At 39.4% G+C, this 144,179-nt stretch overlaps 1 protein-coding gene and 1 pseudogene across 2 annotated transcripts; one reads left to right on the forward strand and one right to left on the reverse strand.

Moving 5' to 3' along the window:
* Window positions 1-1,442: 1,442 nt before the first annotated feature.
* On the reverse strand, window positions 1,443-69,328 carry ZNF570 (zinc finger protein 570). 2 transcript variants are annotated; one of them, XM_054589092.1, is made up of 5 exons: window positions 69,273-69,328; window positions 68,436-68,497; window positions 12,676-12,802; window positions 12,270-12,365; window positions 1,443-2,635 (listed from the first exon to the last, which is right to left on the reverse strand). In XM_054589092.1, exons 2-5 carry the CDS (start codon window positions 68,460-68,462, stop codon window positions 1,443-1,445), a joined length of 1,443 nt encoding a protein of 480 aa, XP_054445067.1. In that variant the 5' UTR covers window positions 68,463-68,497; window positions 69,273-69,328. The 2 variants fall into 2 exon arrangements, with proteins under 2 accessions (XP_054445067.1, XP_054445068.1); XM_054589093.1 differs by lacking the exon at window positions 69,273-69,328 and adding an exon at window positions 41,712-41,764 and having other exon boundaries at window positions 68,436-68,450.
* Window positions 69,329-132,176: 62,848 nt separating this feature from the next.
* Window positions 132,177-133,876, forward strand: LOC129083113 (asparagine--tRNA ligase, cytoplasmic-like; annotated as a pseudogene).
* The last annotated feature ends 10,303 nt before the right edge of the window (window positions 133,877-144,179 follow it).

Here is a 144,179-nt window from a genome sequence, read left to right on the forward strand (position 1 = left end):
CTCTGGTCAAATAATTTGGCCTGTATATTTTCTGCTTTTAGGGGTACTAATTATTAGAAAAAAGTATTCTCATCTCTTCCTACTTCTTAAGTAGCTGTATTTTCAACTACCCATCTTTATATTCACAAGGTTTCAGACTGGTCAACTCATCTTTGTGCAGCATAAAAGATAAAGTCTGAATGAAGACTACTCATACATTCTCTTGTCCTTTTAAAATTCCATGCTCAATGAGTGATGAAAAGAGCTTCCCTATATGCATTACATTCATTTCCCTTTTCTTCATTACAAATTCTTTTATTTATACTAAAGTAAACAATGTGGTTAAAATCCTTCCCATAAATAATAAGAAATATAATTATGAAAATTAGTATATGAATGATCATAGACAATTTTTACTAAGCATTTACTATGCCAGAGAAATAGTTCTAATACTTTAAATTTATTCATTCACTGAATCCTTACAACCAACACAGAGCATAATTATACCTACTATAATATGAAATAAAACATGAAACAAAATGCCACTAACATCTATCAAAAAAAGGAAAAAATATATCTGGAAGGACACACAACACTTTGATAATAGTGGTTAATTACCTTTATACTATGAGATTGGGATTAGGATTGATGAAAAAAAACATAACAGTTTACAAGGAGAAGACATGGATAATTTAGGCAATTAAAATACATGTTTTAAAATAAAAAGCAAGCATACAAAGATATATTTTGGGTCTTACTAATCAGGGCAGATGTTATAACTGAACATTTAAATTCAACATGGATAATAAAGTCGATTTAAAAAGCCATTATATATGTCATTAAGAATAATAAAAATCCACATTTGCTGAAATGGCAATCATATTTTTTGGCACAGTAAGAGCAAGTGAAAGTATGATATACTGACCATGACTACACTTTCTTTAAAGACAAAGTCTGGTAGGATGTGTTCTACCACTTGAGAGTAGTCATCTATAGTTAGTATCATTACGATTAATATTGGCTTTTTAGTTTCTTGTTTTGTTTTATAATATAAATTTGTTAGGCAAAAAGATTAACACTGACTTCAAAAACAAAGTTAAATTTCCACTAGGAATTAAAACATACAAGGTCACACAATTTAAACAGTGTAATATTGGTGTAAGCACAAATATGCAGATCAGAAAAAAATAGCCCTGAAACACAAACAAATATAAAGAATATAATGTTAACAACAAGAAAGTAGAACAAAGTAATGGGAAAGAAAAATATTATTGAATATCTGCAATTAGTACAATATGGGGGGGTGTAAATGCCAATTTGGAATTTGAATTCATAATGCAGAGTGAAACATGCTTGGATTGAAAAATATGTATATGTAATAAGAAACAAAAGTAGTGAAAAAAGGTAACTCTTAAACATTTTATGTTTAAAATATTTAAGGCGGTGACAAGTTTTAATTTTTATTACTCATCAGTATGAATTCCCTGATGACGAATGAGATCTGACCCACTACTAAATGCTTTCCCACATTCCCTACAGCTATAGGGCTTTTCGCCAGTATGAATTCTTAGATGCCGAGTAAGGTTTGAGCATTTATTAAATGCCTTTCCACATTCATTACATTCATATGGTTTTTCATCTGTATGAATTCTCTGATGTTGAAAAAGTTGCGAGTTCTGAGTAAAGGCTTTTCCACATTCAAAACATTCAAAGGGTTTCTCACCAGCATGAATTCTCTGATGCTGCCGAAGTTGTGAGCTCTGAGTAAAAGCTTTGCCACATTCCTTACAATCATAGGGTTTCTCCCCAGTGTGAATTCTCTGATGATTAGTAAGTGCTGATCCACTACTGAAGGCTTTGCCACATTCCTTACACTCATAGGGTTTCTCACCAGTATGAATTCTCTGATGCTGAACAAGTTTTGAACTTTGAGTAAAAGCTTTGCCACATTCCTTACATTCATAGGGTTTCTCACCTGTATGAATCCTTGCATGTTGAAAAAGTTGTGAGCTCTTAGTAAAGGCTTTCCTACATACTTTACATTCATAGGGTTTTTCACCAGTGTGAATTCTCTGATGGTCAATAAGATTTGAGCAATAACTAAAGGCCTTCCCACATTCTTTACATTCATAGGGTTTCTTACCAGTATGAATTCTCTGATGTTGAGAAAGGTATGAGCTACAACTGAAGGCCTTTCCACATTCGTTACATTCAAAGGGTTTTTCACCAGTATGAATTTTAAGATGTCGAGTAACATGTGAGCCACAACTAAAGAATTTCCCACACTCCTTACATTCATAAGATTTTTCACCATTATGAATTCTCTGATGTTGAATAAATTGTGAATTCTGACTAAAGACTTTTCCACATTTCTTACATTCATAAGGTTTCTCTTCATTACTAATTATTTGATGTAGAGTAAAGAATGTCTGTTGAATAAATGTGGGCACATATCCATGAGTAAATATTTCTTGACTGAAATGCCCATTTTGTAACAGTTGTCTTTCAAGATGGCTTCCATATTCCAAAACATCTCTATAATTGGAGTAGTCAAGGCCATATTTTGTAAGTCCCATTGTCTCCCTCTGGCATGATTCTATTTCATAAACTTCCTTCTTTAGAGATAATAACTTGGTTTCACACATTGATTCCAGATCTGAAAGAAAATAAAATGGTAAGTATTCTTTCCACTCATTTGTGAAAAGTTAAAGTTTTATAACAGAAATGAAAAAATTAAAGTGAAATTATCTAGTAGTAAATAACATATAGTTGTCAAGTGTATCTGTTTAATCTGAAGAATGGACAAAAAAACATATAGAAAGTAATAAGATACAGCCATATATACCATAATGACATTTCAGTCAGTTGTGGATCACGTATGCAATGGTGGTCCCATAGTATATAATGGAACGGAAAAATCCCAATTGCCTAATAACATCCTAGCTGTTCTAAGGTTGTAGTGCAACATATTACTCATGTGTTTGTGGTGAAGCTGGTGTAAACTTATCTACTACACTGCCAGCTTTATAAAAGTATAGCACACACAATTACAGTAGTAATCTATGCCATCTAGGTTTGTGTAAATGCACTCTATAATGTTCACACTCTATGATGTTCACACAGCAATGAAATCACCTAACAATGCCTTTCTCAGAACATATCCCTGTTGTTATGTGGTGCATAACTGTATAATACAGAAGGCAGAGGAAGAGACTATAGAAGTAGAAAACCACAATTATGCTCAAATACTGATGTGGATCAGAATCATCAGGAAAAGCTGGTAAATATACAATGCTTGAGCATATGAAAAATGACTAGTTCTACATATATCTATATAAGCATGCATGTTTGTGTATGTAACAGACTGTATGACCATACTATAGACTTATATATTACAAAAAGTAGATAATTTCCTGACCTCCATTAAAGGCCTCCTGGGAAGAATAAATCTATATAGGGTAAGATTCTTGGGCTCTTAATATGATAAAAAATAAATTTGGCCTTTGAACCTGGTTCATAACACAGAACTTCAAAAACTTTTGGAATTGCCTGAGTGATAGGAGTGTTTTTATTATGATGAGGTCACACATAGTGGGTCCTTAAGATAGCTCTGGAATAGACACTGGTCACCAGAAAGGACCCAAGCATGTTGGGTCTAATACACCAAGCATGTATTAGAGGTTTGGGACTTTCAGCTACTTGACCTCTGGAGAGACAAGAGGGATCAGAAATTGAGGGGCCACTGATCTCAATTTAATTAAATCACAATAATAATTCTGGACACTAAAGCTCAGTGGATCTTTCTAATTGGCAAAAATACTGAAATGATAAAAAGGTGATACACTTTGACTCAACAGGGAGAGGGTGTTGAATCTCTGCATCTGGAAGCCTACTGGACCTTGGCCTCATAGGAATCCTTTATGGTAAAACCACAATTATAAGTATAGATCTTTCCTGAGTTCTATAAGTCAGTCTAACAAATCAGTGAACCTGCAGGGAGGGGTCATGTAAACCCCCAAATTTATAACCAGTTGATCAGAAATATAGGGGGTCTGAGTACCCCATATTACTTGCAGCTGGCATCTGAAGTAAGGGCAGTACTGTGTAGGGTTTTGCTGTTAACTTGTGGGGTCTATGCTAACTCTGGGTAGTTAGTGTCAGAATTAAACTACAGCAGACTTAGCTGGGGAGAAAAACAGTCTCCATAATGAAGGATAATTGGACGAAATATGAGAGAGATCACAGAGGATGAGCCACATGGAGTCTAAGATACTGAGCAACTTTGATGTGAGTGGCAGACAGGGAAGGCGCAGAATATGTTATGTGTTAGGTATTAAGTGAAAATACTGTTTCCCTTGGAATTTTGTGATGCTGATCTTAGGAGTCTCTTGCTCATGTATCACTTGCAGTGACTAAAAGGAGTGGCAGCTACAGTTTAAGGCAGACAGAGAGAAAATAAGAAAGTACAAAATACTGCGATGGAAATACAGAAGCAGACTAATGAGCTGAGTCCTAACTCGTATTTACTCATTATGTGTTCCTAGGCAACTATTTAACCTTTCTAAACCCCCTTTACCTATAAAGGGGAGATAATCATTAGTTCATGATTACTGGAAGAGTGAGGAAAAATGCTTGTAATTATCTTTCAATAAAATGTTCAGTATTTGACAGGTATAATTATGAAAGAATTTCTTACCAAAAATAAAAAATTTCAACTAATTAAATGGTTTGAAGACATCAAAATGGAGCCAATTAGAACATCTCTAGCCAAAAACAGGGAATTCATTCTAGTATAATCTTTTATTCTCCTTTCTCTGTATGATCTTTAATCTAGTTCAGCTCCTAGGTAACTTTTAAAACTATCCTCTTCTACCTCCACAAACAATGCTCTACTTCAAACCAGAGTCATCTCTGAAAGCAAACCACCATAGTAGCCTCCTAACCCAGTCTCCCCACCAACCTTCACACTCTTTATTCTACTCAGGGACCAAAACTTGGCATGGCCTTCTACTACACAAAATCCATACTCCTCATGAGGGGCAAAGGTTGAATAATGCGGTTCCTACCTGTCTTTCCAATCTCAACACACATTCCACTCTCACTTGCTCATGGGGCCCAGCAACACTTTCTTTCCATTCTTCAGACACACCAAGTATTTCACAGGGGTTTTCCCCTCTTCCTGGAGTTTCCTTATTAACACATTAAATAGTAATAGTAAGACCTCGCAGTGAGCCAACTACTACAGTAGTTATGGAACAGTGATGAACATAAATAAATACACTGATTTCCATTCATGTCCAAGTCACAGAACTAATACTATGGTTTGCTGCATACATCATAATTGGAAGGAATGCTACATTTCATTTAGAGGTTAGTAAAAATAAAGGTGCATTTTTTTTCCTCACTCAGATTCATGGACTCCCTAAATTCTATACAAATGAATCCAAAAATAGTAACCTCAGAGTTATAGTGATCATTTACAAACATGTCAGTCTGTTCATATCATCTCATTCCGAATAGAATGGCTTTACACCTACCTTATTCAGAACAGAATTCAAAGCCCATAACTAAGTCCACAAAACCCCAATTCTGACAGGTACACCCACCCTCCTACCTGCACATAGCACATCCTGCTACTTTGCTGATCTCCTTTCACACAATTCCCTCTTTGCTCATTCTGCTGTAGCTACAACAGCAGGAATAAAAAAGCCAGCAGCTCTAAGTAAGACCATTATTTGGAGAAGAGGAGCAGTACAGATACACATATGTATGTGTGCACCCAGACACAAATCTTATTTTGGGAGTGGTAACAGAAAACATGAGTTTAAGAGGAAAAAAAATCTAGCAAGGAACTACATCTTGAATACAGGTAGAAGTTTTCATTGGAGAGGAAGTGAAGGGCACATTCTACTTGAAATTAAGCGATGTGTTGGAGAAGAGTAATAGGAAGAGTATTGAGTGACAGAGGAATGGAAACAGGTCACTTGTACATTCATGCTTAAAAAATTAAGTTTTTTCACAGGCCTAGTGTTTTGATGGAAGCTTCCAACATAAAATCTCAAAGATAGTGTTTCTTCATTGATCAACTGAGTTATTACCTCTATACCCTGCTTTCTTCAATAATTTATTTTTTAACTTATATTTTATTGTTCAAATACAGTTGTCCCCATTTTCCCACCACCACTTTCCCCTGCCCCACCCACCCCCACGTGCCACCCTCAATCTTTCCCCAAGTTGGCTTTGTCCATGGGTCCTTTACACATATTCCTTGACTTGACCCTTCCCCTTCTTTTCCTCATTACTCTCCTTCACTCCTCCCCTCTGGTTACTGTCAGTGAGTTCTTTATTTCAATGTTGCTGGTTGTAAATTTCTTGCTTGTTTTGTTGATTAGGTTCCACTTATAGGTGAGATCATATGGTATTTGTCTCCCCCATCCCCCCAGCTTATTTTACATAGCATAATGTTCTCCAGTCCCATCCATGCTGTTGTGAAGGATAGTAGCTCGCTCTTTCTGCTGTGCATAATTCTATTATGTAAATAGAATTATAATAGAAAAAACTAGTACCATAGTTTTTTGATCCACTCATTTATTAATGGGCACATAGGTTGCTTCCAATACTTGGCTATTGTAAATTGTGCTATGAACTTTTGGGTGCATTGGTTCTATTGAAGTAGTGTTTTGGGATTCTTAGGATATAATTCCAGCAGTGGAATCTCTGGGTCAAAAGGCATTTCCGTTTTAGCTTTTTGAGGAAATTCAACACGGTTTTCCACAGTGACTGCCCCAGTCTGCATCCCACAGTGTACTTGGGTTCCCTTTTCTCCACAACCTAACCAGAACTTGTCGTTTCTTGATTTGTAAATGATGGCCATTCTGACCGGTGTGAAGTGGTATTTCATTGTGTTGTTTTTTTTTTCCCAAGCATTTCTTTCTTTCTTTATTTTTAAATACATTTGTCATTGTGGTTTTAATTTGCATTTTTCTGATGGCAAGTGATACTAAGTATCCTTTCATACTTCTCTGGGCCCTCTGTATATCCTCCTTGGAGAAGTCTCTGTTCAGCTGCTTTTCTGATTTTTAAATTGGATTGTTGTGTCTCTGGAGTGAAGTCGTGTGAGTTCTTCATATATTTTGGAGATCAAACCTTTATCCAAGGTATCATTGACAAATATATTATCCTGTACGGTTGGTTCCCTTTTCATTTTGCATGTTTCTCTAAGCCATGCAGAAGCTTCGTATTTTGATGAAGTCTCAACAAATGGGACATCAAATGATGAAGCTTCGTATTTTGTCTATACTTTCCCATATGTTCCTTACTCTAGGGGACATACCAGTGAAAATATTTTTGTGTGGGTTATCTGAGAGTTTCCTGCCTATGTTCTCCTCTAGGACTTTTGTGGTGTTGCAACTTATATTTAAGGCTTTTATCTATCTTGAGTTTACTTTTCAGTACGGTGTAAGCTGGTGGAAAAATTTCATTCTTTTGCAAGTAGGTATCCAGATCTCCCAAAATATTTGTCGAAGAGGCTATTTTTTACTCCATTTTATTTTTCTTCCCCCTTTGTCAAATATTAATTGACCGTAGTGACATGGGTTTATTTCTGGGATCTCAAATCTGTTCCATTGATCTATGTGCTTGTTGTTATTCCATTGCCAAACTTTTTGATTACAGTAGCTTGTAATGTAGTTTCATGTCACATATTGTGATCCCTCTTACTTTGCTATTCTTTCTCAAAATTGCTGCACCTATTCTGGCTCGTTTATGGCTCCACATACATTTTTGAAATATTTGTTTATATCTCTGAAATACGTCATTGGTATTTTAATAAGGATTGCACTGAATCTATAAAATGCTTTTGGTAGTAGCGACATTTTGAGGATATTAATTCTTCCAATCCATGAACAAGGTACATGCTTCCATTTATTTGTGTCTTCCTTAATTTCTTTCGTCAAGTGTTGTGCAGTTTTCTGAGTAGAGGTCTTTTACCTCCTTGCTTAAGTTTATTCCTAGGTACTTTATTTTTCTAGTTGCTATAGCAAATGGGATTTCTTTATCCTGATTTCTGATTCTGGTATTTCATTGTTGGTGTACAAAAATGCCTTTGGTTTCTGAATACTGACTTTGTATTCTACAGTTTTGCCAAATTCACTTATTAGGTTGAGTAGTTTTTTTGGAGTTTATAGGGTTTTCTATGTACACTATCATCTCATCTGAGAACAATGACAGTTTTATTTCCTCCTTTCCAATTTGGATGCCTTTTATTTCTTTTCCTTGTCTGATCTCTGTGGCTAGGGCTTCCAATACTTTGTTTAATAGAAATGGTAAAAGTGGACAACCTTGTCTTGTTTCCGAACTTAGGGGGAAAGCTTTTAGCGTTTGCCCATTGAGTATGATATTGGCTGTAGGTTTTTCATATATGGTCTTTATTATATTGAAATATGCTCCCTATACTCCCATTTTCCTGAGTGTTTTTATCATAAATGGGCGCTATACCTTACCAAATACTTTTTTTGCATCTATTGATATGATCGTGTGATTTTTGTCTTTCCTTTTGTTTATGCAATGTATTATATTTGTTTATTTATGCATATTATACCATGCTTGCACCCCTATGATGAACCTCACTTGATTGTGGTGGATAATGGTTTTACCGTATTGCTGCATGCGATTGCCTAATATTTTGTTGATGATTTCAGTGTCTATGTTCACCAGTGATATTGGCCTGTAGTTTTCTTTCTTGCTTGTGTCTTTATCTGGTGTTGGGATTAGGATGATGCTGGCACCAAAAAAGAATTTAGGAGTCTTCCCTCTTCTTGTTTTTTTTTGGAATACTCAGAAGGACAGGGATTAGCTCTTCCTTAAATGTTTTGTAAAATTCTCCTGTGAAACCATCCAGTCCAGGGCTTTTGTGTGTCAGGAGTTTTGTGACTACTGGTTCAATTTCACCAGCTGTTATCAGTTTGTTCAGTGTTTCTACTTCTTCATTCAATGTTGGACACTTATTTTTTAGAAATTTGTCCATTTTACACAGATTTTCAAGTTTCTTGGTATATAATTTTTCATAGTAATTCCTTGTAATCCTTTTTATTTCTCTGGTATCAGTTGTAATTTTTCCTTTTTCATTTCTGATTTTATTTACTTGGGTCCTCTCCCTCTTTTTCTTGGTGAGTCCGCTTAAAGGCTTGTCAATTTTGTTATTCTTTGCAAAAAAACAAGCTCCTTCATTTATCACTCCTTTGAAATGTTCTTTTAGTCACCATGTTTTTCAGTTCTGCTCTGATCTTGATTATTTCCTTCGTTCTATGAGCTCTGGGCTTTGCTGTTGTTCCTCTAGTTCTTGTAGATATAGGGTTAGGTCATTGATTTGTTATGTTTTTATCTCTTTTAGGTAGGCCTGTATTGCTATGAACTTCCCTCTTAGGACTGTCTTTGCAGTGCCCCACAGGTTTTGGACTGTTGTGTGTTCATTTTCATTTGTTTCCAGAAACATTTTGATTTCTTTTTTGATCTCGTTATAGACCCATTCATTGTTTAGTAACATGCTATTCAGTGTCCATGAGTTTGAATGTTTTTTAATTTTTTCCTTGAGGTTGGTTTCTAGTTTCAAGCCCTGGTGGTCTGTGAATATGCTTGTTATGATTTCAATTTTCTTGAATTTGTCGAGGTTTGATTTGTGTCCTATCATGTGGTCTATCTTGGAAAATGTTCTATGAGCATTTGAAAAGAATGTGTATCTTGCTTCCTTGGGATGAAAGGTTCTATATATTAGTTAAGTCCATTGATCTAATGCATTGTTCAGGTCCAAAATATCCTTGTTGATGTTTTGATTGGAAGAGCTATCCACTGTTGACAGTGGAGTGTTAAAATCCCCTGCTATCAGTGTGTTGCCGTCTATATCTTTCTTGAAGTCCTCCAAAATTTTCCTTATATATTTGGGTACTTCTCTGTTGGCTTCATATAGGTTTACAATGTTTATGTCATCTTTATCAATTCTTCCATTGACTATTATGAAGTGTCCTTCTGGGTCTCTTTTCATGGCCTTTGTTTGGAAATCTATTTTGTCTAAGTATTGCTACCCCAGCATTTTTTCTTGTCCATTTGCTTAGAGTACTTTTTCTATCACTTTACTTTCAGTCTGTGTAGGTCTCTTGTTCTGAGGTGGGTCTCCTGTAGGAGGCATATATGTGGGTCATGTTTTGTTATGCATTCAGCTACCCTATGTCTCTTGACTGGAGCATTTAAGCCATTTACATTTTGAAGTTATTATTTATAGCCACGTATTCATTGTTTCCCTTTCCAATGTGTTCCTCTCTTTCTCACTCTTTTTATTCATCTTCTTAAACCAGTCCCTTTAGCATATTGTTGGAATGCTGGTTTGTTGGAGGTGTATACTTTTAGCCATCTTTTCTCTCAGAAACTCCTTATTTCACCTTCCATTTTATTTGAGAGCCTTACGAGGTAGAGTCGTCTTGGTTGCAAGCCTTTGCTTTTCCTTACTTGGAGTATTTCTTCCCATTCCCTACTGGCTTGTAATGTTTCTGTTGAAAAGACAACTGCTAGCCTTATCAGGGCTATTAGGATTCTATCTTTGTCTTTGATGATATTTGCCATTTTAATTACAATGTGTCTTGGAGTGGGCCTCATTGGCTTCCTCTTGAATGGGTCACTGTGCTTCTTGGACTTGTGTGGCTTTTCCTCTCATCTTATGGAAGTTCTCAATCATTTTTTGAAACAGGGTTTCTATCCCTTGCACCTCTCCTTTTCTGATATCCCTATTATACATATATTATTACCTTTCAGGTTGTCTTGCATTTCATTTAACACCTCTTCTTTATTTTTGAGTCTTTTTTCATTTTCCTGTTCTTTCTGGGAGCTTTTTTCTTCCTACTCATGTACCTCAGTGATTCAATCCTCTGCTTGATCTAGTCTGCTTTTTATTCCTTCTATGGTGTTCTTCAATTCAGAAATTGTATTCTTCATTTTTTCTTGCTTCTTGTTAATATTTCTATGTCTTTTTTCATGCTGATATAGTATGCGGTAAGTTCTTCATAGTTTCACTATAGTTTTTAGTAATTCTCTCTAAGCTCATCGAGTTTCCTATAAACATTATTTTGAACACAAGGTCTAATCATTTACTTCCCTCTATTTCATTTAGTTCTCTTTCTGTGGATTCCTCCTTTCCCTTTGATTGGTGGGGTGTTTCTTTGTCTTCCCATTATTTCTGAGACACTTTGTTTTTACTTCTGATTCTTAAATTGATCTGTTTTGACTTCCTGACTTTATGGTGTAAAATTCTATGGTAGGATACCTGTGAGATTCAGTGAAGCAGTCTTCCTGATCTCCTGAACTTGATGCTCTTTGGATGCCTTTTATGCTATTTATGTTGGCTCTCTGGAAGTAATTGTGCTTTGATTATTGTTTTCTCATTTTTTGATGGGCCATTCCCTCCAGCTGGTTGACTGAGGGTCATTTTGCCCACCACATCTTGTGTGTTTTTGTGCAAGTGCTGCCAGAACAAAACTACAAAGCCCAGGAAACAAACCCACATCTACAAAATAATTTCCCCCTGCAATCCCACTATCAACAGCAAATGAACAAGTAATAATAGGGCTGTAAAGAGACTAAGGCTATTATATAAAGGAGACAAATAAACTACTAGCATAAAATCTAATGACTTAATATGCACAAACTTGATGGGCCCAAAATGGATGTTAAAAAGCTACGTAGTAAAGAAAATATCACAAATCATGGAGAGGAACACAGTGGATTTCATCTCAGTAGCCTCTCTTATTTACTGCTGTTTTTTGTTTCTGGATCCACATCTGGTAATGTCAGATGTTGACCCCATTTGAACTTAGGCAGTCTGTTCAAGGCCACCAGGAATCTACTGTTTGTGGCTGTCTCCTTCAGTTGTAAATCTAGTCACTCTGCACTCTGCAGGCAGGCTTAGACATTCAAAGAGTGGGGACAAGTCCTTCCTGGACTTGTCAAGTCCTGTCAAGTTGCTACCACTCAGGGGAGTGATCTGCCTGAGCTGGACCATTGCTGAAGTATGGGGTATGATGCAGCTATGGGATCCCACTGGCAGTTCTCTCCCCAAAGCCTCAATTCAGTATCTCCTCAAGTCTCCCTAGTCCAGTCTTCCCCCAGTCCCCTTGCCAGGGTCCTACTATCTATGACTGCCTTTCTATACTTAGAAGTCAGGCTTAAGGGCCACAGGGCCAGGACAGAGTCTGTTCTTGGGGGTCAGGGCTATTGTTTCCTATATTCCATCATTTCTCACTCACCTGAACACAGACCTCTTGTCAGCTCTCTGCCAACCATCCATGGCTCCTTCCCTTGTTCCAATAAGGAGATAACTTGAGGCTTAGGTATGTAAAGTCCTGCTCATAAGAAAAGATATGAAACATGATTATGCTGTGGGTAAATCAAATCCTTAAATAAGATCCACTCCCTTTATAATCAAAAAATAGATGCCACTACAGGAACAGCCAAAGAAAGAAGGTGATGAAGCTTCAACCATAGCCAAATGGAGATTCTTATTTCTACTCCTCCTTTTCATTCCATCCCCAACCATTTATTTGGGAATAGGGAGCAGCAATTCAACAGGTGTCCCAAAAGGCACCTAAAAAATTCACTGTGGAAGAGACATTCAAGAGGAGAACTCAAAATTATTGGTATAGATGAACTTACCCATTGACAGCAGATTGCTGTAGTTCTCCAGCATTACATCTCTGTACAAGTCCCTTTGAGCTGGGTCCAAGCATTCCCACTCTTCCTGAGAAAAGTCTACTGCCACATCCCTGAACATCACTGATTCCTGAAAAAATAAACATAAGTATCCTTGTAAAATAAAAGAAATAATTCAGATTATTCTATACTGCCTGTAGGGTAAAGCAAATCAGCAATTATACTAGTGTTACTGAGAACCAGAATTTGGATCTCTGACACAGAAGCAAAAGTAATCAGTTTATTTGATGTTAAAATCAAAACATCAAAATTACAACTAAAATACAAAACACCATCACTGACAACTTACTGAAACCTGACTGAATGGAAATCCTACAAGTAGGGATTTAAAGAAGAGGTCACGGAATAAATTTCTGGACAAGATGGAGGCATAGGTAGATACACTTTGCCTCCTCGCACAACCAAAAGAAGGACAACAACAAATTTAAAAACAAAAAAAATCACCAGAACTGCCATAAAAGTGAACTGTATGGAAGTCTGAAAACCAAGGAGCTAAAGAAACAGACCGGTATGAGGGGCAGAGATGGGCAGCCAGGGCATAGAGGACGAACGGCAGAGCGACGGCGGGAGGGCCGGATGGGTGCGGCAGGGGCTGGCAGACTGGGTGGTCCCACATTTGCGTGTGGATAAACTGTGAGGAACAGCTGGGGAGCAAGACAGACCATGCAATCCAGGGTTCCAGTGTGGGAAAAGAAAGCCTCAAAACCTCTGGAGGTAAAAACCTGTTGGGGTTGCAGTGGCAGGAGAAATTCCCAGCCTCACAGGAGAGTCCACTGCACAGACCCACAGGGTCCTAGAATGCACACAAACCCACCCACCCAAGAATCAGCACTAGAAGGGCCCAACTTGCATGTTGGTAACGGGGTAAGTGACTGAAAGCCCGCCGGGAGCCAAACAAGTGCTGTTGTTCCTTCTCGGACCCGTCCCCCACACAGAGTCATAACACAGCAACCCGGGCTGCCCCACCCTGGCGAATACCCAAGGCTCTGCACCTCCCAATGTAACAGGCCCACTGAGACAAAGAAATATGGTCCAAATTAAAGAACAGATCAAAGCTCAAAAACAGAACTAAGTGGTGAACAGAGAGCCAACCTATCAGATGCACAGTTCAAAACACTGGTAATCTGGATGCTCACTGAATTGGTTGGGTATGATTGCAAAATGGAGGAAAAAGCAAAGGCTATGCAAAGTGAAATAAAGAAAAATATGCAGGGAACCAAGAGTAAAGGGAAGGAAACCAGGACTCAAATCAACGGCTAGGAGCAGAAGGAACAGATAAACATTCAGCAAGAATGGATTGAAGAAACAAGAATTCAAAAAAAAAAATGAGGAGAGGCTTAGGAAGTTTTGGGAAAACTTTAAATGTTCCAACATCCGAATCATAGGGGTGCCAGAAGGAGAAAAGGAAGAGCAAAGAACTGAAAACTTATTTGAAAAAATAATGAAGGAGAACTTCCCCAATCTGGAAAGGAAATAGACTTCCGGGAAGTCCAGGATGCTCAGAGAGTCCCAAAGAGGCTGGACCCAAGGAAGCACACACCAAGGCACATCGTAATTACATTCCCCAAGATTAAAGATAAGGAGAGAATCTTAAAAGCAGCAAGAGAAAAGGAGACAGTTACCTACAAAGGAGTTCCATAAGACTATCAGGTGATTTCTCAAAAGAAACCTTGCAGGCAAGAAGCATTCAAAGTCACAGAAGACAAGGACCTACATCTAAAATTACTCTATCCAGCAAAGCCATCATTTAGAATGGAAGGGCAGATAAAGTGCTTCCCAGATAAGGTCAAGTTAAAGGAGTTCATCATCACCAAGCCCTTATTATACGAAATGTTAAAGGGACTTATCTAAGAAAAAGAAGACCAAAGCCTATGAACAGTAAAATGACAGCAAACAGCTGAACCTAAGGAAAACAAAAACAAGAGCAAAAACTAAGCAAACAACTAGAACAGCAGCAGAATCATAGAAACGGAGATCAGAGGGGAGGGGGCGGGGGAAGAATGGGGGAAAAGGTACAGGGAATAAACTGCATAAATAGTAGGTACAAAATAGGAAAGGGGAGGTTAAGAATATTACAGGAAATGGAGAAGCCAAAGAACTTATATGTATGACCCATGGACATAAACTAAGGAGGGGGAGTGCTGGGGGGAGGGGCGGTGCAGGGTGGAGGGGAATAAAGGGGAGAAAAAAACGGGACAACTAATAGCATAATCAATAAAATATATGTAAAAAAATAAACAGTCACAACAAGACTGGTAGAAGGGCGGAGACAAGGAATGGGCTGGTCCCACACTCACGCATGGTGGATAAATTTCAGGAGAGATATCCTGGCTGTGAGGGTTGCCTGGGAGGAGGAAGGCGTCCCAGCCCCACACCAGCCCCCTAACCTATGGTTCCTGGCCAGGAAGAGAAGTCTCCATAACTTCTGCCTGTAAAAACCAGTGGGGATTGTGGCTGAGTGAGATGGAGGGTTTCTGGAGTCCCAGATGTTCCTCTTAAAGGGACATCTGGGACTCCAGAAACAGGCTTACTCTGGCTCACTCCTTCTGAGCTCCAGTACTGGGACAGCACCTCAAAAGACACCAGGGAGATATGAAGAGGAACTGAATTGTCTGGCATCAGAGTGGGAGCTGGGGGGAGGGGTGGAAGAGCAGCTTTCAGCCAGACAGGACTGTTGGCAGAGGCCCTTGTTACTTTCCTGAGCCTTTCTCCAACAAAGCCGGTAAAAGGGTGCCATATATGAGTCACTGTATTCCCTGCCATGGTGATTTCCTGAGATGTCGCCTCACCCGCCTTACAGGCCCACGCAAACTGTTTCCAGTGGCTTTTCCATATCAATGTCTTGTCGTGCCTCATGCTTCAGACTTTCCTAAAAATCTCTCAAACAGGCAGCGTTTCCTGTACCTCTTGCTAAGTGGCCCAAGCCCTGGCACAAGCAGCTGGCCTTGGTTCACAGCTTGGCCTCATCTGTGCAACTCTAGGCCCAGCACAAGCAGCAGCCATCTGCAGGTTGCTTTGCAGCTCATGCCATGTGGCCCGGGGAAGAACGCAAGGGTGGATGACCTTGACCTGCACCTGCTGGGAAGCCCAGAGCCAGTGCACCCAGTGGACTGCCTCAGACCACATCAAAGCACCACCAAACAACCTCTACAAGTGACACATTCAAGGGGCGGACTCTAGGGGCATGAGAGCCCCACTGACATAAGTCCTTCTATATGGGGTGGGTCCATGCACAGCTGATCCTCCATGGTGGCTGCTGGTCATAGCCAGTTGGCCTGGGGGTAAATACCTCCCATTGATGTACCAATAGCAGTCAAGTCTCAACTACAACAGCCCACATGGTGCGGGTGGGGTGCAACTGGGGTGCCCAGTTTGGGTAAACAGGGAGGGCGGCTGTGCCACTGGACCCTACAGGATACCTACTACATTAGGCCGCTCTACCAAGCCCAGGAGACACAGAGCAGCTCTACCTAATACATAGAAACAAACACAGGGAGGCTGCCAAAATGAGGGCATAAAAAAACATGCCACAAATGGAAGAACAGAAAAAAAAAAATTCCAGAAAAAAAACACTCAACAAAATGGAGACAAGCAATCTACTCAACGCATAGTTCAAAACACTGGCTATAAGGATGTTTGATGAACTTAGTGAGCACTTTTACACCATTTTTAAACAAACAGAAATTACCCCTGGCTGGTGTGGCTCAGCGGATTGAGTGAAGGCCTGCGAACCAAAGGGTTGCTGGTTCAATTCCCAGTCAGGGCACATGCCTGGGTTGCAGGCCAGGTCCCCAGTAGGGGGCGTGCGAGAGGCAACCACACTTTGATGTTTCCCTCTCTTTCTCCTTCCCGTCCCCTCTCTCTATAAATAAATTAATTAAGTAAGTAAGTCTTTTTAAAGAAATAAGAAATGAAGGCTACACTAACTGAAGAATAATTTACAGGGAATCAACAGTAGAGTAGATGAACCTAAGAATCAAATCAGTGATTTGGAATATATGGAAACAGAAAACACTCTATCAGAACAGCAAAAAGAAAACAAGAATACAAAATATTAAAGACAGTGTAAGGAGCCTCTGGGACAACTTCAAGTGTACTAACATTCACGTCATGGGGGTGCCAGAAGGAGAAGAGTGAGCGAAAAACAGGAGATTCAAGGTAGAAAACTTCCCTAACCTGGTGAAGGAAATATACATATAAGTCCAGGAAGAGCAGAGAATCACAAACAAGATGAATTCAAAGAGGCCTACACCAGGACACATCATAATTAAAATAGAAAAAGTTAAAGACAAAGAGAGAATCTTAAAAGCACCAAGAGAAAAGCAGTTACTTACAAGGGAGCTCCCATAAGATTATGAGTTGATTTCTCAACAGAAACTTTGCAGGCCAGAAGGAATTGGCAAGAAATATTCAAACTGATGAAAAGAACCTACAATCAAGATTACTCTACCCAGCAAAACTATCATTTAAATTTAAAAAAAGGCGGGGAGCTAAATGGCGGAGGAGTGGATGGGAGTCACGCTGACCTCCTCCCAAGACCAAACAGGAATTGCGACTAAATAGTGGAGAAATCACGTGGAAAACAATGGAACGATAGAGGGAGAGGAGCCTTGGAGCTGCGGACAGACAGTGGATTCAACTCTCACACATCCCAACCGGTGAGAAGTGCGGTGGAGGCTCGAGAGGGTGGGCTGGGCACCCACGGGCACCCACACCAGGGGGACATTGAAACGGCCAGTTGGATCCCCCTGAGAACAGGGTCTGAACCATAAACAGGGACCCCTAGACTACAACAGCTGAAACCAGGAAAACGCACAGAGAAAACACAACCCCGAAAAGCTTAGGGGCGCTCTCTGCCAGAGACAGGTGGCTGGGGATGCAAAGAGACATTTAAAGGGCCAATGCAAAAATTTGCCGTGGCAGCCACCCTCCTTGATCTCTGGGTAGAGGCGGCAGCAGAGTGGGCTTGTGCCTGGGAAAAGACTGGTGAGGAAAACTTTGTGAAGAGAACTGAGACGGTGGCTGGCGGAGCCCCGGTGATAACTCACCTCCCACTCTGCAGCTACCATCCCACTCAGGCCTAAGGGAATCAATTAACCTGCCTTTTGTGCACTCCGCACACAGCTTGTGCGCCTGTGAGCTGGAGGGCTAAATGCAGACAAGCTGGAAGAAATAGAGGATCTCTGGCCAAAGGGGTCACACAGCTGCATAGAGAGCCTTGAGGAGGGACTAGAGATGGAAGCAATGGGGAAAGAATGGGAGGAGGAACCGGGAAGTCCCGACTCCCTCCCCATTCGGTAGTCTCCATTTTGTGCTGGAGGAAGCGCCCCCAAAGAGGCAGAAGCAGGGCGCAGACGAGCCAGACGGCCCACAGTTACAAACGTGGTCTGCAGAAATAGTGGATCCCTGGCCGAAGGGGTCACAGAACTGCCCAGAGACCCCTGAGGAGAGACGAGACAGAGGTGTCGGGGAAAGAAGGGGAGGAGGAACCTGGGAGGCCAGACTCCTTCTCCTTTCCGTAGTCTCCACTGTGCAGGAACGGGCCATACCCCCAAAGAGCCAAAAGCTGAAAAGCACAATAGACAGCCCAAAACCACCCAGTGCAGGCGCGCACACTCGGGCTAAGTGGCCGGCGAGGGTTGGTGAGCATGTGTGTGGACCCGCGCTGGTTGGCGAGGACTCCCGCAGGTGGCCGCAGACAGGGCCTGCGAGGGATTGGGCAGAATGGCGGGGGCATGCATAAACCGACCCGCGCGGGCCCCGAGTGCAGAGTGGTCCGCAGAAACAGTGGATCCCGGGCAGAAGGGTTCACAGAGCTGCCCAGAGTCCCTGAAGGAGAGACTGGAGACAGGATTAACCTGAGAGTCCTAGAGCTGACTTCCTCCCACTTCCATAGTCTCCATTTGGCGAGGGCAGGCAACGCACCCAAAGAACCAAAAGGAGGGGAAGCACACAATAGAAGACCCTAAACTGACCAGTGCCGGGGTGCCCATCAGCATGGCGGGCCAGATGAGTAGGTGAGGTTGCGAATAAGCCCTCTGGGCTGGGGCAAGCAAGCATGAGCCCAGGCGGGCAGGGGATCCTGCCAGGCCGGGGAGTGTGCTCAAGGAGCCAGGGTCAGAGTGCAGAGCGATCCACAGAACTAGTGGATCCGTGGCCAAAGGGGTAACAGAGCTATCCAAAGCAGGAGTCAGACACAGACAGTAGACTCCTGGCAGGCTCAAACAAATGACCCAAGGTCATATAGGGTCAACAAATGACATCATCAGAGGCAGGGCCAGGAAGAAAAGTAAAGGAAAAATAAATAAACAAACAAACCAACCAACCAATAAATAAATAAATAAATAAAAAGACCCACCTACTACCATAAAGTTTAATCCACAAAGTCAGAAGATCGAGATGGATCAATTGAAGCAAAAGCAAAAATGAATGAATGAATAAATAAATAAATAACTTAATAGACTCTCACAAAAATGGGAAGAAAAAGAAGTTACCCCGAAATGAGTGGAAAAGGGGACTCCCCGCAGAGATCTAAATGAAATAGAGGTAAGGGAACTATCAGATATTGAATTCAAAACAATGGTTCTAAGGAAGCTCATTCAGCTCAGCCAGCTCAAAGATAACTTTGAGAGACTGCAGAGAAACTCAGGATCTTACAGCAAACTATATCAGCCTGGAAAAGGACATAGAAACGATCAAGAAGACACAAGACAATATGAAGAATACCATTTCTGAATTGAAGAACACAGTAGAAGGAATCCAAAGCAGGCTGGATGAAGCCGAGGATCGAATCCGTGAGATGGAGGTTAAGGAAGAAAACAGCTCCCAGAAAGAACAAGAAATGGAAAAAAGACTCAAAAAGAAAGAAGAGACACTTAGGGAAATGGAGGACAACCTGAAACGCAATACTATCAGTATAATAGGGATACCACATGGAGAAGAAGAGGAGTAACGGATAGAGAACCTCTTTGAAAAAGTAATGATGGAAAACTTCCCCAATTTGAGAAGAGAAAACGTCTCATGGATCCAGGAGGCACAGACGGCCCGACTCAAGAGGGACTCAAGGAGGTCCACTCCAAGACACAACATCATTAAAATGGCAACTATCAAAGACAGAGAAAGAATCTTCAAGGCAGCAAGGGAGAAGGAGTAAGTAGCATACAAGGGGGCCCCAATACGGCTAGGAGCTGACTTCTCAACAGAAACACTACAAGCCAGAAGGGAATGGCAACAAATATTCCAAGCCATGAAAAGCAAGGGCCTACAACCTAGGCTGCTCTACCCAGCGAGGCTCTCCATTAAAATAGAAGGGGAAATACGGAGTTTCCCAGACAAGAGAAGGCTAAAAGAATGCATCTCTACCAAACCAGCACTCCAAGATATGCTCAAGGGACTGGTTTAAGAAGATGAAGGAAAAGAGTGAGAAACAGAAAAACACAGGTACAAAGAGAAAAAATGAATAGGTTTCTATCAGTAATAACCCTCAATGTAAATGGACTAAATGCCCCAATGAAAAGACTCAAATTAGCTGAATGGATAAGAAAACATGACGCACGCATATGCTGCTTACAAGAGACCCACCTCAGAGCAAAAGACCTACGCAGATTGAAAGTAAAGGGAAGGAAAAAAATATTCCAAGCAACTGGGCAAGAGAAGAAAGCAGGAGTTGCAATACTTATATCAGACAAAATAGATTTCAAAACAAAGGCCATAAAAAGAGAGCCAGAGGAGCACTTTATAATACTTGAAGGAAGAATCTATCAAGAAGACATAAACATTATAAACTTATATGCACCCAACAGAGGGGCTCCCAAGTTTATAAGGAAATTGTTGGACGACTTCAAAAAGATATAGACAGCAACACACTGATAGTACGGGATTTCAACACCCCACTGTCAAAAATGGACAGATCTTCCAAACAAAACATCAATAAGGATATTGTGGAGCTGAGTGACGCACTGAATCAAATAGACTTAACTGACATCTATAGAACCTTACATCCCAAAGAAGCAAAATACTACACATTCTTTTCAAAGGCTCATGGAAGTTTTTCAAAGATAGACCGCATGATAGGACACAAAGCAAGCCTCAGCAAATTCAGGGAAATGGAAATAATACCAAACTTCTTCTCGGACCACAAGCGCTTGAAACTCGAAATCAATCTCAAAGAGAAACTTCAAAAACTTGCAAACTCATGGACACTGAACAGTAGACTACTGAACAATGAATGGGTCGATAAAGAGATAAGAGAAGAAATCAAAAAATTTCTGGAAACAAATGAAAATGAACAGACAACAGTCCAAAACCTATGGGACACAGCAAAGGCAGTGCTGAGAGGGAAGTTGATAGCAATACAGGCCTACCTAAAAAAGATAGAAACATTTCAAATAAAAGCCCTAACACTACAACTTCAAGAACTGGAGACACAACAACAAATAAATCCCAGAGCAAGTAGAAGGAAGGAAATAGTCAAGATTAGAGCCAAACTGAATGACATAGGGACGAAAAGAACAATTCAGAGGATCAACCAACCCAGGAGCTGGTTCTTTGAAAAGAAAAATAAAACCGACAAGCCTTTAAGCAGACTCATCAAGACAAAAAGGGAGAGGACTCAAATTAATAATACCAGAAACGAAAGAGGAGAAATAACAACTGGTACCACAGAAATACAAAGGATCGTCAGAAACTACTATGAACAATTATATGCCAAGATTTGATACCTCGATGAAATGGACAAATTTCTAGAAAAGTATAATCTTCCAACATTGAAGGAGGAAGAAACAGAAAGCATGATCAGACAGATAACGGTTGGGGAAATTGAAGCAGTAATCAAGAAACTCCTGGCTCACAAATGTCCAGGGTTGGATGGATTCACAGGAGAATTTTAGAAAACATTTAAGGAAGAGCTAACCCCTATCCTTCTCAGACTATTCCAAAAACTCCAAGAGGAGGGAAGACTCCCAGACTCCTTCTATGAGGCCAGCATCACCCTAATCCCAAAACCAGATAAATACCTTCCTACAAAGAAAGAAAACTACAGGCCAATTTCGCTGATGTACATAGATGCTAAAATCCTCAACAAATACTGGCAATCCGCATCCAGCAAAACATTAAAAAGATTACCCACCACGATCAACTGGGATTCATCCCAGGGATGCAGGGATGGTTCAATATAGGCAAGTAAATAAACGTGATACATCACATAAATAAAAGAAATGACAAAAATCACATGATCATCTCTATAGGCGCAGTAAAAGCATTCAATAAAGTACAGCGCACTCATTTAGGAACAAAACACTCAGCAAAATGGGAATAAATGGGGCATTATTCAATGTAATAAAGGCGATATATGAAAAACCTACAGCCAACATCATACTCAACAGGTCAAGACTGAAAGCTTTCCCACTAAGATCGGGAACACGACAAGGATGTCCGCTATCACCACTTCTTTTTGACATCGTATTGGAAGTCCTAGCCACAGCAGTCACGCAAGATAAAGAATTAAAAGGCATCCAAATAGGAGAGGAGGAAGTAAAACTATCACTGCATGCAGATTACATGATAGTCTACATAGAAAACCCTGTAGACTCCATCAAAAAACTACTCAACCTAATACGTCAATTTGGCAAAACAGCAGGATACAAAGTCAACATTCAGAAATCAAAGGCATTTTTTGTACACCAGCAATGAAACAGAAGAAGAAGAAATCCGAAAAAAAATACCATTCGATATAGGAAGAAGAAAAATAAAGTACCAAGGCATAAATTTAACCAAGGAGGTAAAAGACCGGTACGCAGAAAACTATACAACACTGAGGAAAGAAATTACGGAAGACACAAATAAATGGAAGCATATACCGTGCTCATGGATTGGAAGAATTAATATCTTCAGAATGTCCATACTACCCAAAGCAATTTATAGATTCAATGCAATCCCTATTAAGATACCAATGTGTATTTCACAGAAATAGAACAGACATTTCAAAAATGTATATGGAACCATAAACGACCCCGAATAGCCGCAGCAATTTTGAGAAAGAAACACAGAGTAGGAGGCATCACAATACCGGACATCAAACTCTACTACAAAGCCACTACACTCAAAACAATCTGGTACTGGCACAAGAACAGATCCATAGACGAGTGGAAAAGAATAGAAAGCCCAGAAATAAGCCCAGGTCTCTATGGGCAACTAATATTTTGACAAAGGGGGCAGAAGCATAATATGGAGCAATAACAGCCTCTTCAACAAATGGTGTTGGGAGAGGTGGATGCAAAAAAATGAAATTGGATCATCAGCTGACACCATACACAAAAGTAAACGCAAGATGGATAAAAGACTTAAATATAAGTCACAACACCATCAAAGTCCTAGAGGAGAACATTGGCAGGAAATTCTCAGATATCCCACGCAGCAATTTTTTCAGTGATATGTCTCCTAAAGCAAGGGACATAAAGAAAGAATAAACAAGTGGGACCTCCTCAAAGTAAGAAGCTTCTTCAGGGCTATAACGTCAGACAGACAGAAGGATCAGCTTTAGCACACAACCTGACTGGTAAGGAGTGCGGTGGAGACTCAAGAAGGCTGGCTGGATGCCCATGGGTGGCAATGCCAGAGGGAGATTTAAACGGCCAGTTGGATCGCACTGAGAAGCGCGGGGTCTAAACCATAAGCAGGGACCCCCAGCCTATACAGCACCATGGCCCAAGAAGTACACATTTAACAGCCAGCTGCAAAAAGTGGCAGGGTTTCTCTCTGCCAGAGATGGGTGGCTGGAGATGTAAAGAGCCCCTAAAAGGGCCAACGCATAGATTTTTGTTTGCAGCCACTTACCCTGGTCTCCGGCAAAGGAGGGGGCAGAGTGGGCTAGAGACGCCTGCCGAGAGACTGGGGAAAGAGGCTTTGGAGAGAGAACTGAGAGAGTAGCCGGTGGGATCCTGGTGCTGCCATCCTCCATAGGGCGGCAGCCATCTTTCTCAGGAAGACCACTCCCCTGAGCAGCAGCAGTGTGAAAGAAAACAATAGCCTCACAGGCAGGAGGGACACTGCCCTGACCCTGTGGTGCCTAAGCATGACTGCTGAGTGCAGACTGACTACATTAACAACTTAAGGAGACAGCCACAGACAGCAGATTCCTGGAAGCCTCGAACAGACTGCCTAAGGTCAGACAGGGTGAACATCTGGCGTCATCAGAGGCAAATCCAGAAACAAAAAACAGCGGTAAATACTAGAAGCAACCAAGATGAGATCCACTGTGGTCTTCTCCATGATATGCGATATTTTCTTTACGACATAGCTTTTTAACGTCCATTTCGGGTCCGCCAACTATGTGCTTATTATGTCATTAGATTTTATACTAACAGTTTATCACTCTCATTTCCTATAATAGTCTTAATCTTTTTTTTTTTTTTTGGTAACTTTTTTTAAAATTTATTAACTTTCTAAATACACTTGTCTCTGCCTCCCCCCACCTCTTTCCCTTGCCCCACCTTCCTTCCCTCCCTCACCTCTTCCCCTTTGGTTTTGTCCATGAGTCCTTGCTATATGTTCCTTGACTTTCCCCTTCCCGTCCCTTTCCCTGCCCCCTCACCTTCCCTCTTGTCTCTGTTGATTTCTTTTCCTTTCAGTGTTGCTGGTCATATTTTCCTTGCATCTTTGCATTGTTGGTTAGGTTCCGCTTACAGGTGAGATCATATGGTATTTGTCTTTCGCCCCCTGGCTTATTTCGCTTAGCATGATGCTCTCCAGTTCCATCCATGCTGTCGCAAAGTTTAATACTTCTTTTTTTCTTTCTGTTGAGTATTCCATTGTGTATATGTACCATAATTTTTTGATCCAATCATCTACTGATGGGCATTTAGGTTGCTTCCAACACTTGGCTATTGGAAATTGTGCTGCTATGAACATTGGGGTGCATAGGTTCTTTTGTATTAGCGTTTTGGTGTTCTCAGGGTATAGTCCCAGCAGGGGAATCACTGGATCAAAAGGCAGTTCCATTTTCAGCTTTCTGAGGAAATTCCACACTGCTTTCCATAGTGGCTGCACCAGTCTGCATTCCCACCAACAGTGGACTAGGGTTCCCTTTTCTCCACAGCCTCGCCAGCACCAGTTGTTTGTGGATCTGTTTATGATGGCCATTCTGACCGGTGTGAGGTGGTACCTCATGGTGGTTTTGATCTGCATTTCTCTGATGGCTAGTGATGCTGAGCATCCTTTCAAATGCCTCTGGGCCCTCTGTATCTCCTCCTTAGAAAAGCATCTGCCCAGGTCCTTTGCCCATTTTTTGATTGGATCGTTTGTCTTCTTGGAGTGGAGTCGAGTGAGTTCTTTATATATCTTGGAGATCAAACCTCTATCTGATGTATAATTAGCAAATATATTTTCCAGTATGGTTGGCTCCCTTTTCATTTTGCTGATGTTTTCTTTTGCCGTGCAGAAGCTTCTTATTTTGATGAGGTCCCACTTGTTTATTCTTTCCTTTATGTCCCTTGCTTTAGGAGACATATCACTGAAAAAATTGCTGCATGGGATATCTGAGAGTTTCCTGCCAATGTTCTCCTCTAGGACTTTGATGGTGTTGCAACTTATATTTAAGTCTTGTATCCATCTTGAGTTTATTTTTGTGTATGGTGTCAGCTGATGATCCAATTTCATTTTTTTGCATGTAGCCGTCCAGCTCTCCCAACACCATTTGTTGAAGAGGCTGTTATTGCTCCATTTTATGCTTCTGCCCCCTTTGTCAAATATTAGAGGTCCATAGAGACCTGGGCTTATTTCTGGGCTTTCTATTCTATTCCACTGGTCTATGGGTCTGTTCTTGTGACAGTACCAGATTGTTTTCAGTATGGTGGTTTGTAGTAGAGTTTGATGTCCGGTATTGTGATCCCTCCTACTTTGTGTTTCTTTCTCAAAATTGCTGCGGCTATTCGGGGTCGTTTATGGTTCCATATACATTTTTGAAATGTCTGTTCTATTTCTGTGAAATACGTCATTGGTATCATAATAGGGATTTCGTTGAATCTATAAATTGCTTTGGGCAGTACGCACATTTTGATGACATTAATTCTTCCAATCCATGAGCACAGTATATGCTTCCATTTATTTGTGTCTTACTTAATTTCTTTTTCCAATGCTGTACAGTTTTCTGCACAAAGGTCTTTTGTGTCTTTGGTTAAATTTATCCCTAGGTACTTTATTTTTTTTCTTGCTATATCGAATGGTATTTTTTTTCTGATTTCTTCTTCTTCTATTGCATTGCTGGTGTACAAAAATGCCTTTGATTTCTGAATGTTGACTTTGTATCCTGCTGTTTTGCCAAATTCACTTATTAGGTTGAGGAGTTTTTTGGTAGAGTCAACAGGGTTCTCTATGTACACTATCATGTCATCTGCAAACAATGAGAGTTTTACTTCCTCCTCTCCTATTTGGATGCCTTTTATCTCTTTCTCTTGTCTGACCGCTGTGGCTAGGACTTCCAATACGATGTTGAAAACAAGCGGTGAGAGCGGACATCCTTGTCGTGTTCCCTATCTTAGTGGGAAAGCTTTCAGTTTTTGCCCGTTGAGTATGATATTAGCTGTAGGTTTTTCATATATGGCCTTTATTACGTTGAGGAATGCCCCATTTATTCCCATTTTCCTGAGTGTTTTGATCATAAATGGGTGCTGTACCTTGTCAAATTCTTTTTCTGCATCTATCGAGATGATCATGTGGTTTTTGTCTTTTATTTATGTGATGTATCACGTTTACTGATTTGCGTATATTGAACCATCCCTGCATCCCTGGGATGAATCCCACTTTATCGTGGTGGATAATCTTTTGAGCCTTTTTGGAGTCTAATGCCTGTGTCTGACTCCTGCTTGGAGCAGCTCTGTGACCCCTTCGGTCAGGGCTGGGCTATTTTTTGGGATCTCTCTGAGCTCTCACGCGGGCTCCTTGAGCACGCTCCCAGCGCGGCAGGGTCCCCCACCTGCCTGCGCTCGCATGTGCTTGCCCCAGACTATGGGGCTTATTCGCGACCTCGCGTACTCATCTGGCCCTCCTGGCACGCGAGCTTTGCGGCACTGGTCAGTTTAGGGTCTTATATTGTGTATTTTCCCCGCTCTTGGCTCTTGGGTGTGTTGCTTGCCCTCGCCAAATGGAGACTACGGAAATGGGAGGAAATCAGCTCTAGGACGCTCCGGTTAACCCTGTTTCTGGGTCTCCTCCAGGGACTCTGGGCAGCTCTACTTATTTTGTGGGCCGCTCTGCAATCGCGGTGCGCAGGTCAATTTAGGCCTGCCCTTGCCCCTCTGTGCACTCCCTCGCAGGCCGTATGGGTGCCAGTCTGTGTGAGGCCTTGCCGCCAGGTGCAAGCGTTCGCCAGCCCGCGTGGGTCACACACACGCTTGCCAACCCTCGCCGGTCACTCGGCGCAAGTGTGCGCGCCTGCTCTGGGTGTTTTGGGGGTGTCTATGTTTGCTTTTCAGCTTTTGGCTCTTTGGGGGTGTGGCCTCTTCCCGCGCAATGGAGACTACAGCAAGGAGTCGGGATTCCCCGGTTCCTCCTCCCGTTCTTTCCCCAATGCCTCCGTTTCTAGTCTCCTCTCATGGGCCTCTGGGCAGTTCTGTGACCCCTTCGGCCAAGGATCCAACCCCTTTGCGGACTGCGTTTCAATCGCAGGCAGTCTGGTTCATGCGCGCCCCACTTCTGCCTCTATGGGGTCGCGCTTTTCCAGTCCACAATGGAGACTACCGAACGGGGAGGGAGTCGGGACTCCCTGGTTCCTCCTCCCGTTCTTTCCCCAACACCTCCGTATCCAGTCTCTCCTCAAGGCTCTCCCAGCCAGTCTGCACTCAGCCCCGCAGCTCACACGCGTACAAGCTGTGTGCAGAGTGCACAAAAGGCAGGTTAATTGATTCCCTTAGGCCTGAGCGAGATGGTAGCTGCAGAGTGGGAAGTGCGTTATCACCCGGGCTCCACTGGCCACCATGTCAGTTCTCTTCACAAAGTTTTCCTCACCAGTCTTTTCCCAGGCACCAGCCCACCCTGCTGCCGCCTCTACGCAGCAATCAAGGAGGGTGGCTGCCACTGCAACTTTTGCGTTTGCCCTTTAAATGTCTTTTTGCATCCCCAGCCACCTGTCTCTGGCAGAGAATACCGCTAAGCTTTTTGGGGTTGCGTTTTGTCTGTATTTTCTCGGCTTTAGCTGCTGTAGTTTAGGGGTTCCTGTTTATGATTGAGACCCCATTCTTCTCGGGGGGAGATAACTGGCCGCTTCAATGTCCCTCTGGTGCCAGTGCCCGTGGGCACCCAGCCCACCCTCTCGAGCCTCCACCGCAATTCTCACCCGTTGGGATGTGTGAGAGTAGAATCCACTGTCCGCGGCACCAAGGCTCGTCTCCCACTATCGCTCCACTGCTTTCCAGGTGATTACTCCATTATTTAGTTGCAATTCCAGTTTGGTTTTGGGAGGAGGTCAGCGTGACTCCCATTCACTCCTCCGCCATCTTTTCGAATCTAGTCTTAATCTCTTTACAGCCTTATTAATACTTGTTCACTTGCTGTTGATAGTGAGATTGCAGGGGGGAGTTATTTCTGCAGATATGGGTTTGTCCCCTGGGCTTTGTGGTTTTGTTCTGGCAGCAGCTGCTCAAAAACACACAAGACATGGTGGGCAGAGTGACCCTCTGTCAATCAGCTGGAGGTTAAGACCCACCAAAGATCACCCAAACAACAGTCAAAACGCTATTACTTCCAGAAGGCTAACATAAACAGAACAAAAGGCATCCCAAGACAGCAAGATCAGGAGACCAGGGAGACTGCACCACTGAATCTCTCAGGCCCTTACCATAGAAGTTCACACCACAAAGTCAGGAAGTCAAAACAGATCAATTTAAGAAGCAGAAGCAAAAACGAAGAGTCTTACAAATAAATAATGGGAAGACAAAGAAACAAACCCTAATCAAAAGGAAAGGAGGAATCCTCAGGAAGAGTGCCAAATGAAATAGAGGTGAGTAAATGATCAGATATTGAATTCAAAACAATAGTTATAAGGAAGCACAGTGAACTCAGTGGGAATTATCAAAAACTACAGGGAAGCTATGAGGAACTTTCTGCCAACTGTATCAGCATGAAAAAGGACACAAACTATCAAAAAGAGGCAAGAGGAAATAGAATGCAGTTTCTGAATTGAAGAAACTAGTAGAATGAATCAAAAGCAGGCTAGACAAAGCAAAGGATCAAATCAGTGAGCTGGAGGACAAGGTAGGAAAAAGCTCCAGAAAGAGCAAGTATGTGAAAAAAGACTCAGAAAGAAGAGGTTTTAAGGGAAGTGCAGGACAACATGAGATGTAATAATATCCATATAAGAGGGATACCAGAAGGAGAAGAAGATGAGGAAGGGAGAGAAAACCTGTTTGAAAAAGTCATGATGGAAAACTTCCCTAATTGGAGGAGAGAAAAAGTCACACAAGTCCAGGAAGCATCGAGGATCCCATTCAAGAGGAACCCAATGAGGCCCACTCCAAGACTCATCATCATTCAAATGGAAAATATCAAAGACAAATAGAGAAACTTTAAGGCAGTAAGGGAGAAAAAGGAAGTAAGATACAAGGGGGCCCCAATAAGGCTCGCAGCTGACTTCTTAACAGAAATGCTACAGGACAGGAGGGAATGGCAATAAATATTCCAAGTAATGAAATGCAAAGGCCTGCAACCAAGACTACTGTACCCAGCAAGCCTTTCAGTTAAAATGGAAGGCAAAATAAGGAGTTTCCTGGACTAAAGGAAGACTAGAAGAATACACCTCTGCCAAACCAGCATTGGAAGGTATGATTAGGGAACGCTTTAGGAAGATGAAGACAAAGAATGAGAGATAGAGGAACACAAGTACAAAGGTGAAAAATGAGTAAGTACTTATCAATAAGAACCTTAAATGTAAATGGATTAAATGCTCCAAGCAAAAGACATAGAATAGCTGAATGTATAAGAACACATGACCTGCACATATGCTGTCTACAAGAGACCCACCTCAGAACAAAAGAGTTACACAGACTGAAAGTAAAGGGATGGGAAAAATGTTGCAAGCAAATTGACAGAAAAATTAAGCCAGGGTAGCAATACTTATATCAGACAAAATAGATTTCCAAACAAAGGCTATAAAAAGAGATCCAGAAGGACACTTCATAACACTCAAAGAAATAATCCATCAAGAAGACATACACATGTAAACAGATATGCACCCAATGTAGGAGCACCCAAATAAATAAGGAAAATCTTGGAGGGCTTCAAGAAAGATATAGACGGCAACACACTGATAGCAAGGGATTTTAACACCCCACTGTCAACAATGGATAGATCTTCCACAAGAAATATCAACAAGTATATTTGGAACTGAACGACACATTAGATAAAGTAGACTTAACTGGTTTTACACACACACACACGCGCGCACACACAGAACTTTTCATCCCAAAGAAGCAAAATACACATTCTTTTCAAATGCACATGGAACATTTTCAAAGAGAAGACCACATGATAGGACACAAATCAAACCTCAACAAATTCAAGAAAATTGAAATCGTAACAAGCATTTTCACAGACCACGAGGGCTTGAAACCAGAAACCAACCTCAAGGAAAAAAATGTAAAAACATTCAAACTCATGGACACTGAATAGCATGCTATTGAGCAATGAATTGGTCAATAATGAGATCAAAGAAGAAATCAAAATGTTTCTGGAAACAAATGAAAATGAGCACACAACAGTCCAAAAACCTATGGGACACTGCAAAGGCAGTCCTAAGAGAGAAGTTCATAGCAATACAGGCCTACCTAAAAGAGACAGAAACATAACAAATCAATGACCTAACCCTACATCTACAAGAACTAGAGGAACAACAGCAAACAAAGCCCAGGGCTCATAGACGGACGGAAATAATCAAGATCAGAGCAGAACTGAAAACCATGGTGACTAAATAACAATTCAAAGGAGTAATAAATGAAGGAGCTTGGTTTTTTGCAAATATAAAACAAAACCAACAAGCCTTTAAGCGGACTCACCAAGAAAAAGAGGGAGAGGACCCAAGTAAATAAAATCAGAAATGAAAAAGGAAAAATTACAACTGATACCAGAGAAATAAAAAGGATTACAAGGAATTACTATGAAAAATTATACACCAAGAAACTTGAAAATCTGGGTGAAATGGAGAGAATTCTAGAAAAATATAATCTTCCAAAACTGAATGAAGATTAAGCAGAAAGCCTGAACAGAATGATAACAGCTGGTGAAATTGAAGGGGTAATGAAAACACTGCCAGAAGACAAAAGCCTTGGACCTGACGATTGCACAGGAGAAGTTCACAAAACATTTAAGGAAGAGATAACCCCCGTCCTTCTCAGACAATGCCCAAAACCCAAATAATAGGAAGACACCCAATTGCTCTTCATGAGGGCAGCATCATCCTAAGCCAAAAGCCAGTTAAAGACACAACAAAGATAAGAAAACTACAGGTCAATTTCGCTGATGAACATAGACACTAAAATCCTCAGTGAAATATTGGAAAACTGTAGCCAGCAATACATTAAAAGATCATGTACCATGTTCAGATGGGATAATTCCAAGAGATGCAAAGATAGTTCAATATTCACAAATCAATAAATATAATACATTATATAAACAAAAGGAAAGACAACAATCGCATGATCACATCAGTAGATGCAGAAAAAGTATTTGATAATGTACAGTACCCATTTATGATAAAAAAAAACACTCAACAAAGTGGGAATAAAGGGGGCATATTTCAACATAATAAAGGCCATATATGAAAAACCTGTAGCCAAAATCACACTCAACACGGACACACTAAAAGCTTTCCCACTAAGATTGGAAACAAGAAGAGGTTCTCCACTTTCACCACGTCTATTAAACATAGTATTGGAAGCCCTAGCCACAGCTTTCAGATAAGAAAAAGAAATAAACGGCATTCAAATTGTAAAGGAGGAATAAAAACTGTCATTGTTTGCAGATTACATGATAGTGTACACAGAAAACACTATAGACTCCACCAAAAGACTACTTGACCTAATAAGTGAATTTGGCAAAAGTGCAAGATACAAAGTCAATATTCAAAAATCAAAGGCATTTTTGTACACCAATAATGAAATATCAGAATGAGAAATCAGGGAAAAAAAATCCCATTTGCTATAGCAACAAGAAAAATAAAGTACCTAGGAGTAAACTTAACCATGGAGGTAAAAGATCTCTACTCAGAAAACTACACAACACTGAAAAAAGAAATAAAGGAAGATACAAATAAATGGAAGCATATACTGTGTTCATGGATTGGAAGAATTAACATGATCAAAATGTCCATACTATCCAAAGCTATTCATAGATTCAATACAATCCCTATTAAAATTCGATTGAGGTATTTCACAGATATAGTACAAAACTTTTTAAAAAGTATACGGAACCATAAATGACCCCGAATAGCTGCAGGAATTCTGAGAAAGAAGAACAAAGTAGGAGGGATCACAATACCTGACATCAAACTATATTACAAGGCCACTGTAATCACAACAGTCATGTAGTGGCATAGGAACAGACACATAGACCAATGAACAGAATAGAGAGCCCAGAAATAAACCCAGGTCTCTATGGTCAATTAATATTTGACAAATAGGGCAGAAGCATAAAATGGAGTAAAAATCGCGTCTTTAACTAATGGTATTGGGAGATCTGGACACCTACTTGCCAAAGAATGAAACTTGACCAACAATTTACAGCATACACAAAAATACACTCAAGATGGATAAAAGATTTAAATAGAAGTTGTGAGACCACAGAAGTCCTAGAGGAGAACATAGGCAGGAAACTCTGATATTCCATGCAGCAATATTTTCACCAATATGTCCCCTAAAGCAAGGGACATAAAAGGAAAGAATAAACAAATGGGACTTCACCAAAATAAGAAGCTTCTGCATGGCTAAAGAAAACATCAGCAAAATGAAAAAGGAACCAACCATATGGGAAAATATATTTGCCAATGATACTTTGGACAAAGGTTTGATCCCCAAAATATGTAAAGATCTCACAGGACTCCACTCCAGGAAGACAAACAATCCAATTAAAAAATGGGCAAAGGACCCAAACAGACACATCTCCAAGGAGGACATACACAGATCCCAGAGACATATGAAAGGATGTTCAGCATCACTAGCCATCAGAAAAATGCATATTTAAACCACAATGAGATACCACTTTACATTGGTCAGAATGGTTGTCATAAACAAGTCAAGAAACAACAAGTGCTGGTGAGTTTGTGCGAAAAGGGAACCCTAGTACAGTGTTGGTGAGATTGCAAACTGGTGCAGCCACTGCGGAAAACTGTTTTGAAATTCCTCAAAAATCTAAAAATGGAAATGCCTTTTGATTCAGCAATTCCACTGCTGGGATTATACCCTAAGTATCCTGAAACACCAATTCAAAAGAACCTATGCACCCCAAAGTTCACAGCAGCACAATTTACAATAGCCAAGTATTGGAAGCAACCTATGGGCCCATCAATAAATGAGTGGGTCAAAAAGCTATGGTGCACTTACACAATGGAATACTATGTAGCCCAAAGAAAGAAAGATATACTACCATTTGCAACAGCATAGATGGAACTGGAGAGCATTATGCTAAGTGAAATAAGGGTGAAAGACAAATCTTACCCATATGTGGAACCTAATCAACAAAACAAACAAGCAAGAAAAATATAACCAGCAACATTGAAAGAAGAAACAAACCGATAGTATTGGGAGGGGAGGATAGAGGACTGTAACGAGGAAAAGAAGGGGAAGGATCAAGTGTAGGCACTTGTATAAAGGACCCATGGACAAAGTTAAAGTGGGGAAGGAATGAGGATGGGAGGTATGGGTTGGCGGGGCAGGGGAAAGTGGCGGCAGGAAAATGGAAACAAAGGTATTTTAACAATAAAAACATTTTTTTTAATTAAGAGAAAATAAAAAGCAATCAAGGTTGTTTGGGAAAAGAGATGATTTCTGGATTGAATCAGAGATTAAAAGTTGAGTTTGAATATTCTGTTATATCAGAAAGTAAGAGAGTCATCAATAAGTATTAGAAACAGGTCGAAAGGCCTGAGGAGTCAACCTGAAGAGCCTCTCAGAGACAAAAAATGGTATAATTTGGGGATCTAATATAATGTACAGGTCAGATCAAAAACATTTATATCCATGAGTTCATCATCAATACTGAATAAAAATACTGCTGGTCACTTTTGCAGGATTTCAAGAAACTGTCTCATTGTAAAAACTGATTTAATATAAAAAGAAAGAGAACCAGTTATAATGTGCCTCCTAGTGGAATTACATATCACCACCTATGAAATATTCTTCACAAAGGAATTCCAATGGAATCTAATGAAGCTTCAAGACCTAACTATTTATTTTCAGAAAACATTTAAAGAATACCACAGAAATACAATCAGTAAAATCCAAACAGTGAACAAATGAATCAGAATTTTTTCAACAACAACAAAACCTACACAGAAAGGTAAAAGATGGAAGGGGTACTTACAAACAAGATACTTCAGAAACATATCAATTAATTGTTGTGCACAGTCCTTATCTGGATTCTAATTCAAATACATGATTTAAAAATTAGAGAATTATGGAAATATGAACACTGACTAGATATTGATGACATTAATAAATTATTTTAAATATTTTAGACATAATATGGCATAATGGTTGTTCTTAAAATATAACCCTTAGCTCTTAGAGATACACAGTAATTTCTGTTTGTTTCAAAATAATGTGTGTGGGAGTGAGGGTAGGGGAGTTAGCATGGAAGAAACAGGTAGCTGTATAGATGAAGCAAGATTGAATTTGAGTGGATAATTATTCAAGCTGAATGGTAAATACATGACAATTTATAAGACTACTTTTCAGTACCTGAACTTTATTATAATAAAGTTTTTAAGGATGGGCTGGCAGAGCACTGTGGCAATAGAATATTTTAAGGTCCTAAGCAACTAAAGCATTGCCTTAAACAAAATGGTGATACAACTCTGTTGTGGGGAAAGGAAGTAGAGAGTATGACATAACAAATCTAAATTCATAATACCTTACAAAAAATAACTAGAAAATATTTAAATATCTATTAATCAAGAAATACCAATATAGAAATATTAATTTGAAATATAGATCAATTCCACTGGAATCATCTAAAAGAGATGAGGGCATCTGCCTTTAGAGAATAGGATGAAGTGGCAGGTCAGGGCCTTGCTCTTAATAAGCCTTGAACTTGTAACATAAAATTTTGACAAATACATTTTAAAACAGCAATTATCTCTAAAAGATCATCTCATTTATGCTTCTCATAAACTCTAGTTCATGCTTGTGTTTGTATTACTTTACAAATAAATTCCTATTAATACAAATTCTTTAGTTTACTTTTTTTTATTGTTCAAATACATTTGTCTCCATTTTCCTGCCACCACATTCCCCTGCACAAATTCTTGTTTTTATTAATTTATTTTTTCAATACATTTGTCTCTGCCTCCCCCTACCACTTTCGCTTGGCCCTCCCCCGCAAATCCTTCCCCTTTGGTTTTGTCCATGAGTCCTTGCTATATGTTCCTTGACTTTCACCTTCCCATCCTTTCACCCCACCCCCGCCATCCCCTCCCTCCTTTTTTCTTGTCTCTGTTGGTTTCTTTTCCTTTCAGTGTTGCTGGTCTTATTTTCCTTGCATCTTTGTATTGTTTGTTAGGTTCCACTTATAGGTGTCATCATAAGGTATTTGTCTCTTCCCCCTGGCTTATTTCGCTTAGCATAATGCTCTCTAGTTCCATCCACGCTGTTGCAATGTTTAGCAGTTCTTTTTTTTTCTTTCTTCTGCATAGTATTCCATTGTGTACATGTACCATTGTTTTTTGACCCAATCATCTTCCGATGGGCATTTTGGTTGCTTCCAACACTTGGCTATTGTAAATTGTGCTGCTATGAACATTGGGGTGCATAGGTTCTTCTGAATGGGTGTTCTGGGATTATTAGGGTATAGTCCCAGCAGGGGAATCACTGGATCAAAAGGCAGTTCCATTTTGAGCTTTCTGAGGAAATTCCACACTGCTTTCCACATTGCTGCACCAGTCTGCATTCCCACCAACAGTGTATTAGTGTTCCCTTTTCTCCACAGCCTCACCAGCACCTGTTGTTTCTTGATCTGTATACGATGGCCATTCTGACCGGTGTGAGGTGGTACCTCATGGTGGTTTGGATCTGCATTTCTCTGATGGCTAGTGAAGCCAAGCATCCTTTCAAATGTCTCTGGGCCCTCTGTATCTCCTCCTTGGAAAAGCATCTGCCCAGGCCCTTTGCCCATTTTTTGAGGAAAATGTCCATACTACCCAAAGCAATTTATAGATTCAATGCAATCCCTATTAAGATACCAATCACATATTTCACAGAAATAGAACAGACATTTCAAAAATTTATATGGAACCATAAACCACCAAGAATTGCCGCAGCAATTTTGAAAACTTTCTCAAAAAATTTTCTGAGCAAATTTTGCCAAATTCACGTATTAGGTTGAGTAGTTTTTTGGGGGAGTCTACAGGGTTTTCTATGTACACTATCATGTCATCTGCACGCAGTAATAGTTTTACTTCCTCCTTTCTTAGCTGGATGCCTTTTATTTCTTTATCTTGTCTGACCGCTGTGGCTAGGACTTCCAATACGATGTTGAAAAGAAGAGGTGAAAGCAAACATCCTTGTCGTATTCCCTATCTTAGTGGGAAAGCTTTTAGTTTTTGCCTGTTGAGTATGATGTTGGCTGTAGGTTTTTCATATATGGCCTTTATTATGTTGAGGAATGCCCCATTTATTCCCATTTTGCTGAGTGTTTTGTTCATAAATGGCTGCTGTACCTTATCAAATGCTTTTTCTGCATCTATCAAGATGATCATGTGATTTTTGTCATTTCTTTTATTTATGTGATGTATCACGTTTATTTACTTGCCTATATTGAACCATCCCTGCATCCCTGGGATGAATCCCACTTGATCGTGGTGGATAATCTTTTTAATGGATTGCTGGATGCGGATTGCCAACATTTTGTTGAGGATTTTAGCATCTATGTTCATCAGCGAAATTGACCTGTACTTTTCTTTCTTTGTAGGGTCTTTATCTGGTTTTGGGATCAGGGTGATGCTGGCCTCATCAAAAGAGTCTGGGAGTCTTCCCGCCTCTTGAATTTTTTGGAATACTCTGAGGACAGGAGTGAGCTCTTCCTTAAATGTTTTCTAAAATTCTCCTATGAAAATGTCTGGCCCAGGACTTTTGTGTGCCGGGAGTTTCTTGATTACTGCTTCAATTTCCCCAGCTGTTACCAGTCTGATCATGCATTCTGTTTCTTCCTCCTTCAATGTTGGAAGATTATACTTTTCTAGAAATTTGTCCATTTCATCGAGGTATCAAATCTTGGCATATAATTGTTCATAGTAGTTTCTGACGATCCTTTGTATTTCTGTGGTACCAGTTGTTATTTCTCCTCTTTCGTTTCTGGTATTATTAATTTGAGTCCTCTCCCTTTTTGTCTTGATGAGTCTGCTTAAAGGCTTGTCGGTTTTATTTTTCTTTTCAAAGAACCAGCTCCTGGGTTGGTTGATCCTCTGAATTGTTCTTTTCGTCCCTATGTCATTCAGTTTGGCTCTAATCTTGACTATTTCCTTCCTTCTACTTGCTCTGGGATTTATTTGTTGTTGTGTCTCCAGTTCTTGAAGTTGTAGTGTTAGGGCTTTTATTTGAAATGTTTCTATCTTTTTTTAGGTAGGCCTGTATTGCTATCAACTTCCCTCTCAGCACTGCCTTTGCTGTGTCCCATAGGTTTTGGACTGTTGTCTGTTCATTTTCATTTGTTTCCAGAAATTTTTTGATTTCTTCTCTTATCTCTTTATCGACCCATTCATTGTTCAGTAGTCTACTGTTCAGTGTCCATGAGTTTGCAAGTTTTTGAAGTTTCTCTTTGAGATTGATTTCGAGTTTCAAGCGCTTGTGGTCCGAGAAGAAGTTTGGTATTATTTCCATTTCCCTGAATTTGCTGAGGCTTGCTTTGTGTCCTATCATGCGGTCTATCTTTGAAAAACTTCCATGAGCCTTTGAAAAGAATGTGTAGTATTTTGCTTCTTTGGGATGTAAGGTTCTATAGATGTCAGTTAAGTCTATTTGATTCAGTGCGTCACTCAGCTCCACAATATCCTTATTGATGTTTTGTTTGGAAGATCTGTCCATTTTTGACAGTGGGGTGTTGAAATCCCGTACTATCAGTGTGTTGCTGTCTATATCTTTTTGAAGTCGTCCAACAATTTCCTTATAAACTTGGGAGCCCCTCTGTTGGGTGCATATAAGTTTATAATGTTTATGTCTTCTTGATAGATTCTTCCTTCAAGTATTATAAAGTGCTCCTCTGGCTCTCTTTTTATGGCCTTTGTTTTGAAATCTATTTTGTCTGATATAAGTATTGCAACTCCTGCTTTCTTCTCTTGCCCAGTTGCTTGGAATATTTTTTTCCTTCCCTTTACTTTCAATCCGCGTAGGTCTTTTGCTCTGAGGTGGGTCTCTTGTAAGCAGCATATGCGTGCGTCATGTTTTCTTATCCATTCAGCTAATTTGAGTCTTTTCATTGGGGCATTTAGTCCATTTACATTGAGGGTTATTACTGATAGAAACCTATTCATTTTTTCTCTTTGTACCTGTGTTTTTCTGTTTCTCACTCTTTTCCTTCATCTTCTTAAACCAGTCCCTTGAGCATATCTTGGAGTGCTGGTTTGGTAGAGATGCATTCTTTTAGCCTTCTCTTGTCTGGGAAACTCCGTATTTCCCCTTCTATTTTAATGGAGAGCCTCGCTGGGTAGAGCAGCCTACGTTGTAGGCCCTTGCTTTTCATGACTTGGAATATTTGTTGCCATTCCCTTCTGGCTTGTAGTGTTTCTGTTGAGAAGTCAGCTCCTAGCCGTATCGGGGCCCCCTTGTATGCTACTTACTCCTTCTCCCTTGCTGCCTTGAAGATTCTTTCTCTGTCTTTGATAGTTGCCATTTTAATGATGTTGTGTCTTGGAGCGGACCTCCTTGAGTCCCTCTTGAGTGGGGTCTTCTGTGCCTCCTGGATCCATGAGAGCCTTTCTCTCCTCAAATAGGGAAATGTTCCATCATTACTTTTTCAAGGAGGTTCTCTATCCGTTGCTCCTCTTCTTCTCCTTCTGGGATCCCTATTATACGGATATTATTGCGTTTCAGGTTGTCCTGCATTTCCCTAAGTGTCTCTTCTTTCTTTTTGAGTCTTTTTTCCATTTCTTGTTCTTTCTGGGAGCTGTTTTCTACCTTATCCTCCATCTCACGGATTCGATCCTTGGCTTCATCCAGCCTGCTTTGGATTCCTTCTACTGTGTTCTTCAATTCAGAAATGGTATTCTTCATATTGTCTTGTGTCTTCTTGATCGTTTCTATGTCCTTTTCCAGGCTGATATAGTTTGCTGTAAGATCCTGAGTTTCTCTGCAGTCTCTCAAAGTTATCTTTGAGCTGGCTGAGCTCAATGAGCTTTTTAGAACCACTGTTTTGAATTAGTATCTGATAGTTCCCTTGCCTCTATTTCATTTAGATCTCTCTGCGGGGAGTCCCCTTTTCCACTCATTTGGGGGTAACTTCTTTTTCTTCCCATTTTTGTGAGGGTCTTTTAAGTAATTAAGTAAATAATTAATTAATTTTTGCCTCTGCTTCAATTGATCCATCTAGATTTCCTGACTTTGTGGATTAAACTTCTATGGTAGGCAGGTCTTTTTATTTATTTACTTACTTACTTTTCTTTCTGGGCCTTCCTTTGATGATGTCAGTTGTTGACCCTATCTGACATTGGGTCATTTGTTTGAGCCTTCCAGGTGTCTACTGTCTGTGTCTGACTCCTGCTTTGGGCAGCTCTGTGACCCCTTCGGCCAGGGATCCACTACTTCTGTGGATCACTCTGCACTCTCACACCAGTTCTTTGAGCGCTCCCGCCCGTCCCTGGGACGAGCGGTCTCGCCCAATCTCATGGTCCCTGGTTCCGGGCATAGGCCCCTGCACTGGTCAGTTTTGGCTTTTCTATTGTATGCTTTCCCCGCTTTGGCTCTTTGGGGGCGTGGCCTGCCCACGCAAACTGAAGACTATGGAAATGGAAGGAAGTCAGCTCGAGGACTCTCCAGTTAATCCTGTCTCCAGTCTCTCCTGAAGGGTCTCTGGGCAGCTCTGTGACTGCTTTGTCCAGGGATCCACTATTCCTGCGGACTGTAATTGTGAGTCTTCTCCCTCCCGAGCAGCTCCTGCCTCTTTAGGGGCACGGCCTGTCTGTGCAAATGGGGACTACAGAATGTGGAGGGACTCTGCTCCAGGGACCTCATATAATCCCCCAGTTTTTTCCCCAACCCCTCCGCCTTCAGTTCTCTCAAGGGTCTCTATGCAGCTGTGGGTCCCCTTTTGCCAGGGATCCTCTATTTCTTCCAGCCAGTCTGCACTCAGTCCACACGCCCACAAGCTGTGTGCGGAGCACGCAAAAGACAGATTAATTGATTCTCTTATGCCTGGGCGATGTGGTAGCTGCAGAGTGGGAGGTGAGTTATGACCGGGGCTCCGCTGGCCACCATCTCTGTTCTCGTCACAAAGCTCTCTTTGCCAATCTTTTCTCAGGTACCAGACCACTCTCCTGCTGCCTCCACCCAGAGACCAAGGAAGGCGGCCGCCACTGCAAATTTTTGCGATGGCCCTTTAAATGTTTCTTTGCATCTCCAGCCACCTGTCTCTGGCAGAGAGCACCCCTAAGCTTTTCGGGGTTGTGTTTTGTCTGTGCGTTTTCCTAATTTCAGCGCCTGTAGTCTAGGGGGTCCCTGTTTATGGTTCAGACCCTGTTCTCAGGGGGATCCAACTGGCCGTTTCAATGTCCCTCTGGTGCTGGCACCCATGGGCGCTCAGCCCACCCTCTCGAGCCTCCACCGCATTTCTCACCCGTTGGGATGTGTGAGAGTTGAATCCACTGTCTGTCCGCAGCTCCAAAGCTCCTCTCCCTCTATCATTCCATTGTTTTCCAGGTGATTTCTCCACTATTTAGTTGCAATTCCAGTTTGGTCTTGGGAGGAGGTCAGCGTTGACTCCCATTCACTCCTCCGTCATCTTTTTTCCTCCCAAATTCTTTAATAATTATTTTCCGATGCCAGAATTTTCTATAGTACAGGTATTACTGGACAAATTTACAAGGTTCTTCTCATCTCTGACAGTATGATCTCAACAATTTATTAATTGGCTGAACTCACTATAATCATCCATCATCCTTTTCTTTAAGATAAAGATAATTTCTAAGATAAATAAAACTGGTCATTCATATAGAAATTCATTATAATGTACATTTCCTGTTCAACCTTACACTGGGATTTTCTCCTAAATGTTCTAAACAGATTTGCAGAGATCTGTCTGTATCAACCAAAATACTAACTACACAAACCCCTAAGTCTCATAAGCCAGGAGGTCTTTCAACAATCTACCTTCTTCCTTCCTATCTTATTGGAGAATACTGATCTGTAGAGATACTCTTGGCTTTTCAATGTTTGTTCCCAGTTAAGCAACTTATACCTGCATATGAAACAAGTTTACTCTTGTTTCTTTTAAGAAAGTGCATTTTTTCTCCAACATAGTCTCTGGGAGAGGGATGAGAAAAGAGATAATCAATTATTTACTGAATCCAAATATCAATCCTGGGTCAAAAGAAGAGAGATTTTAAATTCTTAAAATGGTAAAGAAGTTTCTGGCTAGAATGAGAGAAAATGGGGACCAGGATCCGGAAGGGAACCCTGATAGACAAAAAGCCAGAAAGGAAATCAAATGCTCACATGTCCTTAAAAAAATTTTTTTTTAAATTAAAAAAAAAAAAAAAAACCATGTCAAGAAGGTCAGAAAAAACATATACTCACCTGGGCCATGGCTTTAGTATTGCAGATTATCAGTCCTCCTCGTGGCCATTTTCCTAAAAAAGGATAGTGTTCTGAGAAGGTAGGCCTGAGGAAGCAAAGAAATGCTCTAGAAACCATATGGGCCTTAGAGCTCTTAGACTAAAAAGATAAAACTGTCTCCACTTCCCTTGGTCTTATGATATAACTCTAGTTAGTGGGATAAATGCTACTTCTTCCTCAAGCCCAGAAACCCCAGACTTTAGCTGCAGTAATATGATAGATTCTGGATAGTAGGTTCAAAGGAATACAGTGTACAGATTCTCTCTCCTTCACCCAAATGACCCAGATTCCTGCTTCATCCATGTGATTCATGCCAGACCTTGCCCTATCTAGTGATGTCATTGCTCTGAACCCAAGAGAGAACCGCTAAGACCTGTTGTAAGCAGATTCCTCCTCTGAGGCCAGATTCACCCAAATGGTGCCCTTTGCCTAGGAACACAGTACCCTTTGATCAGAACTAAAGACTCTCTAACCAAGTCTTCTCACTTCCCAAACCCAAGGAAGTCAGTCAGCTTTCCCCTACCATACACCCGTACCCACACCTACACAGAAGCATTCCTCATTCTTACACTTTAGCTTTGTTTTGTAGAAAAGAAATTGTTTTTAACTTTGCTTATGTGTTTTTGCCATACAAGACAATCAAAATGTCAACTTTTCGAGTAAGAGCTTTGTGACCTATAAATTATTATTTTATTTTTGTGTAAGATATGAGTTATAAATCCTAGTTAATTTTCCCCCCAGAGGAGGTGAAACAGGTATACAAAATGACATATGAATAATATAGTATTTCATGGGACTTAAAACACACCATTATTTTATATGCCAGTTAAGAAATAAATTATGTAGGATATTAGCTCACTTCAGATATGTTGAAATGAGAAAAAAGGTGAGACTTAGAACAGATGATTTATCATAGATGATACATGTTTGGATTTCTTTATAGTTCTATTTTGGTTTAGTGATCTATTTACTCATTTGCCAGTATCACATCCTCTATTATAATTGAAAAATATGTTTTAGTGTCTTAGTAAAAGATTTCTCTACCACATACCTACTACAGTAGCCAAAATCCAGAACATTGACAACACCAAATACTGGCAAGGAGTAACAGGAACTCTCATTCACTGCTTGTGAGAATACAAAATGGTACAACCACTCTGGAAGGCAGTTTGGCAGCTTCTTACAAAACTAAACATACCCTTACCATTGATCCAGCAATCATGCTTCTTGACATTTTCCCCAAAAAGCTGAGAAAATGTCATACAAACATTTGTGCACTGATGTTTATAGCAGCTTTATTCATAATTGCCAAAACTTGGGAATAACAATGATATTCCTCAGTGAATGGTTACATAAACTATGGTAAATCAAGGCTATAAAATATTACTCACTGTTAAAGAAGAAATGTACTATGGAGCCATGAAAAGACATATTATTAAACAAAAGGAGCCAATATAAAAAGCTATATACTATATTATTCAAACTATATGACATTCTGGAAAGGGCAAAAATATGGATAGAGTAAAAGAACAGTGATTGCTAGGAGTTAGGAGGGAGGGAGAAAAAAAGAAAAGAATAGGTGTATTTTTAAGGCAGTAAAACTAGTCTGTATGATACTATACTGGTGGATATGTGTCATTATACTTATGTCCAAACCCAGAGACTACACAATATCAAGACTGAACCCTAATGTAAACTATGGAATCTGGATAATAAAATGTGCAAATGTAGGTTCATTGGTTGTACCAAATGTATCAAATGTGTGTGGGAAACTCTATGCCTTCTTCTCGATCTTGCTGTAAATCTAAAACTGCTCTAAAAAAAAAGTAAAGTCTTTAGGGGGGAAAAAAAAGAAAAAAAAGAAAAGAAAGTTCTGGCTCTGAAGGCTGACTGTCTACATTCAAAAAAACAACCCCTCATTACTCACCATTTTTAAAGTTTCCATATTAATATAGATCAATTAAAAATTATACTCATATTTTTCCCAAGATTACATAAAATGAATAGCTCAATTTAAGGAGTTCTCACATCTTTCTAACGTTGAGTCTTGCTTTCCTGGCACACAGCATACCTTTTTATTTTTTAAATCAACATTTGTATCCTTCAAAAATATATATGTTATCTTCCTATATATCATGCATAACTCTTACTCAGATTATTCCTGGGTACCTTATACTACTCTAAATGGAGTTTTTTTTTTTTTTCACAGACGCAACCAGAGCAGCTGCTGCTAGCAACATGTTCAAGATGGAAATTATTACAGAAAAGGTTGACAGGAGATCCAAAGATGTCTGCAGAATAGGTGGAAGCTACACTCATCTGTTCCTGGCCCCAAGCTGGATTTACAGCTAAATTATAGAGAAATCAACTTAAATAACCAACTGAAAGCTAGTTGAACTGAAATATTATAACCAAGGATTTACAGAAGTCACATAGAGAGTGTTTAGAAGGGCAAAGACACAAAAAGGGCTAGCCTCCACACCCAGATGCAGTGGCAGCTGAGAAGCCAAGGGGATATCTCGGTTGCAAAATTACCTCCCCCTGAAAGTGTGGAATCTCAACTCTGTGTAGGGATTCCCAACCCAGAGCAACAGAGACAAGAAAAAGAGCCCACATAGAATCTGGTGGTGAAAAATCAAAGGGGATTCAATTCACCTGGGAGAGCCAGACACCACCTTCCCAGGGAGAAGCACTCCTATTGTTAACAGTGCCAGCCTGGGGAGGGCACTGCCATGTCTCTGACAGCTGGCAAAGCCACTTTGCCCTACTCAGATCCTGTGGAGGGGTCCGGTGGCAGCACCTAGCAGTGATTTGTGGGACCCTCTTTTTCTTTGGAGGTCTCCAGAAAAAACTCAAGCAAAGACTATGGTTTGTGGCTTTGGAAAGAGGGCCAGTCCCTTTGCCTCAAGGGCACAACTAGGGCCCTTCCCCCTACCAACTGTATCACTTGGCTGGCCCTGTCCTGCTAAGTGCAGCGGCAAGAGGGGATCAGAATGCCACGCAGAGCTGGAATTTCTGAAGTATGTCTCCAGGGAAAGCTTTTAACTGGGGACCAGATGGGTGGGCGCTGTGGTATGTGGCTATATCCCAGGAGTGGGGGCACTCATTTTCTCTGTGAGCTCAGCTCATGATACCCTGGGAAGGGGAAGAAGTGCCTGCATTCCTCCCACAGGCTTGCAGGTACTGCCCCAATGGGAGACTCTTCGGATCAGCTCTGCCAAGTCCTGGATACCATGTCTCAGTGGGCTCAGTGCTCAAGGGAAAAGGAAGAGTCAATTGGAGCTGGGACATTCAAAGAGGGAATCCATTGAAGGACATTTTCTGGGAAGCAGGATGAAGTGCTTCGCTCCCTCTAGTGGACTGGGCTGGCATTGCCCCATATGGGAGATTTTTGACCTGACTCCTGAGTCTGGGGTGGCTGAGCTTGTTCTACAGAGAGGGTGACTGGCTGTACCAACCAGAACCCGTGGCATGCCAATACTAGGAGAACTATAGTTGGAGACTGAGTGGTTTGGCTCTGGAGTAAGGGCCACTTTCTCCTCATTGAGTACCTAACTATAATCCCCAAGTAAAAAAACAACTAATCATGTCCTCCTGATCCAGGTTGCCCTGCCATACTGAGACTGCCACCCATGGAAGGGTCAGTAGGTCCAGGTTGGGCCCACTCTACAGTCTTTCTTTGGAAGACTCTGGAAAAAGAACAAAAAAACCTAAGGTGGAGGAGGCGTAGCTGACAGGTGAAGGCAAACCTCTGGGAGCTTCAGTCCTTTTACATATCTACCCCCAGCTCTAAGATAAAGGAAACTGACCCTTATACAAAGATTGTCCTGACCAATGCACACCCAGACCCAGGACCTACAGCCATAAACAGTGAAGAGCATGGTAGCCCCAGACAGGTAGCCCAAGGCAGATTGTATACAACATCTGATTGACATTGACCTGTACCTGAACCCTGCCCAAGTGGACCAGAACCGACAGAATCAGAGGTGGGCTTCACACCACACCAGAACTCAAATCAACTAGCCATACAAGTAGCACGCTCAAAGAGGGATTCCAGCAGGCACCAGAATGTGCTGGGAACGACACCTTGGGGGCAGCCCCTGCAGGGTATCTCATACATGGTAATTGAGGTTTACTCTCATAGTCAGCCAACCTGATAGGGAAACTCCACACAAGAAAGGGCCAACAGCACTCAAGACTCAGCTACAACAGAAGGATGCACATAAACCAAAAGAAACATTCCTGGAGCATGGAGATCAGATGATCTGGAAGACTGTACTACTGAGCCCAACAAGACATCTTCATCATAAAGACATAACAAGTTTGGGAGTCATCGCAGGTCTACCTACTACGCATAGACAAAATGGGGTCCTCGCTAGTGTCACTCGGTTGAAGTGTTGTAATGTAACTAAAAGGCTGGCAGCTCAATTGCAAGTCAGGGCACATGCCCAGGTTTGGGCTCTATCCCCACTTTAAGGTGCATGCAAAAGGCAGCTTACCAGTGTTTCTCTCTTACATCAATGTTTCTCTTTCCCTTTCTCCCTTCCCCTTGCTCTTGAATGAGATTAAAATCAATCTTTAAAAATAAGACAAAAATGGGAAAAAAAGTATTCCCCAAATGAAAGGACAAGAGAAATCCCTGTAAAAACAATTAAATTAATTGGAAGCAACCAAAATAACAGATGCACAATTTAAACCATTAGTTATAAAGATGCTCAAGGACCATAGAAAAATAGATGACCGCAATGAGAACTTAAAATAGTAAGCTTTAAAAAGAACATATATAAAAGAACCACTCAGAAATGGAGAGCATAGTTTCTCTATGAAATGAATACACTAGAAGGAATCAATAGCACGTTAGATGAAGCAGAGGACTGAATCAGTGATTTAGAGGACAGGATAATTTTAAGTACCCAAGCAGAGCATCAAACAGAAAATAGAATTTAAAAAATGAAGAAAGTCTAAAGGACCTATTAGACAACATCAAGCATAACAACATGCACATTACAGGCATACCACTAAGAGAAGACAGAGAGCTAAAGATAGAGAATCTGTTTGAAGAAATAATGGCTGAGAACTTCCCTAATCTGGAGAGGAAAAAGTCACATATGTTAAGAAAGCACAGAGAGTCCCAATCAAGATGAACACAAGGAGGCCCACAACAAGAAACATAATTAAAATGGAAGAGATTAAAGACAAAGAGAAACTCTAAAAGAAGCAAGAGAAAAGCAATTAGTGACATATAAAAACTGCTGATTTCTCAAGAGAAACACTTCATGCCAGAAGGGATTGGCATGAAATATTCAAAGTGATGAAAAGCGAAAACCTACAACCAAGACTATTCTATTCAGCAAAACTATTATTTAAAATTGAAGGTGGGGAAAAAAAAGCTTTCCAGACATAAAAAAAAGATAAAAGAGTTCATTACCATCAAACCATTACTGCAAGAAAAGTGAAAGGGCTTGTTTTAAGAAAAAAATAAAAATAGAAATAGAAGAGTCTAGGTATAAAGAATAAAATGGCAATAAATTAGTACCTATCAAGAATAATCTTAAATGTAAGTGAATTAAATATTTCCATCAAAAGACACAGGGTAGCTGAATGGGTAAGAAAACATGACCAATATATATGTTGTCTACAAGAGACCCACCCCAGAACAAAACATACACACACACTAAAAGTGAAGAGATGGAAAAAAGTATTCCATGCAAATAAAAATGAAAAGAAAGCTACAGTAAAAATACTTATATCTAACAAAATAGACTTCAAAACAAAGACCATGAAAAGAGACAAAGAAAGTCATCACAAAATATTAAAGGGAATCATCCAACAAAAGGATATAACCCTTGTAAACATATATGGAACCACATAGGAGCACCTAAATATATAAAGAAAATCTTTGTGGACATTAAGGGACAGAAAAACAGCAATACAGCCATAGCAGGAAAATTTTAACAGCACACTGCCATCAATAGATAGACCTTGCATACCAAATACCAACAAGGCAAAAGTGATATTAAATGACACACTGGATTAAATGAATTTAATTGATATTTACAGAACATTTCATCCCAAAGCAGCAGAATAGACATTTTCCTCAAATGCACATGAAATATTCTCAAGGGCAGACCACGTTAGGACATAAAATAAGTTTTAACAAATTCAAGAAGATTGAAATCACACCAAGCATCTTCTCTGACCACAATGGTATGAAACTTAAAATCAACTACCGTAAAAATAAAAAAACTCAAACACATGGATGCTGAATAGCATGTTATTAAACAATAAATGGATTACCAATGACATCAGGGAAGTATTCAAAAATTACCTGGAAACAAATGAAAATGAATGCCAACGACCCCAAATATACAAGACAAAGAGAAAGCATTCCTGAGAGGGAAGTTCATAGCATTACAGGCCTACCTCAAGAAACAACAAGATCTAAAATAAACAATCTAATCCTGTACTTAAAAGAACTAGAAAAAGAACAGCAATGCCTAGAGTAAGTAGAAAGACGTAATAAAGATCAGAGGGGAAAAAAATGACAATGAAACTAAAAAAAATGCAAAAGATCAATAAAACAAAGAGCTGGTTCTTTGAAAAGATAAACAAGGTTGACAAACCTTTAATAAGCCTCATTAAAAAAAGAGGACCCAAGTAAATAAAATCAGAAATGTAAGAGAAGTAACAACTGACATCACAGAAATATAAAAGATTGTAAGAAAATACTATGAACAACTATATGCCAAAAAATTAGACAAACTAGGAGAAATGGATAAATTCCTAGAAACATAGTTTTCTAGAACTGAATCAGAAGAATCAAAAATCCTAAATAGACCACATACAACTAATAAAATTGAAGCATGAATCAAAAAATCCCAGCAAACAAAACATCTTGAACCAACTGTTTCACAAGCAAATTTTACCAAGCATTCAAGGAGAACATATATTCTCAAACTGTTCCAAAAAATTCAAGAGAAAAGAAGACTTCCAAGCTCTTTTTACCAGGCCAGCATTATCCTAATTCTAAAACTAGATAAAGACACTATAAAGAAAGAAAAATTATAGACTCATATCCCTGATGAACATAGATGCTAAAATCTTCAACAAAATAATAGCAAACCAGATCTAGCAATACATTAAATAGATTATACCTCATTATCAAGTGGGATTTATTCCAGGGATGACAAGTTGGCACAATATTCACAAGACAATAAATGTGATACATCACATAAACAAAATGAAAGATAAAAATCACATGATCATATCAATAGATGAGAGAAAGCATTTGATAAAATATAGCCCCCATTTATGATGAAAACTCTCAGCAAAGCAGGAATAGAGGAATGATATCTCACTGTAGTAAAGACTATGTGTGACAAACCTACAGCCAACACCATACTTTATGGGCAAAAACTAAAAGTATTTCCTCTGGTTCTATTTTGTTTGTTAAGCCAGGGGAGGGCTATGGGGGATGGGGTGCAGGTGGGCAAAGAGGGGAAAATGAGGGACATCTGTAATCAGTCAACAATAAAAAAATAAAAGCAGTCCTCTTAATTCAGAAACAATACTGAATTGGATGTCCACTTTCACCACTTCAATTCATCAATATATTGGATGTCCTAGCCATAGCAATCAGGCAAGAAGAAGAAATAAAAGGTATCCATCCAACTGGAAAGGAGGAGGTAAAATTGTCATTATTCACAGATGACATTCTACATAGCAAACGCTAGAGAATCCACCAAAAAACTATTAGATCTAACAAATGAATTCAGCAAAGTAGCAGGATATAAAATTAATATTCAGAAATTGGTGGCATTTTTAAGCACCAAAAATGACCTATGAGAATAAGAAATTATGAAAAAATCCTATTTACTACTGCAACAAAAAAAAAAATAAAGCACCTATGAATAAATTTAACCAAGGAGGTAGAACACCTATACTTAGACAATTATAGGACATTGAAGAGAGAAATTGAGGAAGATACAAGAAAAATAAGTGGAAGCATATACCATGTTCATGGGTTAGAAGTGACATCATTAAATTGTCCATATTGCTCAAAGCAATCTATAGATTCAACACAATTCCTATTAAAATACCAATGGCATATTGCACAGATCTAGGACAAATATTCCAAAAATTTATAGGGAAGCAAGATATAACCAGAATTCCCTCAGCAACTTAGCAACAAGCACAAAGTTAGAAATATCACAATTCCTGATATCAGACTATAATGCAAGGCCACTGTAACCAAAAGAGCCTGGTACTGGTATAAGAACAGGAATACAGCTTAATATACACAAAGCCCAAAAATAAACCCACGATTTTATGGTTAATTAATATTTGACAAAAGAGTCAAGCATACAAAAGAGTAGAAACAGTCTCTTCAATAAATGGTGTTGGAATTGTGTTCGCAGCCGCCATTGCTCTCTAACGCCAGAGCCTCCTCCAGCTCGCCGAGCTCCAGCCCAAGGAGAAGGGGGTTAAATAAAGACGTCTCTGTACCATGGCTCATACAAAGCAAACTGCCCACAAATCCACCGGTGGTAAAGCACGAGGAAGCAACTGGCTACCAAAGCCGCTCACAAGACTGCGCCCTCTACTGGATGGATGAAGAAACCTCAAGGTTACAGGCCTGGTACTGCGGCACTTCGTGAAACTAGACATTATCCTAAGTCCACTGAACTTCTGATTCGCAAACTTACCTTCCAGCGTCTGGCGCAAGAAATTGCTCAGGACTTCAAAACAGATCTGCGCTTCCAGAGTGCAGCTATTGGTGCTTTGCAGGAGGCAAGTGAAGCCTATCTGGTTGGCGTTTTTGAAGACACCAATCTGTGTGCTATCCATGCCAAACATGTAACAATTATGCAAAAAGACATCCAGCTAGCACGCCGCATACGTGGAGAATGTGCTTAAGAATCCACTATGATGGGAAACATTTCACTCCTTAAAAAAACAAAAATTCTCTTCTTCCTGTTACTGGTAGCTCTGAACGTTAGATTTTTTTTCCCCCGGCGGGGTCAAAAGGTACCTAAGTATATGATTGCAAGTGGAAAATAGGGAACAGAAATCAGGTATTGGCAGTTTTTCCATTTTCATTTGTGTGTGAATTTTTTTAATATAAATGCGGGGACATAAAGCATTAATGCAAGTCCAGATGTTTCAGTGAACAAGTTTCAAGCAGTTTAACTTTATAACAATATAAATAAACCTGTAAGCGGAACCTAACCAACAAAACAAAGATGAAAGGAAAATAAGACCAGCAATACTGAAAGAAAAAAGAAACTAACAGAGACAAGAGGGAAGAGGAAAGTCAAGGAACGTATAGCAAGGACTTATGGACAAAGCCAAAGTGGGGAAGGATTGAAGGAGGGAGAGGGGGGAGGGGAGGCAGGGGGAAGTGGGGGAGGAAGGTAGAGAAAAATGTATTTGAAAAAATTAATTAATTAAAATAAATAAAATATATATGTATGTAAAAAAAAGAATTTAGAAAAGTAGAGAAAAATTTTTCCTCAACAGGATAAATTTCTGAAAAATGATTTCAAACATAAATTTTAGTACATCTTAAGAGCTGAAGAGTCTTGCAGAACAAATTTTCTAAAAATATTTAACCGTCCACACAAATTGGTTTCATGTAATTTTGGATTTAACTTTAAATGTAAATGCAATGGCATTTTAATGTTTTCTCAGGCAGTCCCTGTATCTTGTGCAGGGCTTACAAAAAAGCAGAAGTGGCTTCATGACTTGTATATAATTCAAATGCTTGTTTGTGCATCTTATTGCTAAATCTTCAATTACAAGGGAAAACTAATTCTAAAAAAAAAACCCAAAAAACCAAAAAACCAAAACAAAACAAAAAAAACCTGTTAAATTTTTCCAGATAATGCCAGCATTTGGATTTTTTTAAAACAAGTAAATTTCTTATTGATGGCAACTAAATGGTGTTTGTAGCATTTTTATACATAGATTCCATCCATTCACTATACTTTTCTGAGTTGTCCTACATGTAAGTATGTTTCTAATGTTGTCTGTCTTCTGTGCTGTTCCTGTAAGTTTGCTATTAAAGAGTGCAGGCGCGCACACTTGTGCCGAGTGGCCAGCGAGGGTTGGCGAGTGTGTGTGTGGACCCGCGCGGGCTGGGAAGGGCTCACGTGGGCTGGCAAGGCCTCCCACAGGTTGGCACTCAGGTTGGCACTGATGGGGCCTGCTAGGGAGTGGACAGATCTGCGAACGCAGGTGTAAATCGACCCGCACGGGCTGCGAGTTAGAGCAGGCCGCAGAAATAGTGGATCCTGGCCGAAGGGGTCACAGAGCTGCCCAGAGTCCCTGGAGGAGAGACAGGAGACAGGATTAACCGAAGAGTCCTGGAGCTGACTTCCTCCCATTTCTGTAGTCTCCATTTGGCGAGGGCAAGCAATGCATCAAAAGAGTCAAGAGCGGGGAAAATACACAGTAGAAGACCCTAAACGGACCAGTGCCGCGGAGCTCGCCGGCAAGGGGGGCCAGATGAGTACGCGAGGTCGCGAATAAGCCCCCTGGTCTGGGGCAAGTACATGCGAGCCCAGGCAGGAGGGGGATCCTGCCGCGCTGGGAGCGCGATCAAGGAGCCTGCATGAGAGTTCAGAGAGATACCAAAAAATAGCCCAGCCCTGACCGAAGGGGTCACAAAGCTGCTCCAAGCAGGAGGCAGACACAGGCATTAGACTCATGGAAGGCTCAAACAAACAACCCAAGGTCCTATAGGGTCAACAACTGACATCATCAGAGGCAGGCCCAGAAAGAAAAGTAAAGGACAAAAATACTTAACAGACTCTCACAAATATGGGAAGAAAAAGAAGTTCCCGCCAAATGAGTGGAAAAGGGGACTCCCCACAGAAAGAGCTAAATGAAATAGAGGCAAGGGAACTATCAGATATGGAATTCAAAACAATGTTTCTAAGGAAGCTCAATGAGCTCAGCCAGCTCCAAGATAACTATGAGAAACTGCAGAGAAACTATCAGGATCTTACAGCAAACTATATCAGCCTGGAAAAGGACATAGAAACGATCAAGAAGACACAAGACAATATGAAGAATACCATTTCTGAATTGAAGAACACAGTAGAAGGAATCCAAAGCAGGCTGGATGAAGCCGAGGATCGAATCAGTGAGATGGAGGACAAGGTAGAAAGAAGCATCCAGAAAAAACAAGAAATGGAAAAACGGCTCAAAAAGAATGAAGAGGCATTGAGGGAAATGCAGGACAACCTGAAACGCAATAATATCCGTATAATAGGGATCCCAGAAGGAGAAGAAGAGGAGCAACGGATAGAGAACCTCCTCGAAAAAGTAATGATGGAAAATTTCCCTAATTTGAGGAGAGAAAGGCTCTCATGGATCCAGGAGGCACAGAGGACCCCACTCAAGAGGGACTCAAGGAGGTCCACTCCAAGACACATCATCATTAAAATGGCAAATATCAAAGACAAAGAGAGAATCCTCAAGGAGCAAGGGAGAAGGAGGAAATAACATACAAGAGGGCCCCGATACACCTAGGAGCTGACTTCTCAACAGAAACACTACAAGCCAGAAGGGAATGGCAACAAATATTCCAAGCCATGAAAAGCGAGGGCCTACAACAAAGGCTGCTCTACCCAGCGAGGCTCTCCATTAAAATAGAAGGGGAAATACGGAGTTTCCCAGACAAGAGAAGGCTAAAAGAATACATCTCTACCAAACCAGCACTCGAAGATATGCTAAGGGGACTGGTTTAAGCAGATGAAGGAAAAGAATGAGACAGAGAGGAACCCAGGTACAAAGAGAAAAGATGAGTAAGTTTCTATCAGTAATATCTCTCAATGTGAATGGACTAAATGCCCCAATCAAAAGACACATGGTAGCTGAATGGATAAGAAGACATGACCCACACATATGCTGCCTACAAGAGACCCACCTTAGAGCAAGAGACCTACACATTTTGAAAGTAAAGGGATGGAAAAAAATATTCCAAGCAAATCGGCATGAGAAAAAGGCCGGGTTGACATACTTGTATCAGACAAAGTAGATTTCAAAACAAAGGCAATAAAGAGAGACCCAGATGGGCACTTTATAATACTTAAAGGAAGAATCTATCAAGAAGACATCAACATTGCAAACATATATGCTCCCAATATAGGAGCCCCCAAGTTTATACGGAAATTGTTGGATGACTTCAAAAAAGATATAGACAGCAACACACCGATAGTAGGGGATTTCAACACCCCACTGTCAAAAATGGACAGATCTTCCAAACAAAACATTAAACACCATATTGTGGCACTGAATGACACATTGAATCAAAGAGACTTAAATGACATATAAGGAACCTTACATCCCAAAGAAGAAAAATACACATTCTTTTCAAAGGCTCATGGAAGTTTTTCAAAGATAGACCACATGATAGGACACAAAGCAAACCTCAGCAAATTCAGGAAAATTGAAATAATACCAAACTTTTCCTCAGACCACAAGGCCTTGAAACTGGAAATCAACCTCAAAGAGAAACTTCAAAAACTTGCAAACTCATGGACACTGAACAGTACACTATTAAACAATGAATGGGTCAATAATGAGATAAGAGAAGATACCAAAAAATTTCTGGAAACAAATGAAAATGAACAGACAACAGTCCAAAACTTATGGGACACAGCAAAGGCGGTCCTGGGAGGGAAGTTCATAGCAATACAGGCTTACCTAAGAAAGATAGAAACATTTCAAATAAAAGACCTAACACTACAACTTCAAGAACTGGAGAAACAACAACAAATAAATCCTAGAGCATGTAGAAGGAAAGATATAGTCAAGATCAGAGCAGAACTGAATGACATAGAGTTGAAAAGAACAGTTCAGAGGATCAACCAATCCAGAAGCTGGTTCTTTGAAAAGATAAATAAAATTGACAAGCCTTCAAGCAGACTCATCAAGAAAAAAAGGGAGAGGACCTAAATTAATAATATCAGAAATGAAAGAGGAGAAATAACAACTAATACCACAGAAATACAAATGATCATCAGAAATTATTATGAACAATTATATGCCAAGAAATTTGAAAATCTTGAAGAAATGGACAAATTCTAGAAAAGTATAATCTTCCAACACTGAAGGAGGAAGAAACAGAAAGCTTGAACAGACCAATAACAGCTGGGGAAATTGAAGCAGTAATCAAGAAACTCCCAGCACACAAAAGCCCAGGGCCAGACGGTTTCACAGGAGAATTTTACAAAACATTTAAGGAAGACCTACCCCTGTCCTTCTCAGACTATTCCAAAAAATCCAAGAGGAGGGAAGACTCCCAGACTCTTTTGATGAGGCCAGCATCACCCTGATCCCAAAACCAGATAAAGACCCTACAAAGAAAGAAAACTACAGGCCAATTTTGCTGATGAACATACATGTTAAAATCCTTCACAAAATATTGGCAAACCGCATTCAGCAATACATTAAAAAGATTATCCACCAGGATCAAGTGGGATTCATCCCAGGGATGCAGGGATGGCTCAATATACGCAAATCAGTAAATGTGATACATCACATAAACAAAAGAAAAGACAAAAACCACATGATCATCTCAATAGATGCAGAAAAAGCATTCGATAAGGTACAGCACCCATTTATGATCAAACAATCAGCAAAATGGGAATAAATGGGGCATTCCTCAACATAATAAAGGCCATATATGAAAAACCTACAGCCAATATCATACTCAACGGGCAAAAACTAAAAGCTTTCCCACTAAGACCGGGAACACGACACGGATGTCCACTCTCACCACTTCCTCTCAACATCATATTGGAAGTCCTAGCCACAGCAGTCAGACAAGAGAAAGAGATAAAAGGCATCCAAATAGGAAAGGAGGAAGTAAAGCTATCATTGTTTGCAGATGACATGATAGTATATCTAGACAACCCTGTAGACTCTACCAAAAAACTCCTCAACCTAATAAGTGAAGTTGGCAAAACAGCAGGATACAAAGTCAACATTCAGAAATCAAAGGCATTTTTGTACACCAGCAATGCAATAGAAGAAGAAGAAATCAGAAAAAAAAAATACCATTCGATATAGCAACAAGAAAAATAAAGTACCTAGGCATAAATTTAACCAAAGACACAAAAGACCTGTATGCAGAAAACTATACAACATTGAAAAAAAAAATTAAGGAAGACACAAATAAATGGAAGCATATACCGTGCTCATGGATTGGAAGAATTAATGTCATCAAAATGTGCGTACTGCCCAAAGCAATTTATAGATTCAACGCAATCCCTATTAAGATACCAATGACATATTTCACAGAAATAGAACAGACATTTCAAAAATGTATATGGAACCATAAACGACCCCAAATAGCCGCAGCAATTTTGAGAAAGAAACACAAAGTAGGAGGGATCGCAATACCGGACATCAAACTCTACTACAAAGCCACTATACTCAAAACAATTTGGTACTGGCACAAGAACAGACCCATAGACTAGTGGAAGAGAATAGAAAGCCCAGAAATAAGCCCAGGTCTCTATGTGCATCTAATATTTGACAAAGGGGGCAGAAGCATAAAATGGAGGAATACAGCCTCTTCAACAAATGGTGTTGGGAGAGCTGGACGGCTACATGCAAAAAAATGAAATTGGATCATCAGCTGACACCATACACAAAAATAAACTCAAGATGGATACAAGACTTAAATATAAGTCGCAACACCATCAAAGTCCTAGAGGAGAACATGGGCAGGAAACTCTCAGATATCCCACGCAGCAATTTTTTCACTGATATGTCTCCTAAAGCAAGGGACCTAAATGAAAGAATAAACAAGTGGGACCTCATCAAAATAAGAAGCTTCTGCACGGCAAAAGAAAACATCAGCAAAATGAAAAGGGAGCCAACCTTATGGGAAAATATATTCGCTAATGATACATCAGATAGAGGTTTGATCTCCAAGATATATAAAGAACTCACTCGACTCTACTCCAAGAAGACAAACGATCCAATCAAAAAATGGGCAAAGGACCTGGGCAGATGCTTTTCCAAGGAGGAGATACAGAGGGCCCAGAGGCATTTGAAAGGATGCTCAGCATCACTAGCCATCAGAGAAATGCAGATCAAAACCACCATGAGGTACCACCTCACACTGGTCAGAATGGCCATCATAAACAGATCCACAAACAACAGGTGCTGGCGAGGCTGTGGAGAAAAGGGAACCCTAGTACACTATTGGTGGGAATGCAGACTGGTGCAGCCACTATGGAAAGCAGTGTGGAATGTCCTCAGAAAGCTGAAAATGGAACTGCCTTTTGATCCAGTGATTCCCCTGTTGGGACTATACCCTAAGTGTCTCAAAACGCCAACACAAAAGAACCTATGCACCTCAATGTTCACAGCAACACAATTTACAATAGCCAAGTCTTGGAAGCAACCTAAATGCCCATCAGTAGATGATTGGATCAAAAAGTTATGGTACATGTACACAATGGAATCCTACGCAGCAGAAAGAAAAAAAGAACTACTAAACTTCGCGACAGCATGGATGGAACTGGAGAGCATCATGCTAAGCGAAATAAGCCAGGGGGCGAAAGACAAATACTATATGATCTCACCTATAAGCGGAACCTAACCAACAATACAAAGATGCAAGGAAAATATGACCAGCAACACTGAAAGGAAAAGAAATCAACAGAGACAAGAGGGAAGGGGGCGGCAGGGAAAGGGAAGGGAAGGGGAAAGTCAAGGAACATATAGCAAGGACTCATGGACAAAACCAAAGGGGAAGAGCTCAGGGAAGGAAGGAGGGAGGGGGCAGGGGAAAGTGGTGGCGGGGAGGCAGAGACAAATGTATTTAAAAAATAAATAAATAAAAAATAAAAAATAAAAAAACAACTGAATAACACACAAACATATGGAGGCTAAATAACATACTATTAAACAATAAATAGGTGAACAATGAAATCAAGGAAGAAATAAAAAGATACTTTGAGACAAATAAAAACAAGAACATAATGATAAAAAAATTATGGAACACAGTTGTAAGAGGGAAATTCCTAGTGATACTGCCCTACCTCAAAAATAATCAAAATATCAGATAATCTAATCCTATACCTAAGTAAACTAGAAAAAGAACAACAAAATGAAATAATAAAGATCAGAGCAGAAGTAAATAAAATAAGTCTAAAAGGACATAAAAGGTCAATGAAAAAACAGCTGGTTCTCTGAAAAGATAAACAAAACTCATAAACCTTTAGCCAGACCCGTCAAGAAAAAAAAGGGGGAGCCGAAATAAGTCAAGTCAGAAAGGAAAGAGAAGCAAAAACCAACACCATATAAATAAAAAGGATTATAAAAAATACTATGACAATCCTATGTCAACAAATTGAACACCTGGAATAAATGGATAAATTCCTAAAATACACAGTCTTCCAAGACTAACTCAGGAAGAAATAGAAAACCTGAACAGATTGATAACTACTAATGAAACTGAATCAGTAAAAAAAACCCATAAACAGAAAAACAAAAAAAGCAAAGAACCTTCCAAACAGTGAAAGTCATGAACCAGATGGCTTCACAGGTGAATTTTACCAAACATTCAAAGAACTTATGCCTATCCTTCTCAAAGCATTCCAAAAAAAACTGAAGAGGAAATGCTCATAAACTCATTTAAAGAGGCCAGCAATTACCATCATACCAAAACCAGACAAAGACATTACAAAAAAATAAAATTATAGGCCAGTATCCATCATAAACACAGATGCCAAAATCCTCAACAAAATATTAGCAAACTGAATCCAGCAATACATGAAAAAGACCATATACCATGATCAAGTGGGGTTTATCCCAGGGATGCAAGGATGGTACAATATTCCCAAATCAATAAAGGTAAATACACCACATAAACCAAATGGACAAAAATCACATGATCATATCAACAGATGTTGAAAAACATTTGATAAAATCCAGCATCCATTTATGATAAAAAGAAACTCTCAGCAAAGTGGTAATGGAGGGTATATATCTCAACATAGTAAAGTCCATATAAGACAAACCTATAGCCAACATCATATTCAATGGGGGAATGCTAAAAATTTTTTCTTTAAGATCAGGAACAAGACAGAGATGTCAACTTTCACCACTTTTTTTCACCCAGTACTGAAAAACGTAGCACAGTAATCAGACAAGGAAAAAGAAATCAAACACATCCAAATTGGAAAGAGTAAAACTGTCATTATCTGCAAATGACATACAACCATATAGAGAGAACCCTGAAGATTCCATCAACAACTGGTAGATTTCATATGTAAATTCATTAAAAAGAGCAGAGTACAAAATTAATATTCAGAAATTAGTTGTATTTTTATATACCAATAATGAACGATCAAAAAAAGGGAAACAATCCTATTTACAATTGCATCAAAATAATAAAAAACCAAGAATATATTTAAACAAGAAGGTAAAAGTCCTATACTCAGAAAATTATAAGACATTGAAGAAAGTGAAGAAGATACAAATTAATGGAAGGGTATACCATGCTCAAAGATAGTAGGAATTAATATTGTTATGATGCCCGTACTTCCCAAAGCAATCTACATATTCCATGTAATTCCCATCAATATCGCAATGAAGTTTTTACAGAATTAAAACAAGTAATCCTAAAATATATATGGAACCACAAAAGACCCCCCAAAAAACAAATAAATGTTGGAAAAGAAGAATGAAGTTGAAGGTATCAGGCTACCTGATATTGAACTATACTATACAGCTACAGTAATCAAAATAGCATGGTACTGACATAAAAACTGACACTATAGATGAATTAAACAGAATAGAGGGCCCAGAAAAAAAGACCCAAGTGTATATAGTCAGTCTATGACCAAGAAGGCAAGAATATATGATAAGGTAAAGTCAGTTTCTTCCATATAGTGTTGGGAAAACTGGACAAATATATGCAAAAAAATGAAATTAGATTACTTCCTTATACCATATACAAGAATAAACTCAAAATGACTGAAAACTTAAATGTAAGACAGAAAAATGTAAAACTCCTGGAATAAAACATAGGCGGGAAACTCTTTTTCTTTTTTTAACACTATTTTAACATTGCTTTTAACAATATTTTTTGTATGTCTCCTCAGGCAAGCAAAACAACAAAAAATAATCAAATGAGACTACATCAAATTAAAAAGTTTTTTCATTGCACAGGAAACTATCAACAAAATGAAAAGACAACCTACCGAATAGGAGAAGATATTTGCCAATGATACATCCAATAAGAGTTAATATTCAAAACATATAAAGAACTCATAAAACACAAAAAATAATCCAATTAAAAACAGGCAGAGGACCTGGACAGACATTTCTCCAAAGAGACACAGATGGCCAATAAACATTTGAAAAGATGCTAAATGTCACCAATTATAAGGGAAATGCAAATTAAAACCACAAGTTATCACCTCATGCCTGTCAGAATGGCCATTATCAATACATCCACAGATAACATGTGCTGGTGAGGATGTGGAGAAAAGGGAACCTTCATACATTGTTGGTAGGATTGTAGGTTGATGCAGCCACTGAATAAAACAGTATGGAGTTTCCTCAAAAAATTAAAAATAGAATTATCATATGACTCAGCAATTCAACTTCTGAGTATTTATCAGAAGAAATCCAAAACACTAATTTGAAAATGCACTCCTATGTCCACTGTACTAGTAAACAGCCAAGACACAGAAGCAAAAAGATGTGGTACCTATATACAATTGACTATCACTCAGCCATAGGAAAAAATAAAATCTTGCCATCTGAGACAACATGTATGGACCTAGAGAGCATTATGCTAAGTGAAATGAGTCATACAGAAAACAATAAATACCATATGATTTCCATTATATGTGGAATCTAAAAAACAAAATAAATGGAAAAGCAAAGGAGAAACAAATTGATACAGAGAACTGGTGGTAGCCATATGGAAGGGGATTGGAGGGCTGGTTGAGAAAGGTAAAGGGATTAAGAAGTACAGATTGGTAGTTACAAATACAGTCATGGGGATATAAAGTTTTGTATAGGAAATATTGTCAATGATATTTTAATAACTATGCATGAGTGTTAGATGGGTACTAGACTTATCAGGGTAATCTCTTAAATTACATAAATGTATAATCGGTACATTGTACACCTGAAACTAATGTAATGTATGTCAAATGTAATTGAAAAATTAAAAATATATGCCTTCTGGAGGAGAGCAAGACAACAGGGACTATGAAACCCTGCATTCCACAGTGAAAACCTTGGCCATCTTATGCATAATGCAAAAAGGAGCTGGCTGGAAACCTAATTTGTGTCCTTGTTTCAATTAAACATCTATTCCAGAGGTATTTCAGAGATTGGAGATTGTATGAAAGAAGGCTTTCAAAGGAAGACCTATTTTTGGAAAGCACTGGTGTACTGTGTTTCTATCTCATAAGGAAAAGAGGGGACCCCAGTGTCAGGATTCCAAGTGGAATGCAGTGATAGTTCTTAGGAAGACTTTCCTTGTGTTCTCAGAGTTTTGAAGACACAAAGACTGGGGCCTAATTCTCTCCTGGGGCTACACGTGAACCCCACAGTAATAGCTCGCCTGGGTCAGGGTTTATTGTAAGCCCACTGAAGTGGACTTCCTTGACCTCTAGAGAAAGGCTCCACATGGGACTGATGCCCAAAAGCTCAATGTAGGAATTGCAAGCAGCCAGCTGAAGTAGTGCCACTGCCCTCTCCTCAGTTAAATGTGAATATGCCCCAAAACAAAAGAAGACCAGTGACAATATAGTTAAGATTTTTCTCTATCCTTATTCCCTCTTCTTTTCTCTATTCCCCACATCAGGGAACTGAGAATGCCTGGGAGGACAGAAAAATTTTAGGAAAAGAGGAGAATCAATCATCAAGGCATTCTTACTACAAGCGTCTAACTCAGGGAACCAGGAATTTAAATGTTTAAAAAAAAATTTATAGTATTCATTAGTACAGTAAAGTGAACATTGATTATTACCCACCCCTGACATCCATGGACAGAAAATCAACTAGGACACAGAGAAGCTTGATAGAAGTTATAGGAAAGAATAAAGCAACTGTTCTCTAGTTGTTTCCTGAGGAGTACTCTTTTTCTAAGGTATATGGAAAAAATGTTAAATCCTATTGATAGTGCCTTCCTCCTGATTTTACTGTGAAAGTTGCTAGTATTTCACCATTAGGTATAAGGTTAGTTTCTTGTTTTAACTTTTTAATACAAAAATTTCCAAACATACACAAAAATAGAGTTTAAACAGTATAAAAAGCTTCCATGTACCCATGAACTAGCTTTGACAATTATAAAATTATGGCCAGTATTTTTTTATCTGGACTCTAACACTAATTTTAGCTTAGTTTTATTGTATTTTTTAACAGCTTTATGGAGAGATACTTCAAACACCACATAAGTCACTGATTTAAAGTATATAATTCAATGTTTCTTAGTGTATCACCACAACTATTCTAATTTTAGAACATTTTCATTTCCCCTGAAAGAAAAGCCATTTACAATTAATCCCCATTTCCCTTCCTAAGCAACCACTAATCTACTTTTTACCTATTCTAGAAATTTCATATACTGTATTTTGCCATGTATAATGCATACTATTTGCCCAGATTTTTGAGGGAAAAATAAGGATGCGCATTATACATGGGCAGTACTAATTCTGTATCTAAATAAATGTTTTTAATTATTTATGCTTATGTGTTAAAAGTGTAACTCTAGAAAGCAAGAGCGATATCCATATACAAAATAATACCCTGAAATACAATAATCAGTTTTATTTCTATATATGAATAAATAAATAAATAAATAAATAAATAAATGGATTAAAAAAATAAAACTAAAGTGTTTTCCCCCCCGAAAGTTTGGGCCAAAAACATGGGTGTGCATTATACATGGCAAAATATGGTAAATGGAATCATACACTATATGGCCTCTTGTAACTAAATTCTTTCCTTTAACATGTTTTTTTGCCATGTCCATATACTGGGGAACTGGCCCACAACCCAGGCAGGTGCCCTGACTGGGAATTGAACTGGTGACCCTTTGGTTTGCAGGCCGGCACTCAATCCACTGAGCCACACCAACCAGGGTAGAATATCATTCCTTTTTATTAGTAAATAATATTCCATTGTATAGACGCATCATATTTTGTTTTATGTATTGATGGATGGGCATTTGGATTACTTCCACTTCTTGGCAACTATGAATGCTACAATGAACATTCATGTACAAGCTTTTGTTTGAATGTTTTCAATTCTCTTGGGTGGAACTGCTAGGTCATGTGGTAACTTCTGTTTAACTCTTTGAAGAAATGCCAAACTGATTTCTAAAGTGGTCACACCATTTTACGTTGTACCACAATCTCTCCAAATCCTCACCAACACTTATTATGGTCTTTTTTTATCATAGGCATCCTGTATCTCACTGTGGCTTTGATTTACATTTTCCTTATGACTAATCATGTTGAGTGAAGTTAGTTTTTAAGAACCCAATTCTTTAGAATGCTTTTCTATTATAAATTCCATTATAGTCCATGACTTATCCAAAGGCATTCCCATTCATGTTGGAATAAGCAATAACTCTATTTCTTAGTAATACAAGGCAATGGAGGATGGCATAAATATCTTAAGTATCTAATTGGAAAGGGGAACCAGCATATTTTTGTATGGTTTTTGGCCAGTAGACTGGATTGGGGAGAAAATTAAAATAGAGATTAGCCCAGAGAAAGCTGGGGAGACTGATGTCCATCCTGACTTTTTCCTGAGTAAACTCCAGGCATTCAGTTAACTTTTCATCTGCAGCATCTAAGTTACTTTAGTTCAAAGTAATCCTTCTCAAAATACCACATGCTTGTTTTCCAAAAACGTTATCTGTATTCTAACTCTCCTACTTTTGTGCCTACTCATTTTTAGGTTAATAGAGTCAAAAGGAAAGTTAACAGCCTTATGAAGTCATCGTCACTGGAATGTTCAGTCACTGTATAATAAATCTCATATTTAATAGCTTCAGACACCTGTCATGCCCACAGTCCCTTTCTTGAGGAAGTGCCCACCTTAAGGTAAAATTTCTTTTAAATCTTATCATTTTTAAAAAAGCAAATTTTGCTTGTTATTCTATAATATACATTTATTGCAAAAATGCCTCAAATTCCATTACTTCCTCAATTAATCCTTCAATTAATTCCCCAATAATCTACCAAATACCAAAAAAATTCTTAAAGGTGAAAAAAAATCACTTACCTTAAGAAAACTAGAGAAAAATCAATGTGAACACAAAATCTTAAAAAAAAGGTTTTGAACTCTTGGCACCACTTAAAGTAGACCAACAACAGTAGTACTTTTACCCAACATAAACTCTCAGGTATAACATAAACTTCCTGTTTTTTGTCTTTTATTCAATAACAAGAAGGAAAGAAAAGAAGTGAAGATAAGAAAAAAGAAGAGAGGGCTTCCTGAATAATAGCTGACACCATGTCTTACAACAGAAAAAAACTTTTGGTTAGATGTGGAACCTTCTGCTGTTGCCAAAATGTCTGTTTTCAAGAGTATCACAGGTGGTGTGTTGAAAAGATTCCTTTCAAGACTCTTCCTGAAAGGGGCTCTCATCAACCATGTAATGAAAATTTATGCAACGACATACTATATTTTCCTGCCACTCCTTCTTTTACTATGATGAAGTCTGACCAACCATCAGTAAGTCAAACATGGAAAAATGATTTAAGCCTATAATGACATGAGAGAAAAAAAAAAACTGAAGTACAGAAGAGAGAGGTTGAATTTTAAAAGTTTTTTTTTCCTTGTCATAATTAGTGAGTGATTTTACAGGTCCAGCACAAATGTCCCTTTTTTATTACAAAATTTTTTATTAGAAAATCATAAGCATGTAATTCTGTAATATAACAATATCACACTCAAGCACACCATATGACATTTTAGGTGAAATGTTCAAATTACACTATAAATTACTACACCCATATTATTACCCTACTAACCACACTCAAGCAGGTGTTCATCTGCTAGATCCTGTATATGTTTTTTCTTATTCTACTATTTATATTTTCTCATTCTACTATTTATATATGATCTAATCAATGTGCTTGTTTCCATCTGCACAATCTGAACAGTATAAATTTAGGGAATTTTTAAGACGCCAGCCTCAGAAAAAGGAAACACTTTATCAACACCAAGGGAGGAATATGACACCTGTGGCTTCACACAATAACCCAAGATAGAAAGGGTATTTCTATCATGCATGAAAATCCAAGTAGAGGTGGGGTGTGATGAAATAATAAATAAGCTGAATGTTTCCAAGAACTCATTGCATACTCAACCCATTATCACCTAGGAAATTAACGTTTCAGTGCTAGCTGGTGTGGCTCAGTGGACTGAGCGCCGTCCTGCCAACCACAGGGTTGCCTGTCCGTTTCCCAGTGTAGGGCACAGGCCTGGGTTGCAGGTCGGGTCCCCAGCAGGGGGCGCGTGATATGCAACCACACATTGATGTTGCTCTCCCTTCCCCTCTCTAAAAATAATAAAATCTATTTTTTAAGAAATTAACATTTTATTAACATATTAAACCCCTCATAACACGGTAAGTTGTAATGACACTGCAGACCATATAACACTTAAAGCAGACACAATGTCCAATGAAGAAACTGAATTACAAAACTAAAAGTCTATATTAAAAGATAAGGTTACATGTCCAATGAAGTATACAAAGGGACTCAAGTATAATGATCACCGGCTCAGGTTCTAATGATCTTATGTTGTGCAACCAATCCCTAGGTACCAACCAAGAATTAATTGAGAACTCAGGCTTAAAGCTAGTCTATGTTTTCATTGTTTCTTAAATCTGATTTGGTATCCTGTGCCCTATCTCCCTTTTCTTTCTTAAATTTTGCTAGCGGTTTATCAATTCTATTAATCCCCAAAGTAAACTACTGAATTTGTTAATTTCCTCTATTGTACATTCATTTTATGTTCTAGTATACCTAAATTTATATTTGAGTTCTTATTCTTATTATTTCCTATTTTTTGCTTTCTTTGGGTTTCAGTATACTTTTCCTTGGTTTCTTGGGATGAATACATAGATCATTAATTTTTCAACATTCTTCTTTTTACTAGCATATGCATTTACGGCCAGATATTTTCTTTAGCTTCAGTTTTAGCAACACTCCATGTTTTGATATTTTCATTATCATTCAGTTCAAAATATTTTTAATTTCCATCACAATTTCTTCCTTGATTCAACAGTTATGAATACATTGCTTAAATTCCAAATATTGGAATATTTCTAAATATGTATATGTTACTGACTTCTAGCTGATGCCACTGTGACCAGAAAACATACAGTATTATTTCAATGCTCTGAAATTCTCTTTGTGGTTCAGAATATGGTCAATTTGGATAAATGGCTTATATGCAACTATAAATAATATATACTATAGTTATAAAGAACATTGTGCTGTGTATATCTATTATATCACATTTGTCAATCACACTGTTCAAATATTATATACTTTACTAGGTTTTCATTGATTGTTTTACCAGCTATTGAGAACAGTGTTAAAAATCTGCCACCATGATTGAGATTTATCTACCCATATTATTACCCTACTAACCACACTCAAGCAGGTGTTCATCTGCTAGATCCTGTATATGTTTTACTACTGTATATAGTAGAAGTATACTACTTCTTTTAGTTCTGTCAAATATATTTGAAGTCATTTTATGAAGGTACATATATTTAGAATAGTAGTAATATCTTGCCGGTGGACTAACCTGTATATGATTAACTATTACTCTTTCTCTCTAGTAAAACTTCTTGTTGTAAAGTTTATTCTCATACAATGAAGTCAGGAGTGTAAATTAATACAATCATTTTGAAAACTGTTAGTATATATTAAAGCTGAATATATGCCTAACTTATAACACAGAATTTCACTCCTAGGGATATACCCAATAGAAATGTATTCATATGTGCCCCAAAAGACATGTACAAGTATGCCCATAGAAGCCTTGTTCATTATAGTCCCAATTTGAAAATAAACCAAATGGCAATCAATAATGGAATGAAAAACTAAACTGTGGTATGTTCATGTAAAGGAATTTTAAACAATAATAAATGACCTACAACTAGGTGAGGCAACATGGATGAATCTCATTTTCATACTACATCATACAATTACATAATACATTTACATTACATGTGAAATTTAATGTTGAACAAAAGAAGTCAAACACAAATGAGATACTGTGTGATTCTATTTATATACAGAACAGGCAAAATTAATCTGTGACTATAGAAGACAGAATACTGGTTAACTTTGGGAAAGGTGGATAGTGAGTAGACGGGACAAGAATCAGGCTTCTGGAATATTGGTAATGTTCTATTCACTTGAGTTAAGCTCGATTAAATGAATATGCTCATTTTATAAAATTCATCAGATATATACTTCAATTTCTGTACTTTAGGGAACATATGTTATTCTTTTAAAACCATATGATACACACTATATATGCAAAGTCATCAAAATTAAAACAAGTAACCAAGTATTATAGAGAATTAAAGGTGATTGGTACAAGCATACTGACGATCAGTTCAGCAATATCTAGGAAATTTAAAGATACACATATATCATAATGCCCAGCAATTCCATTCATAAGTTTATGCTCTAGGAAAGCATCCATATGTGCACTAGGATACTTATAAATATATGTTCAGAGCAGTCCTTCCAAAGTAGCCAAAAACTGGAAACAACAAATGTCCACATTACAACTATATGTAAAAACTCACAAGAGTGACCTTAAAGAAATATAGTATTGTATAAGAAAAAAACTCAAAACATCACACAGCATAATTTTATTTCTACAAAGTTAAATGTAAAAACTAAACTATATCTTTTAGGGATGTGTGAATATGTGGTAAACTACTAAAAAAAAAAAAAATTACCACCTTAAAGTTGGGATAAGTATTACCTAAGAGGTGACGAGAATAGGTTTTTTTTTCCTGTGTGTAGGACTAATGGGTTTCTGGAGTGCTGATGCAAGTTTTTGTTACACAGAGTTTCTCTTTATAGCTACTTCTTAAACCACATACTTATATTTTAAGCACTTTTGTGCATGTATGTAATATTCAGTAAGTTTTTTTAAAGAATGAAAAAGAAACTAATAGCAACAGATAACTTTTAGTGAAAACAAGCTATGGAATGGTAAATACTGTAAGATTCCAATCTTGAAATAACGTATATTATATATGCATAGAGAACTTATTAGAAAAAAATTGATCAAAATATTTGACTGGCTATACTCTTTGTAACTGCCTATTTTCCAGATTCTTTAAAGTAATCATGTTTTGCGTGCATGTGCATGTTTAAGAAGCACATGCTTCTTAAAGATTTAAGAGGTGTTTAAGAAGCAAAATCTTAGCACAAAGAAATAACTGAGCTATTTCCTAAATTAATATGCAAACATTATGTAGTATAAAATGAGGGTACGTACTGGGATCTGTGTGTCCACCCCCAGGGCTTCCATTATTTTCTTAAGTTTTAATTTGTAGAAAGAGGATACTTACTGAGAAAAAAGGACTTTATGTGAAAAATGACCATCTAAGAGAAAAAGAGCAAATAGGAAACCCGAACCCACCTTGTATTTGGTTTGGCCAGCAGCCATTCCTCCTTCTTTTGAGGACCTCCTGAGAAGCAGAGCTGAGGAAGCAGAAAGAAATCAATAGATGCTAGGTTTTTCTTGTGGCCAGACTCACCAGATCAGAGGTAGCTCTCCCAAACCTACCACCCATGGAGAGAGGCCAGAGGAGTCTAAGCTGTGCTGAGCATTCTGAATGGTAGAACGGGAAAGTCTGCTGTCCAAGACCAAAACTCGTCCAGGCCTCACACACCAATACAGTCTCCCTGGCACAATGACAAGCACCATCTAACTGCACAGAGTGTCACAAACAGTTACATGATCATGCTCACACATCCTCAGTCACAGACATCCAGTATACTTAGTGCCAGTAGCATTCATACAACTTCAATCACAAACACGCAGCCCTCAGATAACAGTCACAGCCACATCATCACAGATTATCTACATTCCCCCTACCCTCCTCCCCACACAACGTCACACAAAGTTATACGAATGCACACAATCACAGTCCCCAGGGTAAAGTCACACCTACTCACAGCGCCGTACGCTGCCGCAATCACACACCTACAACGTGAATATCCACAGTGACACGTGGACACAGATCCTCGCCGGGTCACCGGCACAAAGACACACCCACCACGAGATATACAATCGTACGGCGCACAAAGCGCCGCACACAGAGGTCACAATGGTACAGATGGAATCCCCACACTTCTCCTCAGTCTGACCAACTCACGCAGGCCTGAGACTCCGGACCCGCCCGGACCGTCCCTTCAAACTCTCAGGGGCGCACCACAGGAGTGTAGTCGCGTCCCCAATCTCGAGAACTCTCACCTTGCACTGCACCTTACAAGGAGGCCCAGGGTACCACAGGGGAGTGGAGAAGAGGCCCTGTTCCCGCGCGGACCTCTGGGAAATGTAGTCCCGAGCGGGATACGTTTGGTCAAATTGGCGCCCCTCCCTCTGATTTCTGCTAGCGCAAATTCTGGGCCAAGCTGACAGCCCTGCTGCCTTCTCCGAATCGCTGCCAGGAGTGTTTGAAATCCACCCGCAGGCTCGGAGTGCGGCTCCCGCAGTAGGCAGATCCCGCACCCTGGAGACGAGCTTCCTGCATAGATCCGGCCAATCCCATGGAGTTTTATTTTCCTTGAGAAATTAAAAAAAAAAAAAAAAAAAAAAAAAAAAAAAAAGTTCGGTTCTCGCCGGAAGTTGATTAGAACCGCAAAACATTCTGGGAAATGTAGTCCAGAGCCACAAAGCGTGAGGCGCCCGTCTATGTAGAAAATTGTCATAGATGACTTTCTGCATTGAGCTTTCCCAGAGATGAGTGGAGCTGCGCTTCTTCTAGGAATTACACCTCACTCGGCGAATACTCAAGACAGACTAAATCGGCTTTTTGGCCTTTATCAGTGAGTGAGCATTGGCGGGCAACCTGCGCTGCTCAAGGAGCGGACACCTGGAAGTCTCAGATCCAGAAGACACCAGGGAGAACTCAGAATGGGTCTGGAGGGGACAGGTATCCGGAGCGTTAAGCAGTGTGTGTGTTGGTGGGGGTGGGGGAAGGGGAGCGGAGGGTGGTGGCTCAGGATGGCCGTAGTGTGTGTTAAGCCATAGGTAAAATTGGGTTACCTCACTTTCTTCACCTGGAAAAAAAAATGATACCGGGGGTGTTATCTGAGACCTGGGTTCATTTTATTTGTACCCAGGGATAGAAACAAAAAGAGATCGCCAGAAAAAAAAAAGTTCAGGCAAAGGTTTTATTAAGTTTGTGCACAAGGGAACCTGCACCAGACAGAAAAGAGAAATGGATCTGCTCCCCGAAGGGCTTGAGGGAAAGGCCTTTTCTTTGCAGAGAGGTGAGGAGGGATCCTGTAAACTTTTTCTTCTGTTGGGTTGCTTGGCAATGATTTCTGCTCCTGCGATGTCGTTCAACTGGGCAGAAGTCGGCTGGTGGGTTTTTTGTTTTTGTTCTTTAAGGAAGCTGGTAGAAAAGAAATAAGGCCTTTAAAAAAATAATAATAATAATGAGAGGAGTAATTGTATTTTTTATTTTTGTGGTGGACTCATCTGGTGTATTTTCTTTTCCCCCAACCCATGTGGCGTCTTTGGAATCCTAGAGAGGGGCAGCTGGGTGGCGCCAGCTCTATAGATTTTTTTCCTGCACAGTGGATTCTATGGCTCAAGTTCCCCGGCTATCACAGGGGCGCATGTTCTTGTACCATCAATTTTATTTCACTATTGGAGAAGCAAAAAGAAAACCAGCTGGCCTGATGAATAGCTTCAGGTATTTTTAAAAAAATAAAATAATGTCTCTGTTTCTTGCATATGGCTGTGGGTCCCATACCTTCTGTTGTTTTAGGGATCTTGTTTTTATGCATACAATTTCAATCCCCTCTGCAGCATTTAGAGTTATAATTTTTTTTCCTCTCCAAAACTGCTTATATGGTTTGTTCTCTGACAGCCCCAACTCGACTAGGGTTGCGGGGCGGCGTGTTGGCACAGGGAGACTTATTAATATAACCAGTATAACAGCTAAGATGTGAATCTTACCTCTTTCATCTCTTGGAAATAATTCAAAGTCACTAATGGGGACCAAAACAGCAGACTCCAATTTCAGTGAACTTTAGAGAAAGGGAAAGTCCACGAATTCCAAAAATACACGAGTGCTTCCTAATGCGGTTGAGACTAGACAGAAGCTTGTTAGAGGATGAGAGGCTTGCCAATCAGAGGTGAGAAGGAGTCCTTAGGAAGTGGTGAAACATTAGAGAGGATTTCAGAAATAGGAGAAAAGATAATTCTAGAAAGACCGGGACCTTGCCTTGAATGATAAACTTTGGAGACAGAACTGCCATGAAGAGAACAGAGGTCAAGCAGAGTGATATAAGAAAAAAAGCCTAAGTGTCAAGATCTGGACAGTCATGTTTAAGGGAAAATTGATCCAGAAAACTAAAATATGTCTCAGTTTTGACCAAAGTTATTGGTCTGTAAAATAAAGGAAGGCTTTTGAGCATCCAGAGAAAACATCAAGTTACTTAAAGGAAAAAAAGACATGGACAAGTGTTAAGTTTCTACTTAATAATATTTAGCACCAGAAATCAGTGGAACAAACCTGTTGGGAACTGTCTTGCTGGGTTTCAGGGATGGTAGCTTCGCCAACAGGTGAGAGGGCCCCAAGGCTGGAGCTGAGCAAGCAGGCCTTGGGAAAATAGGCCCCTGAGGAGACAAAACCTGTCCCCCTGGCAGGGGTCCAGCCCCTGCCTCCCTCATATCACCCTTCTTGGCCCCGGAGGATAGCTGGCTACTCAATGACAGGTAAGACCTCTCGATAGCAGGGGCACCATAACAGGCATAGTCTCTGATGGGGGTCATCAGGGAAGGACTTGAGGGACACTGAGAAGGGGCAAAAGACCCTCACCCCTCAGCTTTGTCAAGGCCAGAGTCCTCATTCTATCTGAAAGAAGTCTATCTCTTGGCTGCTCTGCTCCACCCTCCTGGCTCAGGCTTGAAGCAATACTAAAGGCAGGTATAGCGCTAAACTGGATCAGGCGGTTCCTGGGGATAATTAAGCCTGGAAAAGGAATGCATTATATCCTCTGAAACTTACCTTGCTAAGATGCTCTCAAATTAATGAGTACTGATGTTTGGGGTTGAGCATAGAATGTGATCAGTTTCCCAGTTTTCAGGACTGAATGGGAACCAACCCTGACCTGAGGCAAGTCTCTGTTCCTTCAGTTGTTATCTATGATCTCTGTTCTCTGTAAACATAACCTTTTGACATTGATTGATGAGCTTTGCATGCATGCTCTGTACTGTCCCTGCGCATATCATTCTCAATAAAATCCACTTCAAGAGAGGGACTGGGGCATTCTCCACTAGAGGGAATCACCACCCCTTTTTCCTGGCAGACCGAGAAGTGTCTGGAATGACTTATTTTCCTCCATCTGCGGTGACCCTAGGGGACTCTGCAAGGGGACACAGTACCCCCCTCATCTGGTGCCCAACGTTTGCCCCCCCCATAAAAAAACAAAGGAAAATCAGGAAAGAGTGAAGGTCAGATTTTTTTCCACAATCAGGTTGCAGTTCAGGTCTAAATATAATTTAGAGTCATCTTTAATTGAAGGAGGACCATGGACAATAGTATGTGTAAAAGACAGGCTGGTTTGTTAAAAAGAGGATGGTCATTAAAATATAAAAAAAAAAACCCTGAAAATTAAAAGAGAAATACCCACTCTAAAATGTTGGGTAAACCTGGAATAAATGGAAGAGGATGTAGAAAGTAAATGGATTAAGGATACAGGTCTTGAACCAGAATTTGCATGAGAATTCTTTAGGAAAAGTATGATGGAGCCATTACAGAAGTGAAGGAACAATCTGTGGGAAAGAGAGTAAAAAGTGAAATAAAATAGCTTGTTAGGAAGAGTGTATGCTTCACATTATGTTTTCCCATTCAGTGGGTTCTTTTCACTTTGTTAGTAGTTTTTCTTCGCTGTGCAAAAACTTTTTAGTTTGAGGTAGTCCCATTTATTTTTTTCTTTTGTTTCCCTTGCCTGAGGAGATATATCAAAAACAATACTGCTGCTAGAAACGTCCAAGATTTTACTGCATGTTTTCTTCAAGGATTTTTATGGTTTTGAGTCTTGCATTTACGTCTTTAATCCATTTTGAGTTTATTCTTGTGTAGGATGTAAGACAGTGGCCTAGTTTCACTTTTTTGCACTTATCTGTCCAGTTTTCTCAGCACCACTTATTGAATAGACTGTCTTTACCCCATTATGTGTTTTTGTGCCTTTGTAAAATATTAATTGACATAAAGATGTGGGTTTATTTCTGTTTTTATACCAGTATCATGCTGCTTTTATTATTATGGCCTTATAGTATAGTCTGATATCAGATAGAGTGATTCCTCCACCTTTGTTCCTCTGTCTTAATCTGGCGAACAACATGACATTCTAATTATTATGAGGACTCAGGCTGCAGTTTGTCTATGTACCATAATGAGATGATAGCATCTACCAGAGACTCATAGCAAGGCAAGAGCTGTTTTATTAAAAAAAAGTAGGATATGGTTCTTATCAAAGTGAGTATAGGTTTACTCAAAAACCTTATGGTAGATCTACACCAAAATCCTAGGTTACTCTATCATAGTTAATCATGACTGGGTTTCTACAAGCTCCCTACAGCATCCCAATTGGCCATAGATATTTTCAGTTCCATTGGATCATTGGTTAATTAGTATCAAGTGGTCAAACTCTTTGTAATGCAGCCTGGGCTATCTGCACAGCCTTCTCTTTCCCTGGGCTACACTTAATACCATGCAGCCTTCTGAAGCACAGAGTAAATACACCCAAGAAATACACCTAACTGTGATGTATGTTGTTTTCCAAAATCCAAAGAGATCAGGCATCTTCCTTCAGTCGTAACTGATAATGGAAAGTGCAGCAACATGTTTTTAAATTTGAGATGAAATAACCTGACATCTTAAAGACCACTGAATTCCAGAAATCCTATGAAAATACTGGTCCCTGTATCATTGGGGGCTTCATTTCCTATGGTCTGACATGCATTTGTCTTTCCAAAGCATCTAAATTGCTGCAATTTTCTACTATCCAGGTGTTTTTGGCATACTTTAAACTGGTAAAGATCTTAATCAAATACCTTAATTTTGACTTTAATAGAGATCAAGTTGAACTGAGTGGCCTGTTTGGTTCTAAAAATCCTTGCTTGGAGTAGAATGCAAAATATCAAAATTTTAAAGACAGAATCAGCACTTATTTTTGCTTTTTGCCTCAGGCTTCAATATGGCATGGCATGGCACTGATATTTTGTTCATCATGGTTCTTTTTGGCACTATTCCAATTTTTAAAATATTACATTATTGGGGCTAGGAAGATGGCAGCCAAATAGGTAGAAGCTGAGTCCACTTGCTCTTGCACCCAACTCAGACACTTGCCTGATCTTCTGACAAATAAACTTAACATTCAATGAAATCTTAGCTGATAGAAGCCAAGGAATATATAAGATACTTCACTAGGGGTGGTAAGGAGCTTTTATAGGTGGAAGGGGAAATACCCCATATGTAGTGCCTACCTCTGCAAAAAGCATGGTCACAGCAGCACTACAGCTCCCTCCCCTCCCAGGGCAGGGAATCCCCAGACAGGAGCTGGGAGCAACTTGGATACACAAAGTTGGGGAGATCCAGGCTACAAACACACACAGCAAGCAGCACACCCTTAGCTGCATTAGCAAACGCCTACTAGGAGAGTGCCAGGGAGAGAGGGGGATACTATCTGTACCTGGGTCAGGTGGAGGAGGCAGGCATGACTATGAGATACTTGGCTTTTTGGAGAGGTGGCGTGTATGGAAAGATGGACAGTGATTCAGTGCTGCAGTAGGAGTGCCCAGACACTTTTTTAAAAAGGGAGCTGAGGCATGCTGGGCAGGGACCCCGGTGTGCAGCTGCCCTGCCTGCAAAGGGAAAGGACTGAAGGTGCAGTTTGCCCCCACTCGGTGCAGCTGGGCAGATTGATCAGAAAGGGGCAAAACCAGGGAATTTCTCAGCCCCAGCCTGGTGCGGCTGGCAGGGTGGAAGCTGCACAGAGTGGAGAGTGTGGGCCTCTGTCTTCAGCAAGGGCAAAGAGTTGGAGCTGTGCACCTGAGATTATTTACAGCCAGACAGAACCCCCTTCCCTGGCAGAGCTTGAACCTCCAGGAAGGGAAGGTCATACCCAGCTCCGCCTCCTGCAGGAGGAGGGAGTATCTGCCAAACGGTCAGGCTCAAGACCCTGCAGGGTGCATTTCTGCAAGAGAAAGACAGCAAGAGGAATGCCTGAAGGGCCCATTTTGAACTTCTCTCAGGGAGACAAAGTATACGGGTTCCTAGGGTACTATTTCACCTAGACCTTCAAAGCAGGGAGATCAGAAAGTGGTGCAGTAAGGGGGAATAGGGCCCCACCCTAGATTAGCTGTTTCTCCCTTGCTACCTTTAAGATTCTCTCTTTGAAGGAACTCCTACCCTTCAAGACAGCCTGGATGGAACTGGAGAGCATTATGCTAAGTAAAATAAACCAGGCAGTGAAAGACAAATACTGTACGATCTCACCTATAAGGGGAATCTAATCAACAAAACAAACAAGCAAAATAGACCCAGAGGCACGGAAATAACAAACTGACAGTGACCAGGGAGGAGGAAGGAGGGGGATAACAAGGGAAAGAAGGGAAAGGTCAAGTCAAGGAACATGTATAAAGGGCCCATGGACAAGGACAGTCCATGGAGGGGAGAATTGAATGTGGGAGGAGGGGTATGAGCAGTGCAGGAGAGAGTAATGAGGAGAAAATGGGGACAGCTGTAATTGAACAACAAACTCTGAAGCATAAACGCAAGACACGGAAGAAAACATAGCATGGATTTTTAAGACACTGTTATGTCAGGAACACATAGATTGGTCTGGAGGAATAATTTCAACATAGTGTCATTTGGAACCTGAACATTATGAAATAGGAAAAAGTTATGAAGGACATCTGTGAAGCCCTTTTCCTGTATTGCAAAGTGCATTCTTTAGTGAAGGCTCTGAGGCATTCATTAAAACAAGAGTTTATGAAATCAGCACCAGGCCAAGATGACATATAAAAATACCCCAGAAATTCACATGAACTTCCTTTGGGGATTATCTGTGGGTAACAGGGACAAATCATCAAGCATGCCATCTGAGATCTTTGACTTCACACATGAATAAAAAACAAAAACAGTAAGATTAAATTTGAGACTTTCCTAAATGTGCGACCAAAGAGAGGGAGAATCAAGTGAATTATATTTGTTTAGATTTATTTTGTTACAACTGCCTTGGGAGAGATAAGTTGAGTTCCTGGGGTATGTACTCATGTCACCAAAAAAGATAATAGTTTTATTTCTTTCTTTTCAATTTGGATGCCTTTTATTTCTACTTTGTGTCTCATTGTTGTGGCTAGGACTTCCAATTCTTTGTTGAAAAGAAGCAGTGAAAGTGGACATCCTTGTCTTGTTCCTGATGTTAAGGAAAAAGTTTTCAGCTTTTTACCCTGAGCATGATCTTAGCTGTGGATTTGTATTATGTGGTCTTTATTATGTTGGGGTATGTTCCCTTTATTCCTACTTTGCTGAGAGTTTTTTCATAAAGGATGCTGGATTTTGTCAAATGCATTTTCTGCACCTATTGATATGATCTCATGATTTTTATCCTCCATTTTGTTTATGTGGTGTATCATATTAATTGATTTGCCAATGTTGAAACAAGCTTGCATCCCAGGAATAAATCCCACTTAATGATAGTGTACAGTCTTTTTAAGGTATTGTTGAATCTGGTTTTTGCTTATATTTTGTTAAGAATTCTTGCATCTATGTTCATTAGGGATATTGCCTATAATTTTCTTTCTTTCTAATGTCTTTATGGGTCTTGGTATCAGGATGATGCTGGCCCCATTAAATGAGTTTTGGAACCTTCCCTACTCCTGTTTCAGAATCGTGTAACAAAGATAGGTGTTAATTTTTCTTTGAGTGTTTGGTAAAGTTTGGTAAAGTCCAGAACTTTAGTTTGTGGGGAGTTTTTCGAGTACTTCTTCAATTTCATTAGATTTTATTTCTTCTTAATTCAGTCTTGGAAGATTGTATCATTCTAGTAATTTATTTATTTCTTCCAGGTTGTCCGATTTGTTGGCATATAATTGTTCACAGTATTTTCCTATAATCCTTTGTTTTTCTGTGGTGTCTGTTGTCACTTTCCCTCTTTCATTTCTGATTTTATTTATTTAGACCCTCTCCCTTTTTCCATGATGAGTCTGGTTAAAGGTTTATCAATTTTGTATATCTTTTCAAAGAACCAGCTCTTGGTTTCATTGATCTTTGTATTTTTTTAGACTTTAATCAGTTTCCTCTCTGGTTTTTATTATTTTCTTCCCTCAACTCACTTTGGCTTTGTTTTTTCTTCTCTGTCTAGTTTATTTAGGTTTGATTGTTTATTTAAATTTTTTGGTTTGTTCGTTTCTTGAGGCAGGCTTCTATTGCTCCAAATTTCCCTCTTAGAGTTGCATTGGATGTATCTCTTAGATTTGGGTGTATTGTGTTTTCAAAATCATATGTCTCCAGGTATCTTTTGATTTCTTCATTGATATGGTTAAGTACGATGTTATTTAGCATCTATTTTTTATGTGTTTTTCATTGTTTTTCTTGTATATTGATTTCTAGTTTCATAACTTGTGTCAAAAAAGGTGCATAATTTCAATCTTCTTAAGTTTATTAAAACTTGTTTTCTTGCATCATATGGGGTCTATCCAGGAAAATGTTCCATGTGCACTTTAAAAGAATGTATAATCTGCTGTTTTGAGGTGAAATGTTTCAAAAATATAAATTATTTTAATCTGATATACTGTATCATTTAAGGCTGCTGTTTCCTGAAGAGAATTATTTATAATCTTACAGTTTCTGTGGGTCAAGCCATGTTCCATGACCAGGATCCCATAACACAACAATTAAAATGTTCACCAAGCCCTAGCCTGTATGGTTCAGTGGGTTAAGTGCTGGTTTGCAAACTGAAAGGTCACTGGTTGATTCCCTGTCAGGGCACAAACCCGAGTTGCTGGCCAGGTTCCCGGCTGGGGCCCTGCGAGAGGCAACCAATTGATGCTTCCCTCACACAATGATGTTTCTCTCCCTCCCTTTCTCTCTCTCTAAAAAATAAATAAAATCTTAACAAAATATATTGTCTAGGGCTGTGATCACATTTTGATGACTAAGGTCTTCTTCCAAGCTAACTGTTCATTGGTAGAATTTATTTCTTTGTAGTCAGTCCTTGATGCCATGCACTGTTTCCTGTCACATGGCCCTCCCTGCAATATGGCAGTTTACTTTTTCAAAACCAGCAGAAAAACCCCTCTAGCTTCAGATCTTTCTCCAGGGAAGGCCTGAACCTTCTTCTACAAGGATTGCTTAATTAAGTCAGGCCCATGAAAGATAATCTTTGTTTTGATCAAAAGTCAACTGATTAAGATCTTTAATTACATTTTCAAAATCTCTTTACCTTTTTACACAAAACACAAGCCTGGTAGGAGGAATAACTCCATATCATTAAGGAAAGAGAATACAAAACCCTCTATATATATATATATATATATATATATATATATATACACACACATATATATATATATATGGCAAAAGACACAGACATTTCATAAAAGAGAAAACTCATGTAGCTAATAATATGAATATTATGAAATATATGAACCATATATAGATTTTCAACATCATTACTGATCAGGGAAATATAAATCAAGATGACAATGTAACTTTGTTTGGCAAACTAAAATAGGTATGTATCAATTACTCCCATAATTAGGTCAAGTGTTCTATATTTATCTATCCTAGTTTATAACTTGTCTTTTCATTCTCTTTATTGTCATTTGATGAACAAAATTCCTTATTGTAATATAATCAAATTTATCAATCATTTGTGTTCTGTTTAAGAAATATTTCTTTTACCACAATGTCTAAAAAATTTTTGCTGATATTTTTTACTAACAGTTTCCAAGTTATATTTTTTGACATTTGAATCATAATCCACCTAGAATTTGTTTTTGCATATGCTGCCAATTTAATTTTGGGAGGGCTTACCCAGATTTTTTCCTTCATGTGGCAATTTCTTCATCAATGTTTTCCTAGAAAACCTTCTATGTCATTAAGGATTTCAATCTGATTACTCAAAATAACCACAGAACTCTCTTCAGTTTAATATTTTTCTCTCTGTAGTAATGTCTATTTTGTTTCCAATGTTGTCTTCTTGTATGTTCTTTATTTTCTTCATCTATCTTAAAAATGATGTCACAGAGAACCAGCTCATTGTTTTATCATCTCTGCAAGAGACTTTTTCTTACTTATTAATGAATATGTTTATCATATCAATTCTCCCCTTCCAATTTCTCTGGACTTTTAATAGAACTTTAGTAGCAGGTGATTAAATTAAAGCTTAGTTAATTTGTTTTCATTTTTCCTATATCCTAATAAATACACTTTAGGTCATAGATTTTCTTATGGGCATCACCTTGTCCCATCCCTTAGATTTTTGATATATAGTACTATTATATTCCTGTTTAGTCTAAGTAGCTTGTAATATCTCCTGTATGTTGTCCTTAACCCAAGTATTATTCACATGTGGTATAGTCTGAGAATGCCATATGCAATTTCAGTTTGGAGGATTTATAATTTCTTTAATGGCCTACTTTATGGAGAATTATTATGAGCACTTCATGTATGTTTGAAATAATGTTCATTCTTTGGTTAAAAAGTAAAGTAATAGGTAAATATATAATATAGCAAATGATTTGTTATCCTGAAATAGCTTATATCTACCTTTCTTCTATGTGATGTTTCTGAGAAATGTTTTTGTTTCAGTGATTGTGAAATCCTCAAATTTTCCATGTTCTATAAGTTTTTGTTGTATATATTTCAAAACTATTGTTAGATGTATGTTAAAAGTGTTATATGCTCTTGCTAGCTTGTAGCTTATTAAAAAAATGTTAATTGTTTTGAAATCTGTATTATCTAATACTATGAACATGTCTGCTTTCTTGATAATATTTCCTTGTAATTGATTTTTAAATTACTTTCTCTCCTAGTTAATATTTACTGTAAAAATTTCATACAAATACTAAAGGAGAACATTATAATGAACTCTATGTACCCATCACCTGCTTCAATGTTTATCAACATTCTAGTATTCTTGTTTCATCCATCTACCCTTCCTCAGTGGAGTTATGAAGCTAATATTTCATCCATAAACATTTCTATATGAATCCCTAAACAAAAAGTCATCTTTTTAACATAATTAAATCATACCAACAAAATTAACAGTAATTCCTAATCCTCTGGTAAAAATATGTGTTCAATAACAGACTTTCACAGATTTATCATTAGGCCAGGCTTTGGGAGAAGGAAAAAAACCTGGGGTAAGCAGAGTCCAACATTCTAACTGGCCTTATTTTTAAGCTAAATCAGAGGGGGACATAACTGGCCTGAAAGTAAGCATGCCCACTTAAGAGCCTAGGTCTAGTTTCATCCAAACACCTTTCTCACCTGCTAGGACTGAAACAGGAATTTCAGTAGGACACAGACCCTGCTACCACTGTCAGGTAGAACTTTTTGGCAGAGGCAATATTTAAGCTAGGTTTTAAAGAATGTTTAGAAGTTCACCAGGTTAAAAGAATTCTTTACAACCCAGCACTCACAGTTACTACCTTCCAAAAGGAGGGGTGGGAAAAGGTGGGCAGCTCCAGAATTTCCGTATAGGAGAAGCTAAGGGAAAACTCAGACTGGACTTAAGGTTTCATTCACATAGCAAGGATATTGTTATTACTTAGATTTTAATTTACACATAAATTTTATTTATTTATTTATTTATTTATTTTTTTAGAAAGGCAGACTGCCACGTGCAGCGCCTCATTTGGATGTGTCTGGAGTCTTGGAAGCTTGACTACCCTACGTTCTCCTACAAATGGACCTTGAGAGCTTGTTTGGAGGTTCTAGCAGGGGAGCGCAGCTACTCGTATACCCTTGACCGAAGACCGGTCCTCTCCTCTAGTTGGGAAGGTCGTCCTCTTCGACCGAGCGCGCAGCTTCGGGAGGGACGCACATGGATCGGTGAGGGAGGAAGGGGACACCCGCCTAGCCAGCCAGATCAGCCGAATCAACCCTGGCGATCAATGGGGTGACAGATGTCGCAGCCAGATCGCCCTCACATCCTACACATAAATTTTAAAAAAGCAGTTTTCCTTAGATGTTTTTTCACATGTTGGCCATATTTAAAATAACTATTATTTCTGTCTACTATTGTTTTACTTGAGGTTGTTAAGAGTGGAGGCTAATGGAGATTAATGGGGGTTCTCCATTGCCCCCACCTGCCCTTCAGAAGATGACACCTTCCCCTGAAGGTAGCTTTCAGGACAGGATTGGACTACCAGGACTTCTACACTATTTCCTCTTGTGGTTTCTCCCATGAAAGAATGAACCACCCTTACCGCAGTGGACTGTTCATTTTGACATTTCTCTGTCTTGCTAGAAAAGGGTTTCCGTTCAGTAGTTGACTCCCATCCACATTCTTTCTGAGTGGTTTCTCCAAAAAACTGGATTGTACCATCCTGACTTCTCCACTCATCACCCGGTGATTTCTCCCAGGATCCAGATAAGATGCATATAAGACATCTATCCTCCCTTGCCGATTTGTCCTTAGTGGTTCCCCTCTTCCTACTGATTTCTCCCAGCAGATAACTGCAATCTGAATAATGTTGTATACTGAGAGGATATTTAGGTTTTCTAAATATAATATAGGACGCCGGACCCCATCGCCAATACCTTCTTCCTCTAAGAAGACCTACCTTGACAAGGGCCACACTCCTGAATTCTAGGTGACAATCCTTGCTTCATTCTATAACAACCTGCATGGGGTCTAGCCTTCTGCCGTACGGAATGGACACGCTTCCAAGATGGCGCTTCACATGCAGAAGCAGATTATGGACGTGGCTATCTTCCCGACCGTGCCTCTTACGGAACACGCATTGTCCGGCACACGTATTGCCGCCTGGCCTCGAAGTAATTCAGAGCAGGCGCGATATCAATGGTCCATTACAGGCAGTACTAGAGGTGGGACTGGAAGCGGAAGTGCCCTTCGAAGGCTTTTCACTGTTGGTGGCTTCAGCATCTCTGCATTTTAATCTCAAGACGTCTCTAAAGTGATTTGGATTGGTCGTGATTAAGGATTCTGTGGGATCGGTGGTTGGGGTGGGAGGTAGTTCGTGAACTTAGCGATGGTGATTTCTGGTGTCTGCCACGGAGGTTCCGTGGCGTCTGTTGTGTGCCTGTGAGGTTCGTGATAGGTATTTCTCAGGTCAATGATGGGGATCGTTGAGATAAGTGTGGAATTTGTGGGATCAGAGATTGCAGTCCGTGGTCAGTGACCGAGGACCTGATGATCAGTTATGGGAGTCGTTGGAGTCTATGATGAGCTTGCTTTCTAGACATTCACAAACTTTTTTTTGTGGGGGTGGGGGGGAGGAGAGGAGAGGTAGCATTTTTATTTTTGAAATCTAAGTGGGTTTTCTTTTTTTAATTTCAGTTACTTATTTTTTTATTGATCTATGAGTTACTTAGAAGTGCATTCTCTATTTCAAATAATGCCTCTGAGTAATGCTCAAGTTTAAAAATTACTTTGTGGCCTAATTCATGGCCAGTTTTCCTAAGTGTTGTATCTATTACATAAATAACATGTGTTCTCTATAATTGTGTTGTTTCATACATACACATTCTCACAGCTTATCTTTTCTACTCAATGAATTACAGAGAAAGGTAAAGTAACACCAGAAAGGTGATTTGTCCACTCTTATTTCTTCTGACAATATCTGCTTTATATTTTTGGAACTATTATTAGGAACAGTTATGTGTATTTTTAATAGTAGATATAACTGTCTCAAAAGATGTTACAGCAAGTCAAGCTCCCACCAACAATTAATAAAAGACCTCATTTACATGAATGCTTTCTAGCACTGATACTGGGTTGTGAGGGGTTGTTTTGTTTTAGTTTGTTTTGGTATAATTTTGAGGGAAAAATTACATCTAATGGCTCTAATGAATTTTCCTATTAATTAAATTGCCATTTAAATTTTCTTTTCTGTGAATGTTCATATCCTCTGTCCAGTTTTTCTCTGGTCTTTTTTTTTTTCCTTTTTGATTGCTAGATTTTCATTAGAGATGACCTATAGTCACATTGAAAATTTATGCATATAAAAATTTATATTTTATTATTAACGTATATTTTTACATATAAATAGTAAATGTCATCTAATCAGAAATATTTGTTTTTTTGTTTTATAACATTTGGGTTTTCTTATATATGATAAGGTCAGCACAATGTTATACAAACATATACTACTAAAAGTTACTTAAGCATTCTTTAAGGTTTTTAAAAGTACATATACTTAAGTATTTAGTTGTTCTGGAATTTAGTCTAATGTATAGTATGTGATGGGGATTTAGTTTGTGTTGTCCCAGGTGAATGGCCAGTTAGCACCATTTATGCAATGAATGTCGTATGCACACTCAATTGAATGCTTTTGTCACGTATATAAATCAGTATTGTCTGGTCCATTGTTTTACCTGTTTTGGTTACACTGTCTTTACATTAAGTTTTTAATATCTAACAGTGATTGGTAATTACTGATATTTATTGCATGCTTCTTAAGTGCCAGGGAGGTGAGTACTTTACAAACATGATCTCATTTAATTTTTGTAACTCTGAGATAGTTTCCTTTTTCAAAAAATCCTCACCCAAGGATATGTTTTGTTGATTTTTTTTCTTGTTCTTTTTTTTTAATAAAGAGGTAAGAGGAGAGTGAGAGGGAAGGAGGGAGAGAAACTTTGATGTGAAAAAGAAACATTGATGGGAGAGAAACTTCGATTGGTTGTCTCCTATACAGGGGATCGAACATGCAACCTAGGTATGTGCCCTGACTGGGGGATCCAACCCACAGACTTTTTGGTGTACAGGATGATGCTCTAGCCACCTGCCAGGGCTGAGATAGGTTTTTCCATCCTCATTTTTGAAACAAACTGAAATAACTTTATATTCTCATAGCTGAAAGGTAGCAGAACTGCAGTTCAGATCTTCAATAATATTACTTCATATATCTCATGGTTATTCCCATATTTTACCATGACTAATACTTATCACGGATTTTGTTTCACTTTATATTCTCAACAGCACTGGTTCTTAAAGTGTGGTCCCTAGACCAGCAATATCAGCAGCAGCTGAGCACTAGCTGGAAATGCAAAATCTTGGGCCCTACTATGGTCTGAATGTTTGTACCTTTCCCTTCCCCTCCTCCCCCATTCATAATGTTGAAATCCTATCCTCCAAAAGTATGGTATTTAGGAGTTAGGGCCTCTGGGGGGTGATTAGGTCATGAGGGTGGGGCCCCATAAATGAGATTAGTGCTTTTATAAAAGATCCCACAAAGCTCACTAGCCCTTTCCACCGTGTAAACACATAGGGAGAAGTTGCTGGCAATAAACCAGGAAGAGGGACCTCACCAAAACACGATCATGCTGGCTCTTTGAACTTGTGCTTCCCAATCACCAGAACTGAGCAATAAATTTCTGTCCTTTATAAGCTACCCACTCTGTTGTATTTTGTTTCAGCAGCCTGAATGGACTGAGACAGAACCTACACTAGACTTACTGATTCAGAAACTGGGAGTGAGGCTGAGAATTTTCAGCTGTAGTTTAGCAAGCCCTCCAGGTGATACACATGCACACTCACATTTTGAGAACCACTGCTATGTGGTATCTAGCTGAGGGAACTATACCTTGATACATGAGATACATGAGATACATGTTGAATGACTAACCATGTGGACATTGTCCTTTCAGGTTTCTTGATGTCTCTGGGGAGCCCCTGGGTCCAATCTTCCAGACTCTACCCTACTTTTCTCCTCTTTAACTCTCCTAAGTTCACAGACATCTACCAAGCTTTAGGATCCTTAGAAAATAAAAGATGAGATCCAGCATGACCATGCCATCTAATTGGACCTCTCCCCAGAAATGCCTAGTCCTGGCTACAGAAAAACATGGCAGCTCATGTGAGGTAAGGAAGAGTCCCTGGGGATGAGAATTCATTCCAATAGTAGATATCTCTAATCTGTCACCAGAGACTCAAGGCAGAGGCAAGATGGGCCATAGGAAGCAGCCAAACTTTCCCACTGCCCCTGAAACAAATCTTAATCTTTCTCCCAAGAATGAGCAACACATGAATAACTTCACATCTGGAGGCCAACTGTGTAGCAGTAGAGAAGTGGGTTGCCAAGGAACTTCTCCTTTATTTTGTCCTCATGCCATAATGGATCTTTTGGCTGAGAATAAAAATTTCTGGTTAGAAATCACTTTTATGTAGGATTTTGAAATTTTTCTTCTTAAGCTGCTTTCCCCAACATAAATATTTTTATATTTCCTTTTTAAAATTTCTGTTTTTCATATATTGGTTCTCCATTTTTTCTCTACTATTTTTTATTTCTTTCCTACTCTTCTTTTTGATCAACTTTTTCTTTTTGCCCTTTAATTTAGTTTCTCATTACTGCTGTCAACATTTTAATTCAGAGTTTTTGTTTTTTGTTTTAGATGCAAAAGGCAAGTTCCTTAGCATTTTATTTATTCCATTAGGAGAGTTTTTTTGTCACTAAAAAATCTGTAAGTTATTCAGGAGAGGAAGAACTAATGCAAGCTGCTCTTCAGTGCAGTTTAAAGACTAATTCAGAATTTTAATTCAAAGTTTTAATTTTGAAAAACTTTAACCTTTAATTTGTATTTTAAATATTTCTCTTTTTAAAAGGATTTTATTTATTCATTTTTAGACAGAGGGAAAGGGAAGGAGAAAGAGAGGGAGAGAAACATCAAATGTGTGGTTGCCTCTGGTGCACCCCCAACTGGGGACCTGGCCTGCAATCCAGGTATGTGCCCTGACTGGGAGTTGAACCAGTGACACTTTGGTTTGCAGGCCGGTACCCAATCCACTGAGCCACACCAGCCAGAGCTATATTCTAAGTCGTTTTTATTATTAACATTCTGGTCTTATTTCATTGATAAAAGTTTAATTTTTTGACTAGGTAATATACATGTAGTTCAGACATTTAAAAAATAGGTGAAAAGCAATACAGTGAAAACTATTATAGTGAATGGAATTCAGGGGACACATGGGACTTGGATTTGCCCATCTTTGTCCCATGCTTGCCCAAGTTACCCCAATATAGATAACCAATTTTATTAGTTTTCTTTGATTAGTTTATTTTTACAAGAAAAAACAGTTATAACTTTTTTTCTTCCAATTTCACAAGGAGTGGCGTGCATTATAAACACAGCAGTGGACATTCCTGTTATATCATCACTTTCTATTGTGTATATAAGAAGTAGTGGAATTAGGCCTAGCAGGTGTGGTGCAGTGGATTGAACCCGGCCTGCGAACCAAAGAGTCGCCAGTTTGATTCCCAGTGTAGGGGGCACCTGCCTGGGTTGCAAAATGCAAGCACATATTAATGTTTCTCTCCTCTTTCTCCTTCCTTTCACTTTTCTAAAAATAAGTAAATAAATAAAATATTTTTTAAAAAAGAGTTGGAAAATTTTTAAAAATCCTTTAAAAAAAAGTAGTAGAATTTAATTTCATGCTTTTAGTTAAAAGCAGTAAGTTTTAGCTGAATCTCAGTGAATCTCTACCTCTCTTGCTGTTGGGAAATTGCGTGATTGGGTATCTTAATAATACTTACATAGAAGAAAGGAAGGAAGGGGTGAGATGAAGAATAATTGGTAAAGAAGCAGCAGCCACTTCTACTAGGCAGAATAAGGGGCTCTATGTGACCACTTGTGTGGTTTGAACAACATTCTGATTTTTGTGTGCTCAGACATGATTACAAAGTGATCTTGGTTTGGTCTTGTACAATTGTGGTCAGGGAATGGTCTTGTTTGAGGTTGGTGTTCTGTGTTTTTATATAAGAGGAGAACACCATGACTTAGCTGATCCTGCTTGGCCAACTTTAACCCTGAGTCCTGAGAGTGCCAGGCCAACTCTCAGCTGTCATGGGCTGCTTTTCTCCTCACTTAAAAATGAGGGCATTTACTCCACCAACCGTGCACAAGAATTCTCTTTCTCCACATCCTTGCCAACACTTGTTATATCTTGGTTGTGTTTTATTTTAAAATTATAATTAATTTATTTTTTATTATTCAAATACATTTGTTCCAACCTTCCTGGCACCACTTTCTCCGGCCCCCCTCCCCCACCTCCCTCCCTCAATCCTTTCCCACTTTGGCTTTGTCCGTGGGACCTTTATACATGTTCCTTCACTGGACCCTTTTGTTCCCTTCCCCCCCCACCCTCCCACCTTCCCTCTGATTCTGTTGGTTTCTTTTTTCTTTCAATGTTGCTAGTTATATATTCCTGGCTTAATTGTTTTGTTGGTTAGATTCCACTTACAGGTGAGATCATATAGTATTTGTCTTTCGACCCCTGGCTTATTTCACTTAGTATAATGCCCTCCAATTCCATCCATGCTGTCGTGGAGGGTAGTACCTCTTTCTTTATACTGCATAGTATTCCATTGTGTAAATGTACCATAGTTTCTCGATCCACTCATTTACTGATGGGCACTTAGGTTGCTTCCAGCACTTGGATATTGTAAATTGTGCTGCTATGAACATTGGGGTGCATAGGTTCTTTTGAATTGGCATTTTGGGATTCTTAGGGTATAATCCCAGCAGTAGAATCGCTGGGTCAAAAGGCGGTTCCATTTTTAGCTTTTTGAGGAAATTCCAAACTATTTTCCACAGTGGCTGCACCAGTCTGCATGCTCACCAACAGTACTAGGGTTCCCTTTTCTCCACAGCCTTACCAGCAACCGTTGTTTGTTGATCTGTTTATGATGGGCATTCTGACCGGTGTGAAGTGGTATCTCATTGTATTTTAATTTGCATTTCTCTGAGCCCTCTGTATCTCTTCCTGGGAGAAGTGTCTGTCCAGGTCCTTTGCCCATTTTTTAATTGGATTGTTTGTCTTCTTGGAGTGGAGTCGTATGAGTTCTTTATATATTTTGGACATCAAACCTCTATCTGATGTATCATTGGCAAATATATTTTCCCATACGGTTGGTTCCCTTTTCATTTTGCTGATGTTATCTTTAGCCATGCAGAAGCTTCTTATTTTGATGAAATTTATTTATTCTTTTTTTGTCCCTTGCTTTAGGGGATATATTGGTGAAAATATTGCTGCGTGGGATATCTGAGAGTTTCCTGCCTATGTTCTGCTCTAGGACTTTTATGCTGTCATGACTTACAATTAAGACTTTTCTCCATCTTGAGTTTATTTTTGTGTATGGAGTCAGTTAGTGGTCGAATTTCAATTTTTTGCATATAAAAAATTCAGCTCTCCCAACACCATTTTGCATATAAAAAATATGCAGCTCTCCCAACACCATTATTTTTTGCATATAAAAAATATGCAGCTCTCCCAACACCATTTTGCATATAAAAAATTCAGCTCTCCCAACACCATTTGTTGAAGAGGCTATTTTATGCTTCTGTCCCCTTTGTCAAATATTAATTTACCATAGAGACATGAGTTTATTTCTGGGCTTTCTATTGTGTTCCACTGGTCGATGTTTCTATTCTGGTACCAGTACCAGACTGTTTTGATTCCAATAGCTTTGTAATATAATTTTATGTCCAGTATTGTGATCCCTCCTGCTTTGTTTTTCTTTCTCAAAATTGCTGTGGTTATTCACAGTCTTTTATGGTTCCATATAAATTTTTGAAATGTCTGCTTTATGTCTGAAAAACATCACTGGTATTTTAATAGGGAATGCGTTCAATCTATAAATTGCTTTGGGTAGTACAGACATTTTAATGATGTTACTTCATCCAATCTATGAATACAGGATATGCTTCCATTTATTTGTGTCTTCCTTAATTTCTTTCTTCAGTGTTGTATAGTTTTCTGCATACAGGTCTTTTACTTCCTTGGTTAAATTTTTTCGTAGTACTTTATTTTTCTTGTTGCTATAGCAAAGGGGATTTTATTCCTGATTTCAGCTTCTGATTCAGCAATTTCATTGTTGGTGAACAAAATGCCTTCAATTTCTGAATATTGACTTTTCAGAAATATCCCGCTGTTTTGCCAAATTCACTTATTAGGTCAAGTAGTTTTTTGGTGGAGCCTATAGGGTTTTCTATGTACACTATCATGTCATCTGCAAAGAATGGTAGTTTTACTTCCCCCTTTCCAATTTGGATGCCTTTTATTTATTTTTTTTGTCTGACCACTGTGGCTAGGACTTCCAATACTATGTTGAATAGGAGTGGTGAAAGCGGACTCCTTGTCTTGTTCCCGATCTCAGTGGGAAAGCTTTTAGTTTTTGCCCATTGAGTATGATGTTGGCTGTAGGTTTTTCATATATGGCCTTTATTATGTTGAGGTATACCCCCTTTATTCCCATTTTTCTGAGTGTTTTTATCATAAATGGGAGCTATACTTTATCAAATGCTTTTTCCACATCTATTGAGATGATCATGTGTTTTTTGTCTTTCCTTTTGTTTATGTGATGTATTACATTTATTGATTTGCGAATATTGAACCATCCTTGCATCCCTGGGATGAATCCTACTTGATCATGGTGGATGATCCTTTTAATGTATTGTTGGATGTGGTTTGCCAATATTTTGTTGAGAATTTTAGCGTCTATTTTCATAAGCGATATTGGCCTCTAGTTTTCTTTCTTTGTTATGTGTTTATCTGGTTTTGGGATTAGGGTGAAACTGGCCTCATAAAAAGAGTTTTGGAATCTTCCCTGTTTTTGGATTTTATGAAATAGTCTGAGAAGGACAGATGTTAGCTCTTCCTTAAGTGTTTTGTAAAATTCTCCTGTGAAACTGTGTGGTCCAGGGCTTTTGTGTGCCAGGAGTTTTCGATCACTGCTCCAATTTCACCAGCTGTTATTGTCTGTTCAGGCTTTCTGCTTCTTCTTCATTCACTGCTGGAAGGTTATAGTTTTCTAGAAATTTGTCCATTTCATCGAGGTTTTCAAATTTCTTGGCATATAATTGCTCATAGTTATTTCTTACAAACCTTTGTATTTCTGTGGTATCAGTTGTTATTTCTCCTCTTTCATTTCTGATATTACTTATTTGGGTCCTCTTCCTTTTTTTCTTGATGAGTCTGCTTAACGGCTTGTCGATTTTGTTTATCTTTGCAAAGAAAAAGCTTCTGGAGTGGTTGATCCTTTGACTTGTTCTTTTAATCTCTATATCATTAAATTCTGCTATGATCTTGATTATTTCCTTCCGTCTACTTGCTCTGGGATTTGTTGTTGTTTTTCCAGTTCTTGAGGTTGTAGGGTTAGGTCATTTTTTTGAAATGTTTCTATCTTTTTTAGGTAGGCCTGTGTTGCTATGAACTCCTCTCAGGACTGCCATTGCTATGTTCCTTAGGTTGTCCACTGTTGTATGTTCATTTTCATTTGTTTCCAGGAAGTTTTTCATTTCATCTCTTATCTCATTATTGACCCTTTTATTTTGTAATAGTTTGCTATTCATTCAGTCTCCATGAGTTTGAAGGTTTTTGAGGATTTTCCGTCAGGTTGGTTTCCAGTTTCAAGCCCTGCAGTCCAAGAAAATGCTTGTTAATATATCAGTTTTCTTGAATTTTTTTGAGGTTTGTTTTGTGTCCTATCATATGGTCTATCTTTGAAAATGTTCTGTGTGCATTTGAAAAGAATGTGTATTTTGCTTCTTTGGGATGAAAGGTTCTGTATATGTCAGTTAAGTCCATTTGATCTAATGCATCTTTCAGTTCCACAATATCCTTGTTTATGTTTTGTTTGGAAGATCAATCCTTTTTGACAGTGGGGTATTAAAATCCTCTACTATCAGTGTGTTGCTGTCTATATCTTTCTTGAAGTCGTCCAAGATTCTCCTGACATATTTGGGTTCTCCTATGTTGGGTGCATATGTGTTCACAGTATTTTTATGTCTTCTTGATTGATTCTTACATTGAGTTTTATTAAGTGTCCTTATGGGTCTCTTTTTATGGCCTTTGGAAATCTATTTTGTCTGATATAAGTATTGCTACCCCTGCATTTTTTCCCGTCCCTTTACTTTCAGTCTGTGTAGGTCCTTTGTTCTGAGGTGGGTCTCCTGTAGGCAGCATATGTGTGGGTCATGTTTTCTTATACATTCAACTATCCTATGTATTTTGATTGGGAAACTTAGTCCATTTACATTTAAAGTTATTATTGAAAGGTACTTATTCCTTTTTTCCCTTTGTACCTGTGTTCTTCTCCTTCTTACTCTTTTTCTTCACCTTCTTAAACCAGTCCCTTTAGCATATCTTGTAGTGCTGGTTTGGTGGAGATGTATTCTTTTAGCCTTCTTTTGTCTGGGAAAGTCCTTATTTCACCTTCCATTTTAATTGAGAGCCTTGCTGGGTAGAGCAGTCTTGGATGGAAATATTTGTTGCCATTCCCTTCTGGCTTGTAGTGTTTCTGTTGAGAAGTCAGCTGCTAGCCGTATTGGGCTTCCTTGTATGTTACTACATCTTTCTCCCTTGCTGCCTTTAGGATTCTCTGTTTGTCTTTGATATTTGCCATTTTAATGATGATGTGTCTTGGAGTGGGCCTCATTGAGTTCCTCCTGAATGAGGCCCTCTGTGCTTCCTGGACCTGTATGGCCTTTTCTCTCCTCCAGTTAGGGAAGTTTTCCATCATTACTCTTTCAAACAAGTTCTCTATCCCTTGCTCCTCTTCTTCTCCTTCTGGTATCCCTATTATGCGGATATTATTACGTTTCAGATTGTCCTGCATTTCCCTAAATACCTCTTCATCCTTTTTGAGTCTTTTTTCCATTTCTTGCCTTTTCTGGGAGCTTTTTCCTACTTTGTCCTCCAGCTCGCTGATTCGATCCTCTTCTTTATCTAGCCAGCTTTTGATTCCTTCTACTGTGTTCTTTAATTCAGAAATTGTATATCTCATTTACTCTTGTCTCTTATTGATAGTTTCTATGTCCTTTTTCATACTTATATAATTTGTAGTAAGTTCCTCATAATTCCCTGTAGTTTTTCATAATTCTCTGAGCTCGCTGAGCTCATTGAGCTTCCTTAAGACCATTGTTTTGAAGTCAGTATCTGATAGTTTCCTTGCCTCTATTTCATTTACTTCTCTCTGTGGTGATTCCTCCTTTCCCCTCAATTGGGGTGTGTTTCTTTTCCTTCCCATTATTTGTGAGACTCTTCTTTTTTGCTTCTGCTTCTTAAATTGACATGCCTTGATTTCCTGACTTCGTGATGTAAACTTCTATGGTAGTAGATGGCTCTTTTATTTATTTATTTCTTTTCTTTCTGGATCTGCCTCTGATGATATCAGATGCTGACCTCTTCTGGCCTTAGGCAGCCTATTAAATACTTGAAGGAATCTACTGTCTGTACCTCTCTCCCACAATTGTTAATCTACTCACTCTGCCCTCAGCATGTTCCGGCTTAGGCTCCACAGAGCGGGGCAGTTCCTCCTCAGGGTGGGGCTGTTGTGTCCTCACAGGCTTCTGCCTCTCTAGGGTATGGCCTGCCTGAGCAAGATGGAGACTGCAGAATGGGGAAGGAGTCAGCACCAGGGATCCCCCCCGACCCTTCCCCCAGTTCTCTCCCCAGTGCTGCTGTCTCCAGTCTCTCCTCAAGTGTCCCTAGACAGCTTCTGCATCCTCTTTAGCTAGGGATCCACTATCTGTGCTGGCCGCTCTGCACTCAGCACTCAGGCCTGTGCACAACTCTTGGCCGGGGCAGAGCCTCATGAGGGTGAGGCTATTGTGTCTTTTATGCCTGAACAAGATGGAAACTACCAAGTGGGAGATGAGTCAGCAATGGGCCCCCACTGGCCACTCTCTCAGTTTTCTCCCCAAAGCTTTCCTCACCAATCTCGTCTCAGGTGGCTCTAGCTCACTCTGCCCCCGCCTTTGCCCAGAGTGTCTGCCACTGCAAATTTTGCCTTGGCTCTTTAAACATCTCTTTGTGTCTCCAGCTGTCTGTCTCTGTCAGAGAGCACCACTAAGCTTTTCGCAGCTGTCTTTGGTCTGTATGCTTTTTGGGCTCTGGTGCTGTAGGCTAGATGTCCCCGCTTACGATTCAGACCTTGCTCTTCTTAGGGGGATCCAACTGGCTGTTTCTATATCTCTCTGGTGCTGCCGCCCATGGGCACCCAGTCCACCTTCTCAAGCCTCCACCACACTTCTTACCAGTTAGGTTGTGCAAAAGCCAATTCCATGTCTGTCCAAGGTTTTAAGGCTCCTCTCTTGCTATCATTCTGTTGTTTTCCAGATGATCTCTCCACAATTTAGTTGCAATTCCAGTTTTGTACTGGGAGGAGGTCACTATGACTTCCACTCACTCCTCCCCCATATTGTCCTCTCTATATCTTGTCTTTTTAATAATAACCATTGTAACAGGTATATGGTAATATCTCATTTTAGTTTTGATTTGCATTTCCCTGATGATTAGTGATGTTGGGCACCTTTTCATATTGGTCCACCATCCCTATGTCTTCTTTGGAAACATGGTTACTCAGGTTCTCTTTTTTTGTTTTTATCTGATTGTGCATTTCTTCTTCTTTAATGTAAGCATTTAGTTTTGTAAATTTCCCTTTCACATTGCTTTATCTGCATTCCACTGAGTTTGGTAATTATATTTTCACTTTTTAAAGTTTTTATGTATTTTCTAAATTTCTTTGGTTGGTTTCTCTTAACTTATAGGTTATTTAGAAATGTATTACTTAATTTCCAAATATTTTATGACTTTACATATAGCTTTTGTTATTATTTTTCAATATTCCTTTGGACTTTTTTTCTGTTTACTCTCTGTTATTGATTTTTAGTTTGATTCCATTATGGTCATAGAGTATACTTTGTATTCAGTTATTTTTAATTTGTTGAGGTATGTGTCACAGCCTAATACATGATATGTCTTGGTCATTGTTCTTACAGCTTTTGAAAGACCATGTGTTCTACTTTTGGTTGGAGATTCTATAAATATTGTTGAGATTCTGTGGTTTGTTCTTCTATATCATTAACAGTAGGCTGTTAGTGGTTAAGTTTAGGGGAGTAAGAAGTTATACGTGGATTTTTGACTGCAGTGGAGTGGTGCCCGTCACTCCCATGTTGTTCAAGGGCCAACTGTACTTTTGGGGAGGATCCTCTGTTTCCTATTTAACCTTAGTAAACTTATGTCTTCTTTTTCTCTTTTTCTAAAACTTAGATCTGTTTATTTTCTAAATCTTTTCAGTTGCTCAAAGATTAGAAACATAAATAATTTATTTTCATATTCTCAGGATTGACATAATGACTGGTCCCAAATTGCTCAGTAACTATCTCAGGTTGTTCATGTAGTTTCTGGAAAACTAAAAGAAAGCCCATTTTAATCTTCAGATTTGAAAAATGAGTAATTGATGATAGTACAAAAAAAATAGCAGAAATTCTTTATTGGATTTCTTTCCTCCATAAAATATGTAAAACTAGATATTTAATATGTTTCCTATGTAAAAATCATTTTTAAAAGTTTCTGGGGACTTCTGGCCAAGATGGAGGTGTAGGTGGATACACTTTGCCTCCTCTCACAACCAAAAGAAGGACAAGAACAAATTAAAAACTAAAACAAAAAAGCAAGCAGAACTGCCATAACTGAACTGATGGAAGTCTGACAACCAACGGATTAAAGAATAAACATTCACCCAGACTGGTAGGAGAGGCAGAGACAGGTGCCCAGGGTGGAGAAGACATGTGGCAAGGCAGCAGCTAGAGTACTGGGTGGTCGAGGGGGTGGCTGGCCCACGTTTGTGTGTGGATAAGACGAAGGTAACAACTGGGGAGCAAGACGGACTGGGCAACACAGGGTTCAGGTGTGGGAAAAGAAAGCCTCAAAACCTCTGGCTGTAAAAACCTTTGGGGGTTGTGGCGGAGGGAGAAACCCAGCCTTATAGGAGAGTTCATTGGAGAGGCTCATAGGATCCTGGAATGTACATAAATCCACCTGCCAATGAATTAGCATCAGGTGGGCCCAATTTGCTTGTGGGTAGTGTGGGAAGTGACTGAAAGCCAGATGAGAGCCATGCATGTGGCATTGTTCCCTCTCTGACCCCTCCCCTACATACAGCATCACAACACCGTGACCTAGGTTGCCCTACCCTGGCAAACACGTATTTCTTTTGTGCATCCAGACAAAGAAATATGGCGCCAATGAAAGAACAGATCAGAGCTCCAGAAAAAGAACTAAGCAACAGAGATAGCTAACATATCGGATGCAGAGTTCAAAACACTGGTGATCAGGATGCTCACAGAAATGGTTGAGTATGGTCACAAAATAGAGGAAAAAGTGTAATTAAGAAAGATATACAGGGAACCAACAGTGAAGGGAAGGAAACCAAGACTCAAATCAATTATTGGGAACAGTTGGAAGAAATAAACATTCAACCAGAACAGAATGAGGAAACAAGAATTCAAAAAAAAAAAAAAATGAGGAGAGGCTTAGGAACCTCTGGGACAACTTTAAATGTTCCAACATCTGAATCATAGGGGTGCCAGAAGGAGAAGAGGGGAACAAGAAATCAAAAACTTATTTGAACAAACAATGAAGGACAACTTCCCCAACCTGGAAAGGAAATAGACTTCCAGGAAGCCCAGGAAGCTGAGAGAGTCCCAAAGATGTTGGATCCAAAGAAGCACACACCAAGGCACATCATAATTACATTACCCAAGACTAAAGATAAGGAGAGAATTTTAAAAGCAGCAAGAGAAAAGGAGACAGTTACCTACAAAGGACTTCCATAAAACTATCAGCTGATTTCTCCAAAGAAACTTTGCATGCAAGAAGGGCCTTGCAAGAAGCATTCAAAGTCATGAAAGACAAGGACCTACATCCAAGATTATCCAGCAAAGCTATCATTTAGAATGGAAGGGCAGATAAAGTGCTTCCCAAATAAGGTAAAGTTAAAAGAAGGTCATCATCACCAAACCCTTATTGTATGAAATGTTAAAGGGACTTATCTACAAAACAAAACATCAAAAACTATGAACAGTAAAATGACAACAAACTCACAACTATCAAAAACTGAACCTACAAACAAACAAACAAACAAAGCAAACTAGAACAGGAACAGAATCACAGAAAAGGAGATGACATGGAGGGTTATCAGTGGGGAGGTCGGAGAGAATGGGGAAAAAGGTACAGGGAATAAGAAGCATAAATGGTAGGTACAAAAATAGACAGGTGGAGGTTAAGAATAGTATAGGAAATGGAGACACCAAAGAAGTTATATGTACGACCCATGGACATGATCTAAGGGGGATGGGGGGTAGTGCTGTAGGGAGGGAGGATGCAAGACAGAATAAAGGAGAGAAAAAATGGGACAACTGTTATCACATCCTCAATAAAATACACTCTAAAAAATCATCCAAGCAAAGAATTAAAAAGTTTCTGTATTATACAGGCATATCTTTTTGTTAAAACTTTAAGTGTTACACTGAAAATTTATGCATTTTATATATAATTTTTACTTTAAAAGGTAAACAAATATACTCTAATGATTTGCATTTTGAACTATATAGGAGGACATAGAGTGTTCTACAGTTTTTTCTTAATGCACAGAAAAGTAAGACGGATTGATGGATAAAAAAAGATAGGTAAATATGTAATAAAAAGTATAATAAAATGTTAATTATAGATTCTAAGTGGTAAGTATGTAGGTTTTACTATATGACTATAAAATTTTGTATGTAGTTTTACAATTAAATGTTAGGGAAATGGGGATGATAAATTTTTAAAAAGGAGAGGTAAATTAACAAAACCCAAATTTCATTTCTCTAAATATACTTTCTCCAACCCCCAAAGCTAAGGAATGTACCCTTACAGGGATCAGTGTCCTTCAGGGATGTAGCTATAGATCTCAGCAGAGAGGAGTGGCAGCATTTAAACCTTGCTCAGAAAAACCTATACTGGGATGTGATACTGGAGACCTACAGCCATCTTCTCTCAGTTGGTATGCATTGACACACTGGTGTGTGAGGGAAGGCTCCATTTTCTCAGTGGCTAAATGCTGTGAGACATCTGAAATATGTGATAGTTTTATCCTTTATTTGACCAGGATTCTGTATCTTTTGGGCACTTTTAATATTATTTTTTTCCCCAGAAATATATGATTAGGTTTTTGAAGAACAAAGTATCATTCAACAAGAGTTTATTGATTAGACTGTGAAACACAATTAGCTGGACCCCGTGCTCTATATCATTTCTCATGACCGGGATGTCAAGTTCCTGAGTCTGAAGTTTTCATACTGGAACAAGGAAAGGAGCCATGGGCATTGCAGGATGAGAGCTCATATCAGAGCTGTTCGGGTTAGTGTAACTCAAATGGGAGATAGGAGTAAATCTCAGTTTTGAGAAAGATTGGTGTTTTCGATACACTAGTAAAATGACACTCCTGGAAGATTCTAAATTTCTTATATTTCTTGAGGACCCTTGACATTGGCCTCTCAAATAACTAAATGCTTTCTATATAGATGCCTTGGATATTTCTCTCTCAATTTTGTATCATGTACCAATCTGCCTAATTAAAGATTTTCTTTTTTTATTGGTTATGCTCCTTTTCTGTAACATTCTATTTCTTTCTACCTACCTCATTGTCTTAAGATTTTTTTCTCTATGCACTCAGGCACTTATTGATCTCCTTTCTTTGAAAATCACTATATGTGACAGTCTTACTCCTGCTAGTTTTTATTTGTTTGTTTGTTTGTTTGTTTTTCATTGTGTTCTTTCTCATGGTAAGATTCTTCGGAACTTTGTCTTCCACCAGGCTCTCTTCCTGTTTTCTTCATAGGCATCGATATGGGATTTCTCACTTCCCCATTCCCCCATCTTATATCTAACTGATAACTTAGGGTTTACTACTACATAACTTTTAGGAGTACCTTTCTGACATTTTTTTCCCTAGTGTTGCCTGAATGACTTTGCACTGGGATGTCTGCCTGGCTGTCTGATTTTATAATTAATTCTATTTCTATAGTTCATATAACATTGTTTAAGTTTAATCATGGTCCTCATTCAGGACACACAATTATAATCACTCTGAGTAAGGATTCTCTATTATTTTATTTTGCAGTTGATTTCCTTTTTTTTTTTTTTACTTTTTTCCCCACAATCTCCCTTCCCATGTTGACAATGTGTTAGGTAGTGGAAATATATTTCTTCACACAATTTTAAAATTTTTCTTTATTTCTTATTGTTCAAGTACACTTGTCTCCATTTAGCCCCACCACTTTCCCCCTCCCCACCCATGCCCATGTCCCACCCTCAATCCTATCCTCCTTTGGCATGTTCCTTGATGACCCCTCCCCTTCTTTCCCCCATTATTCCCCTCCCCTGTCCCCTCTGGTTACCATCAGTTTCTTCTTTATTTCTATGTCCCTGGTTATATTTTGCTTGCTTGTTTGTTTTGTTGATTAGGTTTCACTTAGGTGAGATCATATGGTATTTCTCTTTTACCACCTGGCTTATTAGCATAATGTTCTCCAGTTCCAGCTATGCTGTTGCAAATTGTAGCAGTTCCTTCTTTCTGCTACACAGTATTCCATTGTGTAAATGTACCACAGGTTTTTGATCCACTCATTTATTGATGGGCACTTATGTTGCTTCCGCAACTTGGCTATTGTAAATTGCACTGCTATGAACATTGCGGTGCATAGGTTCTTTTGAATTGGTGTTTCAGGATTCTTAGGGTATAACCCCAGCAGTGGAATTGCTGGGTCAAAAAGGAGCTATATTTTTAGTTTTTTGAGGAAATTCCTTAATGTTCTCCACAGTGGCTGCACCAGTCTGCATTCCCACCAATAGCATCCTAGAGTTCCCTTTTCTCCACAGCCTTGCTAGCACTTCTTATTCCTTGATTTGTTTATGATGGCCATTATGACCAGTGTGAAGTGGTACCTCATTGTGGTTTTAACTTGCGTCTGTCTGGTGGCTAGTGATGCTGAGCATCCTTTCATATGTCTCTGGTCCGTCTGTATGTTCTCCTTGGAAAAGTGTCTGTTCAGATCCTTTGCCCATTTTTTAATGGGATTGTTTGTCTTCCTGGTGAGTTGTGTGAGTTCTTTATATAATATGGAGTTGAAACCTTTGTCTGAGGTATTGTTGGCAAATATATTTTCCTGTACATTTGGTTCCCTTTTCATTTTGCTGATGTTTTCTTTAGCCATGCAGAAGCTTTTTATTTTGATGAGGTCCCATTTATTTTATTCTTTCTTTTATTCCCTTGCTCTAGGAGACATACCGGTGAAAATACTGCAGTGTGGAATATCTGAGATTTTACCATCTATGTTCCCCTCTAGAACTTTTAAGGTGTCATGACTTATATTTAGGTCTTTTAGTCATCTTGAGTTTATTTTTGTGTATGGTGAAAGTTGGTGGTCAAATTTCTTTTTCTTTTCTTTTCTTTTCTTTTTTTTTTTTTTTTTTTTTTTGCATATAACTGTCCAGATGTCCCAACACCATTTGTTGAAGAGGCTGCTTTTACTCTATTTCATGGTCCTTCCCCCTTTGTTGAATAATAATTGACCATAGAGACATGGGTTTATTTCTGTGATCTCTATTCTGTTCTGTTGATCTATGTTTCTGTTCTTATGCCACTACCAGACTGTTCTGATAACAGTGGCCTTGTAATATAGTTTGATATCAGATATTGTGATCCTTCCTACTTTGTTCTTTCTCAAAATTTCTGCAGCCATTCGGGGTCATTTGTGGTTCTATATACATTTTTAAAATGTTTGTTCTGTGTGAAATATATCATTGGTATTTTAATAGGGATTGTGTTGAATCTATAAATTGCTTGAGGTAGTATGGACATTTTGATGATTGTAATTCTTCCAATCCATGAACATGGCTTATCCTTCCATCTATTTGTGTCTTCCTTAATTTTTTTGTTCAGCGTTGTGTAGCTTTTAAGTACATATCTTTTACCTCCTTGATTAGATTTATTCCTAAGCATGTTTTTTTTCTTGTTGCTATACCCAATGGGACTTTTCCTGATATCCGTTTCTGATATTTTGTTGTTTTTCTACAAAGATTTCGGAATATTGTCTTGTATCCACTGTTTTGTGAAGTTCACTTGTGAGGTCGAAGGATAGATAATCTCACTGTACAGGGACCCTCTGTGCTTCCTGAACTTTGTGTCTCTTTCCCTCTTCAGTTAGGGAAGTTTTCTGTCATTATATTTTCATACAGGTTTTCTATCCCTTGCTCCTTTTCTTCTGTGGTATTCCTGTGATTCAAATGTTGTTGTGTTTCATGTTGTCTTGCAGTTCCCTTAAGCTACCCTCATATTTTTTTAGTCTTTTTTCATTTTCATGTAGTTGCTGTACCTGGATGTTTCTTTCTACCTTGTCCTCCAGCTCACTAATTCAGTCTTCTGCTTCATCCAGCTTGCTTGTAATTCCTTCTAGAGTATTTTTTATGTCAGATATTATATTCCTCTTGGTTTCTTCTTGGTTTTGTTTATAGTTTCTATTTTCTTTTTCATACTGTTGTAGTTCCCACTCAGTTCTTTGTAGTAATCTGTGGGTTCCTTGAACATCATTATAACCATTCTTTTGAATTCTATATCTGATAGTTTGCTTGCCTCCATTTCATTTAGCTCTTTTATGGGGGAATCTTCCATTCCTTTTGGTTACATGTTCTTTCTTTGTCTCCCCATTTTCAGTGATTCTATTTGTTTGTTTCTGCAATTCCAGATGCTCTGCTTTGCCAGCTGTCTTTGTAGGGTGAACTTCTATGGTAAGGGTTCTCTGGGACTCAGTGGTATAGAAATTTTGATCTCCTTGTGGATGCTCCAGGGTTGTCCTTTCTTCCATTTGTATAGGCTCTCTTGTTTTACTTTACTTGTTGGTAGCTCCTTTGTTGGCAGGTTCTCCCTTCCAGCAGATTTACTGGTATTCACAACTCCCACCTTGTTTTGTATGTTGTTTTACAGGTGTTGGTTAACAAAGCAGTATTACCAGACACCCAAATCTATGCCAGCAAAAGGCACCCCCCACCACATAAGCAGTCTCTACTGCAAATGAAATAAGATTAATAAAGGTAAAGAGAGATTGTGGGTATTATAAGATATGACAAAGGGAATTTGAGATAACTAAAAGAGGGGAAAATGTTGTGTGGTAAGAGAGAGGACAATTGATAAGAGGTGGGATAGAACCGAGGTGAACAAAGGGAGGGGGCAAGATTTACAATGTAAGTAAAACACGACAGGGTAATGGGAACAATGAGGTAAGAAGAGGGAATAGTATATTATGAGGTTTGAAGTAAAATTAAAAGGTACTGGACCAATGGGAGCAAAATTGCAGTGATACCAGAGGAGGGTCAATAGCAACGACAGCTGAGTAAAGTTTAACTAAGGTGGATCAGGAATAACAATGTTGTAGAAAAGCAAAAAGTGACCCTGGCTGGAGTGGCTCAGGGGATTGAGCGCTGGCCTGTGAACCAAAGTGTTGCCAGTCGGATTCCCAGTCAGGGCACATGCCTGGGTTGCGGGCCAGGTCCCCAGTAGGGGGCGCTTGAGAGGCAGTCACACATGGATGTTTCTCTCCCTCTCTTTATCCCTCCTTTACCCTCTCTCTAAAAATAAATAAAATCTAAAAAAAAAAAGATACCATCTACAACAAGGGTTGTAGATGGGCTTATTTTAACCAAGATCAGGCACTAATACAGTATTTAAAGCTTCACATCCATAATAAATTTAACATACAAAAAATTAAAAAAAACAAATAAGTGAATGTGAGATGTCTATACTTAAGAAAAATTATTTTGAGAGGATATTGGAGGCAAAGTAATAAGAGTAAGGATAAAGCCCAGTTAGGGGTGGGAGGTGGAGGGGAGAGAAAAAGGGAGAGAGAAAACAGTGTAATAAAATTACTCAACTGATCAGGGACACAGAGTAATACAGCAGGAGAGTATTCTGTGAGATTTAAAGTACAAACAGTGAACAAATGGGAGTTAGTTTGGAGAAGTACAGCAATAACCATGATATTTCACTCAACTAGCTTCTGTTTCTAAAAGGTGGAGAAAAATATTACAAGGGAAGAAGAATGTGAGCTGACTTAAGAAAAAGAGTGGTTATGTGAGATTAGGTGGAGGAGAAATAGTGAAAGTGAAGGATAGAAAGTTGGCATAGTGTGAGAGAAAATAAAGTTAACCACAAGAGTAATAAAACTCTGGAACATGGCAAAATGGATTGAGACCAGGGAAGGGTGCTATGTGGGATTTGGAATAACAATAATATTATAAGAAATATATAATCTGAATTAAAAGAATAAAAAACGACCAAGACTGGTGTTATTTTGAATAGGAGTGAAGTAAAATAAAAATTAAAATGTGATATGAAAGGGAGAATAAAATAAAACAAAATAAACTAAATGGAAAAAAGAGAAATTAAATGTGCAAGTTCTGAAGGATAGCAAAGTGAAATTTGTCTCAGCTGATGGTGTTTGCCTTCTTGCTTCTTTCTGTATCTGTCTCTGGTTTCCTCTCAGCTTCAGGTCATACTCTTGGGGGCAAGGGGAGCCTCCTGCTGATTTAAAACCTGCCAAGCTAGCTTTATAGGTCTTCCTGGATCCTCCAGGCAGAAGGGAGCTGGGCTCCATGTTTTCCCCTTTCCTATGGTTCTGCAAGGATAAGGACTCATTCTGGTCAGCAATAATCACAGTTTCCATTTCCAGTCCATGCACTGTATGGTCTGCACTGTCTACTCTGTGCATTTGTGCCAGGCCAGTGCTGCTAATCCACCTCGCATTGCACCCCTTTGATAAGTTCATGAGGTGCACTTGTGTGGAAGCAAATGTACCCACCCTCCTCCCTCTTTGTTGGCCTGGCCACTGCACAAGTGCAAATTGCCTGCAAGAAGGTTCAGTTCCCCTATTGAAAAAAGCTCTCTGGACGTAGCTGCCTCTCCTAGCCCCTGCTGCCCTCCTCTGATTAATCCATAACGTGTCCTGAGTGGGAGAAAATCGCCCCTACACTCCTTCCTCTTCACTATCCCAGCTCTGGGCATGTAGGACCCTGCACAGGGACTAAGTTCCACTTTTGAGAAAAGTTTGCTTGGATGCCACCTGCCCAAATGCTTTGCTCCTAACAAGCGCCCAGCTTCCCAAGCACAGTCCAACTTTCTGACCAGACCAGAATCTGTTGGTTATGGCCAGTCACAGCCCATCTCTCCTCCCAGCTTCAGGTGTTACCCAGCTCCCCGTTTTATCTGGTACTGTCACAACCAGTGACTGCCACTCCATCCAGTGCATGCCACAGGCAGTGTGTCACTTACTGCCTTTATTCCCCCAGTGACTTTACACATCCAGGTCTCTCCATGGGTCTGGGATTTCCCTGCTCTAGGAGGGGAAGGAGTGGCTAGGTTGATATCACTAACCTGCTTCTCTTCCAGTGCTCCCACAGCAGCTGTGATCTCTGGCGCAAGCCCCAGGGACCTTTCCATGGGCCTGCAAGATCTCCTTACTACCTGTTTCTTAGCTTCCTCAGCACACTTTGGCTTCCAAACTTCATATCACCTGGGATTCTGTTGGCTGTTCACTCTGTTCCTTGGAAGATCAGCTAGGTGTCTCAGCTGGGTGCATGAGCAAGTGGGCTCAGCTCCCACCTGTGTCGCTGCCATGTTTGACCTCCTCTTTATCAATCATGCATTTTTTAAAAATTTAAAGTGACTTGGTATAGGTATTAGTTTCTGTGTGTTGTCACATTATCTTGTTCTTTGCATTACTTTTTCCATTTCTGTGTATAAGGCAATGTGTTCTTAAAGTTTATGTTCTCTAACTGCTGCATTGTATCCCAGAATGCTTCCTATCACCAGCTCCTTCATCCAGTGATTTTCTCTATGCTTAATCTGGATAAGCCAAATGACCCTATTCTAGCTTTTTCTAGCTGCTCTCTGAGCTGCAATCATCTCTTTATTCTTCTTTGAGGAGAGTTGAGTTTTGAACTTTATAGCAGAGAATTTCTGAAAAAGCTTTTTTTCCTACATTGAGAAGGGAGGTGATACCGCAAGTGATTTTATGTTCTATTTTATTTTAGAAGAATTGTGGCGTATTGGTGATCAAAAATAAAGCTCTCAGCAAAAATAAACAAATCTTTAAGAGATGGTGTTTTCATCAAGAAAATATTTACTACATAGATAAATTATGAATATAAGGACATTAGGAAAATAATGCATGTGAGCCAAAAACATTCCTTCCCCAAAAAGACCCCATCAATATGAATCATTGGGAAATTCTTTGAAGTATAATTTAGATTTATATAGTCAAAATGGAAACAATGCATCAAAGAGCATTAATAGGATTACCAAATATGGTAAAAAAAAATTTATATACTGACCATGAATATACTGCAACAGGAGAGGAATTATGGGAAAATAATCAATGCTGAAAAGTTCTCAGCTATAAAGAAGCGCCTTCTCAATATCAAAAAAAATTCATACTATAAAGAAATCTTACAAATATACTGAATTTGGAAAGATCTTCACTCAGAAATTACAACTTAGTGTACATTTGAAAGTTCCTACAGGAGAAAAACTCTGTATGTATTGACTGTAGGAAGGCTTTTTAAAAGAAGACAATTCATTATTCTTCAGAGAACCCATACCTGAGAGAAGCCCAAAAGTGCAGTGAATGTGGAAATGCCTTTTTCCAAGTATCTTCTCTCTTTAGACATCAGAGAATTCACACAGAAGAAAAACTTTATGAGTGTCATGAATGTGGGAAAGGCTTTTCTTACAACTCAGGTCTCAGTGTACATCAGAAAATTCCCACCAGAGAGAGACACCATGAATGCAGTGATTGTGGCAAAGCACTCACATAGAAGTCCACACTCAACACGCATCAGAAAATTCATACAGGTGAGAGAACTTATATATGTATTGAATGTGGACAGACCTTCATACAGAAGATACGCTCGATTCTATACCAATGAAGTCATACTGGGAAAAAAAAAACATGAATGCAATAACTGGGAAAACATTTTATTTCCAAGTCACAACTCCAGATACATCACTGGATTCACACAAGAATGAAACTCTATATGTACTGAACATGGGAAGGTCTTTAATACTAGTTCTATCCTCATAAACATAAGAAAGTTCAAATTAGAGAGAAATCTTCCATATGTAGTGAATGTGGTAAAGCCTTTACCTACAGATCAGAGTTGATTATATATCAGAAAACTCACACTGGAGAAAAAACTTATGAATGCAATGATTGTGGAAAAGCCTTCACTCAGAAGTCAGCACTCACAGTACATCAGACAATTCATACAGGTGAAAAATCACATGTATGCATGAAATGTGGACTAGCCTTCATCCAGAAGGCACACTTGATTGCACATCAAATAATTCATATGAGAGAGAAACCTCATAAATGCCACTGTGGGAAATCATTTACTTCCAAGTCACAACTCCATGTGCATAAAGACTTCACACTGGAGAAAAACCCTACATGTGCACTAAATATAGGAAGACATTCACTAAAAGCTCAAATCTTATTACACATCAGAAGATTCATACCGGAGAAAATTCCTATGTATGTTCCAAGTGTGGAAAGGCCTTCACACAAAGGTCAGACTTGATAACACATCAATGAATTCATACTGCAGAGAAATCTTATGAGTGTAGTACCTGTAGAAGAGCTTTCACCCAGAAGTCACACCTGAATATCCACCGGAAAATTTGTACTGGAGAGAAACAGCATGAATGTGGGAAAGCCTTCAACCAGGAATCAATACTTATTGTGCATCAGAAAACTTATACAAGACAAAAACCCTATGTATGCACTGCATGTGGAAGAGCCTTTATCTGGAAGTCAAACTGCATTGCTCTTCAGAGAATTCATACTGAAGAGAAAGCTTATAAATGCAGTAATTGTGGGAACTTTTCACCTCCAAAACTCAGCTCCAACCAATTCACATGGAGCAAAACCATATATGTGTGCTTTGTGTGGGAAAGCTTTTAGTGGCAGGTCAGATCTCAGTAAACACCAGAAAACTCATACTGGAGAAAAGCCCTACATCTATTCTGAATGTGGGAAGACTTTCAGACAGAAGTCAGAGTTGATTATACATTGTAGAATTCATACTGGAGAGAATCCTTATGAATGCAATGGCTATGGCAAATCTTTTACAAAGAAATCACAGCTCTAAGTGCATCAGCAAATTCACACAGGAGAGAAACCTTATGTAGGTTCTGAATGTGGAAAGGTTTTTACCGACAGGTCAAATTTGAAAAAACACCAGACAACACACACTGGAGACAAACCCTATTATATGTAGTCTGTGGGAAAGGCTTTGCTCAGAAATCAGTACTCAACATGTGACAGAGTATTCACACTTGAGAGGACTAGGTGAAAAAACCTCAGTGAAATCAGGTCTGATTGTGTGTTACTGAATTTATGCAGCAGAAAAATATGCACATTATTGTAAGTAGAACTACCCCAACAAAATGTCACATTAGTGTACAGAAGAGGACCTTAGAGAGGGTCCTTACTGAGGAGGTCATTCTCGCAATTGTCACCAGCCTCATTAAACTTTGGGGCATTCACACTGAAAAGGAACTTTGTTTGATACATCAGAGGAGCCCTTATCATGAAAATTCTGGAACATTGTTAACAAATTCTGCATAGGAAAGTTTATGTTAAGTCATGTTAATAATAGTTCTTTTTACTCTGGAATAGGTAATGTGTCAAATTAAGTGGTTTCAGAACAACATAACATATAGCATAGTGACAGACCTTAATTCTATGAGATGTTTGTTGCAAAACATTTGGGTGGTTTTTTTTTTTTCAGTCTGTTGAATCTCAGATGGTTGTGCATAACATTTCTATCAAGACATATCACAATAAAAAAAATACCTTATATATACAGACACAAACCTCAATGTTTATGTTGATTCCTCATTATTCTCTAGCATCATAATTTGTAACCTTAGCCTCTTATTAGCCATTAGTGTCTTTGACCCTCCTGAATCCTCAGCACATTATTGTTTGACACCCATAATTGCATTAGTGGTAGACACGTCTGTTGACTGCTATTATAGCTCAAACAGTATTTACTGACTCTTATTTAGCTCCCATTAGAGTATCTTGTGAATTCCCACTTACTTTCAAGAAAGTTTCTGTGGTAAAAAATTTTCAGACCTGAGCCATCGCTTCACCTGAGTCTCCTTTTTACTGTCACAGTTGTTCCAGCTCATTCACCTTCCTTAATGTCCTGACCTTCATAATAATAACAAAGAAATCAATGTATTAAAACAAATCCCAATATACTTTCACTGTCTCTTCTGTGTCCATCTTCATGCCTGTACTCCACAAGGACCTTCTCCCCCATGGGCCTCAAACACATCAGCTTATGCTTTGCATTTGCAGTGCCCTCTTCAAAGGGCATATTATATCTATGTGGTTTGCTCCTTTATGTCTTTTCCAGTGGCACTTCTTCACAAGGACCTTCCCTGCCTGCTTGGCTTAAAATTCCAACCCCCCTTCTTTATCTTTTTCTATAGCATTTATTGCCATGATGATCTGTATATTTCAGTTATTTGTTCATGACTCCCACATTAGAATGTTTTTCCCTTGTTGTTTAACTCTGCGAATCTATGTTCTAGACCCATGACTGACATACAACATGCATTCCATAAAAACACATTGTGGAGTGTTAATCCAATTCATCCCATGACTTTTCTTTGATTTTTCTCTATACTGCAGCATAAGATGTTCCAATAGGGAAAAAAGCAAGTTACCTAAAACACACCAGGCTTTTTTGCCTCTGGTCTTTACCTGGGTAGTAGCATCTTCTTGGCCCTAAAGCCTTAACATCATTGTAAACCTTTTAGCCTACTGACAACCTGTTTAAAGAGGGGAGATCTGAGGCACAGGAAATTTCACATAGATGCATGGTGTTCCCTGTCCAGAATTCCCTGCCATGATTTCAAAACCATTTCCAAATAAATGCAAAAGAGGTCACTCAGTCTGCCTCAGCATGCCCTGCCCCACCCAATTTGTATGTCTACAGGACCTTGCCCATTTCAGAACATACCCTACAGACCCACCCTTTGTGCCCTGACAAGTATGTCCAAAGCTAATTGTGTGGAGGGGCCGAGTACAAGACAGGTGCAGACCTTTCCCAGAAGCAGATGTCCAACCCAACTGGACACAGTGGCCTCACAGATGCAGATTGGGTCTTGCTGAGGGCTCAACTACTGGATGGCCAAATTGGAACCAGCAGAATAGTTTCTCCAGGCCATTCCATTGGCAATGCTGGTAGTGAGATATAGGTTGTGCAGAGATAGTTGCCTTTTTGAACAGCAGTCTAGGGGTTGAGGATGGGGGCAGACCTTGGTTGAGGGCACAAGAATAGGGTTGCCTCTTTAATCCAAATTGGGCAGTGCTTAGTGATATATCCTATTACCTCACCTTAGATCAATATCTGATACTTCATTGGCTCCCCTTTATCTCATCCAGTAGCTGATGATCCACACCACAGACTTTTCCCTATCTTAGAACAATGTCTGCTGATCCTCTATTACCTTCCTTGACCTGATCCAGCACTGTATCTGGGGCTTCACTCAAATGACACACCATTATTTCCCAAATTAAGGCAATGTTTGCTGACCACTCAGCAGAGTGTCTAGAAATCTCCCCATTATCTCCTTAACCTACTCCAACACAATGTCTTAACACCCTCCATTATTCCCCATTTTACCTTACCCTAGTATTATGTTTGTCACCCCTAATTAATTCCAGGAAATTGTATCTGGAGATCTTATTGTCTCTTTCAAAATTATCTGCAGCATAATGTCTGTTATTTCACCCAACTTTGTGGTGACAAACTCTGGTATCCTCCATATGCCCCATTTATTTCCACTGCAACATAAGGACTTACTACAAATCTCAGAATGGGAACAGTGGTATACCCCACCTAATTCAACTATTCTTAGCATGTTCTGATACTGTCATTACACGTCTAGCAGCATGGCTCTTGTGTCCCCCATCATTACGTGTCTATCACAATTATCTCCCATTACCCCACATGGTAGTGCCCATAACAATCATGTGGTGATGCCCCCAGTCCTCTCGCTGAATGATACCAGTAACCTGGCCAAATTGTGGGGAAAAGGAGGGGCTGCAGGAGATGGCACACAATCCAAGGCTGAAGGTGAGGCTGTATTGTCCAGGTAACCAAACAGGCGCCTTGTGCTTGCTCCATCCTGGGGCAAGCATTCTGCTCCTGGCAACAGATCCCTAGGCAAGATGGTGACAGGAGAAAGTTTTGCAGTAAGCATGTGCAAGACTTGTAAGGTAATTGGATAGGGGAAAAAGCCCTCCTACTCACTTTTGGCACCAGATTGTGGGATGGGACTGAAGGGAAGGGAGAACCAGGCACAGTGGAGGATGGAATGGTGGTGCTGGCCTCACACAGAGGTTCTGAGGAGAGAGCCTGAGGCCTGCCTGGATGGCAGCTCCAAACATCTGCAGCTCTCAGGGGACTGTACTTGGAATGGGAGAAGAAACTCTAGACACTGCCTTTGGTTTTGGTCTGGCTGAGGGTGGCTGGGCTTTCCTCTGGGTTTTTGGGGGGAATGGGCTTTGGAGACAAGAGTCTGCCATTCTCCCAGATGGCGCAGCATTTAAAAAAAATAAAAACAAAAAAAAATAACCCTCTTTCTTTCTCACCAGCCTCTGCCTCTAGAATTTGCCTATTGGTAATGGAAGGCAGCCAAACCCCCACTTTGTTCTGGTAACATGAACACTGGTGTATACTGTTAACCCAAGTAAAAGTGATGACCGCTAATACACTGTAAATTCCACATTTCCTGTGTGCATTTTGGAGTTTCCACTAACTTCCCTCGATAAGACCCCCATAAACAATAAAATATGTATTTGTGCACCTTACCCAATAACAGTGTGTGTGACTCCTCCATTAAATCCTGGTAGTATGTGCTTTTTCCCTATTGGCCCAACACAAAGCAGTGTCTGCTGGTTCCCCTTTGTCAACACTGCTTTACGAGACCCCGCACAGTGGCTACTGCAAAGTCCCAATACAGCTGCTCCACATCCCCACTGTTTGCATGAACAGGACCCCTTTACAAATTTTTTGACCCAGAGTGGATTGTGGAGAATCTAGGGGACACAGGAGACCACAAGATGACCTTCCCACTTACTACATGAAGAGGATACAAGCAGTATAATGAAAGCTGTTGGACATGGATTCAAATCCTGGTGTGAACACTCAACTACTAAAGGACTCTGGGACATCTCAACAATCTTCCCATAGCCTCAATTGCCTCACCTGTTAAATGGAATTATGGAGAATGAAGTAACTTAATATCATCACATGAAGGAAGCAAGGCTGTTGGAGACCATGAAGGGTATCTTGTTAATTATAACTAGTGAAAAGATGACACATACATCTGACCAGCCTCTACATAGCTATGCCCATACATCACAAAGAGAACAATGTTATTTTATTGTAACTTATTTTAATGATTTCTGTTTTGTATTATAAGAATATTATAGTGATAGTTTTTAAAGTTAGATTTATTGAGGCATAAGTTATATACAGTAATATTTATACTTTTTAATATATGGTCTTGAGAGTTTCAACAAACATAATCACATTGCAATCATGTAATCAAGACAAAGAACAATTTCTTCACTCCTCTAAATTCCTTCCTGTCCCATTTTAGTCATTTCCTGTTCCTACTTCCAGACCTTCGCAATAACTGATCTAATCTATCTGGGTAGTTTTGCCTTTTCCACAATGTCAATCTGTGTGCACCCATGTATGTGTAAATATGTCTCCTTTGAATCTAATACTTTCATTTAATGTGATGTATTTGAAAATATCTAAATGCTTGTATGAGACACAAATAAAAAGTAAGCTAATGAAAATATGCTTGGTATCATTAGTCACTGGGAAAATACAAATTGAAATCATAATGAACTATCATTACACACTTATTAGAATGGCTAAAAAAAATTAAAAATAGTACCAAAAGTTAACAAAGATGCAGAGCAATATGAGAAGGTAAAATGGCATACTCATTCACACAAAAATTGGCAAATTCACACAAAGTTTACTTGGCAGTGCCACTCCTAAGTATTCACCTTAGAGAAATGAACATGTATGTACATAATTAATGTTCATTAAAACTGTATTAATAACTGTAAGAACACTGGAAACCAAGGTCCATCAGTGGGTTGATAATTAAACAAATTGTAGTATATCTATGCAATGGAATACTACTTAGCTGATTTTTGACACCGTTAAAAAATGATATACTGACACAGGATACTATATGATAATCTCAACATATTATGTTTTAACGTGATCACTTAATGTACTTGATAAAATAGTAGATATTATATTATAAATATCTATATATTTCTATATAATTTTATATGGGCACATTTGATATGCCATAGTAATATTGATGTTCACAATATGTTATATAGCAGATTATAATGTATATTTCTTATTACAATAAAATGCTTATTTTATATAATATGTAATTATATATTGGATTGAGTAATTTTTATGTTTTATATATCAAACTCATATATCATAATTAGTATTTTTACATGTTTACATTTAATGTTTATAGTATAGTTAAAACTAATAAAAAGGGCATATGGTCTGGAGAACCTGCCGTTTGTAGCTAGTCAACACTTTTATTTTTTAGCAACAAACTCAATTTTCATGTAGTTTAAATGGTTTTTATATGTATAGATTTGTTAATGATTTTATTAAAATATTTCATATACAATATACTAATTTCAACATGTGGAAGTCCTAGCCACTGCACTCAGGCAAGAAAAACAATAGAAAGCATCCAAATTGGAAAGGAGGAAGCAAAACTATCGTGTTTGTAGATAACATGATAGTGTACACAGAACCCTATAGACCACCAAAAAAATACTTGATCTAATAAGTGAATTTGACAAAACAGTGGGATACAGTGTCAATATTCAGAAATCAAAGGCATTTCTGTACACCAAAAATGAAATATCAGAGAAATAAGGAAAAAAGAATCCCATTTGCTATAGCAACAAGAAAGATAAAATACCTAGGAATAAACCTAACCAAGGAAGTGAAAGACCTGTACTCAGAAAACTCAACAACACTGAAGAGAAAAATTAAGGACGACACAAATAAATGAAAACATATACCACGTTCATGGATTGGAAGAATTAACATCAAAATGTCCATACTACCCAAAGCAATTGATAGATTTAATGTAATCCCTATTAAAGTACCAATGACATATTTCACAGATACAAAACAAACATTTCAAAAATTTACATGGAAACATAAATGACTCTGAATAGCCGTAGCAATTTTGAGAGAGAATAACAAAGTAGTAGGGATCACAATATCTGATATCAAACTATATTACAAGGCCACATTAATCAAAATAGCCTGGTCTGGCATAAGAACTGATGCATATCAATGGAACAGAATAGAGATCACAGAAATAAATCCATGTCTTTATGATCAATTAATATTGGACAAAGGGTGCAGAAGCATAAAATGAAGTAAAAATAGCCTCTTCAACAAATGGTGTTGGGAGAGCTAGACAGCTACTTGCAAAAAAATAAATGAAACTCAAACACTAACTTACACCATACAGAAAAATACTCTCAAGGTGCATAAAAGACAAATATAAGTTGTGACACCATCAACGTCCTAGAGGAGAAAACCGGCAGGAAAATCTCAGATATTCCATGCAACAATATTTTCACCGATATGTCCCTCACAGCAAGGGATAAAAAGGAAAGGATAAAGAAATGAGACTTCATCAAAATGAAAAGCTTCTACATGACTAAAGAAAACAACAGCAAAATGAGAAGGGAATCAACTATATGGGAAAATATATTTACCAATGATACCTCAGACAAGAGTTTGATCCCCAAAATATGTAAAGAACTCAAGCAACTGAACTCTGGTAAGGCAAACAGTCCAATTAAATAATGGGCAAAAGACCTGAACAGACACTTCTCCAAGGTGGACATACACAGGGCCCAGAGACACTTGAAAAGATGCATCTGTAGTCAGAGAGATGTAAATTAAAACCACAATGAGATACTATTCACACCGATAAAATGGCCATCGTAAACAAATCTACAAACAGTAAGTGCTAGCGAGGTTGGGGAGAAAAGGGAACCCTAGTACGCTGCTGGTGGGAAGGCAGACGGGTGCAGCCACTGAAGAAAACAGTATGGACCGGTGAGGGCTGGCGAGCGTGTGTGTGACCCACGCGGGCTGGCGAACGCTTGCACCTGGTGGCAAGGCCTCACACAGACTGGCACCCATACGGCCTGCGAGGGAGTGCACAGAGGGGCAAGGGCAGGCGTAAATTGACCTACCCGCTGCGATTGCGGAGCGGCCCACAAAATAAGTAGAGCTGCCCAGAGTCCCTGGAGGAGAGACCAGAAACAGGATTAACGGGAGAGTCCTAGAGCTGATTTCCTCCCATTTCCGTAGTCCCCACTTGGCGAGGGCAAACAACGCACCCAAAGAGCCAAAAGCGGGGAAAACACACAATAGAAGACCTTAAACTGACCAGTGCCGCGAAGCTCGCGTGCCAGGGAGGCCAGATGAGTACGGGAGGTCGCAAATAAGCCCCCTGGTCTGGGGCAAGCACATGCGAGCCCAGGCAGGAGGGGGATCCTGCCGCGCTGGGAGCACGATCAAGGAGCCCGCGTGAGAGCACAGAGAGATCCAAAAAAATAGCTCAGCCCTGACCGAAGGGGTCACAGACCTGCTCCAAGCAGGAGTCAGACACAGGCATTAGACTCCTGAAAGGCCCAAACAAACAACCCAAGGCCCTATAGGGTCAACAACTGACATCATCAGAGGCAAGCCCAGAAAGAAAAGTAAAGGACAAAAATACTTAACAAACTCTCACAAAAATGGGAAGAAAAAGAAGTTCCCCCCAAATGAGTGGAAAAGGGGACTCCCCACAGAGAGAGCTAAATGAAATAGAGGCAAGGGAACTATCAGATATGGAATTCAAAACAATGGTTCTAAGGAAGCTCAATGAGCTCAGCCAGCTCAAAGATAACTATGAGAAACTGCAGATAAACTATCAGGATCTTACAGCAAACTATATCAGCCTGGAAAAGGACATAGAAACTATCAAGAAGACACAAGAGGATATGAAGAATACCATTTCTGAATTGAAGAACACAGTAGAAGGAATCCAAAGCAGGCTGGATGAAGCCGAGGATCGAATCTGTGACATGGAGGACAAGGTAGAAAAAAGCTCCCAGAAAGAACAAGAAATGGAAAAACAGCTCAAAAAGAATGAAGAAGCATTTAGGGAAATGCAGGACAACCTGAAACGCAATAATATCCGTATAATAGGGATCCCAGAAGGAGAGGAAGAGGAGCAACGGATAGAGAACCTCCTCGAAAAAGTAATGATGGAAAATTTCCCTAATTTGAGGAGAGAAAGGCTCTCATGGATCCAGGAGGCACAGAGGACCCCACTCAAGAGGGACCCAAGGAGGTCCACTCCAAGACACATCATCATTAAAATGGCAACTGTCAAAGTCAAAGAGAGAATCCTCAAGGCAGCAAGGGAGAAGGAGAAAGTAACATACAAGAGGGCCCCGAATACCTAGGAGCTGACTTCTCAACAGAAACACTACAAGCCAGAAGGGAATGGCAACAAATATTCCAAGCCATGAAAAGCAAGGGCCTACAGCCAAGGCTGCTCTACCCAGCTAGGCTCTCCATTAAAATACAAGGGGAAATACGGAGTTTCCCAGACAAAAGAAAGCTAAAAGAATACATCTCTACCAAACCAGCACTCCAAGATATCCTAAGGGGACTGGTTTAAGCAGATGAAGGAAAAGAATGAGACAGAGAGGAACACAAGTACAAAGAGAAAAGGTGAGTAAGTTTCTATCAGTAATATCTCTCAATGTGAATGGACTAAATGCCCCAATCAAAATACACAGGGTAGCTGAATGGATAAGAAAACATGACCCACACATATGCTGCCTACAAGAGACCCACCTCAGAGCAAAAGACCTACACAGACTGAAAGTAAAGGGATGGAAAATAATATTCCAAGCAAATGGACATGAGAAAAAGGCTGGTGTTGCCATACTTGTATCAGACAAAGTAGATTTCAAAGCAAAGGCCATAAAGAGAGACCCAGAGGGACACTTTATCATACTTAAAGGAAGAATCTATCAAGAAGACATCAACATTGTAAACTTATATGCTCCCAATATAGGAGCCCCCAAGTTTATAAGGAAATTGTTGGATGACTTCAAAAAGATATAGACAGCAACACACTGATAGTAGGGGATTTCAACACCCCACTGTCAAAAATGGACAGATCTTCCAAACAAAACATTAATAAACATATCGTGGCGCTGAATGAAACACTGAATCAAAGAGACTTAACTGACATATATAGAACCTTACATCCCAAAGAAGAAAAATACACATTCTTTTCAAATGCTCATGGCAGTTTTTCAAAGATAGACCACATGACAGGACACAAAGCAAGCCTCAGCAAATTCAGGAAAATTGAAATAATACCAAACTTTTTCTCAGACCACAAGGCCTTGAAACTCCAAATCGACCTCAAAGAGAAACTTCATAAACTTGCAAACTCATGGACACTGAACAGTACACTATTAAACAATGAATGGGTCAATAATGAGATAAGAGAATAAATCAAAAAATTTCTGGAAACAAATGAAAATGAACAGACAACTGTCCAAAACCTATGGGACACAACAAAGGCGGTCCTGAGAGGGAAGTTCATAGCAATACAGGCTTACCTAAGAAAGATAGAAACATTTCAAATAAAAGACCTAACACTACAACTTCAAGAACTGGAGACACAACAACAAATAAATCCCAGAGCAAGTAGAAGGAAGGAAATAGTCAAGATTAGAGCAGAACTGAATGACATAGAGACAAAAAGAACAATTCAGAGGATCAACCAATCCAGAAGCTGGTTCTTTGAAAAGATTAATAAAATTGACAAGCCATTAAGCAGACTCATCAAGAAAATAAGGGAGAGGACCCAAATTAATAATATCAAAAATGAAAGAGGAGAAATAACAACTGATACCACAGAAATATAAATGATCATCAGAAACTATTATGAACAATTATATGCCAAGAAATTTGAAAATCTTGATGAAATGGACAAATTTTTAGAAAAGTATAATCTTCCAACACTGAAGGAGGAAGAAACAGAAAGCTTGAACAGACCGATAACAGCTGGGGAAATTGAAGCAGTAATCAAGAAACTCCCAGCACACAAAAGCCCAGGGCCAGACGGTTTCCCAGGAGAATTTTACAAAACATTTAAGGAAGAGCTAACCCCTGTCCTTCTCAGACTATTCCAAAAAATCCAAGAGGAGGGAAGACTCCCAGACTCCTTCTATGAGGCCAGCATCACCCTGTTCCCAAAACCAGATAAAGACCCTACAAAGAAAGAAAACTACAGGCCAATTTCGCTGATGAACATAGATGCTAAAATCCTCAACAAAATATTGGCAAACCGCATCCAGCAATACATTCAAAAGATTATCCAAGACGATCAAGTGGGATTCATCCCAGGGATGCAGGGATGGCTCAATATACGCAAATCAGTAAACATGATACAGCACATCAATAAAAGACAAGACAAAAACCACATGATCATCTCAATAGATGCAGAAAAAGCATTTGATAAGGTACAGCACCCATTTATGATCAAAACACTCAGCAAAATGGGAATAAATGGGGCATTCCTCAACGTAATCAAGCCCATATATGAAAAACCTACAGCCAATATCATACTCAACGGGCAAAAACTGAAAGCTTTCCCACTAAGATCGGGAACACGACAAGGATGTCCGCTCTCACCGCTTCTTTTCAACATCGTATGGGAAGTCCTAGCCACAGCGGTCAGACAAGAGAAAGAGATAAAAGGCATCCAAATAGGAAAGGAGGAAGTAAAACTATCATCGTTTGCAGATGACATGATAGTGTACATAGAGAACCCTGTAGACTCTACCAAAAAACTCCTCAACCTAATAAGTGAAGTTGGCAAAACAGCAGGATACAAAGTCAACATTCAGAAATCAAAGGCGTTTTTGTACACCAGCAATGCAATAGAAGAAGAAGAAATCAGAAAAAATATACCATTCGATATAGCACGAAAAAAGATAAAGTACCTAGGGATAAATTTAACCAAAGACACAAAAGACCTGTATGCAGAAAACTATACAACATTGAAAAAAGAAATTAAGGAAGACACAAATAAATGGAAGCATATACCGTGCTCATGGATTGGAAGAATTAAGATCCTCAAAATGTCCATACTACCCAAAGCAATTTATAGATTCAACGCAATCCCTATTAAGATACCAATGACGTATTTCACAGAAATAGAACAGACATTTCAAAAATTTATATGGAACCATAAACGACCCCAAATAGCCGCAGCAATTTTGAGAAAGAAACACAAAGTAGGAGGGATCACAATACTGGACATCAAACTCTACTACAAAGCCACCATACTCAAAACAATCTGGTACTGGCACAGGAACAGACCCATAGACCAGTGGAACAGAATAGAAAGCCCAGAATTAAGCCCAGGTCTCTATGGACATCTAATATTCGACAAAGGGGGCAGAAGCATAAAATGGAGCAGTAACAGCCTCTTCAACAAATGGTGTTGGGAGAGCTGGACGGCTACATGCAAAAAATTGAAATGGATCATCAGCTGACACCATACACAAAAATAAACTCAAGATGGATACAAGACTTAAATATAAGTCGCAACACCATCAAAGTCCTCGAGGAGAACATGGGCAGGAAACTCTCAGATATCCCACGCAGCAATTTTTTCAGTGATATGTCTCCTAAAGCAAGGGACATAAAGGAAGGAATAAAGAAGTGGGACCTCATCAAAATAAGAAGCTTCTGCACGGCAAAAGAAAACATCAGCAAAATGAAAAGGGAGCCAACCATACTGGAAAATATATTTGCTAATAATACATCAGATAGAGGTTTGATCTCCAAGATATATAAAGAACTCATTCGACTCCACTCCAAGAAGACAAACGATCCAATCAAAAAATGGGCAAAGGACCTGGGCAGATGCTTTTCCAAGGAGGAGATACAGAGGGCCCAGAGGCATTTGAAAGGATGCTCAGCATCACTAGCCATCAGAGAAATGCAGATCAAAACCACCATGAGGTACCACCTCACACTGGTCAGAATGGCCATCATAAACAGATCCACAAACAACAGGTGCTGGCGAGGCTGTGGAGAAAAGGGAACCCTAGTACACTATTGGTGGGAATGCAGACTGGTGCAGCCACTATGGAAAGCAGTGTGGAATTTCCTCAGAAAGCTGAAAATGGAACTGCCTTTTGATCCAGCGATTCCCCTGCTGGGACTATACCCTGAGAACACAAAAACGCCAATGCAAAAGAACCTATGCACCCCAATGTTCATAGCAGCACAATTTACAATAGCCAAGTCTTGGAAGCAACCTAAATGCCCATTAGTACATGAGTGGATCAAAAAATTATGGTACATATACACAATGGAATACTACACAGCAGAAAGAAAAAAAGAAGTACTAAACTTTGCGACAGCATGGATGGAACTGGAGAGCATAATGCTAAGCGAAATAAGCCAGGGGGCTAAAGACAAATACCATATGATCTCACCTATAAGCGGAACCTAACCAACAATGCAAAGATGCAAGGAAAATATGACCAGCAACACTGAAAGGAAAAGAAATCAACAGAGACAAGAGGGGGCGGGGCAGGGAAAGGGAAGGGAAGGGGAAAGTCAAGGAACATATAGCAAGGACTCATGGACAAAACCAAAGGGGAAGAGCTGAGGGAGGGAAGGAGGGAGGGGGGCAAGGGAAAGAGATGGGGGTGAGGCAGAGACAAATGTATTTAAAAAGCAAATAAAAAAAAAAGAAAACAGTATGGAATTACCTCAAAAAACTAAAAATGGAACTACATTTTGACCCAGGAACTCCTCTGCTGGGATTATATCCTAAGAATCCTGAATCACCACTTCGAAGGAACCTATGCACGCCAATGTTGACAGCAGCACAATTTACACTAGCCAAGTGCTGGAAGCAACCTAAGTGCCCATCAGTAAATTAATGGATTAAAAAATATGGTACATTTACACATGGAATACTACACAGCAGAAAGAAAGAAGGAATTCCTACCCTTTGAGACAGCATGGATTGAACTGGAGAGCGTTATGCTAAGTGAAATAAGTCAGGCATTGAAATACAAATACCATATTATCTCACCTATACATGGAACCTAGTCAACAAAACAAACCAGCAAGCAAAATATAAGCAGAGACATTGAAATAAAGAACAAATTGACAGTACCAGAGGGGAGCAGGAAGGGTTATAATGGGGGAAAGGAGAGGAGAGGTGGTCAAGGGGAATGTATAAGGGGCCCATGGACAAAGCCAAACAGGGGTAGGATTAGAGGTGGGTGGTGGTGTGGGTAGGCCTGGGGAAAGTTGCAGTGGAAAATTGGAGACAACTCTACTTGAACAACAATTTAAAAAAGAATAAAAGAAGAAAAAAAAGAATATCATACAATAACCACAAGAGGAAATATTCTGTGCACCAACCAAAGGTTGAGGGGCTTACAGAGAGGTTGAAAAAAAAAAAAAAACCCAGAGAAGCAAAGAGAGCATTTTCCAAGCTGCACCTTCAGTCCCCAAGACACAATTCTCTGGAATGACTTCCCAGCAAAAAAAGCCAGAAGATGAAGTACTGGTAAGCCAAAACAAACACCTAAACTGGAAGTGGGCCAGTGGTGAATTTGCCATAAAGCTTACCGTGGATTTGATCATACTGTACCAAAGTGGTTTTCTTTCTCTTGATCATGGCAACATGGTGAGGTGTTTAGCATTGGTTGACATGATTTGTAGTTGTGCAGGGGGGTGGATGTAATTAGAGTTAAAAACACCTTTGACCTATTTTGGCCCCTTCCACAAAGCTAAAATGAGTTTCCAGTAAGTTGTTTCTTTGTTCTTGAATTTGGGAAAGTGCTGCGCAGGATGGAGAGGAGTTGCCTACAAGTGCTGGTCCACTCAGGCACACCTTAGGAAAACCCAGGATCAAAGATATGGAGAGAAGAGAGAAATCATACTCAGCCACACTGCCAAACACAGCAACACAACCACAAGGTCACCGGAAAGAATGTCGGCAGCAGTAAGGCTCAGGCTCAGCAGGTAAACCATATCTCTCCACCTGTATGGCCAGTTCCTCCAGCTCAGATTCTGACTCTTACTCTAGGCACTAAAGTCTCTGAGGAAGCTAAGCAATCCAGAAAACAGTCCCATCTCAGGGTCACACAGAATACCTTTTTTCACAATCTCAACCCTTAAGGCAACTTCAGTATGGGATAATATTGCTTGGCTCCTGATCTTGCTTGATCAGCCTGGGCAAGCCCAAGCATTTTCCACTCTTGAGACGTTTCCTTCCTCCCTCCCTCCGTTCCTCCCTCCCTCCCTCCCCTCCCCTCCTTCACTTCCTCCCCTCTTTCATTTTTTCATTTTTTTTCTTTTTCCACATTCCTCCCTCCCTTTCATCTTTCCTTCTATCCATCCTTGGGCTGGACCCACTGTCATACACAGGCCACAATCCACCACTGGAGCACTGCCTACAGCCTGCCTCCACTACCCTCAGGTAGTTCATGTATCATTGCTAAACAATCCTTGTTGGGGACCACTTCGTGTGGTATTGGGAAGTGTAGCTCTGCTCAAGCAAGGCCTTAAAAAAGGGTCTGTAAGTCTCGACCAGAAAACTGGGAATGCTGGGGGCAGACATGATCCAATGCTAACACCGAGGGTTCCTGTGGGGAATCTGGCCTATAGAATGCTTTGCACCCAGGGAAGCTTGCTCTGCTTCGCATTGCCCTGATAAGGAAAAACCTGGTGTTTAAGCTCCAAACAGGAGTGAATTCCTAAATTCAGAAGCCATACCTTAATGACTATCTGACATCAGCACGTCTAACAGGCACTGACCTAAGGCAAATCTCTGTGTTCTTTCAATTGCTATCTATTATCTCTATCTGTTTTCTGTAAATACAGCATTTAGGCATTGATAAGCTTTTCATGCATGCTGTATATTGTTCTCAATAAAAGCCACTTCAGAGAAGGGCTCAGGGCATTCTCTAGAGGGAATCACCATCCCCTTTCCTTGACAGACAATTGGTGACTGGAGCAACTCATTATTTCATCTGCAGTGCATTGGAGGATGCCGCAGGATGGGGTCCTCCACAAATCCTTGTGGTTTTTTGTGAAGCCAGCTTCTCCCTCCCAATTTTTCCCCCAGCATGAGAAGTTGAAGTGCAGGCTACAAATGCTGGAAGCTGGGCTTTCTAATGTAAGTGGAGAAAGGAATTCAGTGGAAAGGGGACAGTTAACCTTTCACTTTTTAGATCTTTGAAATCATCTGGATTTGGTGACACAAAGAAAACATGCTGAACATTCTTGTGGACCTAAACCCTGATTGGGGTGGTTGGTAATGGGATCAGAGTGGATGGAATTTATCTGAAGAAGTGGGGTGATGAAGATCTCTGGGTCCTGCTCTAAATCATGGTCATGTCAATAGGAATTTGCTGACCCTGAGACTGATACCTGTATCATAAGAAGAATAGGATCCTATACTGGTGCCATACCCAAGGGATCTGAGTTCCCCAGTGCCTTTTAAGAAAACTGGTGAAACTTCCTTTTTTCCTAGTTCACCTACCCCTTTACCACCACTTACCACCACCACCACTGCCAACACCCTCTTATCACCTGAATGATCCTTGTAGGGATGATCATGAAGGGCACTGTCTCCCTGTCAGGCACACCCAGTGGTCTGGCACTTTTTTCAGTGGACAGAAGAAATAATACTTCCCAGATTTCTCCAGGACCGAAGGCTCTTTCCCCAGTAGTTTTCCTCTAGACACGTACTTGTTCCAGGAAACAGGGATGACCAGTTTTTCTTTGATAAAAGTAGGCAAGCCATATGGTAATCACTTTCCTGTGCTCTGCATGTGGTACTTAGAGTAAGGTGATAGAATACCTCCTTTGGACGTAGGTAGAAGAGGCTTCTGTGCTAATTTCATGTTTTTGGCTCATTGTCTTTTTGTGCGTCTGTGCTTCTGAAGACCTTGAAAATTTTCTTTTCATGTTTCTCAGCTTGGCCATGGTGAGCCTTGCCATAGAAGATACTACCTGAATTGTAGCAGGCAATTATGGTGAGCAGTTTCCTTTTTTCACAAGGGCTATTTCACCTTGTAGACAAGTTCCTGAACTCTTTTATTTTAATTACTGACCATTGTTACAGTCTCTTTCCAGGTAGCTCTCAGTGTTCTTTTAAAAAGGAGAAAAGACATGACACTAATGTTCCTGTTAACTGCATGTATTTACATAAAGAATGGGTAGCTTCTGACTTTCTCTTAAGTGGTTCTTCATTTTCCTGTGACAATTAACTCAGGTATTCTGAATTTCTTCATCAAAAATGCCCATAGAGATTCCAAGATGGCTGCACAGGAGGTAGAACTTGCACCCATTTGTTCCCAACCCCAAACCAGATTTACAACTAAATTACAGAACAATTGACTTGAAGAACCAAGTGATGACCAGCTGATATGAAATATTATAATCAAGCCATACAGACGTTACATAGATTCTGTTAAGAAGGGCAGAGATGGGAAAAGGGATAGCCCATGTACACAGGTGCATTTGCAGCTGAGAAGCCGAAGGGATATTGTGGCTATGGAATTCCCTATCCCTAGGAGTTTGGGGTCTCAACCCCCTACAGGGATTCCCAACCCAGAGCAACAGAGATGGGTACAGGAGTTTGCATAGCATCTGACAATGTGAATCAGTGGAAATTCACTTCACTTGGGAAACAGAACACTGTTCCAGGGAAGAGCACTCCTATTGTTACAGCACCAGCCTAGGGAATTCATAGTCTGGACACTGAATGCTGGAGAGATCACACTGTTGTACTTCAGTCCTGTGGAGCGATCTGTGGTTAAAGTCAGCAGTGATTTTAAGGGATCCTATATTTTTCTGGGGAGACCTTTGGCAGAGACCCGGACAGTATTTTAAGTGTGGTTTGGGATAGAAAACTACTCTCCCTCACCTGGAGCACAGAGCTAGAGCCCCTCCCCCTGCTTGTGGAGCCACTTGGCCTGCTTGGTCCTGCTGAGTTCAGAGGCACAGGGGAGTTGTGCAGGACTGGGATTTTTGGCTCTGACCTGCTGAGTTTGTAAGCCCTCACAGAGAGGGAACTTTAAGCCATACCCTGTTTCGTTCAGCAGTGAAAGGGACATGGGAGTTATGCAAACTTGGGATTTTTGAACTGTGTCTCCAGGGAAGGCTTTGGTCTGGGAGCCAGAGGTGAGTGCTGAGCTGTGTGGCTTACATTGCAAGGAAGCAAATCCAATCTCCCCTGTGAGTTCAGCACATGCAACACTGTACTAGCCCAGGAAGGGGAAGAATTTCCTCAACTCTTCTTACAGGCTCACAAACACCACCTTTAATGGGAGACTGTTTAGAACAGCCCTGTTAAGTCCTGGATATCCATACTGAACACAGTTCTGTGGGGGAAAAGAGCATGACTCATAGCAAGAGATTCAAAGTGTGACACACTTGGAGGATATTGTCTGAGATCAGGATGAAGAGCTTAGCTCCCCCCTGCAGGCTGAGCTGGTATAATTTCCAGTGGGAGATTCTTTTACTCTATCCCCCTGAGCCCAATGCAGCTGAGCTTACTCCTGCAAGGGGGATGGCTGGCTGTACCCAACCTGAATCTTTAGCAAGCTCCCCTGGAGAAACTAGGGCTGGAGACTCTGGAAGAGACTGAGAGGTATGGCACTGAAGCACATGTTACTTTCCCCTCGCTGATTGCCTGACTGAGAGATTCTAAATTAAAGGACCCACTAGTCTTAGCTAGCCTATGCTCCTCCTACAGTCTCTCTTCAGAGGGCTCTAGAGAAATACAAAGTAAATTTAGAGAAAGGTGGAGTAGCTGAAAGATGGAGGTAGACCTCAGAGAACCTCAGTCTTTTTACAGGTCTGCTCTCAGCTCTAAAATGGAAGAGGCTGACACTTTTACACTGATTAGCCCACCAATGCACAATCAGGTCCAGCAGATGCAGGCACAGTGAACAATGTCCAAAGAAAGTTACACACAAGTCTGACACCAGCCTGTACCTGAGCTCCAACCCAGTGAACCCAGGACTAATGTAACCAGTGGTGGGCTTCAGACCACACCAAAGCTCAAGCCAACTAGCCACACAACCAACCTACCCAAAGGTGGATTTGGACAGAAACCAGACCCCACTGAGAACAATCCCACTTCAAAGGGTAGCACCTGCTGATTGGGTTTTACTCATATAGCCATCCATCCTGAAGGGTTAACTCCACCCGCAAAAGGGTTAACAGCATTCAAGACTCGGCTACAACAAGGGGTGCAAATAACCAAAGAGAAATATTTCTGGAACACAGAGCTCAGGTGATCTAAATGATTGTGCCATTGAGTCAACCAAGACACCTTTATTTAAAAACCATCATAAAAATTTTGGGAGCCAGAGAAGATCTACCTAAATCAGAGAAACAAAATGGGGAGAGAAATGAAAATGCTCCAAACAAAAAAAAGAAAGTTAATAAAAAATTGAATGTAACAGATGAAATGAAAGCAACCAAAATACCACATGCAGTTTTATTTCTTTTCTTTTAATCTATTTCTTTTTAAAAAATTTTCACATATCTGTCTCCATTTACCTGCCATCACTTTCCCCTGCCCCACCCACCCACACCTCCCCCACTCAATCCTTCCCCACTTTGGCTTCATACATGTGTCCTTCACACTTGTTCTTTAATCTGACCCTTCCCCTCCCCACTACCCACCTCCCTTGCTCCCTACCGTCCCTGTTGGATTCTTCTTTCTTTCATTGTTGTTGGTCATATTTTCCCTGCCTGCTTCCTTTGCTGATTAGGTTCCACTTAGAGGTGAGATCATATGATATTTGTCTTTTACCCCTGGCTTATTTCACTTAGCATAATGCTCTCCAGTTCCATCCATGCTGTCACAAAGGGTATTAACTCTTTCTCTCTTTCTGCTGCATAGGATTGCACTGTGTAAATGTACCATAGTTTTTTGATCCATTCACTTACTGATGGGCACTTAAGTTGTTTCCAGCACTTGGCTAGTGTAAATTGTGCTGCTATGAACATTGGGGTGCATAGGTTCTTTTGAATTGGTATTTTGGGATTCTTATAGTCCCAGAAGTGGAATCACTGGGTGAAAATGGAGTTCTATTTTTAGCTTTTTGAGGAAATTCCAAATTGTTTTCCACATTGGCTGCACCAGTCTGCATTCCCACCAACTGCGTACTAGGGTTCCTTTTTCTCCACAACCTCGCCAGCACCCATTGTTTGTTGAATTTTAGCCATTTTAGTCAGAATGGTCAGATGGCCATTCTGACCCGTGTAAAGGGATATCGCATTGTGGTTTTAATGTGCATTTCTCTGATAGTGATGATGAGCATCTCTTAATATGTCTCCGGGCCCTGTGTATGTTCTCCTTGGAGAAGTATCTGTTCAGGTCATTTGCCCATTTTTTTTAACTGCATTGTTTGTCTTCCTGGAGTGGAGTCATGTAACTTCTTTATATATTTTGGAGAGCAAACCCTTGTCTGAGGTAGCATTAGCAAATATATTTTCCATAGGGTTGGTTCCCTTTTCATTTTGCTGATGTTTTCTTTAGCCGTGCAGAAGCTTCTTATTTTGATCAAGTCCCATTTGTTTATTTTTTCCTTTATGTCCCTTGCTCTAGAGAACATATCGGTGAAAATATCGCTTTGTGGGATATCTGAGAGTTTCCTGCCTATGTTCTCCTCTAGGACTTTTATGCTGTCACAACTTACATTTCAGTCTTTCATCCATCTTGAGTTTATTTTAGTGTATGGTGTCAGTTGGTGGTCGAATTCCAATTTTTTGTATGTAGTTTTCCAGCTCTCCCAACACCATTAATTGAAGAGGCTATTTTTACTCCATTTTATGCTTCTGTGCCCTTTGTCAAATATTAATTGACCATAGAAATATGGGTTTATTTCTGTGATCTCTATTCTGTTCCATTGATCTATGTGTCTATTCTTATGCCAGTACCAGACTGTTTTGATTACAGTGACCTTATAATATAGTTTGATATCAGGTATGGTGATTCCCTCCTACTTTGTTTTTCATTCTCAAAATTGCTGTGGCTATTCGGGGTCATTTATGGTTCCATGTTCATTTTTGAAATGTCTGTTCTATGTCTGTGAAATACATCATTGGTATTTTAATAGGGATTGCGTTGAATCTATAAATTGCTTGAGGTATTATGGACATTTTGATGATATTACTTCTTCCAATCCATGAACACAGTGTACGTTTCCTTTCTTTCCTTTCTTTCTTTCTTTCTTTGTGTCTTCCTTAATTTCTTTCTTGAGTGTTGTATAGTTTTCTGTGTACAGGTCTTTTACCTCCTTGGTTAAGTTTATTTCTAGGTACTTTACTTGTCTTGTTGCTATAGAAAATGGGATTGTTTTCCTGATTTCTGATTCTGATATTTCATTTTTGGTATACAAAAACACCTTCAATTTCTGAATATTGATTTTGTATCCTGCTGTTTTGCCAAATTCACTTATTAGATTGAGTAGTTTTTGGTGGACTCTATGGGGTTTTCTATGTACACTATCATGTCATTTGCACACAATGATAGCTTTACTTCCTCCTCTCCAATTTGTATATTTTTTATTTCTTTTTCTTGTCTGATCACTGTGGCTAGCACTTCCAATACTATTTTGAATAGAAGTGGTGAAAGTGGACATTTCTCACTTGTTCCTGATCTTAGTGGGAAAGCTTTTAGTTTTTGTCCATTGAGTATGAGGTTGACTGTAGGTTTTTCATATATGACCTTTACTATGTTGATGTATGCCCACTTTATTCCTACTCAGATGCAGGGGTTTTCTTTTAAGATTTATTTTATTTCTAGAGAGAGGGGAAGGGAAGGAAAAAAGGAAAGATAAATAACAATATGTGGTTACCTCTTGCATTCCCCCAACTGGAGACTTGGCCCACAACCCAGGCATGTGCCCTGACTGGGAATCCAGTCAGGCTGGCACTCAATCCACTAAGCCACACCAGCCAGGGCCAGATACAGTTTTAAAACAGAGTTATAAGGATGCCCAAGGACCTTAGAGAAGCAATGGATGATCTCAGTGAGAACTTAAACAAAGAGATAGTAAGCATTAAAAAAGACAATGAAAAATACAAAATCTGCAATGAAGAATACACTAGAAGAAATCAACATCAAATTAGATGAAGCAGAGGATCAAATCAGCAAATTAGAGGAAAAGCTAACAATAAGCACCCAATAATACCATTAAAAAGAAAAGAGAATTGAGAGTAACAAAGTCTAAGGGACCTCTGGTAAATTAAGTATAACAATGTCCACATCATAGGGGTACCATAAGGAGAAAAAAGTGAGAGGTAGAAAACCTGCTTGAAGAAATAATGGCAGAAAACTTCCTAAACTTAGGGAAGAAAAAATTCACACAAGTTCAGGAAGCATGAGTTCCAATCAAGTTGAACCCAGAGACCCATGCCATGACACATGATAAATTAAACTACCAAAGTTTAAAGACAAAGACAAAAAACAAAGGCAGAAAAGCATAGACAGCTACTTACAAGGGAGTCACCATAATGCTATCAGCTAATTTCTCAACAGCAACACTTTGGGACTGGCATGAAGAAATTGGTATAAAATATTTGAAGTGATGAAAAACAAGGACATGCAATCAAGACTACTCAGCAAGGCTATTATTTAAAATTGAAGGTGGGAAGATACAAGATGATGGCAGGGGATGGGAGCTTCATTAACCTCCTCCTAGGACCAAACTGGAATTACAACTAAATTAGAGAAAAATAATCCTGAACAACCAAATGAACATTAGCTGGAAAAAAGCCTTATAGCCAATAATTTAGAAAAGAAGCCACATCACATCAAGACTGGTAGGAATTGGAGACACATGAGAGCACTGGCTGGGCTTCCACAAGTGGCAGCTGAAGATCTGGAAGTATATTTCAGTGGCTAGAAGGGTTCCCCCTGAGAAGTGTGGGGGTCTAAACCAAAAGTTGGAATCCTCAGTCAAGAGCACCAGACCTGGAAAAGGACACAAATAACATCCAGCTGTGAAAAGCAGTAGGGTTTTTGTCCACCAGGGAGTGATGGCTAGAGATGCAGAGAGCCTCTTATAGGGCCAACACATAAAAGTTTAATTGTAGCCACTTATCCTGGGCTCCAGAGAGGAAGGTAGATAAGACTAAAGCTACATGAGGAGATTCTTAAGTGTGTGGTTCTGGGAAGGGAGCTGAAGGGTCAGCAGCCAGAATACCTGTGCTCTCATTCCCCATAATGCAGAAGTCATTGTTCTTTGATAGAACACTCCCCACCATGTGGCATTAGCTTGAGGAGAAGCTATAGCCCACCCACAGGAGTCATTCTTACACCACCCTGTGAAGCTTAAGCTGGGCTGCTGAGGAGTGCAGATAAAGGCATTTACACAGTTGAAGCCGAAGGTGAAAGTGGATCTCTGGGAGGTTAGAGACTATAGCTGACCTGGCCCCAGACCCAGTGCTGGTAAAAGCCAGCTTGGGTATGCAGCTTGGGTCTTTCTGCACACATGCAGGCCATGCAGAGAGAGCCCCAAACTGTAGTTTGCTAATAGCTCCAAATAGGTGTTCCAGGGCCAGTTACAGGCATCATCTGACATAGGACTACACCAGACACTTTGAAAATCTAACTAATATAGAAAAAAACACAGAGAAGCAGCCAAAACAGGAAGAGAAAGAAACACATCAAGTGAAAGAATAAGAGCATTCTCCAAGGAAAAGAACTAAATGAAACAGAGGCAAGCAATTTATCAGATATAGAGTTAAAGTAATGAATATAAGGATACTCAATAACATGAAAAAAACATAGAAACCATTAAAAAGGACCAGTCAGATATAAATAAGGCAATATCTGAAATAAATAATACACTGGAAGGAACAAACAGTAATTAGAAGAAGCAAAGGACTGAATCAGTGATTTGGAAGACAAGGTAGAAAAAACACGCAAGCAGAGCAGAAAAATGAAAAAAGAATTTTTAAAAAATGAGAAGAGCATAAGAAACCTACAGAATTTTCATGGTGTGCCTATCACCCCCAGTTCTCTGGATTGGTAAAACATACAAGTGATACAATTAAAACTCAACTAGGTAAATTTCCAGAAGCTTTTAATCTCCCTTGGCCAAAAACTCTCCTTATAGTACTACTGAACCTCAAATTTAGAGTACACATAGACTTTCTCTTTAGGAAAATAGTCACCAGCCACCCCACGAATCTAGATGAAGGAATATATGAATCAACTTTACTAAAAGGAGACATTCCGCATTATAGTAAGGCTCATTAACCAGCTTATAGGAACTAAAAAATTAGTAACATTTCATAGTACACACCCAAAAGACAAAGACTTCAATGACCATGACTTACAACCAGGAGACTTTTGTCCATTGGAAAAGACATTAACTAAAGACTCCCCCTCTCTAACATTGTTGGAAGGGACATTTTCAGGGGGCCTAAGTTTAAATGGACATCTGCCCCTGTCTCTGACACTTGTCTCCACCTACAGTAGAGATCAAAGACTTACCAATGATGAGAAGCGACTGACTCCAGAGATAGACAGCTATTCTAAAACATCAAAAAGACCTGTGTGTTACGTGTGGCACATTGGGGAGCACCGCCACTGGTCGTCACTCATCCCAATCAGGCAGCAACTGCCTAGTCAGGGGACGGACCACGTTGTGGGGGGCATGGCACTCTGGGATCTGAGGGTTACCATCTGGGGCCAGCTGAGATGGGACCGGGACTCTGAATCCACCAGAGCCCATCCTGGGGGTGTCACGTATGGAGGGAATAAACACAAGTCGTTACAAACACTTTTCTGTTTGCCAGGAGAGGGTACATGGCACATCCCCTTAGTGGGGAAGGCCGAGAGCCCCTTTGTTCAAAGGCTTTTATTGAAAGGGTTATCAGTGGGGCCAGGTAATAGGAATGCACAGGTTATCTCATTACATCAGTATGTTAATGTTTACAGAATAAATGATGCTTTGAAGAAAACAAATGGCAGGAACACACCGATTTACATGGGTCTGGGAGGAGACTAGTAAGCAAGAGAGATGACTAAATATGAGAGCATAGTAAACACAAGAGTGCCCAAGGGTATAAGGTTAGAGTCTGTAATAATGTAAATTTCCTTCCCAGCATGAGTTGGCTATAGCTTCTGAGGGAAAAACAAAGCATACTTTAAAGAATCTACTTTTAGGCCTGATTTTCCCTGGGAACTGCCAATCTGGCTTAGGGCTGTCTCCAGTATTGTTTTGAGCCTGAGCCAGGTGGGGGCATGGAGCTGCCAAGAGACAAGGAGGCTTCTTTCAGATAGACTGAGGACTCTGGCCATGTCCAAGTCAAGCCAACGGGTGTGGGCCTTTTTGCCCTTTCTCCTTATCCCTCAATTTCTTGTCTGTTTCCCATACCAGTCGATGTCTGGCTTAGGTTGCCTCTTCATTGAGGGGTCTTATCCGTCATCAGCAAGCAACTATCACAGGGCCAAACAGAGAGGCAGGAGCTGTGCCCCTGCCAGGGGGGACAGGTCACTGTTTCCTCAGGGGCCTGTTTCTCCAAGGCCTCCCTGATTATTTCCAGCCTTGGGGCCCTCCCACCTGTCAGTGGGGTTACAGCTCCTGAAACCAGACAAGGAGTTTCCCAACACCTATGTACTTACAAATTAATGTTAAACATCCTTTGATTGCTTTTACCTGTCTGCTAATATTAATAATAACTATTATATTTGTTCTTTAGACTTTTCTCAGTTGTGTATATAGCCCAATGGTTAGTTGCTGAATGTGTATAAAATAATTTTTTAATAATACTCTTTTTTATGATTCTTTTTTGAAATTTAGAAAAAATGCTACTGCAAAAGGAAGGAAAAGATGTGTATATTTTTAGAAGTTCAAAGGAGGTAATTGTACTAAAAGTGCTTACTGCCCAAACCAACAAGGACTACTAACTATATTAATTCAGATAGAAGCTGAAATGGCAATCATAACATAGCCCACTTTAACTGCTGCTGGGTCACAGAAAAATTTACTTATAATACTCTTCCCGTACTTCTGGCCTCTGGGATTTTTTTATGTTAATTGTAATTTAAAGTATTGTGTTCTTACAGCCTTGACCCTGACTAAAAACTTAAGTTACAGTTTCCAATTGCACAACAATCAAAAAATCAAATTAATAACAGTGCTGGAGTGCTTTCAGTGAAAAGTAAATGGGCCATAGTAAATAAAAACTCATCTCATGGTCAGATCAGGAAAACTAAAATGTGTACGGTATGCCCTCAAACTATAAGTGAATAATACTATACTAGATGCAAAATATAAAATAGTAAGACACAACAAAACCTGAATCAAGATAGCTTATAATTTGGAAATGATCCAGAGTGTTTTTCTTAATAAAGGCCCCTAAGAACTGACTGCCTCCCTTTCACCTGTCATTCACCTGTAGGTTTTTTGTTGTTGTTTTTTTTTTTTGGAATAATAATAATTCGACCTTCAATGCCATCTAAGGTTAAGGTCTTACTCCATCCCCAGTGGTTCACCATTTTGCAAGCAAATTGACACTGAGACTTCCTAGGACTGGGCCTTCCTAGCACTTTGGGACCTCATTATCCAACCAAAAGGTCAGACATCAATGCATCCTTTGGACTGATTTATGACCAAAAGCAGAAGAGTGGAAGAAAACAGGCCACATACTAAACCTGGCAAGCTAAGGGGAGGCCTGTGTGGCATGCTTACAAACTCTGAGGCCTAAAGTAACAACATAGGATGGTCTGAGATTAAAACTTATTAACTAATATGATGCAACGTGGGAGTCAGGGAAGCTGCTGCAGCACGCTACAGTGATGAGGCGGCAGCGTTTTGGAAGACGATGTCCTTGGAGGTGACAGAGGTGACCACGGGGATGGTGCTAGCAGAGCTCTACATCTCGGACTGAGAGGGAAATGATGCTACAGGTGATGGAACCAAGGAGAAACCTTTTAAAACAGGTCTAAAGGCTTTGATGACAGTGGAAAAAGAACCATTTCCTACCATTTACAAAAATAAAATGATTCACAAAAATAAAATGAGCGATGGGATCTTATTTCTAAATCACAGATGAAGAACATTAAGAAAATGTGGCACAGGGAACAAATGAAGAATGAATCCCAGGAAAAGAAAGAAGCAGAAGACAATTTGAGAAGAGAAAAGAACCTGGAAGAAGCAAAGAAGATTACCATTAAAAATGATTCAAGTCTTCCAGAGCCAAAGTGTGTGAAGATTCTCGCATTAGAAGGATATAGAGGTCAAAGAGTAAAGGTGTTTGGCTGGGTCCACAGGCTGGGTAGACAAGGAAAGAAATTAATGTTTCTGGTGTTGTGGGATGGTACAGGGTATCTTCATTGTGTCTTGTCAGATGATTTGTGTCAGTATTACAACGGAGTAGTCTTGTCCGCTGAGAGTAGTGTTGCCATGTATGGAATGCTGAATCTCACCGCAAAGGGCAAGCAGGCTCCCGGGGGCCATGAACTGAGCTGTGACTTTTGGGAACTGATATGGTTGGCCCCTGCCGGAGGAGCTGACAACCTGATCAATGAGGAGTCTGACGTTGATGTCCAGCTCAACAACAGACACATGATGATCCGAGGAGAAAACATGTCCAAAATCCTGAAAGCACGTTCCGTGGTCACCAGGTGCTTTAGAGACCACTTCTTTGATAGGGGGTACTGCGAGGTCACTCCTCCTACATTAGTGCAAACACAAGTAGAAGGCGGTGCCACACTCTTCAAGCTTGACTATTTTGGGGAAGAGGCATTTTTGACTCAGTCCTCTCAGTTATACCTGGATACCTGAATCCCAGCCCTGGGAGATGTTTTTTGTATCTCGCAGTCATACAGGGCAGAACAGTCCAGAACATGAAGGCACCTGGCTGAGTACACCCACGTGGAGGCTGAGTGCCTTTTCCTGACCTTTGAGGACCTCCTGAATGGATTGGAGGACTTGGTTTGTGATGTGGTAGACAGAATCTTAAAATTGCCAGTGACGAGCATAGTGTATGAGCTCAACCCAAACTTTAAGCCCCCCAAACGGCCTTTCAAATGGATGAACTATTCAGATGCTATTGTGTGGCTAAAAGAACACAATATAAAGAAGATGGGACTTTCTATGAATTTGAAGAGGACATCTCAGAAGCTCCTGAGAGACTGATGATGGACGCCATTTATGAGCCCATCCTGCTATGTTGATTTCCTGTGGAGATCAAGTCCTTCTACATGCAGCGATGTCCCGAGGATTCCCGCCTCGCCGAATCTGTCAACGTGTTGATGCCCAATGTTGGTGAGATTGTTGGAGGCTCAGTGTGTATCTGGGATAGTGAAGAAATGCTAGCAGGTTATAAAAGGGAAGGAATTGATCCCACTCCCTATTACTGGTACACAGATCAGAGAGAATATGGGACCTGTCCTCATGGAGGATACAGCTTGGGCTTGGAACGCTTCTTAACCTGATTCTGAATAGGTACCACATCCGAGATGTGTGCTTATATCCTCGCTTCATCCAGCGCTGTAGGCCATAGCCGATTCCTCCCAAAGCACTGCAGCAAGAACGCGGTGTGTGGCTCAGGAAAGCGGCAGACGGCCTCTCCACAAAGAACAAAAAGCAAGATCTTCCCTTTTCATCCCATTGGGATCTCTCTGCTTCTGTTTTCTCTTCCTGTTACCACTAAAAGCAATCCAAACGCTGGAATATAAAGTGACATTGCAGCTGTCATTTTAAGAAAAAATATCCGTTACAAAAATTTGGTAGACACACATGGCATGTAACTCTGTTGTTATAAATATATTTCAGCATTTTATCGAATTACGAGTTTTAATCTTTCACCATATATACTATATATAATTAAACAGTTTTTAATTATGGTCCAATGCATTCTGGTTATTTAAACTTTCTGTCCTTTTGAATTTTACTGAAAATCTTTAATTTCTATCATTTTATTGTATCCATGAGTTAAACATCTTGGGAAGATTGACACAGTCGTGTAAAAATTTACTAGCATTAGAACAGTATAATTCAACAATAGAAACTGGAATAAAAAAAAACTTCTTAACTAAAATCAGTTCATAGCAAGTAGTCATATCCTAGCCTGGTATTTTTCCTTAACAAAGGTCAATCTTTACTTTAACTGAACCTTTCTGTTGTCTTTTTATATCTATGATAACATACCTTTGGAATGTCAAATTTCCTCTTCTCCCTGCCCTTCAAAGAACAGGCATGGCATCAGGGGTGACCATAAATCCCCTCATTGTTACTGTTACCAGTTCATTGTTAAGTGTTAACAATCTTGTACCCACCTGTAAAAGTACAAGTCTATCATTTTACCTTTTATCCAATCCCATAGGTTCCCCAGTTCGCTTTCTCCCACCTCCTTAATCTATCACCAATGGATTTCATGTAAACTCCTTCTGCCTCCTCTTTTGATTGTAATGTATGAAATAAAGTGCTAAACTGCCATTCTCTGGAGCATTCCTCAGTTCGTTGAGATATTGCTTACAGCAATTGTCAGGCTCAAATATACTGACCAAAAATTCTCTACAGGTTGGAATGTTTCTTAGTTGACAAAATAAACCTCACAGTCCCCAATGAAATAAAAACTTCGGAGTCCGGCATAATCCCCAACAACTATCTCAGTGGCACCATCCCAGTCCGGCATCAAATGAATGGCACACATTAAGGTAAGAAGAGTTCCAAGCACGAAAATACAACCCTGTCTTAAATCATACATTCAAGTAAAAGGGTACCACACTAGTCCCTCAGCAAAGGCCACAGGGTACAAGTTAGCAGCACTGAGGTATCAGTTTTAGGGTCACATCACAAGCCTTAAAGATCTGTACACCAGGTCCCAACCAGGGATCCTGTTTCCAGTCTCATCATACTGGCTCCTCCTTTCCTTCCACTGCTAGCTGAAGCTCCATCCTCCGAGCGCCCCAACACTCAGCGGATGAGACTCAAGAACCCCTGGGTCTCCAAAAGATCCCTGCGTTCACCATCCCCACCGCTTCACGCGCCTGCGCATTCTGGACAGAAAAAAAAAAAAAGCAACTCTCAGGAACCTCAGTTCTTCCCTTTGGGGGCACGGAGTCAGGAACTCAGTGAGAAAAGCCAGAATATACAGCTTTTCTGATTTTTTTTTCCGACTCATTTCTGATAGGGAAGCACGCCGGGATTATCCTCGATAGCACCGGTTACTCACCGGATCACTTGAACAGGCTGGTGTAAAAAGAACTGGACATCCTGGCTTTTCCTGCACCCGCTTGTCTGCTCTGTCTGCCTCGCCCGGATCCGCATTGATGGGGCATGCCCCTTTCCCCTGTGTCCCTGCGCACTCCAACAGAGGCAGTAACTCTCCAAAATCCGACTGCCGGACCTGAGTGCTTGGCATTCCTCGCAGCCAGGTCTGGCCTGAGTTCGGTAAGCCAGACTCGGTTGCTGTCGCCGCTTTTCTGAAGAACGCCAGCGCAGCACTAGCAGTCTGCGGTAGACGGCGGTGTAGGTCCTGGAGCCTCAGGACACGCTATGCGTTTCCTCCAGAGTAAGTATCTGTTGCAGTTCTGAGACCTCGAGGGCGCAGGGTAAAATTCCTGTGGCGGTAGCGACGCCTGGCCGGTTTTGTGCGCGCGGGCTGTTCTGCAGTGTGAGACTTTGCGGCTCTGTTCACCTCCATAAATGCATTAGTTACCGAGGCCCGGCTGTAAGAGAAGGCCAGAGAGGGGAGGTGGAACCCTATATTGAAGATCCTCAGCAGAACTCCGGAATTAGGTTTTTGGGGGGCTTCTGGGAGGATCCGCGGGACCACTCCGGCGGAGGGGTTGGGTGTGCGGAGGACAATCGCGGTGTTTGAACTGCGGCGTACTAGCCTGCGAACTCCTAAACGCGAGACAAGGAAACCGCGGACCGTCTTCTCTGTCCCTGTCTTAGTTCCTTTTGTGTGTGCAGGTAGCGAGGATTGACTGGACATGGAGGGTCGGTTTTGACCAAGTCAAGAAAATCCCGGGATGTAATGAATCTCGTTTGCCTCCCCAGTCGTGCTAGTCTCCAGAAGAAGGCCTTTTGAAGTGAAACGAATCAGCGCTGCACTTCCGAACGCCAGGTTCTGTGTGATTTTGTGCTACTTCTTTGTTTCTGTGAACTGCATTTGATTTTCAGGAAGCAGGACTTTCTGATTTCCTTCCCCTGAAACGTCCTGCTTAAGAATTTTCTCTTGGATTTGGGTCCTAGAATTTCCTTGGTAGTCAATGGCAGGGACCTACTTAATGAATTACTTTTTCTAACGTCCACCTACTTCCTTTGTGTAGTTAGTTAACCATGTGCTGTATATTCAGTTGCTTTGAATACTGTTTAGGATTCTCATGACAGAATACCTGTTCTGTAAATTAATGTTTACCCTTTATTTTCTACTGTGATTTATTAATGAATTGTTTAGGGTTTAGATATCTTTAATCATTTTAGAGTAGGAGATTTTTTTTTCCTCCCCAAGGGAACTCATAAAGTGGACATTTTTGATAACAGCTGGATATGGTTAGAGGTTTGATAGCATGAGTTGTTTTGCTTTGTTTATGTAAAAAACACCTAAACCTGTAGAGGATTTTATGAGTTTATTTGAGCCCAAACTGCTGACATTTGCTGGGGAGCAAGATCTCAAATGCTCCAGAGAGTATCAGTTTTGCAGCTTTTTTTAGGTGTTTGAAAGTAAGGAGAGAATTTAAGGAAGATTGTATGGAGATGGGAGAAAACAAGAATCACTTTAACGTGGTTACATTTATTTCAAAGACGTGTTAACCCAGAAGCACTGAAACAATGGGCAGGGGTTGTGTAAGGCAAAGAGAAACCATTTACTAAAGAAGTTCTAGGCCTGGGGCTTGACTTGCCCTGTTAGGAATTTATGATTGGAACACCCTGAGAGGTTACTTTCCCTAGAACCCCATTTTAGTTTATTTTTGAAACTTTAAAAATTGTATTTAATTAGGATGTAAAACATGTTTTGATGTACATATATATTGTGGAATGGAACAATTACAACAGTCAGCCTAACATATTCATCATCTCCCACTGACTTCCTTTTTTTTTTTTTGGTGTGATGAGAATACTTATGATCTACTCTCAGCAAATTTCAAGTATGTAATGCATATTTATTATCAGTAGTAAACATGCTGTACATTAGGTCTTCAGAATTACTTATAAGTAAAAGTTTGTAGCATGAGTTTGTTTTGGATATGTCTTTAGATAGATTGAAAGTTATATGTAGTGGTTAAGAATTTTGAACCTAGATAAAGTGGGCTTGAATCCTGATCACCACTCAAATCTGAGTGAGTTTGGGCAATCTTTCTGTGTAAATTTCTTCATCTGTAAAGTCAGAATTATAATGCAGTCATGTACCATTACATGACTTCATCATTGTGTGTCACAGAGTGCACTTAACAAAACTGAATTTACTATACACCTTGGCTATATGAGATAGCCTATTGTTCTGTAGGGGAGAAAAAATAATTTTTTATCTATCCTTCTGGGATCTTGGCTGAGACATCTCTGTAGTAAAAGATTAATAGGAGGAAGACAAATAAAAGTTTAATAAAATGAATACATGAGATAGACCCAGGAAAACTGAGTAACTTGCCAAAATGGCTGAAGCTATAACCTTAAATACCATCTTTAGTGGAAGACAAAAGATGTTGGGGGGGAGTTGGTTCTGGGAGGTTGCCAAGAAAAGTGTAGTGAACAAGGGTAAGGTTGCTATGCAGATTTAAGTCTTTGTCTTCTGCTTTGGTCAGAGTTTCTAGAGAAAAGGTCATCCCCCACTTTCTGATACAGTGAGAAAGACACCCTTACAAATGGAGATTTGCCTTACAAATGTAAATGTCTTTTACAAAGGGTAACTTCTATTTTGCTTTATTAGCTTCTGCCTTGTCTGCTGTTTCTTTAAATTAACCAGCCTAAAATAATCCTTATGCCAGATAGACATATTTGGGGGTGACAAATTCAGCTCTTCGATAGCAACTATGCTACAAACCTGTGTACAATGTTACCACACTGGATACAATAAGCAATTGTAAAACAGTGATATTTGTGTAATGCATGATATTGTAGTGCGTAGGATGTCACTAGGTGATCATAATTTCAGTGTCATTAAATCTATAGGACCATTGTATGTGTAGTCCTTCATCGACTAAAATGTTATGCATGACAGTAGTATGTATACCACACAGGGTTGTTTTGAAGATTACATGAAATAACATAACTATAAAGCTCTTACAAGAGTGAAACAAAAAGTCAGCATTCATGCCTGTCACCGCTAGAACCAATAAGTAGAGGCAGGGATTTATTCTTTATAAGTATTTTATTCAGATGGCCAGAGATCTGAGAAGACAGTGAATATGTACCCTAAAAGACCATCTTACCTGTTTTATAAGGAGAAAAGTGTAGGTAAGTGGTTTGGAATTGAGGGAAAACATTAATCAGATAAAAGCTGCAGTCCAGCAATTTTCCTAGCATTCTTTCATCTGTTGACCAATGTGATTCTTTGTATGTGTCCTGAGTAGTGGACATCTCTCTCTGGAGCACAATGACTCAGATACCATCTTACTTGCTTGAAGTCCTCCTGGGGCACGAAGGTGGAATTGTTTGTGGTCTTCAAGTCAGGGGTGGGGGCGGAGGGGAGGTTATACCTTCAGTTCCTGAAGTGGTAGCTTTATACATTCATTAGTTACTAAGCTTATTATCTATTACTTAAACACTAATATTTTCCACCTCTTGAGTTCCCCTATCAAGAGTACCCAGTGCATTAAAAAAGTGCTTAGTTTGTTACAGAAAGCCAGACTCAAGACACTATTCAGGGAACGGAGTAAGCCTTTATTCACATGCGCGGGCTCAGAGGAGGCAGTCTCCAAATTCTGAGCCCCGAATCGGGGTTAGAGAGGGGTTTATAAGCCCTAGCATTCCGGCGGGAAACGGATGGGCTTCCCAGGTCGGGGAAGGGATTAGCATTCAGGTGGGAGATTGATGTGCTACCCAGGCGGGGGAAGGGATGTGAAAACGGGCTACAGAAGCAGATAAGCAATGATTAACAGTTAACCTGGGAGGGGGTCTCTGGCTAGGCTGCTCCTCTTAAGTCATCTTGCCCTTATCAAGTTAACAGTAGCTGTTGCTATCAAGTGATGATTCTTAGTCATTCCATATCTGCTTTCTGTAGTCTGAAGAGTAATGAAAATGTGAATATGATGGATGCTTGCAAGCAGAAAGGAAAATGAAATAGTTGCTTAAGCATACTAGAATAGGAATTCTTAGCATGAAGTCTTTGGACTCTGTTTATGGGTTTTCAGGGCAACAAAAATCTCTTAAGATCATATACAGAATTATTATATATATTTTTCAATGGGTATTTGGCAGGGGAGGAGTCTCTCATTTCAGGACATTGTGAAGATTGTCTAACCAACAAGATTGATTCTTACTGGTCTAGAATCAAAGTCTGAAATAACTGGGAGTGACTTTAGGGATAACCCTACAAAATTAGCACAAAATATGTAAATGGTTAAATAAATCACACTCTGTCCATGTGATAGAATGTCATATAACAAATTATGTTTATAAACACTCATAAGAAAAATGTATATAATGTCTTATTGAGAAGTATTTGTTGTTGTGAATAAAAATCTTTAAGGAATTGTGAAGTTACATATGTATCTTGAATGCTAAGATGAAAATTTATATGATAACTTTGTAAAGATTTAATAATTGGTTATTTATTGGAGCCCAGGAAGGATAAGCTCAAAATATTGAGCAAATGCTGTGAAATAAGCACTTTTTTTTCTGTCTGCTGTGCATACTCTTAATCACTTTGGAAATACCATGAACCAACACTGTCATCATTCAAGAATCTGAGGGTGCTGATGTGCAAGAATTGGTAGAAATTTTTTTTTTTTTAAAGGAAAGAGCAGGCAGCCAGCAGGACAGCTGGGGAAGCCACTGAGATGCCCTAGCTAAGCCACAACTTCTACTCTAGTTTTCTTTAAAAAAATTATTTATTTTGTAGAGAAAGGGGAAGGGAGATAAAAAGAAAGGGAGAGAAACATTGATTTGGTTGTCTCTTGTACAGGCCCAGGTGGGAGATCAAATCTGCAAACCAGGCATGTGCTTTGACCAGGAATCAAACCAGTGACTTCACTTTGTGGACCAACTGAGCCACACCAGTCAGAGCAGAAATTATTTTTTTTCAATCAGTGATTTACTTGTTACCTCTTATGCAAGACTATTTAATCATAATTTTCTTGATGAGTATAGATTTCTCATCCTCCCAACTCATTAAAAAAATTCTTTTTAATAGGAATAGCTTAAAAAAAATTTCTGATGACAGATTTATTGCAGGCTTGTGAAATATTTAGTAACTAAGGAACCTATAAAAAAAGAAAATTAAACTATCTGTGGTACCAAAATCCAAAAATAATCACTATAAATATTTATTTTCCCAAATAATTTCAATGAGCATGTGTTTTTGTGTGTGGCTTTATTTTTTAATAATAGGATAATGCTAATTGAAAATTTAAAAGAAATCAATACCTTTAAGTTCTTAGTTTAAAGGAGGAAGTCAGTGCTCATGGATTTTATTTTTTTAAATACCTTGATGCATGTATGGAGAAAGATGAAATCCCAGTGATCCTCTTTTGGTTTGAGAAATCTGCCAAGTATATATAATTTTTAAGATAGAAATGACAAGTTGAGAGACTTAAATATAATTCAAAGTTAGTTTTTAAATGTTAGAATTAAAATATAAAGAGATATTTTCATTTATTGATATCTGTTTCAATTTAATGATTTTAAAATCTAATCATCTTATATATTGTTTTGTAAACTAATTTTTTCTTTCAGTATATCATGAATGTTTTCCATTCCTTAACTGTTTTCTAAAACTTAGGATTTAGCAATTACCTTATTATTCCATTTTATGTATGTCTTATGAATTATTTTAGAAATCTGTTTTTGTGCAGGGAGGTTCAAACTGCCTAAGCAATTTTTGTAATAGGATTTTAAGGTCCTTTTACTTAAACAACTTTTCACTTCTTTGACCTGTAGGTTTTCAGAGATAAGGACACTTAAGAATATGGCTTTATCTTTGCTAGGTCGGTTATAGGTGTTACTCTGAAATATTTGACTGAACTTCTGAAGGATTGTTTTTGATTCATAGAGTATAAAATACAGCTCTGCTATTTATGTCAGAAGCTTTGTCCTCCTGATCTTTCAATTGAGAGTTTGAGAAATGAATTAATAATTTCCTAGAAAGCAAAGCTTATTAAAAAAAGCCTAAATTATTTTGACCTGAGAAGAGATTTGTACAAGGAAGGTAAAGTAATATGAGTATATGACTACATGGCTCAGTTGGTAGTGGTAATAATAGAAACTGAATATTCATTTAAAAATACATTTGAATATTCATTTATCCTGAAATTAAAACAAAACCATATTTGAGGGATAGGGATAATGCCACTATACATATATGAGGTGGCTAAAAAAATTACTAAAACTATGCATGCCTTCCATAGTAAAAAGTCAGTAGATAATGTTTAAAGCTGAAAATTAAGAAGTAACAATATTGGCATGTTATTTAAATGAATGGAGTTTAAATGCTAAAAGGAATGTCTGAAAGAGGTAAAAGTTATTGCCTCTAGATTTGGAAAATGGGGGAAAGAGTAGCAGAGATGGAACTATTTGGGCTTATTGTAATAGTTCTTGTAGAGCTATTTTTAATTTATGTTTGGGTATAAAGTAATAGAAATTTTCAAATTTTGATCACCTGAGAGAAGTTTTATAAAATCATAGGAGTGTTTTTTTAATCCTTACTTGAGGATATACTTTTATTGATTAGAGAGGAAGCGAGGCATTGACCAATTACCTCCCGTCTGTGCCCTGAATGGGAAATGAAACCACAACCTTTTGGTGCATAAGATTATGCTCCAACCAACTGAACTGCCTGGCCAGGGCTATAGGAGGGTTTAAAAATCCTGATTCCCAGGTCACACTCTAATAATTACATCAGAATGTTTGGAGGATGGGAGCCATGCATATTTTAAAGATCTGCAGATGATTCCAATAATACAGTGAAGTTTGGGAAATTCTTTCATGTACTTTTTTTTATATTCTAGTTTAGGGAAGCCAATCAGATTCCTGAGTTTTAAAAGTAAGTTTTGATTTAGATGGTGTAGCCACAAATGGAAGGAGATGGATATGGGTATGCTCAGGACAGGTATGGACAGCCCATTCTTAGGTTCAGATCAGCCTCCCTATAATGGTGGACTAAGTGGAAGCCCTCCTGCTAAAGTGTCTGAACATGCACGTTCATGCAGGAGAGTATTTGCTCTTTGTCTATCTTCATGCAATTGATTTCCCTGTGGCTTGGGGGAGCTCATATATTCATCTAAACTATGTCTTCCTCTCATAATTTGTCAGTGTTCTGTGGGGGGAGGTGAAAGTTTTGTATGGAGAAGTGGGTTTTAAAAATTTGGAGCACAGAGGCAATTAACGTTAAGGCTCTCATTCTTATCCCAGCTCTGGCTTCTGTAGCCTCCGCTTCTCCAGTGAAAGACCCATGAGGAAAACTGACCAGTTCTTGCAGTTCTAAAATCATGGCTCATGTAAGTTGGTGTTTCTCTATGAAATGTTGTAATTCTTTTTCAGGTTTTGTAAACATTTTCATTTATTATCCTGAAACTTCCTAACAGAGTCCCATCCAACAGCTTCTTCCCAATCTCTCCCATCTAGTGAGGGGTGGAACCCATCAGCCCAGGCCCCTCCTGTGTGCCCTCTCTTCTCCATCAATGTCCATGTGTAAAGTGAGCAATTACTCAGCATCTCCTGTGTGTTTGGGTCTCTGTCTAGAGTAGAGATAAAGCAGAAATGAGGTCCCTAGACGGGGACACTTGATCTGAGACTCTTAGGACTAGAGAATACTTTAGAGTAGCACTGTCTTAAAAAATTATAACATGAGCCACATGTAATTTTAAAATTTTGTAGTACTCACACATGAACTGTTCCATGGAATTAGTGCCTTCTTCATGTAATAAGAAACATGTCAATCTTATAAAAGGTATAGAGTAATGTGCAAGGCACTTATATAATCTTAAACTTTTTAGTAGTCACATTTTAAAAAAGTAAAAAGAAATGTACAATTTATTTTAATGTTTTGTTTAATCCAATATAACCAAAATATTGTCATTTCAAAGTGTAATCAATATAAAAATTATTGAAATATTTCACTTTCTTTTTCTTTCAAAGTCATCAGTATCTGGTATGTATTTTATACTTACAGCACAACATGTGTTTAAGCTAGCATATTGGACATTGTAGCTTTTTAGAGAATTTATGTAATATAAATTTTAAACATAATTTATTTTAAAGTGTAATCATTAATTAAGTCTAAGGCCTATAAAATGGACTATTGTATATTAGATAAAAAATATTTAATAAAGGATTTGTTACAGTAAGAGAAAATGCTAATGATAGAATGTAATGATGAAATTGAGTCTGAAAGATTCTTTTATGCAGACTCTTCTTTTTTAAAAGAGATTATATGGTTCATTTGGGGAAAAGAATCCATCAATTTGTTTTCTCTAATTCTTAAAGGAAAAGAGGTTAGACTAAATCACATTTATTGAGAATTTTTTAGGCCCATGGCAAGCAGTGGCCTTATGAACACTTTTAATTAATTAGGAAATTCTGATATTTACCTGAATATATATAAAATTAGGTATCCCCAGTACAGAGGCAGTTTTGCTGATAGCACTGGTAGGCAAACTATAGCTTGTGAACCAGTTTCTGCCCATGGTCTGTTTTTGTAA

Source organism: Pteronotus mesoamericanus, unplaced genomic scaffold (genome assembly GCF_021234165.1).
Source record: "Pteronotus mesoamericanus isolate MK-2021 breed Mesoamerican mustached bat unplaced genomic scaffold, CSHL_Meso_final scaffold_165, whole genome shotgun sequence".
NCBI classification, from domain to species: Eukaryota; Metazoa; Chordata; class Mammalia; order Chiroptera; family Mormoopidae; genus Pteronotus; species Pteronotus mesoamericanus.

What these genes read in the sequence shown, in the direction of transcription:
- ZNF570 (XM_054589092.1), bottom strand. Translation starts at nt 68,462, where the DNA reads ATGGCTGCTGGCCAAACCAAATACAAG. An exon ending in CAGCAATCTGCTGTCAATGG is followed by an intron (nt 12,366 to 12,675) that starts GTAAGTTCATCT and finishes TCTTATGAGCAG; the next exon opens with GACTTTACATACCTAAGCCT. An exon ending in GACAAGAGGTCTGTGTTCAG is followed by an intron (nt 2,636 to 12,269) that starts GTGAGTGAGAAA and finishes ATTTTCTTTCAG; the next exon opens with ATCTGGAATCAATGTGTGAA.